General features: G+C 32.7%; 20 protein-coding genes and 1 non-coding gene across 28 annotated transcripts; 11 read left to right on the top strand and 10 right to left on the bottom strand.

The window, feature by feature from the left end:
• Nucleotides 1-1798: 1798 nt before the first annotated feature.
• On the top strand, nt 1799-7155 carry LOC108338423 (sorting nexin 2B). The gene is made up of 5 exons (XM_017575299.2): nt 1799-3002; nt 3943-4152; nt 4313-4573; nt 6696-6782; nt 6886-7155. The coding sequence occupies exons 1-5, from the start codon at nt 1869-1871 to the stop codon at nt 6964-6966; spliced, it is 1773 nt and encodes a 590-aa protein (XP_017430788.1). The 5' UTR covers nt 1799-1868; the 3' UTR covers nt 6967-7155.
• Nucleotides 7156-7689: 534 nt separating this feature from the next.
• Nucleotides 7690-10810, bottom strand: LOC108336328 (probably inactive leucine-rich repeat receptor-like protein kinase IMK2). Its single transcript, XM_017572744.2, has 2 exons — nt 8592-10810; nt 7690-8488 (listed from the first exon to the last, which is right to left on the bottom strand). Exons 1-2 carry the CDS (start codon nt 10480-10482, stop codon nt 7878-7880), a joined length of 2502 nt encoding a protein of 833 aa, XP_017428233.2. The 5' UTR covers nt 10483-10810; the 3' UTR covers nt 7690-7877.
• Nucleotides 10811-28636: 17826 nt separating this feature from the next.
• On the bottom strand, nt 28637-29848 carry LOC128197968 (uncharacterized). The gene is made up of 3 exons (XM_052881011.1): nt 29305-29848; nt 28959-29218; nt 28637-28876 (listed from the first exon to the last, which is right to left on the bottom strand). Exons 1-3 carry the CDS (start codon nt 29599-29601, stop codon nt 28672-28674), a joined length of 762 nt encoding a protein of 253 aa, XP_052736971.1. The 5' UTR covers nt 29602-29848; the 3' UTR covers nt 28637-28671.
• Nucleotides 29849-35380: 5532 nt separating this feature from the next.
• LOC108337806 (two-pore potassium channel 3-like) lies at nt 35381-40765 on the bottom strand. Its single transcript, XM_017574405.2, has 2 exons — nt 40411-40765; nt 35381-36073 (listed from the first exon to the last, which is right to left on the bottom strand). The coding sequence occupies exons 1-2, from the start codon at nt 40462-40464 to the stop codon at nt 35381-35383; spliced, it is 747 nt and encodes a 248-aa protein (XP_017429894.2). The 5' UTR covers nt 40465-40765.
• Nucleotides 40766-40917: 152 nt separating this feature from the next.
• LOC108337276 (PRA1 family protein B3) lies at nt 40918-42047 on the bottom strand. Its single transcript, XM_017573766.2, has one exon. It carries the CDS (start codon nt 41879-41881, stop codon nt 41234-41236), a length of 648 nt encoding a protein of 215 aa, XP_017429255.1. The 5' UTR covers nt 41882-42047; the 3' UTR covers nt 40918-41233.
• A 9298-nt stretch (nt 42048-51345) lies between these two features.
• LOC108337645 (uncharacterized) lies at nt 51346-53093 on the top strand. The gene is made up of 2 exons (XM_017574214.1): nt 51346-52236; nt 52339-53093. Exons 1-2 carry the CDS (start codon nt 51371-51373, stop codon nt 52973-52975), a joined length of 1503 nt encoding a protein of 500 aa, XP_017429703.1. The 5' UTR covers nt 51346-51370; the 3' UTR covers nt 52976-53093.
• Nucleotides 53094-60472: 7379 nt separating this feature from the next.
• Nucleotides 60473-62154, top strand: LOC128197867 (uncharacterized). Its single transcript, XM_052880701.1, has 5 exons — nt 60473-60639; nt 60730-61075; nt 61139-61428; nt 61534-61597; nt 62099-62154. The coding sequence occupies exons 1-5, from the start codon at nt 60481-60483 to the stop codon at nt 62152-62154; spliced, it is 915 nt and encodes a 304-aa protein (XP_052736661.1). The 5' UTR covers nt 60473-60480.
• Nucleotides 62155-64177: 2023 nt separating this feature from the next.
• Nucleotides 64178-64934, top strand: LOC108337517 (protein EARLY RESPONSIVE TO DEHYDRATION 15). 2 transcript variants are annotated; one of them, XM_017574065.2, is made up of 2 exons: nt 64178-64466; nt 64559-64934. In XM_017574065.2, exons 1-2 carry the CDS (start codon nt 64250-64252, stop codon nt 64723-64725), a joined length of 384 nt encoding a protein of 127 aa, XP_017429554.1. In that variant the 5' UTR covers nt 64178-64249; the 3' UTR covers nt 64726-64934. The 2 variants fall into 2 exon arrangements, with proteins under 2 accessions (XP_017429554.1, XP_052736970.1); XM_052881010.1 differs by having other exon boundaries at nt 64181-64466; nt 64562-64934.
• Nucleotides 64935-65165: 231 nt separating this feature from the next.
• On the top strand, nt 65166-65229 carry LOC128193426 (small nucleolar RNA snoR101). The gene has a single exon (XR_008244647.1). It is a non-coding gene; the product is annotated as a small nucleolar RNA snoR101 (small nucleolar RNA).
• A 3493-nt stretch (nt 65230-68722) lies between these two features.
• On the bottom strand, nt 68723-69444 carry LOC108337861 (protein SODIUM POTASSIUM ROOT DEFECTIVE 1). The gene is made up of 3 exons (XM_017574463.2): nt 69357-69444; nt 69183-69258; nt 68723-69082 (listed from the first exon to the last, which is right to left on the bottom strand). Exons 1-3 carry the CDS (start codon nt 69363-69365, stop codon nt 68937-68939), a joined length of 231 nt encoding a protein of 76 aa, XP_017429952.1. The 5' UTR covers nt 69366-69444; the 3' UTR covers nt 68723-68936.
• A 4488-nt stretch (nt 69445-73932) lies between these two features.
• LOC108337341 (staphylococcal-like nuclease CAN2) lies at nt 73933-76057 on the top strand. Its single transcript, XM_017573843.2, has 9 exons — nt 73933-74219; nt 74386-74441; nt 74586-74700; nt 74820-74930; nt 75016-75203; nt 75283-75339; nt 75417-75576; nt 75662-75730; nt 75810-76057. Exons 1-9 carry the CDS (start codon nt 74067-74069, stop codon nt 75906-75908), a joined length of 1008 nt encoding a protein of 335 aa, XP_017429332.1. The 5' UTR covers nt 73933-74066; the 3' UTR covers nt 75909-76057.
• A 1667-nt stretch (nt 76058-77724) lies between these two features.
• On the bottom strand, nt 77725-80334 carry LOC108338668 (uncharacterized). The gene is made up of 2 exons (XM_017575695.2): nt 80017-80334; nt 77725-79659 (listed from the first exon to the last, which is right to left on the bottom strand). The coding sequence occupies exon 2, from the start codon at nt 79638-79640 to the stop codon at nt 77958-77960; it is 1683 nt and encodes a 560-aa protein (XP_017431184.1). The 5' UTR covers nt 79641-79659; nt 80017-80334; the 3' UTR covers nt 77725-77957.
• A 1299-nt stretch (nt 80335-81633) lies between these two features.
• On the bottom strand, nt 81634-84366 carry LOC108337394 (alpha-soluble NSF attachment protein 2). The gene is made up of 9 exons (XM_017573913.2): nt 84006-84366; nt 83863-83912; nt 83692-83764; nt 83415-83494; nt 83141-83292; nt 82636-82795; nt 82502-82549; nt 82297-82377; nt 81634-81886 (listed from the first exon to the last, which is right to left on the bottom strand). The coding sequence occupies exons 1-9, from the start codon at nt 84148-84150 to the stop codon at nt 81806-81808; spliced, it is 870 nt and encodes a 289-aa protein (XP_017429402.1). The 5' UTR covers nt 84151-84366; the 3' UTR covers nt 81634-81805.
• Nucleotides 84367-89052: 4686 nt separating this feature from the next.
• On the top strand, nt 89053-92115 carry LOC108337168 (amino acid transporter AVT6C). The gene is made up of 5 exons (XM_017573636.2): nt 89053-89562; nt 90581-90733; nt 90842-91042; nt 91151-91622; nt 91758-92115. The coding sequence occupies exons 1-5, from the start codon at nt 89169-89171 to the stop codon at nt 91873-91875; spliced, it is 1338 nt and encodes a 445-aa protein (XP_017429125.1). The 5' UTR covers nt 89053-89168; the 3' UTR covers nt 91876-92115.
• A 1297-nt stretch (nt 92116-93412) lies between these two features.
• Nucleotides 93413-95887, top strand: LOC108337195 (amino acid transporter AVT6C). 2 transcript variants are annotated; one of them, XM_017573666.2, is made up of 5 exons: nt 93413-93856; nt 94236-94388; nt 94638-94841; nt 94927-95392; nt 95510-95887. In XM_017573666.2, exons 1-5 carry the CDS (start codon nt 93496-93498, stop codon nt 95625-95627), a joined length of 1302 nt encoding a protein of 433 aa, XP_017429155.1. In that variant the 5' UTR covers nt 93413-93495; the 3' UTR covers nt 95628-95887. The 2 variants fall into 2 exon arrangements, with proteins under 2 accessions (XP_017429155.1, XP_052736968.1); XM_052881008.1 differs by lacking the exon at nt 94236-94388 and having other exon boundaries at nt 93419-93856.
• A 140-nt stretch (nt 95888-96027) lies between these two features.
• Nucleotides 96028-98908, bottom strand: LOC108336565 (protein LURP-one-related 10). Its single transcript, XM_017573039.2, has 3 exons — nt 98487-98908; nt 98193-98420; nt 96028-96526 (listed from the first exon to the last, which is right to left on the bottom strand). Exons 1-3 carry the CDS (start codon nt 98751-98753, stop codon nt 96395-96397), a joined length of 627 nt encoding a protein of 208 aa, XP_017428528.1. The 5' UTR covers nt 98754-98908; the 3' UTR covers nt 96028-96394.
• A 16734-nt stretch (nt 98909-115642) lies between these two features.
• LOC108337557 (uncharacterized) lies at nt 115643-117335 on the top strand. The gene is made up of 4 exons (XM_017574112.2): nt 115643-115872; nt 116353-116478; nt 116605-116772; nt 117079-117335. Exons 1-4 carry the CDS (start codon nt 115795-115797, stop codon nt 117172-117174), a joined length of 468 nt encoding a protein of 155 aa, XP_017429601.1. The 5' UTR covers nt 115643-115794; the 3' UTR covers nt 117175-117335.
• Nucleotides 117336-121217: 3882 nt separating this feature from the next.
• Nucleotides 121218-127519, bottom strand: LOC108336563 (uncharacterized). Of its 5 annotated transcripts, XR_008250731.1 has the most exons (9): nt 127360-127481; nt 126730-126768; nt 126205-126360; nt 126050-126115; nt 125937-125970; nt 124080-125847; nt 122460-122544; nt 121921-122217; nt 121218-121756 (listed from the first exon to the last, which is right to left on the bottom strand). XR_008250731.1 is itself a non-coding variant. In XM_052881004.1 (8 exons), the coding sequence occupies exons 3-8, from the start codon at nt 126282-126284 to the stop codon at nt 122178-122180; spliced, it is 2073 nt and encodes a 690-aa protein (XP_052736964.1). In that variant the 5' UTR covers nt 126285-126360; nt 126730-126768; nt 127360-127519; the 3' UTR covers nt 121218-122177. The 5 variants fall into 5 exon arrangements, 4 of the variants coding, with proteins under 4 accessions (XP_052736964.1, XP_052736967.1, XP_052736965.1 ...); XM_052881004.1 differs by having other exon boundaries at nt 121218-122217; nt 127360-127519; XM_052881007.1 differs by having other exon boundaries at nt 121218-122217; nt 124557-125847.
• Nucleotides 127520-129878: 2359 nt separating this feature from the next.
• On the top strand, nt 129879-132417 carry LOC108337233 (peroxidase P7). Its single transcript, XM_017573715.2, has 4 exons — nt 129879-130266; nt 130448-130639; nt 130719-130884; nt 131911-132417. Exons 1-4 carry the CDS (start codon nt 130027-130029, stop codon nt 132294-132296), a joined length of 984 nt encoding a protein of 327 aa, XP_017429204.2. The 5' UTR covers nt 129879-130026; the 3' UTR covers nt 132297-132417.
• Nucleotides 132418-132687: 270 nt separating this feature from the next.
• On the bottom strand, nt 132688-135562 carry LOC108337438 (uncharacterized). The gene is made up of 4 exons (XM_017573967.2): nt 135090-135562; nt 134702-134870; nt 133897-133966; nt 132688-133085 (listed from the first exon to the last, which is right to left on the bottom strand). Exons 1-4 carry the CDS (start codon nt 135373-135375, stop codon nt 132948-132950), a joined length of 663 nt encoding a protein of 220 aa, XP_017429456.1. The 5' UTR covers nt 135376-135562; the 3' UTR covers nt 132688-132947.
• Nucleotides 135563-136355: 793 nt separating this feature from the next.
• LOC108337872 (uncharacterized) lies at nt 136356-137287 on the top strand. Of its 2 annotated transcripts, XM_017574472.2 has the most exons (3): nt 136357-136483; nt 136676-136769; nt 136884-137287. In XM_017574472.2, the coding sequence occupies exons 1-3, from the start codon at nt 136435-136437 to the stop codon at nt 137035-137037; spliced, it is 297 nt and encodes a 98-aa protein (XP_017429961.1). In that variant the 5' UTR covers nt 136357-136434; the 3' UTR covers nt 137038-137287. The 2 variants fall into 2 exon arrangements, with proteins under 2 accessions (XP_052736963.1, XP_017429961.1); XM_052881003.1 differs by having other exon boundaries at nt 136356-136483; nt 136676-137287.
• Nucleotides 137288-142114: the final 4827 nt, after the last annotated feature.

Below are 142114 nucleotides of genomic sequence, written 5' to 3'. Positions count from 1 at the left end.
TCGTTAAAATTAATTTTTGAAACTTATTTCTTCCATCATGATTTTATTTTCAAAATATTAAAAAAATTAATTTAAATAGTAAGTAAAAAATAAAATAAAAGTGAAAACTGATAAATGTTATATAAGTTTCGTTATTATTAAAACTATTTTTACGTAATTTACTGTCTTGCATTCACTATAATTTGTTTTCATTTCTGTTTCTCTTAATTATTTTTATAAATTTGAATAAAATACATACATGCATTGTTTTTAATGTGCACTGTTGTTGAAAATTTAAATGTAAATTTAGGTATCATTAATTGAAAATAAAAAAAATTGAATACCATAACGTAAAAAAGTTTAAGTCTTATATATACTATTAACATTATTCGAGGGAATTTAATGTTTGCGAGACATTTTTTACACTACTAATGTGAAGATTATGATTTTCAAATTACATCAATTTATAACAGTGGCAAAAATATTATTCACCTTTTTAACCCATTATTGATATTGTTGTAAGGATTTCTTATTAAACTTCATAAACTTGTCCAAGCTAATTACATTTTTGGGGGTTGACTTTTAACAATTAGGCAACAGAGATTCAAAATCACACACTTCAAAAATAAGAGGATAAAAAATGACATTTTAATAGTAGAAGTTGGGAAAATAAACAGTTATATATATTTTACATCCAACTAAAATATTGTGTTTCAGATCAATGTTAATATAACAATACATGTTTTAAAATGTTATTTATGATATATGATTTAATTTTTATTAAAATTAATAATATATTATTATGCTGTAAATAAGAAGGATCAACCATCACACCGATAATATATTATGAATTCAACCAAATAATCATTTAACTGAATAAGATAAAAGTAGATTAAATTCAAAACCCATACCACAAGTCATGAAATTCAGATGATCATTCATCAAACTGAATATTCTGAACAAAATCAAAATCAATCAATCCTAAAAATGATATATTTAGATTAATTTTAATAAAAAAAATCTATAAACAAAAATTGGAATTAAGAAATAAATTACGTATTAATTATTTATTTAAGTATAATTCTAACAAAGTTTCTATTACCTTTACCATCCCAACAATTTAAAAATAAACATGTAAAACACTTTTCGACAATCAAAACTTTAAACCTTTATATATCAAATAAGAATAATGATAATTTCAAACATTTTTTTTGACAATATCTTTACGTGTGTGATTGGTTCATATTAATATTTATAATTATTATAATTAATTATGTTAAAATATTATAAAAAAAATGTTGTAAAAGTATCGACCAAACAATTCACACTTCAGACAACTTTTATCGGTCTACTCCTTCGATTAATCCTTCAATTAATGTACCCCCACACTCCCAAACAACTTTTATTAGTCTACTCCTTCAATTAATGTCCAGTACGTTACTCCCAAATAAGTTGTTTAAATTAAAGCTCTGAAACAAATAACTGGTAAACAAAGAATTGGCATTTTGGACAGGAGAAATCCAATGTAACTTTTAAATAGATAAATAACTTTTTTATGAATTTGGAGATACTCCCTTGTTTAACTTTATCTACACAAAAAGTTTGGTTAATCGAAAAAGTGAACGTGGAGAGAACTTTGCGATGTTTTAGAGAAGAATGAAAGTCATCGAACACAGAAAACAGAAAATTTTGCTTGAGAAAAATAAATATCGAAACCAACGTTCATCAGAAAAAAAAAAAAACTTGTCATTTACATGAATAACATTGTGTGAGCCTGGAAAGAAACACTGCCCTGAGTTTTGGGCTTTGAAGAAAGCACTTATTTGTAATTCTAAGGGTTTCGTTTGGCTTCTTCTGCATGCGTCACAAACAAGATAAACGCGTTTCGCATGCTTCTTAGGTTTGCTGGCACTGGAACCCATTCTTGGCCCCATCATCCCTATCTTATTTTTTTTTTTAAGCGAGTTGACTCACCTACAACACCGAGTCATATCTCGTTCACTTCTCCCTCACACTCTCACTCTCCTCCTTCTTCACCCTTCCCACACTATGATTTCGAATCGCTACGAAACCTCATAACAGGATCCTCCAAAATGATGAGTCACGATTTCAATGACGAACAACATCAGATTATGCACGCCTCTCAAGACGACGAAGTAATGGAGTCGCTGATCCTCGACGACGACGGCGACGACTACGTCCACCGTCAGAGCCACCGCCCTACGCCTCCGCATAGCCCTAATTCCCCTTTCAACTCGTTCCTCGACCCTCCCTCCTACGCCGATGCGATCTTCACCTCCTTCGATTCCAACGGCCACGACCAAGCCATTGACAAAACCCCCGCCCGATCTGGTTGCGAAGATTACCTCCACATCGTTGTCACCGATCCTCAGAAGGAGCAGGACCTTGCGACCTCCCTTGTCCCCGGTTCTGCCACCTTCTACACCTATCTCATCACCACACGCACCAACTTCCCCGAATTCGGCGGCGAAGGCACCGAATTCGCCGTCCGGAGGAGGTTCCGCGACGTGGTGACGCTCGCCGACCGGCTGTCTGAGACTTACCGTGGGTTCTTCATCCCGGTGAGGCCGGACAAGAGCACTGTGGAGAGCCAGGTGATGCAGAAGCAGGAGTTCGTGGAGCAGCGGCGCGTGGCGCTGGAGAAGTACCTCAGGAAGCTGGCGGCGCACCCGGTGATCGGGCGAAGCGAGGAGCTGAGAGCGTTTCTCGAGGCAAAGGGGCGGCTTCCACTGGCGAGGACCACCGATGTCGCATCGCGGATGCTCGACGGCGCCGTGAGGCTACCGAGGCAGCTGTTTGGGGGAGAGCCGGAGGTAACTGAGGTGGCTCAACCGGCTAAGGGCGGGAGGGACTTACTCAGGATTTTCAAGGAGTTGAAGCAGTCTGTTACCATTGATTGGGTTGGGAGCAAGCCCTTGGTTGTGGAGGAGGATAAGGAGTTTATCGAGAGGAAGGATAAGTTGGTGGACTTTGAGCACCATCTTAGCAATGTTTCTCAGCAGGTTTTGTGTTTCTTTGGTTTTTGGTTTTAATGGTTGTTTGTTCACATTGTGGTGCATTTGGATAATGAGTTTAACTGAGTGCTTTATTAGTAGGTATTGGTTCATTATGAGCTTTCTTGGTTGTTTATATGGAGTATTTCGGCCAATCAGCATAACTAAGTGCTTATTCCATAAGTTCATTATCATAGGATTAACTACCTGCATTTGGGTGATGAGCTTAACTAGCTTATTAAGTTCATTTTATGCTTTGGGCTTTTATGTTTATTAGTTGACTATGGTGCATTATGGGTAATCAGCTTAACTAATTGCTTCTTCAATAAGTACATTATATATAAGGTTAGCCAACTGGATTTGGGTAGTCAGCATAACTAAGTACTTCTTAAGTTATTTATAAGCTTTTGGCTACCATGTTTGTTAGTTAGTTTTTCATGTTGTATCTGGGCATTGAACTTGACTAAGTGGTTGTTCAATAAGTTCATTCAATAAGCTTACATTGATAAGCTTTAGTGAGTATTGAAATCATTGAAGGAAGTTAAAGGGTTTATAAGAAGGTTTAAGTTGCTTTTAAGGTTATTAGCATGACCATATAGGAAAATATCTTCTTAAGCACTTAACGTAGGATATGTTTAAACATGTTCCATAAAAGCACTTCCAAATACACTTGCAATGCATGTTTTGGATTAGCTTACTCTGGGGAAATAAGAGCTCTCTTAATTAACTTCTTGAAATAGCTTAAAAATATTTATTGTCCTTTGGTCGAATTGAAAACATTCCTCTTAAGTGTCTCTGTTATTATTGGATTTAGATTTGTTTAAAATATGCTCCTTTATCAAATTGAATTACCATGTCCATTTTTGTTTTGTGGAACTGAATAAAAATTGTTGTTTTTTCTTCTTTGATCTCTGAGCTGGATTTTGTTTACCTGCATTGACACCTACAGGCTGAATCCCTAGTCAAGTTTCAGCAAGACATGGGTGAAACAGTGGGTGAACTAGGGCTGGCTTTTGTAAAGCTAACTAAATTTGAGACAGAAGACGCCATATTTGAGTCTCAGAGGGTACGAGCTGCTGACATGAAAAATGTGGCAACTGCGGCTGTTAAAGCAAGTAGGTTATATAGAGAGCTGAATACACAGACAATCAAACATTTGGTAAGTACAAATATTCTTGTGACTCATGATAGAAGCTCTTAGTTTTTTAAAAATCTATGGTGGAAAACTGGAAACTATCTTGATTATAGATGCTTTAACCTCCTGACATACTTATCCCTAACTCATTTCTGTTGTGACTATTATCTTCTTCATGTTGCAGGATAAATTACATGAATACCTTGGCACAATGCTAGCTGTGAACAATGCATTTTCTGACAGATCAAGTGCGTTGTTGACTGTTCAAACACTCTCATCAGAACTAGCTTCTTTACATTCGCGGGTGGAAAAGCTTGAGGTTGCTTCATCCAAAATATTTGGTGGAGACAAGTCTAGGTTGCGGAAAATTGACGAGTTAAAAGAAGCCATCAGAGTTACTGAGAATGCTAAAATTTGTGCTGATAGAGAGTATGAACGAATCAAGGTAACGTTTTACAACCTTTTGCTGGGTTATCCTCTCCCTTCTTTGGCACGTGTAACTCTGACTTAGCTGTACTCTGGAAACTATGAGCTATTATCTTATCTCCCTGCATATTAATTCATTTTCACTCTCAGAACTGACTTTTCTCATATTTTCTTTGGCATACGGCTACATTGCATGCCTCCTCCATATTTGTCATGTATTGAAGAATATTGTCTTTATTTGTCTTCTTCTCATGTTCGCAGTTATATTAAATGGTAATACATTGTGGGAAAATTGATGGGATACATTAAATTATCATTAATGATCTTAATGAAATCAGTATCACTCACTTTTTGATAATAAATTTGACCTGCTAGAAATAGATTTTCACTTGATTTTCTTGATACTTCAAATGCAAGTGAATTTGTAGCCAAGTGTCAGAATGAAATAAAATAGACTATACTAGTTACACGAACCATATTTTGATGCACCTATAAATTGTTTCATTGAGGACTGCCTCAATTTAAAATTTCAGTCAATAGCAGATTTGGTTACAAATTCAAATTTGATTTCTAGATCTATTGCCATTTTAGTATGGAAATCTAATGGTTTATTTTTAGATCTTACTTTGATCATTGAAGTAGTGAAGCAAAGAAAGGATAACCATTGTTATATTGTTTAGTGCATCGAGATCCAACATTGGAAGTAGACTATTCAAACTTATATTCTATACTATGGCTTCAAAGTTATCAATATGTTGCTCATTGCTTCAAAGTTAATCAATATTTTGCCTAGTGCTTCAAAGCCTCAACTAGAAATAGAGTGAAAAATCCAGTCATATAGCATATAAATAATGAGTTTAAATCATTGAAGCGTATTATGCATACAAAAGGTAAGAGGAGGGAAATCCATCTCATATGTTGATTATACATGAAGGGTCTTTAATAAATAACAAGTATTAAACCATTATTTGTTTGAGATAAACAACTCTAATGTTTGGATTCCAACAAATTGGTGTGGTGAACGTGGAGGGAACATGAGTGGTTGAAGAGTTTTGTATTTGAAGATTCCTTGTATTGAAAGTCTTTCTGACAAGAAGTTTTAGGTAAGTATGTCCTTTGTGATAAAAATGGCAGTACAAGAAGTTAATGGTTGTTGCTTGAGGGGAAGGAACTCACACTGAAGGGGAGATTATTTGGATTCCAAGACTAAGTTTGGTCCTACATTGATTAGGAATGAGTAAGATGAACTGTATATAAAAAAGAAGATCCATAAATTCATTGCTTTAAATTCATTGGTCTCTCTTATTAATGCTCATGGCACATTAGTGTCAAATCTCTTTGGTGGTTCTCCTTGCAAGAACCCAACAAATGTTTCAATAACGTGGAACGAACACCTGAGTGGTTGAAGAATCATGTATTTGAAGATTTCCTTGTATTGAAAGTCTTTCTGATGAGGGTTTTGGAAACACATATCTCGTTGTAAACAAAGGGTCACCATTGATTAGGAATGAGCAATATAAGTAGTATATGAAAATTTGCTTTAATAGTACAATTTGTTATAATGTTAGCATCATCTAATATTTTGTTTTGGAGAAACTATTAGCAGAAGCATCCCATGAAAAAAGAAGATTCAGCTGATTAATTTTGGCTCTATAAAACGGTAGATTCCAAATAGCGTGATTCACCTGAACTAAAATACTATAGTTCATCTGTTATTCTCTCTTATGGTACTTTTTGTAATATGCTTCTTTGTTTTCTGCAATCTCAAAAAATATTTGGGTTGCTTCAATGGAACAAAGGGAAAATTTGAATCACATAGAATGAGAGAGGACTACGGAATCCAAGTGGAGAAAAATTTCACCTTCCAATTTTCATTTTTGTTGAGTTCCATATATCTGGGGTGATCTTTTCATCTTTTGTAAAAATATGTTCTAGTGTTTCATCTCTTAGCAATTTGTTCCATTATATCCAAGTTTCCTTTGGTCTCCAGATTAAGATGTGATTTCCTTACGTGTTCTTCATATTTAGTTCAAAATTGTATTTTTATTAAGAAAAACAAAACATCAATTAAAATGTTTATGAAATATCGTTGGGAAGTCTCTATCATGGAATATTATCTTATGAGTGTGGAATGTTTGCAGGAGAACAACAGGAGCGAACTTGAAAGAATTGACCAAGAGAGAAATAACGACTTTCAAAGCATGCTGCGAGGGTTTGTTGTCAATCAAGTAAGGTTCATTTATGTTCTAAGTTCTGTTAGCTGTTACGTTTATGCGGCGCTCATCGTTTGTGGTTCAAAAAAGTTGCTAATCCACGTCATCCATTTTACAGGCAGGCTATGCGGAGAAGATGGCAGCTGTGTGGGAGAAGCTTGCGGAAGAAACAGCTGCTTACTCAAGAGACAGCAGCTAAAATGCGCTTGGTGTAAATTCTGATTTCACCTTTTCTATGCAGTAATTATAGATTTTGGTTTCATTAATTTAATTTTATGTAGTTTCATTACTTTAGACGAACTTTTAGTTTTAACCCTAAAGTTGTATATGCATATATCTTTTTTTTTACCGTCGACATTCGTGATATCAATGTTTTTAACTACTCAGAGCTGTACATTTCTTGTTTTAATTTTTAATTTTTGTGAACGCAGTTGAAGGTGTAACCCCCAATGGTTTCCTTTTTTACGTGGTACTTATATATTTTGGTTTCATTAGTTTAATACTATATTCGTTTGTGGTTTCACTTTACGAACTTAGTATACTGGAGAAGGGAATGACAGAGAGATGGCGATTGTTTTTTGTATTTGATTGGAGAGAGACGGGAAGAAAAGTTGACTTCCTCAAAATATACTTTTCCTTCTATTTTAATTTTACTTTTTTTTTTTCTCATCCACTGGGCATTAAGTTTTTCCGAGAATTTATATATGCACGCAGTGCTTTATTTTAATGTTTAATTTTTGTTGTTGTGAATGTATTAACTGACTATCTAACCTTAAATGCGTTGGGTTGTTAGAATCCGCTGATTGGTGGTGTTATTAACTGTTAAATTAAAACTCAAATTTTCACAGGAAATTTGTGCTTTTGATTTTCACCGCTGCAATTATCTACATATGTGACGAAATAGAAGAATTTAACGCGAAAGTGAGACGCAGGGTAAAACCAGATCTAGTTTATATTAAAATGAACCAATAAGTGTTAAAGAGAACACTTACTGATTTAAGCACACTACTATATATACAGACACTAGAATTCCTAGCAGGCAAAAAGAAATTGATGTTAAGAATGAAAGAATAATAAACTAGCGCTACTCTACTACGTTAGTCCTAATACTCATTCACTGGTGGAAGGGATGGCTCCATCGTCACCCGAACTGGCTGATATCTCCGGTCTAATCTCTTCAAGCTGCTGAAGGACTTGCTGGACTTCTGGTCGTGCTGATGGAGAAGGATCAACACAGTGCAAAGCAAGCTTCAACGTGTTCAGCATTTCGTCGCCATATGTTGAAGCATCTCTCATCAACTCTACATCGAAAACTTCATTTGTCCACTCCTCTTTGACAATGGAGGCAACCCATTGAGGTAAATCCACGCCATTCAAAGCCTCACCAGGTGGCTTCCCCGTTAGGAGTTCTAACAAGATGACACCAAGACTGTATACGTCAGTTTTTGTGTTGGCTTTCTTAAGCTTCGAGAGCTCAGGTGCTCGGTATCCCAATGCCCCAGCAGTGGCAATCACGTTAGAATTAGCAGCAGTTGTCATCAACCGAGAAAGGCCAAAATCAGCTATTTTAGCATTTGTATACTCATCCAGCAGCACATTGCTGGACGTAAGGTTTCCGTGAATAATATTTTCATTGGAATGAAGGTATAACAAGCCACGAGCCATTCCCTGCGCTATTTTCATCCTTGTTGGCCAATCAATGGCTGTTTCGGGCCCACGAGCTGCACAAAGATGGAAAACTGTCAATACAATAGTGTGTTGACAAGAAATTAGACCGACTTTTAACTGTACCATGACAAGAAAAAATTATCACTGCAATCTTACCGTGTAGGAAAGAAGCAAGACTTCCCTTAGGCATGTAATCAAATACTAGAAGCTTTTCTCCTTTGGGTCCCAAGTAATAGGCTCTCAATGCCAGAAGATTTGGGTGTCGAATTCTTCCTATAATACTAACTTCAGATTCGAATTCTTTTTGACCTTTCGTAATCTTTTCCCTCAATCGTTTAACTGCAGCTTGACTTCCATCCTCTAATGTAGCCTTGTAAACAGTTCCATACGTACTCTTTCCCATTATCTCTGCTGTTGCACACAAGAGATCATCAGCTGTAAAAGCCAATGGTCCATCAAAGTGGACTAGTTTACCTCCGGCCTCACCACCACCAGCTTCAGCTTCACCTGCGACAGGAGGGACTCTTTTTTCTGTCGTGGCAGCAGATGCAGATGCTCTCCCTGTGGCCTGGCCACCCTCTGCATTCGATGCTGTTCTTTTTCTGATCAGGCAGAATAGCAGAATGCAGCAAAGTGTTACCAGGACAACAAGGAGCACTCCTGCTACTATGAGAATTATGTCTTTGGTGCCTAGTTTCTTGTGTCGATGGTTTTCTGATTTTTCTTTAGGTGAACCAAAAGGAGCTGGCGAGGGACATGGGGTTGAAGGGCTATATCCACATAGCTGAATATTTCCCACAAATGAGCTTGAATTAAATTTATGCCCAAGTAGGGCTGGAACCGGACCAGAGAGGTTGTTATGAGAAACGTTGAAGAAATTAAGACCACTCAGATCTTCAAAGGATGCTGGAATTTCTCCACTGAGATTATTCATTGACAAATCAAGCTGTGTAAGCTTTGACATGTTTCCAATACTCTGAGGAATATGGCCACTGAATTGGTTTCTGCTCAGAACCAGAACAGATAGATTGTGCAATCTGCCCAAGGCTTCTGGGATCTGATTACCTAGGTGGTTGTTCTCTACATTCAAGAGAGTGAGAGAGGACACATTAGAGAGAGTGGCGGGCAAGCTTCCGTTCAATGCATTACTAGAAAAATCTACCGTCTTAAGTCTATAAAGGCTTCCAATTTCATTTGGGATAGGTCCTCTAAGCTGGTTATGACTGAGAGAAATCTCTGTGAGTTCACTCAAGTTGCCCAAAGAAGCAGGAATGGTGCCACTAAAGAAGTTATAATCTAGGATCAGATTTTGGAGGCGAAAGACGTGGTTCCTGAAGCTACCACCCCACGAGTTAGGAATAGAACCCGAGAGATTGTTGTGTTGAAGAGATATGTAAGTGAGAGAAGTTAAGCGAGTTAAGGTAGTTGGTATTGGGCCAGAGAAGGAATTAAAGCTCAAGTTAAGCCAATAAAGCTTAGTGGCATTCCCAAGACTGATCGGGATTGTCCCACTGAGCAGATTGTTACTGAGGTCTAAAGACTGAAGCAAAGGACATGAACCTAAAGAAGGAGGGAGGGAGCCTGTGAACCTATTGTTGAAGAGTTGAACCCCTCTCAGATTGAGAAGAACTCCCAGTGATGAAGGGATCAACCCACCAATTTGGTTATCGTGGAGACTAAGCTTTCTTAGCCCCTGAAGTTGGCCAATCCTCTCGGTGATACGCCCCTTCAACCCCTTCCATGGAAGCTGGATCACAATAACCTGTCCCTGGGCACACTTGATACCAACCCAACCTCCAGAACAAGCTCCATAGCCACTGTCATTCCAGCTTCTCAGGAAGCCTTCGGGATCAACCAACTCTTGCTTGAATGCCTCGAGTGCCAGGAAGTTCGATTGTGTGACAACAACCCCATCCCAACGCTCTTCACCAAACACTGCCACCACAATAAACCACAAAAGAAAAAACAAGCGCAAAAAATGAGCATCTCCCACATTCCTCACCCCATTTTGAAAATGCTTATTTGAGGTGAGGTTCTTGGTCCCCATTAGAACAAAACGAAAAATAGTAGGAGAAGGAAGGAAGCAAGAAAGAAGTGAACTAAAGAAGAAAAAGATGGTGAGAGAGAGTGTCCATAAGAGACAGAGAAGAGAGTGATTGAGGAAGAAGAGGAAGAAGAGGTGGTTTCGGATTTTGTAGGAATGGGAAGAAAGAGAGGCACGTGAGGATGATGGTAGTGTGAGTGGGGCGCGCGGGGTGAGGAATCTTGTGTTGGGAAGAGAGAGGAAAAACGGAAGACAATTGTCAGGTGGGTGTATATGTATTGTACCCTTTTCTTCCTTCTTAGTAGTTTTCTTGCAAAGACAAACGGCTAGTTTTCCCTTACAAACTATACATATTTATTTGTTCTTTTCTTCTCTGTCCGCACCCCTAAGTCCCAACGGCTATTTCTTCTTCTCCACTTATACTGTAGGCCCATCCCATTCCTCCATTATTCACTTCCCCACCACAAACTTACAAATTCATGCCAAATCACCAACTTACCCCTCCTCCTATCTAAATTAAATATACCATTTTTTGACTCGTCTAATATTTTTCAAACTCAATACCTGAAACCCATTTAGGATCTACAAAACTACTTTAAAACAATCAAATAAAAGAATTTTCTTACGAATTCAATCACGTTTTGAGCTACAATTACCCTCAAATATAGATAAACACAAAAGAGGTCTGTATAAAATAACAATAAGAAGATAACTAAGGAAGTTAACTACTTTTGTTTCTTTAGAAATAAAAAACTAATTCAGACCTATGTAAGTTAGTTCATTTCTATTCATAAGGGCTAAAGATTAAGTTTACTTTAAATGTATCTATAGAACTAAATGATTCAACTCGTGATAGTATTCAAATTTAATGGCATTACGTATAATTTATAGGAATATTTTTTTTGGGGAATGCTAAATAGTGTCATAAGAACACTAGTTAAAGTATAATTAATGATCTTTGATTTTACTATGTTGAAATTTGGAATAATTAACTTTACTATTTAAAATAAGATATTGTTTAAAGTATAATTAATGGTAATTGATTTTACTATATTTATGTTAAAATCTGGAATAATTAACTCTACTAATTAAATAATATAAATTCATATAAATAATTTTTTAAAGACAAAAATATCTCTTTTTGTCTTTTATTCCTACAATAGTTTTCTAAACACAAATAAATACTTTAGAATTTCTAACGTCTCTGTCAAGAAGCAAGCAAAAATTTCTGACACTTGAAGACCCTCTCAGTGAAGGCTTGAAAGGTAAAGACTTAAACATTTGAAAGGTACTGTTTTTAATTTTTGCAATTCCAAATTCTTTGTGATAGAAAGATTGCATTTTTTTATGAAAAACATGTAAGTTTTCATTGATCTTAATTATATGACATTAGGATCTTAAGAATTTATGATTCTCACTTACATCAACATATATTTCATAATTATGATAAGAAATTTTACTAACCTTGATCCATGCTAATTGGTTCTTGATTTCCTTGCTCTAGATCTTCAACTCCTTACCCAATCTATCCCTTGATGCAAACTTAATTCTTCCAATACTTTCTTGATGGTTTTCTAATGGAAGAGAGAGTTTCTTGCTTTCATGAAGATTGTGTGCATCAGGGACAGAACCCTTCAACCATTCTTATACAACTTCCATCAAGTTGTAATTGCCATCAAGTCCCTCAAATATATTAAATCACATTTTAACCCTTATTTATTTTCACATGAGTCACTTAATTGTTAGGTAATTCTAACATTCTCCCACTTGACTCTTGTGATATCATAACATTTTGTGATTTAATAAATAATCATAATGCGCATTTGAGGACTTTACATAATTGGCTTCATCATTATTCATAATTAAAGATATAGAAATAATAAGAGTCATGACGGTCGCACATCATTCAATCGATATGTCTCCTTCCATGTACTACTGTATCATCTCCTTCTCTTTAATATGACGTTAGAAAACTTAAATACATAATGGGTTCAAACATAATGTCATTTTAATAACAATAATATAATTTGTTTGTTTTTCTTCATCATAATTTGTATACATAACCATATAGAAGAAATACAAATACAAATTTCAGAAACTTATACATTAAAGAACTCAAGTGTCACATAAGCATTAATAACATTAACATTCAACTTTCAGTGGTAGACATAATGCCCATATTCTTTACATGATCAACAAATAATTTGGGCGGTAACCCTTTTGTTAAAGGGTCATAAATCATAAAATCAGTGCTAATATGTTCTATTGACACTTTATGTTTCTGAATTTCTTCTTTAACGACAAAGTATTTCAATTCCATATGTTTAGCACCTTTGGAATACTTGTCGTTCTTAGAAAAGAAGACTGCTGCGGAATTGTCACAATAAATTTTCAGCGGCTTGGCAATACTGTCAACTATTCCAAGTCCTGAAATAAAGTTTCGCAACCAATTAGCCTGAATAGTGGCCTCAAAGCATGCCACAAATTCAGCTTCCATAGTGGATGTAGCAATGACGGACTGCTTCGCACTTTTCCATGAGATTGCTCCTCCGGCTAAAAGATACAGATAACCATATGTAGATTTTCTTGTATCTATACAACCAGTAAAGTCTGAATTTGTATATCCAATCACTTCAAGATGATTAGATCTTTTATAAGTAAGCATGTGATTCTTTGTTCCTTGTAGGTATCTTAAAACTTTCTTTGCAGCTTTCCAATGATCCATTCCTGGATTACTCTGATATCTACCAAGCATACCAACTGCAAAACTAATATTTGGTCTTGTACATGTTTGAGCATACATCAAACTCCCAACAACAGATGCATAAGGGATATTTTCCATCTGTTTCCGTTCCAAATCATTCTTTGGACATTGCATGAGACTAAACTTGTCTCCTTTATGTATTGGAACGGGAGATGCTGAACATTTATCCATCTTAAATCTCTCTAAAACTTTATTAATATATGCTTTCTGAGACAAACCTAACAATCCTTGTGATCTATCACGGAATATTTCTATTCCTATCACATAATATGCCTCACTCATATCTTTCATTTCAAAGTTGTTAGAGAGAAATTTCTTAGTCTCACTTAATAGACCAAGGTCATTAGTTGCAAGCAAGATATCATCAACATATAGAATCAAAAATATAAACTTGCTCCCACTAACCTTTAGATATATACACCGATCAACAATGTTTTCCTTAAATCCAAAGGATATAATAGTATCATTGAACTTGAGATACCATTGTCGGGAAGCTTGTTTAAGTCCATATATTGATTTCTTTAGTTTATACACCATGTGTTCCTTTCCTTTTTCAGTGAACCCCACCGGTTTCTAAATCTCCATTCAGAAAAGCAGTTTTAACATCCATTTGATGCAACTCAAGATCATAATGAGCTACTAATGCCATGATAATTCGGAAAGAATCTTTCTTAGAAACAGGTGAAAATGTTTCCTTATAGTCAATGCCATCTTTCTGAGTAAAACCTTTGGCAACAAGTCGGGCCTTGTAGCGTTCGATATTACCATGAGAGTCATGCTTAGTCTTAAAGACCCATTTACACCCAACTCTCTTGCATCCTTCTGGTAATTCCACAAGATCCCATACATCATTTTGTACCATCGATTTAAGCTCATCTTATATAGCATTTAACCACTTATCAGAATTATCACCATTAATGGCTTCTGAAAATGAAACTGGATCATTATCAATACTTAAGTCATTTTCTGACTCTTGTAAGTAAACCACATAATCATTCGAAATAGCAGACTTTCTTTCTCTTTGAGATCTTCTTAATACTATTTCTTGTGATTGTTCTACTACTGGTTCATTGTTAATCATGGGAGTATTAATGTGTTGTTCTTCTTGATTGTTGTGTGTTTCTACAACATGAGGAACAACAACTCTTGAAGAAGAGGTACCAATTACAGGAACTTGTACTTTAATTTCTGTAATTTCAACCTTTCGTGAATCTACACTCCCACTAGTTTCACCATTTTCAATGAACCGAGCATTTCCAGTTTCAACAATTCTTGTACTATGGTTAGGACAGTAAAATATATACCCTTTTGATTTTTCTGGATAACCAATGAAATATCCACTGATTGTTCTTGCATCCAGTTTCTTTTCTTGCGGATTATAAATTCTTATCTCTGCCTGACAACCCCAAACATGCAGGTGTCTCAAACTGGGTTTCCTATTTGTCCAAAACTCAAAAGGAGTCTTTTGAACAGCTTTACTGGGAACCCTGTTTAACAAATACATGGCAGTCTTTAATGAATACATCCACAATGATACAGGTAAACATGAATTACTTAACATACTCCTAACCATATCCATTAAGGTTCGATTACGCCTTTTTGATACACCATTTTGTTGTGGTGTGCCTGGCATTGTGTATTGAGCACAAATACCACGTTTCTCAAGAAATTTAGCAAATGGACCAGGGTGTTGTCCACTTTCATCATATCTTCCATAATACTCACCACCTCTATCAGACCTGACAATTTTCACCTTTCTGTCTAATTGTCTTTCTACTTCATTTATGTAAACTTCCAAGACATTCACTGCTTGAGATTTCTCATGCAGTAGATAGACATATCCATAACGCGAAAAATCATCAATGAAGGTGATGAAGTATTTCTCTTTATTGAAGGTATTCACATCAAACGGACCACATATATCAGTGTGTATAATTTCAAGAAGCTGTGTACTTCTTGTGGCTCCTTTCTTTGTGTGTTTTGTTTGTTTGCCTTTAATACAATCCACACATACATTCAGATCAGTAAAATCTAAATCCGGAAGGATTTCATTCTTTACTAATCTTTGGATTCTTTCTTTGGAAATGTGTCCCAAACGTTTATGCCACAAATAAGCAGATCGTTCATCCACTAAACTGCGTTTAGTGCTAACATTGTGATGCAAGGTCATAAGAGTTTCAGCATATAAATTATCCAAATTCAATTTATATAAACCATCATAAAGTGTACCAGATCCAATCATACAGGCACGCTTAAACAAACTGAAACAACCATTCCCAAATTTAAAAGAGTATCCAGCAACATCAAGCTTAGACAAAGAAATCAAATTTCTAGTGATACTAGGTACATAAAAAGTATCCATCAGGTCTAAGTGATATCCAGTGTCAAGAATTAATCGATAAGTCCCAACAGCTTCCACTGGAACTTTCACTCTATTTCCCATGAAGACGAACTTCTCAGTTGGGTTTATGGTTCAGATTGTAAGGAATCCCTGCATCACATTAGAAACATGAGTCGTACATCCAGAATCAATCCACCAAGTATTATGGGGAACTTCAGTTAAGTTTGATTCAAAACATACGTAAGCATTATGCTTACCTTTCTTTTCGAACCAAGCCTTACGCTTTAAGCAGTCTTTCTGAAAATGTCCAGGCTTTTTGCAGAAATGACATTTATCATTTTTCTTCTGGATTTTGGTTGAGGACTCGTCAATCTTTAATGGTCCTTTACCCTTTACATGTTTCTTGAATTTCTTTCCAGCTCCTTGATTCTTTAGATAATGAACAGAGTGGCTTCTTAAGTTCTTAAGTCTGGTCTCTTCTTGAACTAACATACTGTGCAATTCATGCACATTCCATTTGTCTTTTAAGGTGTTATAGTTCATCTGAAATGGACCATACTCAGACGGTAGCGAGTTCAAAATGAACTGCACGAGAAAAGTTTCATCCACTTTCATTCCCAAAGACTTAAGTCTTGCTGCAATATTTGTCATCTCGATCACATGTTCATGCATAGTACGTGAACCGTCAAACTTCATGGTGGTCAACGTACTCATCAATGTCCCAGCAAGGGACTTATCAGCAGTTTGGGAGCGCTCTTCCACTAATTTCATAAATTCTTTTGCATTTTCGGTTTTCGGAATAGCAGATTTGATGTTACTTGCAATGCTCATTCTCATAAACATTAGACTAAGTCTGTTTGATCTTTCCCAAGCTTTGTAATGAGCTTTCTCTTCAGTGCTACTAATATCAGTGGTAGCAGTCGGTTTCTCAACTTGAAGAGCCAAGTCAAGATCCAATACACCTAAGTGAAATTGGACTTGTTCACTCCAATCAGGGAAATTTAAACCATTAAAGACCGGAACAAACGTAGCGAGCGAGTGTAAAGATACCGGAACGGGGACTGTAATTAATACATGCTAATCATTAGTGCTTTGAGTCATAAATACAGATTCATACTTTAATCATCATTCTATGTATATTAGTGTTCTCCTTTGGGAGATCCATTAATACACAAACATAAGCATAATGATGCTAATAATTGTAAATCTTTATTGATAATTAAAATATGCATCAACTAGAATCATCTACTACCTTTGGGTATATAAATAAATCTAGCGAGCATACAAAATTATCTATAATCATACTCATTAATTATAAGATCAAATAATCATCTTTGGATGATACAAAATATCTTATAATAATGAATTTTCAATTAACCCATAAATTAATTATTCATAATTTAGCATCCATACAATGAGTAATTGAAATAAAATCATTAATAATTTGAAATTAAAATAACTTTAAAATTTTGGTCACTTTGGTGACTAACAAAATTTACCATAATTAATTTCAAATAATAATGATAATAATAACCTTAATTTGTTATTCACCATACATAACATCCTTGTTAAATTTAATTTAACAATATACATTTATTCACATAAAATTTATTATGTGTCATAATTAAAATTGAAAAAAAAACTTAATTTCAATTTAAGTGGGTAAAATTTTTCGTAATGGAGAACATACATAAACTTTAATTCTCCAGTATGCTACACGTTGGAAACTTTCATCTTGCAAAGTTTGCATTATTTTTCATATAAAACAAGGAAAGTAGCCTTTCATGTGACAGACCATGTTTGGTAGACAATACATATTCCATTCTAATATTTTATTATAATGCACATCATCATAGAATGGCACACGTTGGTTTTCATTTATGTGATGCTTAGACCATTATCATTCATATAAAATAAGCAAGGAAGGTTGCTTTTCTTTATTCAAAGTTTGTCCAATTCTTGATATACTATTCATTAAAAAAAAAACACAACTTTGGAAAAGTTTTCAATGCACCTTCACCATTCACCATTCACGGCAATTTGTCAACATTCATAAAGTTAATCTTTAATAATAACATTTTGGCATTGCATTCCATTCCCGTAAGCATTATCATCCAACAACTATTCATCATCTTCTTCCTAAAACTACTATTCATCATCTTCTTCCTAAAAATTACTATTCATCATTTTTTTTTAGAAAAAATCATGAATCAAATTTCTTTATTCTAGGAGAATCATAAATCTAACAACCTAAGCTCTGATACCACATGTAAGTTTTCATTGATCTTAATTACATGACATTAGGATCTTAAGAATTTATGATTCTCACTTACATCAACATATATTTCATAATTATGATAAGAAATTTTACTAACCTTGATCCATGCTAATTGGTTCTTGATTTCCTTGCTCTAGATCTTCAACTCCTTACCCAATCTATCCCTTGATGCAAACTTAATTCTTCCAATACTTTCTTGATGGTTTTCTAATGGAAGAGAGAGTTTCTTGCTTTCATGAAGATTGTGTGCATCAGGGACAGAACCCTTCAACCATTCTTATACAACTTCCATCAAGTTGTAATTGCCATCAAGTCCTTCAAATATATTAAATCACATTTTAACCCTTATTTATTTTCACATGAGTCACTTAATTGTTAGGTAATTCTAACAAAACAAATCCCTTTTTCATCATATTGCCTTTTGCCACTCCTTCATTTCTTTTTTGTTTTGAACATGGGTGAATGATAATGGGATGATAAATTTTGATGTGCGTCAAATAAATTATCAACTACAGGTGTATACCAGTTATGAACATTTTTATCCTCTAAATAAAATAAAACTTTATTAATGACTATTTACATCAAAATTAATCTAATATCACAATTAACTATGAATTTTTATAAAAATAAAACTACATTATTAATTATCCTTAACCAGAGTTTTTATAGCAGTACTTTTTTTTTCTGAGTTCTGATATTAGTAGACCATAAATACATTCATTCATCTCATCCATATTACTTATGAGAGAATCAACGAGGAATACACATGACAGTGGATCTTTAAATACGACAAAGTGTTTAAACCTTTTAAGAATCCCAAAGATTAGTGTACGAGAGTTGCATAAAAAAGAAACCTACGGATAGTTTGTTTGAGTTTTTTAATAAAGAAAACTTTTTAAACAGAAAAAAATACTTATTATATTTTTTTTATGTTTGTTTGTCGGTGTCGTGTTAACCCATTATCTTAAAATATCGGGTTGAAACTAGTGTTAAGTATTTTATATAAGTTTAAATCCAGTTTTAATTATTGGTGTTATGCTTTACTAATTAATTTTTCTAAAATAATCCTCAAAATTTATTTTTGTAATTAGCTTAGATGAATATAATTATGAATATATAAAACTATTTAAAATCAAGATCAAATATGTAACATCCCAAAATATAGTAATTACCATAATTAGAATTAATTACATTAAGCCAATAAAACAGTGCAGTCTTTACAAATCTGAACGAGCGTCAAAAGCCGAACGGCTTAACATACAGAAATAAACGAACGCTAGAAAGACAGGAGTGCGGAGACGAACGGTCTTACAAAACTATGACCGAACGTTCAAAAATAAAACAAATAAACTAACGATATAAAATACGCGAGCGCTCTAAGGCTCGGCTTTAACTTCCACTTCCACCAGATTTGCGTCCTCCAAATTTTCTTCTTCTAACACTTCTTCAAGTGACGCACCTCCATCTGCTCACATCCACACGGATGATCATTGCAAAGACAGGACGAACGTACATAGACAAGACGACAACACAAGGAAAACGAAAGGGTAAGCTTAAGTAATTTAATTCATACGTCAACACATATACTAACAATTCAAATCATTCAAACACATAACTCAACATAAATCATCATCCAACATATATTTATATTTATATATATATATAGACCGACCGTCCGGACTGTATGAATCTGTGTAGTTACAAGCGTCCTTGCACCCGAGTGATGTAGTAACTGGGATACACCAAACAGCTACCACTCGAGGTCAGTCCGTTCTTACGTCGCCCATGTTAACTTATGGACTAAGGACCTCCTGCCGTTCCCACACATGACATACTTCCTCTACATGAAGATAGTATTCACGGAACATCAGGATGGACAGCGAGTCTTAACTTATCCACAGTCATACTTTACCAAATTTCATATTCAATATATATGAGATTCGTTCCTCCATGGAACGCTCGTTCAAATACCACAATCATAATTTCCATTCTTATAGTGTTCGCACATCTTAATACTTCCTTTTATTTACATTTTCATTCTATGTTCCACTTCCATAAAAAGACGAGCGTTCAATCCTCTACACAACGAGGACGAACGTCAAGAGTGAGACCGAAAGGTCTTCTTTTCAAAAGAATAAAGCTGACGCATTTTACATGACGAACGTGACCACTACTAGAATCAGTTGAATGAACCGACTCTTAGAGATATAACATAATGTTTAAAAAAATAATTGAGGTTCAAAGACTTTAGACCAATTTAAATGGATAGAGATATCAAAAGAAGATTATCTAGTTATAACGAGGACAATTTGTTCAACAGGATCGACTGTCAGTCAATGACCGAAAGTGAATGTTCATTTACTGATAATTTGAGACGAACGCTATTTACGTACGTTCTGCAATTCAAAGGTATGGACGAGCATTCGGTATAAGATCGTACACTTCTTAGGACGAATGCTAGATATAAGATCGAGCGCTATTTAGGACGAACGCTCAGTGTAAGACCGAGCGCTACTTAAGACGAACGCTTGGTATAAGACCGAGCTCTATTTAGAACGAACGCTTGGTGTAAAACCGAGCGCTATTTAGGACGAACGCTCAGTGTAAGACCGAGCGCTACCGTTTTATAAATATAAGGGATAATAACTTAATTTAATTTACAAGATTACCACTAGGCTGAGCCGAACGCTCAACATAGTGTTTCATGGGACGCTCGTTAAATTTCAGAACTCTTTTCAAATAAAAGAATTCCTTTTTAAGCAATTGACTAGAAACCGAACGGTATAAGACCGTACGATGAGGAACGTATTTTATCATAGAAAGGCTTATCAGATTCAGATTTTTCATCTATTTTAACTCAACATTTCTCATACGATTCATGATCTTATAATTTCCGATTCATCATTTAATTCACATACTTTATAGAATTCATATTAACAACTCATACTATACAATAATCATCCATTATCCAATTCATACGTATCAATCAACACATACCATATTCACTCAGGCATAACAGCGATCGTTCAGGCATACTCAACCACAGCATACATCTCATACATTCTATTTCTATCATGCTCGCACACAATCATATACGTATAAACTAAATTATTAAGCTTCCCTTACCTGGATAGCAGTGTACTCCCAAAAAGCAAGATTTAGTGCGACCTCTAACAGCGTCCTACCCTCAGGTTTCGCTCAACAACTTTCACTTAATCTAAAACACAAAAATCAGAAAGACTCAGACCTAGAACTCATGCATGCAACCAGAACTAGGGTTCGCATGAAACCAAAAGGACGAACGGTTAGCGACGAGGACTTACCAGTTCCGATCCAAATTCTGTTCGGTCCAGAATGACGCTCACGTCTCCAGGAGTGTTTCTACGGTTCTGAAACGTGATCGGAGAAGAAGATGATGAGTTACAGTAGAGAGAAGGTGAACTGGTTCTAGAGAGAAGTTAGAGAAAATGAAGGGTTTTGGTTCTGATGAAGAAGAAGAGTGCGTGCAGGTGAGAGAGAGTTTTTCGAAACTCAGTTTTTGTCAATTTCCACGCCCAAACGAACGAGGGTCTCCTCTGCTGACACCTGCACTCCCACTTCTGACTTCCGAAGCTTCTAACGTGACACATGGCGCTCGTACATGCAGTGCAAAGTGCGTTTTTAATGCACTGGACGTGTGGCGCGGTGCATTTATGGAAGCAGCCAGGTGACTCAGCAGTGCATTAATGACAGATTAAACAGTATAATCATGGGTTAATTTTCCGAGATCTCACAAAATACATCCTTTAGATCTTTGCAATGTACCAATAGCGTCTTTATCAACAGATAAACAACGCCATGTGATAGGCAATATAGAAAGTGTTCCTTCTACCAGCCAAGTTTTATGGCGATGCTTAGGCAAATTGTTAAAAAAATGTTTGTGCTTTTTTATGCACTTTTTTTTAAGGAGTTGAAGGTAGAATATGATATATTTATTTATGGGTCCAAAAGTTATTGAATTGAATTTTTACCTCCCATTTATTTATTTATAGGATCAAACATAATAGTCAAGTGTATTAAGTTTATGTATAAGATTATTATTCAGTATAGTTGGATGATGGTTTACCTCTCTATTAAGGATGTTTATAAGAGGAAGTTGAATTTTTTTAAAAATATCAAATGAGATTATATTAGATGTTTCCAATGTAAATCATTATCAAATATGTCTTCGTGATATGTGTAATTTATAAAATCGTGTATGAGTTGTATTAGATGTTTTAAATCCTAGTATAGATTTTTAAGAAAATACTAGTATATATCTTGCCATAAAAATATGTGTTGAATATAGTAAAAAAATGGATAAGATTAATCTTTCTTGTTGTGTTAAATATATACATAGGCTATTATATTTGTAATAGAATAAATATAGACTAAGTCCAAAATATAAATAAAAAATAATAACAAATTAACTAAAGATAAAAGATAAATATAAGATAGATAATATATCTAACACTTTCCTTCAAGCTGGTGCATACAAATAGTAGTACTAAGCTTGTTACTAATATAATTAAAGACTTGGTGAAAATATGTGCTTTCGCAAATTGAGTGATACCAAATTGTTAATTATTTGCGAAGACGACTTAGAAGATGAATATCAACCCAAAAAACTCTCCTAAGCAATAAATCTCAAAGGTTGCTTCATATAAATCTCTTATTACAAATCACCATTAAAGAATGCATTGTTGATATTTAGTGGATAAAGAGGTATATATTGAAGAGTCACTACGATTATAAATAAACTAACAAAAGTCATTTTTGGCATGGGAGAAAAAACATATATGGACGGGTGAAACGCAATGATGACAAAAGGTAGGTCATAAAAGAAAACAACAAAAGAAGCCATAGATGAACAAGAGAGAAATCTTAAAAATTCAAGATTCACCAATCAAGGCACCTAAAAAAGGAAAAAGAACAACTTCGATGCTTTGAGCTGTCTGAGAGAAGACAGGACGTGCGACCACACACGATGAACCTAAAAGAGAAAAAAGAGCAACCTCAACACTCTAAATCGTTGCCTAAGAGGAGGCGAGACGTGTCACATGACCAACAGAAAAGGAAGTAGATTCAGAACTTCAAAAGATGCTAAAAGCACGTTGGAGCTCTAATGGAGGTGTCATTGACGACACAAGGGTCATGTGGTCGAGATGATTAAAATTGTGTGATCGTTAGTCGAAACTAAAACTCCAATAATAACAACGGTAGACAATGATAGTAGATGACGGTGTTGCCGACAACCACATGTGTAGTGATAGAGGCAACATAAACTTTTTTCTTAAAAAAATAGGTTATAAATACCATATTGAATATAGTAAAAAACTATGTATGAGATTAATTTTCTTTATATTGAATATACATATAAGGTATTGTATTTATAAGAAAAAATATTGATTAAACCAAAAATACAAATAAATAATAATAACAAACTAACTAAAGATAAAAGATAAAAATAATATATCTACCAATAAGTTTATCTACATTAAACATGATATTAAAGTTTAGAACCTATATTATACTTTATAAATATTTAAAGCTTAAATTTTGATATATTTGTTCTTTTTCTTTGAGTTTTTTTTTAATTATGTACTCATATTCTTACAAATGCGATATGACTTAATTTGATTCGTAGCATATGTTGAATGAGAAAGTGAAGAAAAGTGAAAATAATACTAAGAGAAAGTATATAAGAAATGGAATAAGGAATGAAATTGATGTTTGTTTGTGAGAAAAGGAAACATGTTTCCATCGAATATAAAATTTTTAGAGATACTAATCTTGTCACCTGAATGAAGCCAAACACATACATAGCCGAAAAATGTATAAAGAATGGGAGAGAAACTTGAGAAAGAATAGTAGGACCCCTTTCAAATATGACAATATTTGTTTATTAAGGAAAAAAAATAAAGAATCATTTTGATGTGTAAATGAGGAAAAATAAGATAATGATTAATATCAAAATAAGCAAGTAATATATTGAGTCAGAGTTCAATTTGGATTTTCATCTGGTTTTTTTTTGTGTTGTTTATGCCTTCAAAATATATTGATTGATATTGATTTTGAATTGTTTAAATGTATGTAATGGATATGGGAACACCCCTCAATCAATAAACATATTATGATAAAGTTGTGGATTAAGTTAAACAAAACTTGAATGTGTCACAAAATGTTGTGATCGTGATGTGATAGGCATTGATAAATTATAGAAATGTTGTATAAGAGGATGTGTGTTTGAGAAGGATGGCCATGTGCAAGATTTTGTTGAGATAGATAACTTTGTAAAGTCTTATTTTTGTTGAGACATGGAATATAATGATAAGTTTTATTCTGATTTTGATACAAATTGTAATTCTAGGAATGAATAATTTTGTACAACATAACTAGGATCAAATATATGATAACATAAGGATGTTGTGAATTCATACTTATTATGAACTTTATTTGGAATAACCACCATGTTGAGAATCACATTGTTTGTAGTTTTCAGACTAATTGGATTGCATCTAATAAGTAAGTTTGAAGGTGACATGTAAATCAAATTTGTTCCCAATCTCAGATGCACACAAAAGTTAAATTCAAATTTGTCCAGTAGCCAAGAAATCAAAAGAAATTTAAGCAGAATTCCAAATTAATTCCAATAGAAATTGTCCAAATTAGAATAAGAAAAATGTTTGAGAAGTAAAATAGAGTATGCTAAATGATTGTGCAGTGGAATAGAGATAAATATTGTTAACCATTCATTGAGAAAATAGCAGAAGTCATTCCATACGAGAAAATTATAAACATTATTTCTAGAAGTATTTACAATAAGCAAGTCTAAAGTCCAATTCACTGGTAGATTGAATTGCTTGGTGTGTTCATCCGTTCCTAGCACCAAGCACATGCACTTGAAGAGTTCTTACTATTTGGTCTTTCCCTGATACAATTTCACATATGCATACATCATTTTCTTTGATCTTGTTCTTTGTACAAAAACTTGTCCACCCTTTAATACATACTCGACCATCTTGCCACTCAGACACTTTTGTTACTTTGGAATACATCTGTGTCTGTCGTGAGAAGCCACAATGATTCTTTCGTGATTCCTTTCTTTGAGTGTCCTGAACCAAAAAAAAGTATACACAACTATAAATTCAGATTCTCAAGACAAACAACTAACATATACATAATTATCAAAATGGTAAGTTACTACTAAAAAGTATACCTCACTTTGGAAGCATAGGCAACGTGAAAGAATGATCTCTTCTGGAAAAGTAAGGGACGTGTCTCTGAGAATATTTGCTGGAACATGCTGCAAAGCAAGAACATGCAATGTGAGTTATGGAAAGTGAAACAACAAAAACAAGGGTTAAAGTGAGAAAAATAAAAATAAAGAATCATTGAATGTACATTTTTGTTTCAATATTTGTCAAAATGTCAATATTTACAAACAAGTAAAGAGGAACAAGACTACAAGAGAGTATATAAGAATTCTAACCAATTCATTGGGTCTATTTTTATACAGTTTTGCTTCAAAGTATGGATTTTCATGCTGAATATACATTTGTGGATCAAATTCATAGTCTTCAAGATGAGGATCTTCAGTATCCCCTGAACCAGATAAATGAATCATTGATATGCTCTCATAAGAAATGCAGAAAAAAAGAATGTTTTCCACATAAAGTTATTAGACATTATTTTTTCTGAAAGTACAAAGTTAAACTTACTATTACTGGCTCTACTACGATGATTTTTACTCCTCATGTGTTCTTCTTCACTCTCTTCTATTTCTGTATAATTGTCATCGTCGTAGTACTCATCCTCATCATCAATGTCTTCATCGTCCTCCATCATAGAGTCTTCAGAGTTTTCATTCTCTTCCTCTTCGGTGATGTGTATGACCTCGTCTTCTTCAACTTCTCTCCTTTCACACCGTGATGATTGTTCAAGAATTACCACCTTAAATACATTGGTTCCATCATACTTGAAAAGCATAAAATCTGCTTTTCTTATACAGTTCTCTTCTTGGAAACTCTTCCAACCCGATCCAAAGTAGATTTTGTGTCCAATAATACGAGTTTTGACACACCAAACCCTACCACTAACATTTCTGAGGATTATATCTTTAGGGATTGTCCTTCTTCCTAAACCTCTAGACTTCACAAAAGAACTTGGAATAACCTTTAAATTTTAGGAAAAACACAATAAGATGATCAAAGTTAATTAAGATATAATACTTCATTGGTACACAAAGTACAACAATATTCTGAATATATAAGAACATCAATGTTATATCTTCATGTAATAAGTGTAGGTTGCAAAAAATATAACTAAGAAAGTATACCATTGTTTCAGAGTGTTTTTCTGGGGAGAAGATTTTGAAGAAGTACTCCTTGGCTGCAGTAGACATTGAGTTCTCCAAAACTATTGCTACTCCTGACAATTTGACACCGATATTCAAACCAAATAATTTTGACAAGAAAACATTTAATAAACCAATAACTGTAGCATGAGGGCTACCCAATACTGCATTTTTCCTTTTAATATATCCATGTAAAAGAATATTAACCAAATGAGAAAATTAGAGTGTTGAGTACTGTTTCTTAATATAGTAAATTCGTCTGATAACAAAAAGTTGCAATTTCGTGATAATACACATGAAAATTATAGCTTGCAGGCTTTAAATTATACGATTTGATTCTATATCCGTACCAAGCATTATGGAAGTCCCATGCCACGTGTCAACTGCAAGAATAACCATTTTTTCCCCTCACCTCTTGCATGTTTTCTAAAGGATTATTGCATTTGTTATTGTTTGAAAGTCATTTTATATAAACCTACTCAGATGAATAAATAGGACTTTTTTTTCATTTTTATTTTGAGATTCTGACAAGAAGGTGGAAACACATGTCTGGAAACATTAACCTTATACAGATTTGGATGTAATAAATGATAATTCTCTATGTATAAGATCAGTGGTCCTCTAATTAATAATTTAATTGGTTTTATACTATAATTTCACACTACAAAGAAAATTCATTTGATATGCTCTGACATCAAGCTTTTGAAGAAATAAGGCATATAAAAACAAGAAAAAAAAATATTGTAACATCAATCAAATAAAAACACTCCATTTAACAAAAAAAAATTATTTTAATGATAATACATATTATTTAATTTTAAAATAAAAATTTGTATAATTAAAATATTAATCTAATTAGTTTTCAAATTTATTGTTTTTTTATTACAGATTTTCAAGGCTTCAATACTCTAAAACCAATTACCAACGTATATCAAGATGAATACATCATTTCTTCTCTGTTCTTTGTTTTCAGCGTATCAATATGTACTAGCTAGGTTTTATGGGAATGTTGAACAGTGGTTTAGTAGGATAAAAATATTCAGATTTCTTTACTTATTACTATTAACACAAAATATTTTTTTAGAATTTTTTATTTTATTTTAGAGAGACCCATAAGTATAAATAGAGAACTGATAATGTAGTTTGTGATTGCTACACTAGTGCAGAAAAGGCTTTTTACGTCCGATATTTTGGCCTTTTGACGTCCGGCGTACGCCGGACGTCTATGCGGTAGACGTCCCTCAGACGTCCGTCCTGCCACGACGGACGTTTATACGAACGTCCGCTCTTCCTGAGGACGGACGTCTATATGAACGTCTGCTCTGCCTGAGGATGGACGTTTATATAAACGTCCGCTGCATCAGGACGGACGTTTATAGAAACGTCCGTGGCCTGAGGACGGACGTTTATATAAACGTCCGCTGCATCAGGACGGACGTCCACATAAACGTCCGCTGCTGTCTGAAGACGGACGTCATCCTCGCTGAGTTATTTTGGTGTAGCGCTGGGGTGGGACGTCCGTATGTGCACAGACGGACGTCTATAGACGTCCGACTGTACACTAACAGACGTCTAGTGGGCGTTTTTTTTTTAAAAATTTGTTTGTTTTCTCAATAGAACCACACCTGAAAAACAGAAAAATGTCCCAGAACAATTCTCCAATAACATAAATATGCGTTTTATATAAACAAAATTCTACTTAATGTTCAATCCACTACCAAACTATTAACATAAAAATAAAACTAAAACCAAACAATGTTCAATCAAGAAGAAATATAACTATTCCTAACTCCATCTTTGTAAAAGATAAGCGGTCCACTCCTGCCTTATCTGGTTAATTGTGTCCTCTGCAATAGGCGATGTAGTCTTGAAGCGCTGCAAAATTCAACAAAGATTCATTATTGTTTCATATATAGTTGAAGATGATTTTAATTTGTAATGTATTGAAGGTATACATCATTACCTCATTCCAATCATCTGTAATGACAGCTCGAATGATGGTCTTAATCCAACACATCACATAGAAGCCACATTCCCATGAATCTACCTGCTGGTTACACTAAAATAACAAACTAAATAGTTAAAAATTTAGATCATTCAATAACATAAATGAATTAGAAACTATAAATGACTTACAACCTTTGGATACAAAATTTGAACCAATTGACCACGAGATTTACCAATAACTCTGTACAGATTGAAAACACAAAGTATAATTAATATGACTATTTTATCATAAAAGTTGAAGGTTAACATCAAATTGAAGTCATTTTTTGGAGAAACACTTACCCTTGAAGCATGGTTCTCAAGTCATTTTTCATCTTCCTGTGCAACGAACAAAACCATATAATTTTACATTGTTTGGGAATGATAACCATCAGCTGCCAGTGAGACCTATCACGAAGGACAAATAGTTATTCAACTAATTAAGGAAACTATAATAATAAACTGACCACATATAAAAACACGTACCCGTCAATGTATGGCACAAGGTATATGTCTCTTTTGGACTCATCCATCCATGTTTGCAAATAATGTTGTCTGTTTTGAAGTGTGTTACCAGACGGTTGAATGGTCTGAGGTTCAACAAATCCGTACATGGAAGACCGACCTTGGTCTACAACGATTGTGTCCATGTACCTAAAACAACAAAGTTAAGTCGTTAGAAACTATATAAGAATGTAAATAAAAGTAATATCAAAGACCAAATTGACTAACTTACATGCACCACAACTGAATGATGGAAATATTCAACATCCTGTCTCCCTCAATCACCTCCAATGCATCAGAAAATGTGATATAAACTGGCACATGTGGGGGAAGACCAAATACCCTCAAATCCCAGTATAGTTGTAATGATGCTTTCTTCAATCTGGGTAATTTTGTCACTAACTTTGATATAGGATCATCCTCTGCTTCAGCCATGTCATCATCTTCATGTATGACTGTATCATGAATTGGCTGCTTCTGAGGACGTGTGAACTGAAGATAAGAATTTACGTCAAAGCTTTATAAACAATTATATGAAGACAATTAACATAGAAATACTAAGGAAAAAGACATTATACCTGTGGAGTCGCGATGTGGGACATGATCAATGCTCTAGGCCAGGCAATAAATGTTCCTATGGCCTCCCCCACAAAGTTAATTTCTGGAGTGGGTACAGGCACCTGAGCCTGGGGATCCCGAACCTCGTCAATGGTCACACGCACGTGCTGGGGTAATATGGCAACACCATGAATGGTCTCCCCTCCCTCAAGCACTCGTCCGACAGCCACAATGAATCGTTGCTCCATTGATCTCATGCTTTGGTTGAGTCTTTCCTCCCACTGAAGATCCATCTGCCTCAGTGTCTCCTGACTCATTGATTGGGGGGTTTTCTGTGTAGGGCCAAAATAGTCACGAAGACCAATCGCCCCTGGAACTCCACGTACACGTCCTGGGTGCTCGGGCCTTCCAATGGCCGTTGTCAGAATGTCGTCCCTACCTTGGCCAACAAATGTCCCCTGAGTCTGCTGCTCAACCAACTCATCCTGCACATAAAAAAACCAAGTTACTTAGAAGACATGCTGTGATAGATACACAATCAAATAACTGCTTATAATTTGAACTTACAATTCTCTGTGAGATCAAGGCAGCTGAGGAAGATGTGTCAGAATACCCCTAACAGAAGGAGGTAATATGCCTCGAATAAGAACCGGTAACAATTGTTGCATCAATACATGACAATCGTGAGACTTTAAACCAACTAGCTTTAAGTCTTGCATAGACACAAGGTTACTAATATTTGAAGAATAACCTTGCGGAACCTTCACACTTCTTAAACAGTTACAAAAACATTGTTTTTCTTTTTTGGAAAGTGTGTGACAGGCTGGGGGCAGATAGGTGCGTCTTCCTATTATCTGTGGATGTAACTCAGATCGGATTCCCATGTCAGCCAAATCTTGTCTTGCCTTTATTCCGTCTTTGCTCTTCCCTTTGACGTTTAATAAAGTTCCGATGACACTGTCACAAACATTTTTTTCAACGTGCATCACATCAATACAATGTCTAACATCAAGTTCACACCAATATGGAAGCTTAAAAAATATCGATCGTTTCTTCCAAATGGTCTTTGCAGAGGTACTTTTATGATGTTTTCCAAACACAATGTCAATGTTTTTGACTTCGTTGTACACCTCTTGACCATTCCGGGGTCTGCACACAACCTCATCCTCAGCACTTCCATTAAATGCTTTTTTCAATCTACGATAAGGATGATTACGAGGAAGAAATTTTCGATGTCTTGTATATACTGTCTTCTGACCATGCTTCAACTGAAGGTAACTAGTGTTTTCTTCACATATGGGACATGCAAAATGACCTTTAACACTATAACCGCTCAAGTTTCCATATGCTGGGAAATCATTTATAGTGCAAAACAACATTGCACGCAAACGGAACTGTTCCTGAACATGTGAATCAAACACGTCGATGCCTTCTTCCCACAACAATTTCAAATCATCAATTAAAGGTGCTAAGTAAACATCAATGTCATTTCCAGGTTGTCTAGGACCCGATATCATCATGGTCAACATCACATATTTTCTCTTCATGCACAACGAAGGAGAAAGATTGTAAATCATCAACATAACTGGCCACGAACTGTGTTTGCTACTTAAGTTTCCATAAGGATTCATACCATCAGTTGCAAGTGCAAGCCTTAAGTTTCTTGGATCTGCACCAAATTCAGGGAATTTGTCATCAATCTTTTTCCATTGTGGAGAATCAGCAGGGTGTCGAAGAAGATTATCGCACTTTCTTTCGTCAGAGTGCCATTTAAGGTTCTTTGCATCTTCTTTAACAGAGAACATACGTTTGAACCTAGGTATTATAGGCAAATACCACATCACCTTACCAGGTGCACCATCATTACCTTCATTACCAGTGACTCTGTCAGATTTCTTTTTAAAACGGGATAAACCACATGTTGGACAATAGTTTAACGAAGCAAACTCCTTTGTGTACAAAACACAATCATTAGGACAAGCATGTATCTTTTGATATTCAAGACCCATTGGACATAAAAATTTTTTGGCCTCGTAATTACGAATAGGTAGAGTATTATTTTCTGGAAGCATCTCCTTCAACAACTCCAACAACTCGGTGAAACTTTTATCGGTCCATCCATTCCTTGCTTTTAAACTAAACAACTTTAAAGTTGAAGACAAGCGTGTAAAGTTTGAGCATCCTGGGAACAACGGTTGCTCTGAATCATTAATAAGAGTATCATACAAATTAGCCCTTCCAAAATTATCTTCACCGACATCACGTATCATGTCCTCTAAATGGTCACTCATCCATTCTTCCACATAATTTGTTCCTCGTGACGTGGTAGGCTGCTCAAGTACTTCTCCATGCCAAGTCCAAACGGTATAAGTCCTCATTATGCCGTACATGAATAGATGGTCACGCACATTGCCTAAGTCTTGGCGTATTTGATTAAGACAACGCACACAAGGACAAAAATATGTCCCGTTGACAGACTTAGCATTTTGTTCAACGTATTGTAAGAACTGCGAAACACCCTTGTCATATTCTTCACTCATGCGACGTTCGTTCATCCATCTTCGATCCATACTATGTTCGTAAAATCATCAGTTCAAGTGTTTTAACTCTCACAAGGTTAGGCCCTACCCATTCAAAAAATTAATTTTCATAATTTGCTCAGCCACGTGCATTGAAGTCTACGTCATAAAATTGATACAATTTCGGCAGCATTTCGCATTGGTCTCCAAAATACACGAAATGAGAGTAGTCAACGATGACCACAATCAAATATGCATCCGGAGAACAACACAAGTACTGAACCGAAATTTCATCAATCTTATCCTTAAACTCCAGTTGTCATGGTATTGCAAATTATGAAAATTAATTTTCTCAAACTGTCCAATCGGACAATTCAAAATTTAACACAAACGATTAAAAGATTAATCGTTTGTCTTAAATTTCAAACGGGAACTAAGTGTCACTCAATGTATGGCAATAACTAATACACAATAACACATACATGCATACACAAAATTTAACAGTCAAAAACATCCATACACTAATACACATTTCGCATTAATCGTTTAACACAATAACATAACTAATACACATTATAGTAAAAAACGTCCATACACAAAATCCACATACATGCATACACAAAATTTTCAACCAACAAGCTAACCTGAAAAGTAGATTCCAAATGAGAAGGAGGGAAGTGGAGGAGTAAACGGCCTAACACGCAGTCCAAAAAGAGTCAAGGAAGTCGCCCAAGAACACGCAAGAATCTGCAAAAAAACGGACCCAAAACAATTTTTAATCGGTTCAAATCAAAGACATTTCATCACAGAGCAATGTAATCGGATTAAATGTAATTTTAAACGGTCCAAAAGTGAGAAAACCAACCTCGAATATCAATGGCGCAGCAGCAGAGTCGCGAACGGCGGGGAAGAAGACGAACAGTGAATGGTCTCGGTTCGCGCTTCCCATTTTAATGATCATAGACGTCCGTCCCACGTGGGCCGGACGTCTATAATATTATAGACGTCCGGCCCACCACTAATATGACGTTGTAATGAATTTAAAATTGAATTTCGCGGGGCTTTACACGTCCGTTAAGATGGCGCTGACGTCTATAATTTTATCAACGTCCGTCCCAAGACGGACGTCTATAATTCTGATGAAAACCTAAACGATTCAACTACCCATGTCAGTCCTCTGAACGTCCGTTCTGAGGGGCGCGGACGTCTAAAATATTATAGACGTCCGCGCCCCTCAGAACGGACGTTCAGAGGACTGACAGAGTGGCTGGGGTAATAATTACTTAAAGTCCGCTAAACGTCCGTTCTGGGGGGCGCGGACGTCTATAATATTATAGCCGTCCGCGCCCCTCAAAACGGACGTCTATAATGTGATAAACGTCCAGCTCGACCCAGGACGGACGTTCAGAGATTGACAACGGCAGCCTCTAAAACGTCCGTCCCCCCTATGACGGACGTCTCTAATGTGATAAACGTCCAGCTCGACCCAGGACGGACGTTCAGAGATTGACAACGGCAGCCTTTAAAACGTCAGTCCCTGTGACGGACGTCTATAATGTTATAAACGTCCAGCTCGACCCAGGACGGACGTTCAGAGATTGACAACGCCAGCCTTTAAAACGTCCGTCCCTGTGACGGACGTCTATAATGTTATAAACGTCCAGCTCGACCCAGGACGGACGTTCAGAGATTGACAACGCCAGCCTTTAAAACGTCCGTCCCTGTGACGGACGTCTATAATGTTATAAACGTCCAGCTCGACCCAGGACGGACGTTCAGAGATTGACAACGCCAGCCTTTAAAACGTCCGTCCCTGTGACGGACGTCTATAATGTTATAAACGTCCGTCTCGACCCAGGACGGACGTCTATAGTTCCACTTATTTACTATTATGCCACCGGTCAATTATATACGTTGGGGATTCGTTGGACGGACGTCTATTCGGGGACGTGAAAAACCGTTTCTGCACTAGTGCTACCAGTAAAGCTAACTCTTGTTTATTGCGTAGTTTAAGTTTAACCATTAGATTTATATATATATATATATATATATATATATATATATATATATATATCTTCTATTATTTAGTGTATTTTTATTTTCTTAAAATATTGATACAGAATCTAACCAAATTGAGAGTTGCATTTTAAGCTCAACTGCATTTCATTCTCATTTTGAGTAGACTAAAAAGCCCTGAAACATTCCTTTTATAGATTAAAAGATAAGCATTGTAGTAAAAGTAGATGGAAAGTGTCAAAATAGTGTGAAAGTCTCATTGCATATTGTATTTTCTTGTATTTCAGATTATAAACTTTAAAATATATTTTTTAAATTATATAATTTGAAATATTTTTATGTTTTAAATTTACAATCTAAAATATAATTTTGTATTTCGAATTGTGAATTTTAGTATATAAAAAGTTATATTTTGAATTGCATATTCTGAAAGATAAAATAAAAAATTTATATTTTAAACTATATAATTTAGAATGTAAAATTTACATTTTAAAGTTTATAAATCAAACTATAGAAATTTACATGGATACAGGAAAAGGTTATGGGAGTGTGTAAGAAGTTATCTTTAAAGAAAGATTGGCTATTTCACTCTGAGAACACCTCCAAATATTCATTATGCACTTCCAATTTACAAAAATAGTCTTCAAATTTATATTTTCTTTATCAGATTTCAAAATCCGATAAAAGATTTTCTTTTATTAAATTTTAATCTGATGGAAGATTTTTTCTTTATAAAATTTCGAAATTTGATAAAGAATTCTTCAAAAACTTAATAAAATTTCGATATCCGATGAAGAAAATGAAAAATCCTTCCTTCAAAAATGATATCAATAAAAAATCTTTCAACAAATTTTAAAATTTGATGAATCACAAAAAAAGTGGGATGTAAGATTTTTATAAGGCTTAATAGCTTATTTTGTCCCCAGTTACGGTGAGTTGTGTCAATTAAGTTCCTTCTTTTAAAAAAGTGTCAATTGAATCCCCATTTGGTTAAATTTTTTTTCTCTCTCTTCTACTTTTCTGTGCAAAGCTGTTTTTTAGTACTTTTTTTTCTACACATCTAAATAAAGTGATACAAAATATTATATAATATAGGTTGGTGAATTATTTCGTTACTTTGGAAATTATCAATTCATTTACGTAAAAAAGTTACTTTTTCTTCACCACTTAGCATCTGAATAAACAAGTAAAGCATTTTATAATAAACATACGCCCTGCACCCCTCTCCTATTCTCCTTCTTTCTTCTTAAATTTCTTTTTCATTAACCCGCAGGTCCTACTAAAAGCTACTAACCATTCTAAAATTCTTCTTCATATATATATATATATATATATATATATATATATATATATATATATATGAACAAATCAGTGAGAAAATAGAAGCAAAGTAAGTGAAAATATTGAAAATTAGTCGAGTGATATCAGTAGGCATTCAATTCTAAATTCCTACTTCAAAAAGTGGTTCATGATGCATGGGGTGGGGGCCTTGTACAACTAGGTGGTAAATACATTTATGTGCTCTACTTTCATGAACAAGAACATCGATTAATGTCAAAAATCACTGACTTTTTATGAGATCGAAATGAAACAGTCCATACCTCACAAAGCCATTGTTGTCTATGTCTGCTGCAAGAAACTCAGAAACAGTCATATCCTGACCAAGAATCCACTTCGCCATCATCCTGTGCCGCTTATCCGCTCTTGCCTCAGCCAAATAGAGGAACGCTCGAGCCATGGCAAGAGTAGACACGAGCAACCAAATTGCAGCAAAGATCCTGCCATGCATGGTCTTGAAAGCATGGTCTCCATACCCAACCATAGTAACCGACATAACTGAAAGATAAAAAGAGTCCAACCAACCAAGCTTCTCCACAAAATGCATAACCGCCACACCTACCCCAATACAAATCACCACAACTCCCAACGCCAGCGCCACCTTCAATCGAATCCTCATCCTCCCTTTCTCCACATCAATTATATAAGACTTTCCATCCTTCTCACCCCTCCTCCCCTTCACTGCCGTCAACATATGATTCTCCTGCAAATCAAGCACATAGCTAACCATCCTACTCAGCAATATGTCTATAAATCCAAACCCCACCAACACAAACAATATAGAGAAAAGTTTAGCGGTTGTGCTATTTGGAGTGATGTCACCATATCTTATTGTGCACATTGTGACTATACAAAAATACAATGCATCAACTACAAGATGAGTCTCGGAAGCTGAAAAATTATGACGATTGATATATTATGTTGAAAGGAAGAAGGACAGTGTTGAAGAGAAGAGTAGATTAAGATAAGTACGAAAAAATGATATTGATAAGTGAGATAGAAGATGAGGTTAAATCCCAATTTAGGGGTTAAATACAAAGTTAGTGGGTACAACCACAAGGGGACTTCGAACAACGTGTCTTCCTGTTTCTTTGACCCATTCTAATGAACCAAAAGCTATTTCATAGGGTTTAAAAAAATTTCACCCTAGGTTTTAAAATGTGAAAGTGAAAGAATAAAATGTGGTTATGCATGAGAAGGAAAGAAATAGGGAGTCGAAAGAAAAAAAAAACAAGATTAGATTTTTAAATTTAAAATGTGTTTAAAAAGTAGAAAAAGCTGTTGTGTTCAGAGGAATTCAGAGGAGAGAGAAAGAAAAAACTAACGTCGTTTGTGCGATTTAACGGGAGGGACAATATTAACGCAAAATTTATTGAGTGAGGATTAATTTCAACCACTTTTAAAAATGGGGACTGAATTGACATTATTCAACGAAAGTGAGGACCAAAGAGAGTATTAAGCCTTTTTTTAACTACAGAAAAAAAAATTAAATTTTAAAAATTTTGAGGGTGTTGTTCCCTCCACCACCCCCTTGCTTTCCACCTCCCTAACCCTTTACAAAAAAAAAATTTAATTAGAAAAGTAGCATTTTTTTACTTTTAACCCTATTTATTTACTTTATTCTGAAATCCTAAATTCCTACCTATTTTTACTCACTCATTTTCACTGCACAGCCCCACCCTCCACTATCCCAAGTCTCACTTTCTCTCTTTTCATATTCCCACCCCTCCAACTCTCATCGGATCCGTTTCTTATCATCTCCCAATTCTTACTTCTCTTCTCCATATCTGTTTGGTTCTTCTTCATATTCCTGTCTCCATATCCGTTTGGTTTCGTGGTGCGGTGGTGTGGCTTTTCGTGGTGTGGCGATGCGGGGTGTTTCGGTGGTCATTCGGCGATGTAGCGGTTCCAAACGATAATGAATATTTTATGACTAAAAATAATGAATATTTTATGACTAACATCATAAACAAATAATTTTATTGACATTGATAAAAAATTCTAAATGACATCAATGGAAACATATATCATTAATGTTGGTAAAAAAAATGATTACAAAATAAATATGGAAATTAACCACAATCGATTGTTAACATGAGAGAAATATTCATTATTGTTAGTAAAATGTGTTAAAGTATTTGTATCTCAATTTCAAAACGATAACGGAATAAAAAAATGAAAAATATATACATGAATTAATTAAAAAAATTTCAAAAGTTCAAAATTCTTACTATTTAATTATAATTTAAAATTTTCTAAATTTAAATGATCAAATTCCTCTCTTAAAGTTTTAAAATTTCAATATTTTAATTTTTTATTTAAATGATTATATAAAATGTTTCAACCTTTTTATAAAATTAACTATCCTCCACAATATTTTTTCTGGCACATTGCGACATATATTTCTTCCTCATGTGTCAACATTTTTTTTATGTGAGATTGCATAACTCTTTGTACGTTAGTGTGGGTAAGATAAACAATCAGAAAGTTCAAAAGATATAATAATGGAAAGAAGCATAAAAAACAAAGAGAGACAGAAGAAGATGAAACATAGAAACATGGGTCCACCATGTAAGGGATTGAAGTGGGTAGAAGTTAAAAAATATTAATCCTAAATATTGTACTGAAGGATAAAACAGAAATAAGAAGATGGAGGGAGGGATAAAACAGAAATGGAGAGGTGAAGGAAGTAAGAGACGGTGGTGGTGAAGGGAGCAACACCCAAATTTTAAAAATACAAAATAAAATGATTGTAAGGTTGCAGCCCGTTCTTCATAGCCCAAAGTTTGATGACTAAGCTACTAGTCGTTTGACTAGAACAACTTTATTTTATTATGTTTTTACTAAATTTTTTTAAAAAAATTCAACCTCAAAAATAGAGTTAAGACTATATATACTTACGGATGAGAATTAAGAAATATTCCTTTACTCTCATTTTGTGTCACTTTTCGAATACTTCTGTTTTATGTTATTAACATAAATTGTCCACGGATTATTCACCTTTTCGTCAATACATTATGGAATACAGATGTCTTGTTGTTTTACTATATAAATTGATGTAACTATTATTTTAAATGCTAAATAAAATAAATTGGAGGAGTAAATTACGACCCTGTAAAGATACAATCTTTTATCTCTTGGAGAGCAGTAGAGTGATATGTTGACACTACAAAATATTAAAAAAAACCTATATTAAAATTTAAAATAATAATATTTTAATTATATTTTTTAATTTACAAATTTAATATGAAATATTATATTATTAAAAGAATATCAATTGGATGTATATTTTCTTTATAACACAATCAAAATATTATTTTTGTTTTAATAATACAATAATATATATTAAAATTTTAAATTTAAAAATAAAATAAACATAATTAATATATTATTATTTTAGATTGTAATATAAATGTTTTTTTATATATAATGTTCTCAACGTTTCACTACTCATCATTCATTTTAAAATGAATTGTATCAGAAGCCCCCATCGTAAACCCGTGCTGCAAGCCTGCAATCATTACTCGTAATATTATGTTTAGTTTTTACTAGTACCGTAATAAAAAATAAATAAATATTGTTTTCTAAAACAGAAAATTTGCATCAATTTCTTGTTTTAACCATTAGCTACAACTTGCAAAGTTGCCAAATTTGCCGTATTCGTGCTTTCTGACTTTTTTTAACTCAAATCACTATTTGGGCTAAAATTCACTTGCGAGTAATAAAACTGAATCTATTGTTTCTGAGAACAAAATACTAGAGAATTATATCAAAGTTTTAAAATGGCATGCATAAAGTAAAATATTAAGAATATATAAATTCTTGATTTGAATTGTAGTATACGATAAGCTCAATCTATTTGTAAATCAGAGATTAACACACCCTAGATATCTCATTTCAAAGACGTCACTGCAATGGACCTACAGTATCTTTATCAGTATGGATATGGCCCCGCAACACCATATCACACGAAAGACTGGTAAAAACTGCTTCACAAGTATTCTTGTTCTTATATCTAGAAAGGCTTCATAATAATTAGGGTGGCTCATTAATACTAAGTAATGAAGAGATATAAATTAGGAACAAAAATATAATCTAAAAATATTCTAACTTCCAATAACAAGCAAACACTCTTACTTCGTAATCTAAGATTATAGAATCTGAAAATGCCTAGCAACCTGGTCTCCCATTATACCATAAACATGAAATAGGTGAGAACTTGGAAGAACCAGGGTACAATCGCACTCAACAAAATCACTATCCCATGATTTAATTACACTATTGGGCACGGGTATAAGCACAGAAACATTACAATTGTGTTGATATAGTTGTAGAAAGACGTGGATAGAGTTCATCGGTACTCTTATCAATATGATAACTAAAGTTTAACTTCGATAATAATATCAATTTTCATTATATAGATTATCAAAATAAAATTCATTATATAAACTTTTGTTACCATACACTACCCAAAAAAAAATCTTATAGACTAAAATAGAAATTTAAAAAAAAATCATAATCATTTATTCACTCCCTATCGTTTCTCATTTATTCTACTTATTTCTTCCACATTACTCTCCTTTATTTACCGGAGGGCATCCGATAATAAAGAAGGGAGTATACGAAGACTAGAAAAGATTATCGTGATCCTATGAGTACCTGCATCTTGAAAAGCATCCACCCTTGTTAACCATGTTATCATCTACGTCTTATCTTCTGCATCATATGTTTGAACCATCTTGTCTTATCTTATGTGACCACAAAGGCATCCCCAATGCACATGAAAGGATGCTAAATTTAGAACTAAGGTCTTATAAAAATAACTTTTATGGGATCAAGCTGATATAACAATGTTCTTCAAAGTAAACATTGGGTATTACCAATAAAATGCAATATTTCAATATTAAAACTATATTCAGAAACACAATTAAATTCATTTTATAGTACAACTAAAAAATAATAAAATTATGAGCTTTTACAATTCCTATCATTGAAAGAAAAGTCATAGAAATATAAATAATGGTTTAAAAGTGACTTGACATAATGAGATATAATCTAAGACCTCTGTTACACTGAAGGTGCTCTAAACTCCCAATACATCTGCAGATATTCACCAGTGACCAAGTCAACTTATCTTGCTTATAGCGTGTTACAAAATTTAGTGAAAAAAGTATATATTAGAGACGGGTCCCTACACTGATTTCAACTTTAAAATAACACTAAAAACTGTTAAGTTTGTCCCGTTGAACATCTAAAGAAAATTAACCCGAGCTGAACAAACACAAAATACACTGAATTAGTCAACATAAAAAAAGCTTCTTTTGTTTCTTGTCATTTAAAGTTGTCACATTCAGATTAAAAAAACAAAAAAACTTCTGATGTATCATTTCTCTCATTTATAATTTGGGTATTGCAAATGTTGTTGTTTTTTCTATAAGAATATAATTTAGAAGTCTTCAAATTTTAAGATGACACATGAATGAAAACAATTGTTTTTAAAGGGATAGATAAAATAATAGACAACGTAACCATCTAAAAAAACCAACAAAATTCTTCGTACAATCCAACAAAAATATCAGAATTTCTTCCTACAACTGACAACCCCATCTTTCTGACCACAATTCACCAAAGTACTAAACTAAGCGTCATACAAGTTTACCAGAAACTTCTGAGTACTATGAACTTTCAGTAAGTACAAGAACTCCATATATCACTACAGTTCACAACAGAACAAAAGCACATTTCACAGTAATCTCATTCTCTAAATCTCTAGTCCAATTGAAACGTATCATTTCGACAACAGAAGAATAAGTGACATACAAATCTATTATATATGACAAACAGTTTCAGAAGAAAAATCAGTAACTAAACTGCATTAGTTGAGATTTGATAGCTCAACAATCTCTCGGCGAAAAACAAAAAAAGGACAGAAGAACTAACCCCTAAGCAATTCGCTTTGGATCTTAAAAGCCAAAGAATATCTCGTAACAATTTCAATTCAACATAATACAACAAAAAGGGCCTAACCAACCTGACAAAGATCCACCGGACACACCGACCTTCCAGATCCCGCCGTTTACACGCGCGCGACGGCCGGAGCGGCAGCAGAAGCGGCGGCGCCACCGAGGAACGAGAGGAATCCCGTACTGTTAGACTCCTGATCGTCGAGAAACAGATCCTCGGGAACGCGAAACGCGCCGTGGGCGCACACTAATGCCAATCCAACCATCAGAGCGGAGATCAACAAGGATCCAACGCTAGTGAGGAAAATTACGAACACGGTGAGCACCACCAACATCCCTAGCGTTTCCCGATCGGCGAAGGTGCGTCCGAACAGAACGAGAGGCTGATCGGAGGGGCGGAAGAGGTAGAGGAATGACCATGATGCAAGTAGGCCAAAGAGGACGAGGAGCGAGAACGGATGCGTGATGAGCGACACCGCTAGTGCGAAGGCGATTAGGGTTACGTAATTGACGCGGAAGTATGAGAAGTTCTTGCGGATCCGAGAGTAGGCTTCGGCAAGGGTGTCAGGTCGGGACATGGAGTTACGGTCGACCATCTCCGACCACGGACGCCGCTGCGAGAAGGCCTGACGGAGAGAAGAGGACATTCGCGAAATGAAGGCGCGGAAGGCCGGCGTGGCTATCGGAGGCTGAGACTGCGATGCGGCGCCGACGGAGGCGTTGGATTGGGAGGAAATTGGAAGTGTCGGTGGAGTGGCCATGGTGGCGCGTGAATCTCCAATTGCCGCGCGTGACTATGGAAGAACCGATAGAGCGAGCGAGGCGCAATGGAGACTCTGGTTGGTTGGGGCTCTGGGTTTGGGAACAAATACTCGCACCAAATACGTGTTTCTATGTGAATGTGATTTACTTTGTCCAAACATAACCTCCTTAACGTGGGATGGCCATGGGCCCAATCTATTTGCAGAAAACGTTACCAAGATAAAATAAGCCAAAATATATGAAAATGGTTTCAATAATAACAAAAATAACTCCGATATGTATAATTATAAACAAACAATAATATTTATTTTATTCAATTAATTATTGTATAGTATAAAATATTAACCGAGTGGTTACAAACAACCAACCGGATATGCAGGTAATCTGTTTATATCTTATTCTGTTTATATTTTATTGGGCTTATATCAGCTTAGGATCCATGAGGTAAATTATAAATACAAAGCCAGGGCCGAAAGCCAGGTACGTTCCACTTACGCATTATTTACTCTGTATGACTCTCAAATACTCAATAGTGATAACCATTCACTAAATATTCAACCAAGAGCCGAGGCTCTTCAAATCACACGCCTAACTTGGGCGTCGGAGTACATTTTGCAGGTACATCCACCCCCGTCCAAAAGGAGACCGATCGGCTTGCGCCAACACCGATCGGCCAACAGCTGGAGTTTGGAGGCGAGCGAGCGGCCCAGACGCGTCAACAGGTTAGTCTCTCGGTTCCCAAAAATATCCACCGAGACATTTTGGCGCCCACCGTGGGGCCGAGCGTCAAACCCAATGATGACCACGAGGAGCATGGAGGAACAACAGAGCATCAGAAAGATGATTAGAAACCACAAGAAACCAAGACGAGCGTTCGGTCTCGACATCACTATTTCGGATCAACACCAGAAACTTTCGACAAAGTAAAAACTACAGTAGATGAATCATCATCTCTACGTGAGACGTCGTCAACAAGATAAGTATTTTTTGAAATATGAATATTTCATAAAATATCTAATTGATAATAGATATTATAACAACTATTTTTATGTTAAATATATAGTATAATCCATAATATATTATATGATATATGATATATAATATAGTACATAACTATAAATATAGTTATCTAATTATTATAACCGAAACATTTTTTGGCATGATTAAAATAGTCAAAGAAATTGTTGTGTTAGAGATAATTATCAACAACAATATTATAAAATCTCAAGACGGTTTTGATACCTTGTTTATTATATATGTTATTTATTCGGTGCAATTCATAATATCTGGTAACCGAATCATTTATTATACGGTTATATACCATAATATATATCATCATGAGAATTTTAACAAGACAACATCTTGAAAAAATAAATATCAAAATCCACGCCATCAACTATGCGAGTGCAGACTAAGATCTAGTCATAAACGGACTTCATGCTTAAAGTATCATGGAATTCAATTAACGAAGGAGAGGTCTCCTATTGCAAACACTGATTGTCAATTTCGTCAGCAAAGTTCATAATTAACGATCAAGTCCAAGACCGAGCGGTAAATCCCTCTCGGGAGAGATGTAAAGCCCTCTCAAAGACGAACGGTAAATCCCGTTCACTAGGAAACACTCCTAGCTCAAAGTAGAGGTAAAACTCTCTCAAAGCCGAACGGTAAAGCCCGTTCCCTAGGAAGCACTCCTAGGTCGAAGACCGAGCGGTAAATCCCCCTCGGGAGAGAGGTAAAGCCCTCTCAACGATGAACGGTAAATCCCGTTCACTAGGAAACACTCCTAGCTCAAAGTAGAGGTAAAACTCTCTCAAAGCCGAACGGTAAAGCCCGTTCCCTAGGAAGCACTCCTAGGTCGAAGACCGAGCGGTAAATCCCCCTCGGGAGAGAGGTAAAGCCCTCTCAACGATGAACGGTAAATTCCGTTCACTAGGAAACACTCCTAGCTCAAAGCAGACGTAAAACCCTCTCAATGTCGAACGGTAAAGCCCGTTCCCTAGGAAGCACTCCTAAGTCGAAGACCGAGCGGTAAATCCCCCTCGGGAGAGAGGTAAAGCCCTCTCAACGACGAACGGTAAATCCCGTTCACTAGGAAACACTCCTAGCTCAAAGCAGAGGTAAAACCCTCTCAAAGCCGAACGGTAAAGCCCGTTCCCTAGGAAGCACTCCTAGGTCGAAGACCGAGCGGTAAATCCCCCTCGGGAGAGAGGTAAAGCCCTCTCAACGACGAACGGTAAATCCCGTTCACTAGGAAACACTCCTAGCTCAAAGCAGAGGTAAAACGCTCTCAAAGCCAAACGGTAAAGCTCGTTCCCTAGGAAGCACTCCTAGGTCGAAGACCGAGCGGTAAATCCCCCTCGGGAGAGAGGTAAAGCCCTCTCAAAGACGACCGGTAAGCCCTAGGTTAAAGTTGAAGACCGAGAGGTAAATCCCTCTCGGTTCCTGTTGAAGGCCGAGCGGTCAATCCCGCTCGGTTAATGTCGAAGGTCGAGAGGTAAAACCCTCTCGATAAATGTCGAAGACCGAGAGGTAAATTCCTCCCGGTTCCTGTTGAAGGACGAGCGGTAAATCCCGCTCGGTTAATGTCGAAGGTCGAGAGGTAAAACCCTCTCGATAAATGTCGAAGACCGAGAGGTAAATTCCTCTCGGTTCCTGTTGAAGGAGGAGCGGTAAATCCCGCTTGGTTAATGTCGAAGGTCGAGAGGTAAAACCTTCTCGATAAATGTCAAAGACCGAGAGGTAAATTCCTCTCGGTTCCTGTTGAAGGACGAGCGATAAATCCCGCTCGGTTAATGTCGAAGGTCGAGAGGTAAAACCCTCTCGATAAATGTCGAAGACCGAGAGGTAAATTCCTCTCGGTTCCTGTTGAAGGACGAGCGATAAATCCCTCTCGGTTAATGTCGAAGGTCGAGAGGTAAAACCCTCTCGATAAATGTCGAAGACCGAGAGGTAAATTCCTCTCGATTCCTGTTGAAGGACGAGCGGTAAATCCCGCTCGGTTAATGTCGAAGGTCGAGAGGTGAAACCCTCTCGATAAATGTCGAAGACCGAGAGGTAAATTCCTCTCGGTTCCTGTTGAAGGACGAGCGGTAAATCCCGCTCGGTTAATGTCGAAGGTCGAGAGGTAAAGCCCTCTCGGTTAATGTCGAAGATCGCGAGGTAAATTCCTCTCGGTTCCTATTAAAGGACGAGCGGTAAATTCCGCTCGGTTAATGTTGAAGGTCGAGCGGTAAAACGCTTTCAATTCCGCAAACGCAGCCTCCCTCAAACTCATCAGTCCTACAGTTAACCACGGCTAAAGCCAAACGCTTAACTCGGACTTGGGGGGCATAGTGTATAGTATAAAATATTAACCGAGTGGTTACAAACAACCAACCGGATATGCAGGTAATCTGTTTATATCTTATTCTGTTTATATTTTATTGGGCTTATATCAGCTTAGGATCCATGAGGTAAATTATAAATACAAAGTCAGGGCCGAAAGCTAGGTACGTTCCACTTACGCATTATTTACTCTGTATGACTCTCAAATACTCAATAGTGATAACCATTCACTAAATATTCAACCAAGAGCCGAGGCTCTTCAAATCACACGCCTAACTTGGGCGTCGGAGTACCTTTTGCAGGTACATCCACCCCCGTCCAAAAGGAGACCGATCGGCTTGCGCCAACACCGATCGGCCAACAGCTGGAGTTTGGAGGCGAGCGAGCGGCCCAGACGCGTCAACAGGCTAGTCTCTCGGTTCCCAAAAATATCCACCGAGACAATTATACTAGTAATACTATCTTTTATTTAATGGTAAGATCCATTTTCTTTTATGACAGGACACTTCTAATGGAAGTCGTTATTTTTCTTGAACTGTGATAATCGTTTTTTAATTTTAAAATAAACATCTGTCGCCTTTTTTCAGAAAGTAATAAGCATATATTTTATAATTTTTAAATTTCTATTAAATAATACTTAATTTTTTTATACTTTTATAGAATAGTACTTACATTTATTTATAAAAAAATCATTTTCATAAAAATATTTTTAATCTTTACAATTTTTTATTTGGATTTAATCAATATAATATTTTGAAATAAATAAGAAAAGAGAGGCCTACCTTATTAATGATAAATATATAATTATCATTTATTAAAAGTGCAAGTAAGACAAATATTATTTAAAATTTAGAAAAATGTGAATGTGTTTTTATTAAAAAATATAAGAAAAATATACATGTATGAAAGGCCAAATGGGATGTCAGTATTATTTAAAAGAACTTCCAAAAGGTATTTGTTCAAATATTTCTCCAATAGATCACTTTGAAACTGGAAATGCATTCCATTATTGTATTCAGAAAAGCTTAAAACCATTAGGAAATGTCATTGAGTGTTTAATTTATATACATAATGTATTGTTTAAATAGAAAATGTAATGTAAAATAAGATTTCATAATTACATGAATTGAGACAAATATTTTCTTAAACTAATGTTAATGAATAATTATAATAATCATTTAGTTAAAGGGTCATAATTCATAGGATATTTGATTTTGTATAACTCCTCTCTTCAATTGTGGCGACTAACATGGTCATGTTTAAGTTTGTCTCTAAAAAAAATTAAATATTATATGAGTAAGAGGTTTAGTCGAATAATCTACAATTTGATTAATAACATAAGCCACAATTACTTCATTTTAAATTATTTAATCACGTACGTTTATCTCGATGTATTTAGACTCTGGGTGCATGACTAGATTAGATGTAATTGACTTGGTACTTAAGTTATCATATCACATGATTGGTTTTCTAAGCATTGGTAATTTTAGTTTTGCCAATAGTGATCTATCCAAACTACTTTTTCTGCAAGATCAGTCAAGGCTCTGTATTATGATTTTATGATTGATCATGAACTATCTTTTGTTTTATTAAGGACCAAGAAACTGGAACTTCTCCAAGAAACTCATACTATCTTGTCATAGATTTTTTGTCATCGGTACTAGTTGTCCAATCTACATCAGAATACATATTATGTCAAGATCATTTAAGGATTTTATATGTAGACATAGGTTTATTGTGCATTGGAGATATCTTAGTATTCTTTTTATTCCAGTGATTCATGGTAGGTGGGCTCATGTATTGACTCAGTTTGTTGATAGGCAATGTCTGGCCTTATGTTGGTCAACTATTGCAATGCACATATGGCTTGTGGGGAATGTGGCAGCAACAAGGAGATGAACTGATTTGCATGATTTGAGTTCGTGCGTCTGAGGTTTTTTCTAGTTTTGATTTTCTGGGTGGCCGTGGCGAAAAGGGAGAGGATGCATGAAGAAAGCCTCGTGATTTGGGTTTGGGTGTTGTGAGTTTTTTGGGTTTCCCTCTCTGCAGGTTTTCGATAATCTTTGTGGTGGTTGGTTGTGGCGCAATGATGAGAATGACGCGATTTGCTCCATTTGGTTTTCATTCAGGTTTTCGGTACAATGATTGCCATGGTTGACGGTGACGTGTGGGCTAGGTGGAGTGTGGTTGAAGGTCGTGGTGTGATGGTTTCTGCGACGACTAGCAGTGGCCATAAGGGTGACGGCACAAGGAAGGAGAAAGGTTTCTGTTTAGAAAATATGATGCTGATATGACAGTTGTTGTAGCAGGAGTGATGAGTTGATATGTTCTGAATTTAATACACAATGACATGTCTTCTAAAGAAAATTACAATCTCAGCATTTGCTAACACTGTATGTCAACATTTAACAAAACAACTTAATTATTACGATTTTTCAAAATTTAAAATTTAGTTAAGACTATTTTTAATAAGAGGACCTACTTGATATTCTTTTACAATTATAAGAATAATAGGATTTAAACCAAATATATATTTATATATGAACTAATTTTAAGAAATGATTTATCAATATCTGATTTATTAACAGGGTCTAATTCCAAGATCTTAAGTCTGGTATAGGTTTCTGTTTAAGAAAGGTGTTTTGCAATAGTTTCACATGAAAAAGTCAGGTAAACAAACTATGACTATTTACGTTCTGTTCTCGTTAAAGTGAACATTTGATGTAAAATCCTCCCGTGATAATTTTTTTCTTATTTATGAGACTATGGTCAGTAGCATTTAATGTCCTCTTTAGTTAGAAAAAAACAGACACGTTCATTAGGCTAGTTTATTTACAGATTGGTACGTTTTAACCAAATTGGTCAAACTTATTTGAGAATATACAATTCTTGAATGTCAAGTTGACGAGACGAAGAAACTAATCATAGCAAAGATTGATGAATTTTAATGTTGAAATTGGTCAAAGCCAGCATCTGAACAACTAGATGTAGCCGGTAACGTAACAAGGGTAGTTCTTTGTGTATACAACAATTACACCTTTCTTAGATACACTAAAAAAATCAATAATTAATGAATAATTAAATCTTTTCAAATCATAAACAATAATATTAAGAGAAATTTTTGAAAGTGTATTTGGATTAATCATTAACATAGATGAAATATTAGTATTTGATTTTCACCTTCTAACTACAAAACATTTTAGATTTTTTTCTTCATTTTTTTCTGAAATAAAAAAAACAGGAATATCTAGATAAAACCCATATGGCTAACATCCTTTCCTATCAAAAGTTTTGAAATATTTGTAATCATAAAGTTGGAATATATTCACATGTTAGGTTTACTACTATAGTGGATTAATTAGGCAACAAAGCTGTATTAGAAGCTTTTACAATATATATTTCCCTTTTGCTTTCAAAACACAAGTCAACAATATATGCTTAGCATCTCCACTTTCCCACCAACCTAGGTTGCCCGTTTTCTTAAGTGACACTTCCAGAGAGTGCATGTCTAGAAGAATAAGAGTTTAACATTAATGTGATTTATTTTCTGCATTACCATTCTGGATATAACTAATTAAAGTTAAAATATGGAAAATATATAAAAATAAAGTTTGTTAAAAATAGAGTCAACGTAAGCATGCATTTAAGGTATATACCCTTCGTGATCATGATAAATTCATAATTGATCAAGGTTCAACCTTATCTACGTTATTTTTCTTTGAACTGAATTTCCTGTATGAGATGATAACATTTCAAGTTAAATATTCCAAACTGTGTCAGACCTATGATTCGTATATTCCATTATCAAACAGAAGAGTGCAACTTTCAGCTTTCAACGATTGAAAAACCGTTCTTTACTTACAATTTTTTTTCTTTGAACTGAATAACCTTTGTTATTAGATACCCAATGTTGAAGTCACACCAGAAAAAGAGTGCAACCAACACCATCCCTTTAAAAACACGAAAACCAGACCCAAAATATTTTAACATAGCCAGGTGACAATGATTTAGAGGTTGTCACACTATCAAGCTTGGTAGGTATAGTGCAGTAGTTGAAGCATGGTAGCAGGGCAAGTACATGATTCTCTCCACGATTTAATCCAAAATATTCATAGCAGCAAGTTTGAACCAAGTAAAAAAGTGGCAAGCTTGACACCTTTTATGGCACTTTATTACATACCCAATATATTAAAATTTAACATGCAAATAATACAGTTTCTTTATGTATTTCTTTTTCTTATTTTCCGCTTAAGATTCATTGTTATCGATTTTGAGATGTGATTCACTACCCCTACCCTATTTATTAATTATGAGAAGAAAAGAAAAATTGTTGAAAAAGAAAACCCTTAGAAGGTAGAAAAACTACTTGAAGGCTATGGATAAGTATTATTTTAGTATTACCTTATGACAGGGTGTTAATTTCTTTTGGCTATGGGTTGAAATGAATGCACTAAAACAATTTAATTTACTTTGCGTCGGCTAGACCGACGATTATACTCCATCTCCAGACTTTTCGAGTCGGTTTCTTTCGACTTTAGGCCGACCATAATCTTCCATTGGCATCCGCTTCCTCCTTTTTGCGTATATGCTTCTAATGGATGTTATTCTTCAACATTATTGTAGTCACACAATTTTTGTTTTAATTTGGATTTATTAAAGCTCTTAGTTGTACAACATTTCAATCGAAACGTTAGTTTGTGTGTTTAAGAATTGCCATAAAACATAGGTAGTAAGTAGTAGAGCTTGAAAGGCTCCACTTACATTCACAAAATTATATGTAGTATTGAATTTCCAAGATCAAGAAATCAAACATCAAATAATTGTAAGAAACTTATATATGTGATTGAACTCTTTCAAGACGATGATTGTCTATTCAAGTGAATACAGTCAATGAAAAAGTAGGAAAAATCCTGAAAAAAAGAGTTTCATGAATACAAGATATGTATGACAAAATTGAAAATAGGGGTTGAATATTAGAAAAGGAAAATGAAGAACAATAAAAGAAAGTGCGTAATTATTTTTTGAAATGTGGGCATTATCTTATAAGCCACATTGAAGTTTTGATAATTAGGATCATCAATTATATATTAGTGATGAGATAAATCAGCTTTACATTTATGTTTTATTTTAAGTTTATATTTTTTTTCTTCCTTTGTTTATACTTTTAATTTAATAACTTTCTTATATCATATTGATTTTTAGTAAAATTTAATTCACTGACTTCAATATGTGAACTTTTATAAAAGTAATTATATATATATATATATATATATATATATATATATATATATATATATATATATATATATATATATATATTAACAATATAAAGATTTATGAACAATTTTAGCCATCTTTTTCATTGTTAGGTCATCTTCCATTACATGAACATTATTAAGAATTTAACATGCACAAATGGAAAATGCTAAGAAAGTGAGCAACTTGCTATTATGAACTATTATTGACAAAATTCCATTAGACACGAATCCGAGTTCCAACCAAAAAAATTTCCGATCTAAAATACTATGTATATGGGTTAAATAAGCACTATTATCAAGCTAAGATTTCCACGCATGTGGGTGGAGAATCAGAATCCAATGCCCATTTCACAAACAAAAGATGCCCTTTCCCTTCAAGTGCCACACGTCAAGTAATAAATGTAAATCTATGATTGCTCTTCCTTCAGTTATTTTTCTGTCTTAATTTGCTAAAGAGAAATTTCCTCACTTTTAATTAAGAAAGAATATTTCCATTACAGAGACATAGTTAACAACGAGTTTATCTGCCAACCAGATTCAAAGGCTACACCTTGTGAAGCCACCTAAGAATAACCACAAACTAACTGTACAAAAGTTAGCAATGATTTCACTCTTCTGGTTTTATCATTGCGTCTTGTAGTTATGCTACAATCATGCATGCATTTTTAGGCAACTAGCATATGAGGGAAACGATGGAACGCAAGAAAAAGTCTTTATCTTCTACGTACAAATATTCTATCTTTGCTTTTTCCCAAATGCTAATATCATCATAAAAATCACATGCACTATTACTTTTGACTATTCTTGCCAAACAAGATTCTCTGCTAATTTACTTTTCGTCTGTTAAATAGAGAACTTGACGAACACATGAAGCCCCACAAACCAACATCTGGCTAGGTTTCTGCCATGGCTTACTACAGATTTCTTGATGTGTTTTCATGGATTCAAAACAGTCCACCAATCACAGAATGGAAAACAGGTTCCATGTCTATGAGCGTATGTTACACAAACTCATCTCAACCATCACTAAATCTTATCATAGCAAAAAATCACCACCAATCCTCAAGTCTCTCTTTAGCCATTGTGGCAGATTTCAGCATTCCTATATCTCTTTGGACCTCTAAACCTTTCAAACCTAACACCAAAACCATGAGGTTAACAGATGGTGAAACCATTTCCAATCTCCTTGCTAATTTCATACAAGATATCCTTCACTATGGCTCCAACAAGAAGAATGTTTCCTACATCAAGTTTCCCAAACTTGATTCCATTTCCAACTTCCAAGACATTTTCAACCTTGCTTTCCTCACTCTCTTGTTCCTAGTTTGCATATACGAAGCCCCTTCTGATCTTCGTTGTAATTGTCTCAGCACTCTGAAAGAACAACTTGCAGGGTGTCGTTCAAGGCAAGCATCGAAGTTACTGATGAAACTCTTGGGTTCCAACTTGGAAGAACAGTGGATGCGTTCCGTGAACCTTGCCATCACAAATTGGATTGTGGAGCTCCAAGAAGCCAATCACAATGGTCAAATCACCCTCAGAACTCCATCACCTCTATTTTCTTATGCATTCTCAGCAGCCGGGTTATGGAAAGTTCAACTATACTGCCCAGTCATAAACATGGATGTTGTGAATGCAAACAACCATCCACCTGATGAGAGGCTTCAATTCTCTCTCAAATATCAACAACTTGAAGGTGTTCTTCAGTTCAATTACAAAGTCATAATCAAAGACAAATGGGTCGAAATCGTGGTGAACATTGACAACATAAGGTAATTATAATTAATCCACAATAGTTGTCCAATTGAAAGAGAATATGCATTCCTGTTTATCATGTTGAATAATCACTGAAATATTTACGTTTCTGTGGAAAGATGCGATATTTTGAAATTGGTAGATGACAGTCTGATGAGAGAACGAGGAGCAGGTGCAGCTGAAAAACATTTTCCTTCAAGAATCTCGTTGCAACTTACTCCAACACTTCAACACCAGGTGTTGAGCGTATCGGTTGGGAAATCCTCGGAGAATCCGGTGATAGAGTTTGGAGTGGAGAAAGGAATAGAAGCGTCGTTCGATCCACCGAACCCTTACATGGGAATCAGCGTGTCAGCGGGAGAGTCGACAACTGTGAGCTTAAAGCCATGGAAATTCGAAGAATCTGTTTATGGGTACAGTGCAAATTTGAATTGGTTTCTTCATGATAGCGGCGATGGGAAGGAAGTGTTCTCGTCAAAGCCTTCAAAGGTTGCGATGTTTAACCCGAAGGCATGGTTCAAAGACAGGTACTCCAGTGCTTATCGCCCTTTCACGAGGCAAGGAGGAGTTATTTTTGCACGTGATGAATATGGAGAAAGTGTGTGTTGGAAAGTGGATAAAGGTGTTGTGGGGAAGACGATGGAGTGGGAGGTCAGAGGTTGGATATGGTTAACATATTGGCCTAACAAGCACAAGACATTCTACCATGAAACCAAAAGATTCGACTTTCGAGAAACAGTTTATCTCAATATTTGAATTTTAATATATTCACTACTTAATTTCATAAAAATATATCATACAATTATTCATCGGTATTGCATCTCAAGTGTTATTTCTTTACTTAAACTATTACTCATGGATTAATTTTTTTATAGTCGACCCACTTTGTAATTATGCTTTATTAGAAATATGGAAATGAAACATGTGAAAAATTCAATTAGATCTTACTTTTTCTTTCATACTTCCTCGTTATAATACATCAACAAGTTGATCGTGAATATGAATCATTATAAATGTTATTATTTTACATTTTCTTACATTGCTTGCTGATGTTCCAAGACCTTTGGCCTTTGAACTCTTGATCTTGGATGAAATACATCTAATGATATTCTTATATTAAGTCAACACTTTTGAGAGAAATTCAACATCACCCAAACATAGAATTTTTACAGAAAATAAATTAACATTTCACCTTGAGAAATGAACGTTATCTCACTAAGTTGTTTTTTATTAGTCATTATAAAATTCCTTCCATATCTATTATTATTATAACTAGCATTACTCAAATCTAAACACAACTTACATACAAGGCTAATTTACTTTTAATGTAAAAAAAAACAAGGTTTAATACGTATTTTGGTCCCTCTTTTCGTAGGGTCTGTTCAAATTGGTCCTACTTTTTTTCAAAAGTTCACTAAGATCCCACTTTTCACAAAAACGATGCACGTTAGTCCTTTTTTAGGTTTAATACGTGTTTTGGTCTCTCTTTTCGTAGGGTCTGTTCAAATTGGTCCTACTTTTTTTCAAAAGTTCCCTATTTTGATCCCTCTTAGTGAACTTTTCGTATTTTGGTGAGCTGTACATTTTTCGTTGAGGTGAACTTTTGAGGGATCAAAATGTACAGCTCACCAAAATACGAAAAGTTCACTAAGAGGGATCAAAATAGGGATCAAAATAGGAAACTTTTGAAAAAAAGTAGGACCAATTTGAACAGACCCTACGAAAAGAGGGACCAAAACACGTATTAAACCTAAAAAAGGCCTAACGTGCATCGATTTTGCGAAAAGTGGGATCTTAGTGAACTTTTGAAAAAAAGTAGGACCAATTTGAACAGACCCTACGAAAAGAGGGACCAAAATACGTATTAAACCAAAAAACAACATTAATATAATGCTTTTATTCGTTTTTTAATTAGCCTTTAAAAGTTACATAAATAATATATTATTTTGCATAACATATTTTTAATTTTAATTTTTCAATCCTTGCAATCTTACACAGGTTTATTTCGGTGAAACACTACAAGAATGATTGAAATTACCGACGGTCATAATTCGTCGGTAATATATAAAATCCGTCGGTAATTAGCATTTACCGACGGCTTACCGACGGCCAAAATATCGTCGGTAAAAACGTTGTCGGTAAACTTTACCAACGGATTTTTGGCCGTCGGTAATTACCGAAGGCTTTTGACCGTCGGTAAATCCTTCGGTAATTACCGAATCTTTTTACCGACGGCCAAAAGCCTTCGGTCCACGAAATAATAGGCGGGAAAAATCCCGCTCTTTTTATCGACGGCCAAAAGCTTTCGGTAAATCCGTCGGTAATGCGCATGTCACTTACCGACGGTCGAAAGCCTTCGGTAAATCCGTCGGTAATGCACATAACACTAGTACAAAACAGACCTTCTAACGCGCTATATATGCCTCAGTTAACACGGAACCGAAGCGCAAGGGGTCTACTACCTCGGGTCACAAAAAAACCGAGGCCTAAAGCATTACCATGTTGACCATCAGCTGACAAACTTTTTAAATTCATCTTACTGCCTCGGTTACATTCAGAACCGAGGCCGAAACCTTTGCCACGTAGCCTGCTTCTCTGCTACTCTCTCTGACAAACTTTTTAAATTCATCTTACTGCCTCGGTTACACAAAGAACCGAGGCCGAAACCTTTGCCACGTAGCCTGCTTCTCTACTACTCCTCTGCACAACGTCTGATTGACAGGAATACTGCTTCGGTTATTGGCAGAACCGAGGCAGAAAGCTTAAGCTATGGCATCGTTTGGGTGCAACCGAGGCATATAGTGATTAGATTTTTTATTTTTTTTTATTTTCTGCTAGTATAGGCACCGGTTGTTGTTAAAAACCGAAGCAGTATAGCTTTAGTACCTCGGTTTTCTTGCTAACCGAGGCAATATATCCTGTTTATCAGCCCCTCTCCCGCGACCGTTCCATTCTTCTCGCGCGAACTCTCGCCTCTCGTTCTCCGTCATCGTCGCCCCACCACGCCGTTCAGTCCCCACCACACTCCGGTGTTCTCACGCAAGAAGGAGCATCGCAGTGCTTCCTGGCCAGCTTCTCGGCAACGTCGTGGCCAGCTTCTCGTCTCCGGTCTTCTCCTACAACAGCGTTGGTGCCTCGTCGCTGCCTCGCCACCGCGCTCCGTCTGCCTCGCCGCCGCGCTCCGTCTGCAACGTCGCCGGCGTGCTGTCTCCCCACCACTGCAGCAGCGCTCCGTCCCCATAGCCAGCACGCTCCCTACTGTGTCCACTACACCGCCGTGGTCTCTCCCCATTGTCGCCATTCTCTACGAAAATTGGTAATTTTTATTGGATTCATATTGATTTTGTGTTGTTATATTATTATCTAAATAATTTATGTGTTTGTATGAGTAAGAATTAGTTAGATGGATTGATTATGCATTTGTTTGAAAAATGGTGTTTGGAAAATAGAAATTTTTTATAGTAATGTTTGTATATGTATGTTGATAGGAATAACTTATGAACAGAACTTAGAAGAAAGGAATTCAAAAAATGGAAGTGAAGTTAGTTAAAAAAGTAAAGATTGAGTATTTTAAAAAGAATTGATTCAAAGAGTGTAACTCAAGGTAGTTAACAAAATATAAGACATAAAAAAATAACAAGATAGATAGATTTTGAGAATTGACGTTATTTACTCTTGGTTGAATATATTGTTTGCTTGAATATATTGCATGTTGCATATGTTATTATTTGTTTGGTTGAATATATATTGTTGTTGTAATTTAGCCTTAGTTTCCCGTTTGAGATTCAATACAAAAATTATTTACTATCTCCAGACTTTTTGAACAAATGTACTTTTTACAAATGAAAATAGAGGAGATGGTAATAATAATTTACAAGTATTGAATCTTGAATTGTCCGGTTGGACAGTTTAAGAAGAGTAATAACTTTTTCATAGTTTATTATAACATATCAATTTTAATATACATGTCTTAAATTTCATGAAAATTTGTCGTTGTGTTTTGTATTGATCTTCGGGTGCATATTTGATTGTGACTTATAATCACTTTCATTTCGTGTAACCTGAAGACCAATGCGAAATGCTGGCAAAATTTCGTGAAATTTAAGATATGTTGTTTAAAATTGATATGTTTAATAAACTAAAAAAAGTGAATCTTCTTGAATGGGATAGGGTCAAACCTTGAATACAAACACGATCAAAGTGATCATTCAAGATTATTGAAATTGTGTAAACAATTTCAGTAAACATGCGTACGGATAGAGGGTGGATTAATTTACCCCGCATCAGCACTGAGTACGAGAGAGGGGTAGAAGACTTTATAGAGTTTGCGCAACGTAATGCGAGTACAAGTGGTGATGATGAAGTCAAGTTCAGATGTCCGTGTGTGAACTGTTTAAATGGGAGGAAGTTGAACGCAACTGATATTAGGGAACATCTTATCTGTGATGGTTTCATACGAAGTTATACAACATGGATATGGCACGGCGAATTAACAGACTTTCCAACTGTCTCTCCAACTGAAAATGTTTATGATTCCACAATGGATATGGTAGATGAAGCAGAAGAAGACAACTTAGAGGACATGATCCGCGATGTTGGCGCAGAAGCTTTTGCCCAAGCGCATGTGTATGAAACGATGTCCACTGATGCGGAGACTCCTTTGTATACGGGTTCAACTAAGTTCACACGGTTGTCAGCGGTGTTAAGGCTCATGAATTTAAAGGCGAGCAATGGATGAAGTGATAAGAGTTTTACAGAATTGTTGTCGTTGTTGAATGAAATGCTGCCAGATGGAAATACGTTACCTAATCGTAATTATGATGCCAAAAAAATTCTTTGTCCGATGGGTATGGAATATAAACGGATACATGCATGTCCGAATGATTGCATATTATATAGGAATGAGAATGAAGTTTTGATAAAGTGTCCAAAATGTGGGTTATCACGATACAAGTCGAAAAACGGTGAAGAAGGTGGCATCACAGAAAAGAATGGTTCTGCTTTGAAAGTAGTTTGGTACCTTCCACTAGTTGCCAGACTTAAGCGTTTGTTTGCGAATCCCAAAGACGCTAAAAACCTAAGATGGCATGCAGATGAGAGAACAATTGATGGGATGCTTCGTCATCCGGCTGATTCCAAGCAATGGAAAATTATTGATCAAGAATTCCCCCAATTTGGTGAAGAATGTAGAAATCTTAGGTTTGGCTTAGCTACTGATGGAATGAATCCATTTGATAATTTACAACTTATCTCCTGGATTGTGCATGAAAAGAAAGTACATGATGTTGTCAATGTTGATATCTGGTCCAAAGCAGCCTGGAAATGACATCGATGTTTATCTAAGGCCACTAGTTGAAGACTTGAAGTTGTTGTGGGTTGATGGGGTTGAAATATTTGATGCCTTTGCTTCAGAAACTTTCATGATGCATGTCATGTTATTTTGCACCATTAATGACTTCCCAGCTTATGGTAATTTGTCGGGGTACAGTGTGAAGGGTCATAAAGCATGTCCTATTTGTGAAGAAAACACTGCAGCTCAACAATTAAAACACGGAAGGAAGACAGTGTATATGCGTCATCGGCGATTTTTACAATCTAATCATCCATATCGAAGGTTAAAGAAAGCATTCAATGGAGAACAAGAGAAAGACAATGCACCCATTCCACTTACTGGACTTGAAGTTGTTGAGAAAGTTAATAAAGTACATCATCAATTTGGGAAAACGTCGAAGAAGTCTTCTGTAGCGACCCCTTGGAAGAAGAAATCAATATTCTTTGATCTTCCATATTGGTCAAAGTTAGATGTTAGACATTGCATAGATGTCATGCATGTTGAGAAAAATGTTTGTGATAGCTTGATTGGTACACTACTAAACATCCAGGGAAAAACAAAAGATGGAGTGAATGCGCGTTTGGATTTGGTTGACATGAACATCCGAGAAGAATTGGCACCAAGAGAGATTGGTAAACGTACTTATTTGCCCCCTGCATGTTACACAATGTCCAAACAAGAGAAGATAAGTTTTTGTCTTTGTTTAAAGAGTATCAAGGTACCACAAGGATACTCTTCAAATATCAAGAGCTTAGTGTCAATGCAGGACTTAAAGCTTGTTGGACTAAAGTCTCACGATTGTCACGTCTTAATGCAACAGTTGTTACCAGTGGCAATTCGTGGAATTTTGCCCAAAAAAGTTAGGCTGACGATAACTCGATTGTGCTCATTTTTCTCGTCAATTTGTAGTAAAGTCATTGATCCTACAAAGTTAGATGAACTTCAAAACGAAATTATCATCATCTTGTGTCAACTAGAAATGTTTTTCCCTCCATCCTTTTTTGACATCATGGTGCATTTACTTGTTCATTTGGTCAGAGAAATAAAGTTGTGTGGACCAGTATACTTAAGATGGATGTACCCTATTGAGCGTTATATGAAGATTTTGAAAGGGTACGTCAAAAATCAATATCGTCCAGAAGGTTCGATGATTGAAAGATATATTGCTGAAGAAAGTATTGAGTTTTGCTCTGAGTATATGGCTAAAGCAAATCCGATAGGAGTCCCTCGGACATCATGGCTGAGTAGATATTCTACAAGTAAAAGCATCCGAGGTGTGAATGTGGTGACGAAAAGTCGTGAAGAATTGATGCAAGCACATCTATACATATTAAACAACACAGATGAAGTGATCCCATTTTTGGAATCTCACAAAGCCGTTGTAAGGGACAAGTATCCACGACAATCAGAGAAATGGCAGTTGATGGAGCATAACAGAACATTCTTGTCCTGGTTCAAATCTGAAGTTTCGAAAGAATCACAGTCCTCTGAGACTTTGTTCTGGTTAGCAAATGGCTTGAAGTTTGATGTTGTATGTTGTACAGGATATGAAATTAATAATTGCACATTCTATACGAAAACTTTGGATGATAAAAGCACAGTTCAAAATAGTGGCGTCAGTCTAGAAGCTGAGTCGCTACAGTTTTCCACATCCAAAGATCAAAATCCTGTAGTTGGTTCCATGAGATACTATGGTAGAATTGAAGAGATATTTGAAGTTGATTACACTAAGTTTTCCGTTGCACTCTTCAAATGTAAGTGGGTAGACAATAAGAGTGGTGTCAAAATAGATGAATCTGGTATGACACTTGTTGATTTTCGAAAGGTTGGTTATAGAGATGAACCGTTCATCATGGCATATCAAGCAAGTCAGGTTTTTTATGTCAAAGATCCTGCATCTGACCATTGGTATGTTGCTCTCCAAGAAAAAAGGCAAATTGAAGATAAAGAAGAGAATTTAAGTAATATTCATATCGCTGACAACCATCCATTTAAAACGACAATAAATTTGGATGACGACCCTCTAATTGATGATATACAAGCAAAACGAGAAGATCACAATGAGGGAATATATATATGACCAATCCATATGATTATGTATGAATTTCATGTTTGTTTAAATTTTTATGGCTTTTGTTAAGTAATATATGTAAGTGTTTTATTTATATTTCATCTTATTTATTGTGACAGATATATGGCTGAGTCACCTCATTTGTCGGGCGATGAAGTCCCCACCACTTCTAGACGGACGAGAGGAGCAACGAGGTTACGACAGCTTATACTTAGAAGAAATGCAGGTGAGAGGACACCTGTCATTATTGACGTGGTCACTGGAGTTGCATCTGGCCCAAATGCAGATGTATTTAGGTCTTACCTTGGAGTATTGGCACGTGATCGTATCTCTATACTTACTTCATCGTTTGACCATGTTTCTGAGGCTGATCGGAATCTCATATGGCAAGATCTATTGGTAAGTTAAGCAATATTGCTCAATCTTCTATATTCAGTATATTGATAAATCTGTATTTATATGAGGTTATTACTTTCTTTGTTGCAGATAACATTTGATATGCCAAACGTCGAGAGCTTAAGGAATAGGTGTTTATCTGCAATTGCAGAATGCTTTCGAGGGTTTAAGACAAAATTGACGTCTAGATATATATTTGGACCAAAAAGTGATGAAAATCCATGTTCCAAATATTCAGCAATTGACGAAGAAACATGGCGTCAGTTTGTAGAGCTTCGTTCTTCTGAGGCGTGGCAGGTAACTGTAGTAAAATCATTCAATTTATCCTTCATAATTATTTACCATGACAATTGTTTAATTTTGTCACAGGAAAAAAGGTCAAAAGCACAAGGAATAAGCGCTCAGAATAAAAATCCACACCTCTTGTCTCGTGGTGGATATAGGAAGCTTGAAGAGAAAATAATGAAGCAGAAGTCAGATAGTAGACTTCCACTTTCTGAGGGTGATGACCCTCTTCCTCCTCCTTCACCACCATCTCGGCACGACAAGTGGAAGTTAGCCCGTATGAGACCATCGGGCTCCTACACTTCCGAGTCTGCCAGAGAAATATCTGAAAGAATTGTAAGATGTCATTTCTTATTATATTACATTAATTTTGTTATATATCTAACATGTATATTAAAAATCCATTGAACTTTTGTTATGTGACAGGACTCCTTGGTTGAGCAGAGCTCCCAAGGTCAATTCACACAAGAAGGTCGTCAAGATATTCTTGCCACAGCTATTGGACGACCTGAGCACCCAGGACGGGTGCGTGCTGCTGGGACTGGCATAGGCATACGACATTTTTTTGGGTCTTCCTCGCGTCCATATTTATATGAAAAGATGAAGGACGAAATAAGAAAAGAGATGACGCAGGAGATCACAAAGAAGGTTCGAGCAGAGTTATATGATGAAGTTGCTGAAATGGTTGCGCGCCAGTTCCAGCAGCATTATGAGGATTATGGCAATCGTCCTCCACCATCTCCTGTAGCGGAACATGTTGTGCCCCCTACAGGTAAGGTTATTTATTTTTGCTTACTAATTTACTTTTTGCATAAACTAACATTTAATTTGACAGGTAGAAGCGGTAAAGGAAGTTGCTCAGCTGCCGGTGCCCCAGGGGACGACTTGGATGACACTCGTCCATGTGAGTTATATATTCTATCTGATACTGGGACCATGCTAGTGGCTCGTGGTACAGTGTATGAGACAGTCACTGTAGTGCATGGGGTACAGCTTGCAGAAGATGAGGTCAAGGTCACGGTCGATGAAGTTGTCATAGCGGATGCCGTTCTTCCTGTGCCTACAGATGAGTTCTTCACTGTGGAAGAAGCATTAAGGTCCTTTGTCGCCTGGCCTAGACATTTGGTTGGTCATGTATCTAATCCCCCGGTAAACACTCGTACTATATACTTCTCAATTTTAATATTTACTTCTAATTGACGTTATAACAACCATTTTTACATTTAACAGCAGATAGGTCAAGATGGAAGTCCTAGACCGAAGAAGACTCATTTATCTGAGGATGACCCTCTTCGTGCGTTAGACGACCTTGCTAAACTCATTTCAGAGGTGCCGATGAATGTACATTGGGATCCTACTACATTTGGAAGAGAATCTCATATCCCATTGTACTTGCATCAGCAAGATGTTAGGGAGCTTGCGTCGGGGAGAGATGAAATTAATATTACACTCATTCAGCTGTGGATGATGTAAGTTTATGAAAACTTTTATATATATTGGTATTTTATGAACTTACTTACATCATATTATTTCTTCATTTTAGGTATCTGTTTGATGTTAGTAACAAGAAGGGGTTCAACGATGTATATGGGTTCATTGACCCTTCTATGACTCATGAGAGAAATAAATTTGATGATATCCAGACATACATCACCACCTGCTTTGGAACGGGGAAGGAGATATATTTTCTCCCTTATATACATGGGTAAGTGAAGTTTGTTAACTTCAACACATTCATTTATTAATTTTGGTATATCATTCATAAGTTATTACCAATTTCAGGTGTCATTGGCAGCTACTTGTGATCTCCGTACCGGAGAACACGGCTGTTTGGTTTTGTTCATTGCATAAGTCTCCTCCCAGCCCTCTTAGACATGCAGTAGATTGGTAAGAATCTCAATGTCTGGTCCTTTTTTTTATATAAATGTATGCTAAAAGAATTTCTTTTGATAGTTCCCTTGCAGCACATATGATGTTATCTGGGAGATCTACTGCTACAGCTAAAAAGCTTGCATGGGTTTCTCTTAAGGTTTGGTATTTTAGTCCATACTTTGTTACATTTGCTTCCATTCAAATGATGTTACTTAACATTTTATAATTATGATGATATATTGTAGTGTAATAGACAAATGGGGTCATACGAATGTGGTTACTACGTTATGTTTTGGATGATGACCATCATTCGTGCACATTACACCACTGGATGGGAAACGGTAATATTTAGGTTTGAATTTTATGTTCTCTATATTTGGATTTCATATACACTAATTGAAATCATTGTACTTTATGCAGAGATTTAATAGGACTGCTCCAATTCCAGAGAAGTCAATCCAACTTGTGAGGAAAACACTTGCAAGATATGTAATTCATTTATATAATAGTATGTAGTAGTAGATATTAGGATATACTAAGTTTTAAGTTTATGTTTCTAAGTTGTTTTATGCTTTTCTACGTTACTATAAATTGAACATGTACATTGCATTGATTTATGCTTGGTCCCTTGATTTATGATTGCATTGGATTTATTTATGCTTCTAAGAACTTGATTTATGATTTGATTCAATAAATTTATGTTTTAATATAGATTTCATTTAAAATATATGTTTCTGCAACATTCTGGACTGTTCTGGTTATTGAAAAATATGCAGGTCTGTTTTTGTGAATGGGAATGTTGCAGAAACAGACACCATTTTAAAAAAAAAAAACGTACTTATATGCCTCGGTTCTGGTCAAAACCGATGTCGAAAGACCACTTACGGCCTCGGTTGTGGTCAAACCCGAAGCATAATGTGTAGCAAAGGAGGAAAAAAAATTGAATCTACTGCCTCGGTTCAGGACACACCCGAGGCAGTAAAGTGGAACTTACGGCCTCGGTTGAGAAGAACCGAGGCCTAATGTGCTACGAACAAATAAATTAAAAAAACGTAAATCTTTTATGCTTCGGGTGGGGCTCAACCGAGGCCGTAGAGTGGGATTTTATGCCTCGGTTGACAACCGAGACCAAAAGTGTCTAACTTTTTACCTCGCCTGAATATGCCTCGGTTCGTAAACCGCTGCCTATAGCCAAAAATAACCGCTGTCATTTCCCCTTTTTGTACTAGTGTAAAAATACCCTCGGTAATTCCGTCAAAAATTAAGATATATCCACGGATATTGATCCGTCGGTAAAAATCCGTCGGTAAAAAGTATAGCCACTATAAACTTGTTCTAACTAAAATATTAATTTGGATTTGTTGAAAATAATAATAATTTAAATAACAACACATTTTATCATGAAAATGTACCAATATAGCAAGCAAATAAGTGTAGCCAAATTTATTTTTAAATTAAATAATGCCCTAAAATAATATCTTATACAACCTTTCCTTTTCACAGAGATTTCTTGCACAATTTATAGGGAACGTATAAACGTTTAATTATTTTCACATAACCAAATAACATACTTAAATAATCAGGGATTGACCTGCTGAAGATAATTAGTTTGAAAATATAATATAAAATTATACTTATAGTTATAACTTAATAATTACCAAAAGTTAAGGTTAATGACTATATAATTAATTAAAATGCATAAAGTAAATAAAGTAGATCCAAGGCTATGTATAGTTATCACCCCAAGAAGATGAGAACAGACAAAAAAAATGACGTGTAAGTGTTTAACCTTGTCTACAATGTATCTATGTATGTACATATGCAATGCGGATGCCCCCATCATGACCCATGAAGTGAACCATACATAAAAATATCTCAAAAACAGTGGCTGATCCTAAAACCGTGTCCGAAGCTGGGCTCACGCATGTCACGTGTGTAATGCTCCCAACGCCGAAGTCCATGTCGTTTTGGCTCCCATATCCGCTATAAATACCCACCCACCTCAGAGTGGATAAGCACAAACATTTGACAACTATTTTCTTCAGTGGTCACTTTGATCCTTATCCTGTTTGCAATGGAAGTCATTTCTCGTTCCTCAACCTCATCGACGTTGAATCCCAACGCTCCAATGTTCGTGCCGTTCGCCTATCGGACGGTGGAGGATTTCTCCGATGAATGGTGGGATCTGGTTCATTCTTCCCCGTGGTTCCGTGACTACTGGCTCCGCGAGTGCTTCCAAGATCCCCAGTACCAAAACGAAGTTTTTGATTTCGAGTTCGACCTAGATCTGGGTACCTCATCTACTTTCATTTCTTTATTATTTTCTATATATTTATTTATCTATGTTTTCGATTAATTAATTGATTGTTTTGAATGGAGACAGAAGAAGATGAGATCGAAGGGAAGGAGGGAAAAGAGGTGGTGTCTCTGGAGGTGCTGAAATGGCGAAACAGTGGAGGAGGGTGGGCCGAAGTTCCTAGGTATGCTGAAAAGGCCCCAAAGTTTGTTAAGCCCAAAGTGAGTCCACGGGCTATTCACCAGCCCAGGTAGATCAGCCCGGTCCAGCACGACGGCTTATGTACATACATAAAAGTTTCCGTCTTTATTGTAATTTTAGGATTTTCTTTACATTCTGCACAGGTTGTCTGTAATGTTTTCAATTTGATAGATTTGGTTTCTTTGACAATGATGTTCTTGTATCAATCGAGATATCTTAACCTTTATAATCTAACTAGATTATAGAGATATCTTAACCTTCATTACTTGATTTAACCTTTAGCTCTTTATTTTGACATAGATAATTTCGATACCCACAAATGTGATTTTTTTCTTGTTTAAGAGAATAAGTGGAAGAATTATTTTAATTTTGTTTCAAACTAAAATTAATCATCTCTATCTGTTTTTGCTGTTTGGACTTAATGTGTGCTATGATATTTTTGAGTTGCCCTGTTTCGTAAACTTAAATAAGTGCAAAGTTAATGCATATGATGGTTTTACACTTGATCTCTGAACTTCAGGTAAGTTCATGTGTTGACAAGTTCATTTGCTGATGCATTTTCATTGCACTTGAAGTTGAACGTGTTAGAAGGGCAGAAAAATGTTTATAATGAGAATTTAGGACATTCAAATATTGAAAGATTTTATCTTATGATCAAGTTTTGCATTTCTTGAATAAATATTTATAACTCTGTTTTTCTATTTTAAATGTTTACTCTAGAAAAGTAAAATTAGGTACCTCAAGCTTCACATATCACACTATAAATAACCTGATTGTCTTTCGACGGACTATTTATTTCCATCTTCATTCAATTATGCTTTATTTGGAATGGAATAACATTTTGATATTTATGGAAATTTAATTATTTTAGTTAAATTCCTCTTCTTTCAAGATATTTTGTACCAAAAAAGTAATCCTTTTTTCTTTATTTTCAACTTTTTTTAATTAGATGAGCTAATTTAGTTTTCACCGAAGTGCAAGTTCTCACTTTTTAAGAACTTATTTCAATAATGTGCTTTTAATATAAATTTTATCAAAATTTGGCTAATTTCTCCATTATAATTGAATTTTTTATTTTTTTGAAATTATCTATATACATTGTATTTCCTTTCACACCAATACTTCTGCCATAGCTTTTAGAGTTTCCAACATTTGTTGTATTATTGGATATCGATAAGGAAAACACTGCATAGTATTGAGAAAGACGATGACAACATAATACTGTGATTTATTAAGGTGTGATAATGAATAGAGTGAGTGACCATGCGGTTTATAGGTGCAGTGTCAGGCATCAAAACACATAATATGACTGATGAATTTTGTCATTGCGCATTGTAGAAGGAATTTAAAGAATACTTGTGTTATGTGACAATAAATTAGCTCGAGTTAAAAAAACTAATATGTTAAGAGAGGCCAAATTTAAAATATTAGTTTCTTAAAAAATATAATCAACAAAGATTACATGAAGAGATATTGGTCCGTGTGTAAAGACATACACATATTTCTGTTTCTTTCTCTTCATCATATCAGAAAAAAATAACTTAAAATATTCTTCAATTAAAAAATCAAATACTAACTACATTTGGCTTCGACTTATTGTTCAATGAAATATTAAGTATTTTTCAATTAATTAAAGAATTTATTGTTTATTTGTTATTAATGTGGTTGATAAACTAAAATCCATGTGCAAGATAAAAAGACAACAAAACGATGTGGAAGGGAGTTGTGCTTGCCTCTACCATAACGTCTTTTAACTTTTCTGAGTTGATACTTATGCAATAAAAAACATCTAGATAAAAATGATTGATTATTATAATGAAAGGTGCTTTTATTATCATAATATAGAATAAAAATATGAATTTTGTAATAAAGACATGGAATTATATTACATATTTATTTTAGAAAAGTTATATAAAATGTTGGAAGATATTTTTCAACTTCATCTCATCGTAATATTTTTAGGCTAAATTTCTTTAGTTATACAGTGGGTGTTTTTCCAATTTAGTTTTAAAAAATTTTAATTTAAGTTAATTGAACTTCTGGTTAAATTGGTTTAACGGGTTAAGTTTTTTATGAGGTGGGATGCTGACGTAGCCAGTTTTTCAAACCATTGTCACATTGCTCTTGCCACGTCAACGTCATTTTCTCCAACAACATAAACCCTGACAGGGATTTCGAAATGGATTTAGAGTGGCTGCGTGATTTGGTGATAGTAGCACTCTGTGTGTGGAGGAATCTTGTGATGGAAGAGGAACTTATGTCTTAGGGTGGCTACGCGATTTGGTGATAGCGATATTAGAGCGCTTCTGCATCGCGGTGGAAGGGTGATTGTTCGTTGCGAGGTGCATTTCTGGATGAGGGGAGAACTTGCGGTGGAGGTAAAACGTCGTATAGGAGATTGTGATTAAGGTTCTTGGCATTTGCTTCGCGAGAGGATTGATTGTTTGTAGGTTTTTGGAACGTGGTGGTGTGAGAACATTCACGATAGTTGCTTGAACGTTTGTTGGCTTTGTGGTGTTTGAACAATGGTGAGGGAGGTTGTGCGATTTTGGATTTCCTAGCTGATTGATTTTCTGACTCGTGGTTCACAATGGTGAAATTGTTTCAAAAAAGAAACAATGGTAGAAGGAGATGGAGGTGACGTGGCGGTCCGGGGATGACGCGATGGTGGATGCGTGAAGAAGATGACGTTGATGGTGGCGGTGCAGCGAAGGCGTTACTAGCGTTCTCACGATTGCGGCACAACAAGGTGGTGACGGCGAGATTGAAGGCTTTGTAGCGACTTTACGACAGGACGCTAGAGTTTGCTTGCTAAGGTTTCACTCTTGAGGAAAATTAGGATTTCTGCTATTGGAAAGATGATGCTGACGTGACAGGAGTCATGTGACAATGGTTTCAAAAACCTACGTAAATGTTTCACCTCATAAAAAACTTAACTCCGTTAAACCAATTTAACGACAAGAACCTAATTGATTCAAATTATCATTTTTTTTACTAAATTAGAGATTCTAATAAAATATGGAAATCGAATTGGAAAAACCTACAAAAAAAAATTGGGACAATTAAAGGGTTTAACCTTATTTTTATTCTTTATGTGATTTATTTTAAGATTTAAAAAGTAAATGTGGAAAAAGTGAATTAGAAGTATTCTTTGTATGATTATAGCGATTTGAATAAATAAAAAATGAATGATTAGGAAGAAAGAGAAGTGAAAGAAAAACATATATGTAGTTTATTTATGTAATATTTTAGAACATTATGACTTACATAGTGATTCATGGGTCAACAACTAATTGTATATTTGTAGGTAAAGGAGGCAACTCAGAGTGGGACACAGCACCTTCTTTTGTTTTTTTCATCATATGCAGTGCAACAGAGGAAGCTTCTTTGCAAGTCGTATAAAGGACAAAGACTTTCTCAACATTTATTCATGTTAGACCTCAAGACAAAATTATAAGTCCAAATTTCTAGAGCACAAACTCCTACAATTATAATATATTTCAACTATAAAATAATTTTTAACAATTACAAGGAATTCATCAAATGGTACTTGAGTTTATGTGGAAATTATAAAAAACAATTAATGCACCAAAATAATTCTTAAAATTATGAGTAATAATTAAATTAATCTTTGGAATCAGAAAAAAAAAAAACAAAGCAATTTCAGGTTAAAAGTTGTTAAATATACGCTATTTCTGTTTTCCTTGCTGCAACTTGATAATATTTTGGTTAAAATTAATTGATATTCATGATTTTAAGAATTAAATTGACGTAATAGTTGTATTTGGGAACTCTCAATGTATTTTTGGGTTTTAATTAACTTTTGGAATGTCTACATAGGATATGATAAAGATGAATGAATTCCTATTTGTAGGTATTGTATAGAAACTTCATTTTAGTTAAGTATATTTTTTCATAAATTAAATAAAGAGATAAATGAGTATATACATTCGTTTTATTTTTGTCTCTATCTGTCTTAATAAGGTATATATTTAATTTTTCTTATTATTGTGACAATTTACAATGTTAAACAATAAGATTGTATACAAATAAATAGAATAGTTATTTTTATTGATCAATTGTTTCATTTGATGTCTCTCTATAAGATGCTTTCGTTCTGAGATAAAGGTCATGAATTACAAAATTGAAATGGAAAATAATTATACCTCTTCAAACTTCAGACATATGATAGAATTTGACATAATGCTCTATAATTTATGTCCATAATTTATATATTTTTGTTTGAGGAAAAGAAAAGTTGAATTCAGCAATTGGGTTGGGGTTGAGCTTCTTCCCATGGGGTTGCATTCTTGCCAATCTTATGAAGAACCCTAATAACTTCTTCCGTTGTAACATTTCCTGTAACAATCACCTTGTTCAACTGCTTCTCCACGTTATACGTCTCAATATCTGCACAGCCACGTCAAAAATTAGACTAATGACATGTATAATTTTTCTTTTTAAACCTAGTTACATAGTTTTGTGAGCTTTGGAAATTAGTATTAGTAACCTTCAATCTTCTTGATGGCCTTAAGAATTTTCTTGATACAGTCGTCACAGTGTAAACCAACCTTGACTTCCACCACCTGATGGCACAAAACAAGAAAGTTAATGAGTTTGATTTCTGTCCGATATGTAGCTGAAAGAAAAATGATCGAAAGAGGGAAGTAGTAAAGTTTCTTACATTTGTCATTGAGAGTCTCTGATGTGAGAAGCGAAGAGAAGGTAGAAGAAAGAAAAAGGAGAAGGTGTTAGTGAAAGAATGTGATGAGATGCATCCATATATTTATATGGAAAAGCAAAGAGTGAAGAATCTGGTTCTGCATATGAAAGATGGAATCCTTCACTTTATTCGAAATTGTTGATCTGGGAATTACTGGCTTCCACTCATTCGGTAAGGTTGGCTACCACAATCTCCCAATTGGGTTTCGCCAAAAACTAGAAGGAAGAGGAATGCATCAAGCAACAAATAAGTCCTGCACCTTTCATTTCTCAAACTCAGATAACTAAAATGCTAATATGCATTCTTTGGACCAAGGAGACTGCAAAATGAAACAAAGAAAAAGGAATCACATTGAAACTTTAAATTAATTATCTTTATTTTGTTTACTTATTTGTTACAATATATATTATTTAATTGGATTTTATTTTATTTATTATTTTAGTGATTTTTAATTATTCAGATTTTATGATATAATTTATAAATAAATGATAAACTATTAATTAATAGTGTGTTCCTATTGCATATTGAACTTCATGACTCATTGTTATTCCCTTATATTTGATTGTTGACATGTAATTGAAGATTCTTATATTGTAAATGTGATTGCTACAAGGTCTAAAAATTATGATTACATAAACTTGTTTATTTTCAACCAGATAAAAGTAACATTTTTTAATAAATCTTGATATAGTTGTTTTATTTGTTTTGACATTCTTATTTGTATTTCATAGTAGCGTATTGAATAACTAGACAATATCACGAGAAGAGACGTTTAGTCGTTGTGATCAACACTATCAGGCACTATCTAATTAAGTGTTAATAAACATTGTTTATCAACTAATTGCACAGTCACGGAGAAGGGAGACCGAGAGGAAAAGACGATACCAATAGTGAAAAATTCTAAACATTGTTTCTAATCAAGATTAATGGTAAAAGTGATTTAGTAGATAATTGGGTGGTGATTTAGGATGTCACTAATCACAAACTGATCTCAAAACTTATAAATAAAAGTTAAAGATAAGAAGGTAAAAGGTCACATTTATTAGAAATTTAAGATTTTAATGTGATTCAGATCCCATTAAGTGTTAACTTGACTGTTGGAATGACTTTAACATATACACCCAAACTGTTTGAACGTGAAAAAGGAAAGACTCCCAACAAGAAGTATTCAGGATAACTCAAGTTAACTTGGTAAAATTTGTGAAGAAATCATAGTGTACATCATTCACCTTACACCCAAAACACTATTAGAAGTAGATGTATCAAAATGGGTTACAACCCGCGAGCCAACTCGGCCCACCACGGGTTTAAGCCGGGTTAGGTTTAAAAAAATTGTATTTTTTTATGCGGGTCAGATTTCTACCCGGCTCATTTAAACCCGGCTCATGCGAGTTGAACCCGTGCTGGGCCGGGTTGGCCCACCAACCCACCTACCTAATTTTATTTTATTAAAATTTAATTTTAATTTTATAAAAAAAATATTTATTATTATTTTTTGCTTGAAAAAATTATTTAAATTTCTTATTTTCAAAATTAATTAAACACTCATGTTGGTAGTGAAATTTGTTTATATTTGAATTATAGAAAGTTTGTAAATTTTTTTATTTTAAAAAAATTATATTTAAGTAAGCTAGTGAGTCAATCCGTTTATTCACCAACCCGTGGTGGGTCAGACCGGGTTCGAATTTTTCTGACTTGCTAATAAATAAGACGGGTTGGGTTGACTCACTAAGTGACTAACCTGTAGTGAGTCGGACCGGGTCAGACCGGATGACCCGTTTTAACAGCTCTAATTAAAAGAAATTGTGACTATTGAAATACCTAGAATTGTGAAAGTTTATCCCTTTTATTCAACCTCTTTCTCCTTCTCATCCTCATAACAATTATGTCATCTTCATTTCATAAATCACCTTTAAAGTTTGTTCCTCTTTTGTCACGGTCATTCTTTGCTGAAGTATTTTACAATTCATATATGAACATGCTATACTAGAGTCTTGTAATTAAACAAACCACATAGTTAAAATTTGTGAATAAATTTATCGATAAATTTAAATTTATTAATAATACTTTTTGATTAATTTTATAATTTAATTTATTGATAACATTTTCGTTAACATAAAATCCATCAATATATTACAATTTATATAAAGGATATTTTGTGCTAACTTATAATTACAATTAATTTTTTAAAACCTTTTCTTACCAACTATCTCCACTTTTCCTTAAATAAATAATTTTTACAAAAGATTCTAAATAATAGTACGGCCAATACAAAATCATTTAGATCACTTTAAAACATCAACCTTCTCTTTTGTGTAGCCAATGAATCCAAAGTAATAATTTAGTTAGATGAGTATTCTAAATATCAAAGGAGATGATTCTGTGACACTCTACAATATAAAAAATACAACCACATGATATTTTAATATATCAATATTTTTGTTATATCTCTATTATATTTTAATATAAATTATTACATTATTAAAATATATCGTAAAATAAATATATTTTATTTTACATGACGTCAAAATATAATTTTTATAATCAGTTATATATGTTATACAATCTCAGTTTTAATATGTATTTTTCACATACATATTTATAATTGATTATAAATAATCTTATAATTAATTATGTATCATTCATAACTAACTATGAATACATTTTTTATGATAATAATAAATAAATTCATTATAATAAATAAAACAATATTTCTTCTTACTCATTTCTTTTTTCAAATTAAACACTTTATTTTTCATATTTCTTACGTTTCTCTCATTAATAATTAATGAAAAATAAATACCAAAAATTGAAAATCAACATATTAATAGTTTAGACTACTGAAAACGTGAATATCAATACGTAGTATCTATTTAACGTTAATTAGATCTATTCCACCTGCACATGGTATCTGTAGTTAAATTTTAATAAATAATATACACAATAATAAGATAACCTAAATAAATTAAGATTTAAATACTTACTTCGTCTCCATATTAAGAATTAAATTTTTGTTTAGGTTTAGTACCCATTTTAAAAAATGTAGACATTTTGTTTCTATGTTTTCAAATTTGTATCAATTCAGTCATATATACTAAGTTGGTATAAACGGCCTTAACTTCACGCTTATGTGGTTGTACTTTTTTTTTCTCTCCTTTCTGTTCTTTCTGTCACTTTTTTTTTCTCTTTTTTATTTTTTTCACCACTAACTACCTGTCATCTTTTTATCTCTCTTCCACCATTAACTTCTGCTTTTCCTGTCACCATTAAATACCATAAAATTATATACACTGAGATTAAATATGAGAATGTCACTATTTCATATCTATTCTTATTGTCACCAAAGTATAGAACCAGTTTCATTATTTCATATCTATTCTTACTAAAAAAGAATCATCTTCATATCTAAACTCAACTACATAAGTATTAAATTTTTATTTTATCTCCATCTTTATTGAATAATATATATATATATATATATATATATATATATATATATATATATATATATATATTCATACATTTCAATATTAATTAATTAAATTTTATAAAATAATAAAAAATTATGACAAATAAAACATAATAATGTTAAATATTCAATATCAAAATAAAGATACTTTTGTTTTTTCAATATTAAATATTTAGAAAACAATTATAAATATACACATTTCAAATTAAACTATCAATTAACATTTTATCAAAATAAAAATATTTATTAAATTTGTAAATATTAACGAAGCGTGATTGATAAAACTTAAAATATTTTTGAAAAATATAAAAGGAAAATATATATTCAAATTAGTTAATTTATAATATTTATTTTATTTAAGAATGTGAGAAAAAAAGGTTATTTAAAATATTTATGGAAAGAATCCACCTTTTAATTATGTTAAGAGGTGAAGTGACATTCTTAACAGGAAGAGCAGAAGTTAGGGGTAGAAGAAAGAGAAAAAGGTGGCAAGTAGTTAATGGTGAAAGAAATAGAAAAGAGAAAGAAAAAATGTGACAGGAAGAGTAGAGAAAAAGAAAAAGTGTAACGAGTGAAGTTAAAGAAGTTTAAGTCGTTTCTATCAATTGATAAAACTGAATTGATACAAATTTGAAAAACATAAAAACGAAATGTCTATACTTTTAAAATTGGTACTAAACAATACGAAATAAACTTTTAAACCATAAATTAATTATTTTTGAAGTAATGGAAACAATAAATTCTAATTCTCAAAAGTAACATGTAAATGAAAATCTTAAATTAATATCACATTAGTTTTAGCATGATATTTTAACAATCTTTTTAATAATTTTTTAACTATAAATTATGTATCACTATTTTATTGGTTCATATATTTAAAATTCTTTTTAAAAATTGTAAAAAAATTGTTAAAAAAAAATTTCCTTAGTTTTAACCATGCCATCGTAATAAAAAAAGCGTTACCCATTTTTACGTTAGACCGTTGACGATGACCTGCTATAGTTCCTTCCCAACAACATTATACAACTAAAAGAAAGAAACTAAGAATTCAAGGCAATGGCCAATTATAGCACGCCACCTGTTTGTGTGTTCACTTTCTCTGTACCCAATCCCACATCCTGATTTGCTCTGGCCCCTAGATATTTTCCCTTTTCTTCTCTTCCATTCTCTCAAAAAGTTTCAAGCTTTGATCAGACTGAATCATGGGGAACGCCCTGAGGTTTCTCTACGGGCATTGCTGCAAGCCCACAGCAGCTGGTGATTCTGATTCACTTGGGCCTCACGGTGTGTCCTCTGCCACCGTTGGTGTATCAGCACTTGCCCATGATCTCTTTCACTTTGACATCACCTCGCAGGTGCATGCATTTTGCTCTCTCGATCCTTTAATATGGAACTCACTCTTTGTCTAAATCTGTTTTTCAGCTAATTTGGCATGTTCAGTTTGTGAGGTTTTTATGCTTTTCAGCTAATTAGTACACTGATTTTGTGGGTCTCTGTGTTTTCCCTTTTCAAATCTTTTAGGTCCCGGAAGGACTCAGCAAGCATGTTGTGTCTTCTAAGAAGGCTCAGGCTAATTGGTATGTCACCACAGTCTTTTTAACTTATGTGAGAAACTTTTGTTTATGTTTTCTTGCGAGTGATTGTTGAGAAAGAAGATTATCCTAGATAGATTTGCCTTTCAACTATGTGTGCCCTTTCTGTTCCTTGCAATTTTTTTGAAGGTATAGAAAGTTAGTAGATGCTTGGAAAGAGGCAAAACCCCCTCCTAAGACACCTGAAGAAGCAGCTAAACTTGTCATTCAGACATTGAAAAGACACCAAAAAGCAGATGTTGAGGTTTGCATGAACTTCCTAACCTTTACTTAAGTATGACTGCACTGGAATGTTGCTTTACCTAAGCCACCTGCAAAAGACAAAGCTCATTGTGAATGAAATTTATGTTGCTTAATTTATAGGGATTGTTGGCTTTCTATGGTCTTCCTCCACCACACACCCTCGTTCAAGGAACTGCTCAAGCCCCGTCATCCTTGCCTGATGGAGTTCAATTTGAAATGAACACCTTGCCTGTAAGAAAATAACATTTCCATGCAGTCCATAAAATGTGGTTTTTGACAAAATGACATGGTTTATTATTGTTTTCAATGGTACCAGGTTGATGCAAAAGCAGTAGCAGATGGGGATACCGTAACAGTGTATGTCAGCACAGCAGACCCCAGAGAATCAGCATTTGTCCCTGGCAACGTTCATGCAGCAGCAGTGAGAAGATCAGAAGCACGTGCCCGAAGGAACTTTCAAGATGCTGATGCATTTCACAAACAGATAATTGATGCAGGATATCGGTGTGTTTGTAGTTTCCCAACTTCTTATGCCTATGCTTCCAACACATGCTATTTTTCTTCTAATTGTTTGGTTATTTAGGGTGATTCGTGTGGAAAACGAGGAAATCCTAGCTAAGAAATATAGGATTCGATTAAGGTAATGACCGACCAAACAGTAGTGATAGAATGTTAAGTTGTTTTGGAAGCCAGTAATGAACTCTAGAAACAAAACAGGGGAATTGATGCACCAGAAAGTGCAATGCCTTATGGAAAGGAAGCTAAAGCTGAACTGGTCAAGCTTGTTCAAGGGAAGCCTTTGAGGGTCCTTGTTTATGGAGATGATCGCTATGGTCGTTGTGTAGGTGATATCTATTGTAATGGCATTTTTGTACAGGTAATCTTATCATTATTTTACTCTGAATCTATACATGTTGTTATTACTTTCTGAGTTTCTCATTTTGATTTTCATTTGTGACTAGGAAATAATGTTAAAGAAGGGTTTAGCATGGCACTACACAGCCTATGACAAACGGCAGGAACTAGAAACAGTAATAATTGACAAATGCTATGTTTCATTCATTATTTTTCAATTATAAATATCCTAACTTGCTTGAGTTCTTATGATAGTGGGAAAAACAAGCCAGAGCAAAGCGTGTTGGGTTATGGGCTTCAAAAAATCCTGAAAAGCCATGGGATTGGAGAAGAGAAAGAAGAGAAGGTGCATGACAATTGTCTGCAATTTTTTCTGAAAAACTCAAACAAAGGTTCTTCATTCAATATTAATGTATGATTTGTTTGACAAACTGTGTGTATATACAAAACAACTGTGAACTAAATAGTTATGCTTTTCAATGGAATGTTGGATCATTGACAAATCTGATTTCAGAAATTCCAAACAATTTCTTTTGGACAGAAAAATCATTATAATGTTGATAAAGTGATTTTCATTTGCATATCACTTTCATTGGTAGATAATGTAGACTTTGAAATTAAACGTGAGGTTGTTTTCAATATGTAAAAACACGATTTGCAGCAGGGGTGTTTATTTTAGTGTCTTGAACCAATTTCTTCACCAAAACCATACTGAAAGAGAATTCAAATCATATCAGAAACCATTGTTTTTTTGAAAATATAAAAACGCTAACTTCACAGAGGCATCAATTGGAAAATCTTCCAATTCAAATGAAATAAAGTCATACCATATAACTTACACTTTTGCATTTGAGGTATAAATGTTTCAGCTTAATCAGTTGCAAGAGACCTATTGGTGCATAATCTTTGCAAAGTCTAATGAGACGTTTAATCATAAATCAAAGCTTAAAATGTTGAATTCCAAAAGCTAAATAATTTGTCATGTTCTATGAGAACAAATTATTTTCCATCCCAATTATTTCATTAAAATGTGTATAAAAATTAATAAATAAAAATTAAATAAAGATAAGGAATTTACTATCAGTCGTCCAACTGAATTAGATTTGCTTAACAAAATATATGGATATTAAATATTACATGATATTATTATTTGTAATGAACCAATATTTATTAAACACGTTTGTTAAGAAAATAATGTACTATAAATTATAAAATAAAAAAATGAAATAATTGAATAGATTCTATTGAATTTGGTATAAGAATTAAAAAAATCATTCCATTCAATTTATAACATACTTATATTCATACAGATAAATTTACTTATTATCATACTTTTATATCAAAACAGTCATAATCAATATAGTTACAACGCTAATAAAATATAAGCCAAAAATCAATCTATTGAAGACTCTTTAAATGAAAGCATATTCAATTTTAATACTAAAATAAATTGATTATATAATTAAAAAGTTTAAATACTAACTTAATTCATAATTTTGTTGAATTTTTTCAATTCAGTTTTAATACTTTTTTTTTCAAAGATTTCAATTTTTGTTAATTTTATTCAGTTTAATATTTTTTGTAATGCTGTCTGAATAGTTTAACTAAACATACAGGTGATTATTTCGTCTCACGTAACCCGTTTTATTTAATATCTTACATGAATTTTTGTTTCTAAATGAAAATGACTGCCCTATTCATTGATATTAACTATTTAAACGGAATGACTACAAAAAATTAAACAAAATTAAAAAAATAAATAAACCTAATTAAATAAAAATAAAACATTAGGAGTGAATTAAAAAGATTTAACGAAAATAGAAATTAAATTAGTATTTAAGTTTAATTAAAATAATAAATTTGAATTAGATTGTTCTGTCTCCTACCTACGTCCCCCTCCAATACAATATATACAATCACTTAACAAAAGATGCTCCTTGTGATTGATAAAATCACAGTAATGCATTCATGGATATATCTTGGATTGAACAAGCTGTAGCCAATGCCTTGAAATGAACAGGAAACCTGGTTGTGTATGCACAATCATTTATTTTAACTCTCACAAGAAGGAACACGGTAAGATTTAAGAATGTACAATGTTCTCTACAACCATTTCATCTGTCGTTGAAAATCATCTCATCTTCGGGGAAAATTGTAAAGAAAACCTCGATAAAGAAAGAAAAGGACCTTGGTTTCAAGCATACATCTACTCAATTAGTTACACAGTGTGACTGATGTTCAACATCAAGAATGTACTTCCTAACATAAAATTCAAGGTTGATATACACTGAGAACTGAGAGGATAAAACCATCAATTAGGATATACTTAGCACAAAATTTAATGGACCATCCCATATAATGCCATGTTTAGCAGGAAGCAGAAAGCATCCCAGCCTTTCACCTTCAAGGACTAAGAGATTCCCTTTTTATTAATGGTGGAGTAGGTGGGTTCATTGTATCATCTTTACCTCTTTCAGAAAGCTCTTCTTTTACAGTAGATAGTGGTCTCTCAGGGCTACGATATTCCTTCAAGAAACTACTTGAACTTAGAGGACTGGATGGCTTGATCATAGAAGGGGAAGAGTTGTTACCCAAAGGAGAACTTGTGCCAGATTTACTTGATGCCACATCTTCACGAGGCAAAGGTGACATTGGCTGTTGGTCACTGTAAGAACCTTCTTTCCTGCATAATTTGTCTTCTACAATGTCATAGCTATTTGCCGTCCTTACTTCTTGTGCAAGAGAGCACCAGCAACAACATAACCAAAGTGTGCAATCAGAAGCTGAAGGTTTGCCAAAACAAAAGTTATAAGAAGGCAAATTGAACCTTTTTCTCATTTGGATCCTCCAAAAGCCACCATAGAGTGCACCAAAAAAACAAAGAATGATTCCAGTAGCCACTAGAGCCTGTCTAACAGTGTCATTATCAATATTAACAGCAGCCAAGGTAAAGATCCAGAAGGGAGCCATACAGAACAGCATAAAAGTAGCAATGTGAACATACATGTTTCCAAAGCCAAGTCTCTCCATGTTCCAACCAAAGACACAAAATGTACAGAAAAGTGACAGATATGCTTGCGAAATGTCATTCCAAATGTCAAGTATTCCTCCACTCCACTGTGGCCTACTTTCAATAACCCTCTGTTGCTGTCTGGATGCAAATGAATATTTCTTCTGAAATGATTTCACTCTCAGCTGATCTTGCCCCTGAGCAACAGAATCTTGAACCTGTGCTTCTTCATCCATCTGAGAATTATAATCTTTACCTAAAGGGCTAAGAATGGAATACAGACCAGCCACTGCAGGCGCACCAATAGCAAAAGATATGCATATTCCAACTCCTATGGCCGGGCGGTCAGATCTTTTATACCCCCAGTTTAGACCACAAAGTGCATATTGAGCAAAACAGTTCAAATTAAGGAGAATGATCACTACCATCATGTGTGCCCACTCATGGGGCTTATAAGTCCCATTCTTGCAATACACCTTTCGAAGTTTTGAAATATCTTGTGGACTCCACCTGCACAGAAGCACAAGGTGGTAGCATCTCTGTGGATGCTGGTACAAACACATCAGTGTAAACAGTGCATTGAGTATTTGATTGTTCACTTCAAACCATGCATTTCTCTGAGACTTCCTTGGCAGCACACCATTCAACATGCCAGTCATGACAAGGAACAGAATTGCACCAGAAACAGCAACACACAAGATCCACACAAAAAGGGCCATGTTCATTGGGTCCCTAATCCATTCAACACACATCTTCTTGAGTGAACCCCAGTCAAGTTTCTTAGCAAACATGCCATTGAAGCGCTCCCTCAAGCGAAGAGAACTCGGTGAAGGCACACCCTGCGAAATCTGGTCCTTTTCTGTTGCAAGCCGCTTGAATTTGGCAGATGCAGACCCAAATTTCAACAAGTTGATCCTATTGGGAATAAAACCCAAGGTGCCCTGGAACTTCTTCTGAGAGTTTTCATCGCCCACCAGCGTTCTTCCAGATGTTGAAATATCTATGGAAGCAACGTCATTTACTTTATTTCCATTAGGTTCCTCAATTTCATCTTTACCATTATCAACCGAAACCATTCTGATATGAAGCCTGAGCCTTCTCAATCAAAATCAGAACCCAACAATCAATTGTAGGAACAAAATCAGCGAGGATAAGAACATAACATTTGTGCTAAATTTTCAAACCCATATCAAATTCACGGGTATTCATTAGCACAAAGACAAAAATTCAGACCTTTTTTAATATATGCGACGATAACCTAGTAAACAGATAATTTATTCACAACAAAAAAGTATCACAACAAAAATATCAACTGATAATTACACAAAACTAATGTAAATAATACCAATTGATTCGTCTCAAGAAAAAGAGCAAAGGAAGAAAAAAAAAATAGAACAATAACATCAAAGGTTGAAGGTACGAGGCGTTAAGAGCAAGCAATTAAAAACGTACCTGTAAGGTGACAAAAAAGGAAGAAAGCGTTTGAATCCAAGCAAGAGTTATATTCTCTGTAAAATCTCACAAGCAAATCACGAATCTAAACTCTGGAAAGTACAAACTGTACAAAGTAAAACAAAGAAATCGCATGTGAAACGAACGGGTAAGTTGTTTGTTTCCCAGCATCTGGTCAAACGGATTGCAGAATGCCAATTCCCCGAAAACTAAAAGAACAACACATTGAAAATATTGACAATTTATTGAAAATATTGACAATTTATTTGATGGGTCGAAATTGGAAATTATATTTATTTTTTCTTCCGACAACCATGTCGACAGTCATACTGTGTGGTTGAGTCAAAAAGAGGATAATAAAAAACGATATATCATGTGTTTTTTTGTATTGTTTGGACTATTATTACATTAGTGGATGGAAATAATCAAAGAAAAAGAAATTTGGAGGTTGCTTTCAAAAATACAAAGAAAAATTTGGAGGTGGGATCCCTTTTTTGTATTTATATTATTTATTTAAATAAGTAAAAATTACTTCTTCTTTTTTTCATTTTCCTACTCTTTATTTAAACAACAGAGGTTTACTTTTTAATTATTATTATTTATGTGGACATTTTTTCTTTCTTAATTTACTTGACTTTTAAAAATTCAAACTGACAGGTTTGAATTTATCTAGAAGCTTATCATTGTGGAAGGGAAAGACAGGTCCCAACCAGCCACTGCGACCATGACAAATACGCTAATTAATATCATTTCTCTTTCTTTTCGTAAACTTATTATCTTGATTACGTGATGGCTGCTTTATTCCTGCCCCTTTTCCTTTTCCTTACCGTGTATGATTTATTAATTCTGCGAAAAATCAATATTATACTTTTTGAATGTATAATTAAGTAGTATAAACACGAGTAATAATAGTTTCGGCAGATGTTTAAAATATAATTTTTTTTTGCTTTTTTTAGAAGATCAATACCTTCTTTTATGTCGGCTGATAAATTAAATAGATATTAATTAAGATGATATCACTTTGAACAACTATGAGATGCTGTTTATTTCAGCGTTTACATCTGATTACCTGTTTCACAACATCAAAGAATATTAAATAATAATAACAATAACTATTATTATTATTGTTACTGTTATTATATATCTACTTATAGTTTTAGAGTATATGATGATGTATGTGCGATTATATTTATGAAGAAGATGTAAGCACATAAGAGTTAAAATACAACTAACATGTTGATAATAACAACAACTAAAACATCATTAGTTAGCTGTCTTCCACCTATCTGGCTTTAGGTTGTAGTGCAACTGCTAGCAAAAATGACAATCAAGGTGCTTCTTTTTTAATGGGTTGAAAAATTAGCAGGTAAAAATTTTAGACTTTTTGAAATTTAGTTTTTCCCATACTCATTAAATCATACCGTTCATTTATAAAAACAATAATTATGAAAAGATGAGAATATGAAGATGGCACGGCTTGATTAAAAATAGTACTGAGACATTCTATGGTAGATCCATACTGAAGGTTTTTCATTCCTCCAAATAAATTGCTACTATAAAATCTCTTTATGATGAAAACTGTCCAGTATATATATGCAAATCCAATAAAAGTCGATCAACAGATTAACTCTAGCTACCTCAACATATTCATTTCAAGAATTCATGAAGACCATTCCAATTGAAACTCAAAGCAAAGTACAATTTATATTAGTAGTGAGATGAGCAACTAGACAAAGAACCATAAAAATATCAAACAAGATATCCAACCGAAAGAAGACTATTATCCAATTCAAGTAAGATCATCCTCCTCAAGTTCTTTGGCTTTCAGTTTATCCTTCACCCTCAAAAGAAGTGTTGTCTTCCAAGAGTCCTACAAAACATTGACGTAAACACTCAATGTTGATCAAATGAGAGTTTAAGCTAACAATCACAACAGTTCATAACTGGGTTCAACATAGTACACAAAAATAATGAGAATTATTTTTCCTTAACGTTCATCTCATAAAATTGTAGAATTCAATTCAATTTTATAGTGTCTGACTCAAATTTCTCAATATAACTAGCGCAGAAAAGTACTATCGTCCAACCTATGTTTTTAAATGAATAAATCAATATTTCACAGGAACATTCAACGCAGATGCAAATTAGAGAGAACAAGATCACTAAATTGTTGACAATTGGGTTAATTCAATTTTGATATGTACATTCTTCAACAAGAATATAGATCTTAACTACATAAAAAAAAAATTCTTATTGATTTGACAACTATTTGAAGCTTACCAGAGGGGTCATGCTATCAAATTCTTTTACAACTTCAGTAAACTTTCCAACATCTTCTTCATCAATTGCAGCAACAATATCCTGTCCATATTTTTAAAATTGTCAGTACATTATCGGGAATGAATAATGAAATAGCCCGTGAAATAATAAGACCAAACATTAATAAGAGCATTTTAACAGAGGAGACACACAACTAGCAACGTACTGCAAGAAATCTATATTCACGTGTTCCTGAAAATGTTGGATCTATATCCTGCATAAACAAATACATTCCGAAGAATTTAGTAACTGGTTATGTTATCAGAGTCTCAAGATGTAAATTCATAGAAAATTTCGGACCTGATATCGCTCCAGTGCATTGGTAATAGCAACAACATCGCCTCTACAAAGTTGGCAAATGCCAGCATTAAGAAGATGTCCTTTAACTCCATACTTCAGCAAATTATTGTTTAGAGACTGGCGAGCAATCTCTTCGTAAATCTCAATTGACCTCTGATATCTGGAGATATATAAAAAATTAGAACAGTTCATATTCTATTTAACATACAGAGAAGGCTATGATAAAGTTCCTTGACATTATTCGGAGTTACTGCCAATATATGAATAACGTCAATATATGAATAAGATTAAATGAATCAATCGGCTAATATTTGTCAAAACACGTAACCCAGCGGTAGAGGCTAGGGGTGATACAGAGGAATGCCAGTTTACTAAACCAAAAAACATTGTAACGAACAAACACAGAACAACAGAAGAAAACTATCTTCAAGCATTATTATCAATGCTCTCACAGTTCACTGGAACAAAGAAGATCAAAATAAGCAGAAAATTAGAAAAATCTTACTGTTCTAGCTGTGCAGAGTATTGAGCAACTTTTTGCTTGCACTGGTTTGCAGAAGTGTTCACTTCTTCATTTTCATAAAAATCAGCGGCTCTTTCAAAGTAAATTACTGCCTGCTCGATATTTTGTTCAGCCTCATATAACTCAGCAATTTCCTGCGCATACAGAAATATTCAAGCCAATCATGATACATGCACCACAATTCCTGCTGGAAAGCCCGAAAAAGCATTGTCAAATGGAAAAAGGATACCTCCAAATAAAAATAATAGTAAGATACCTTCAAATATCTAGCAGCCATAGAGAGTCTTCCAATCTCACAAAAAATATTTACAGCATTGTCTAAGCAAGATACAGCCTCTGCATTAAAAAGATACAAAAAGAACCTCAACATCGAAAATTCCATTAAGCACCGGCATGCATTACACAATTTGATCACGAACAAGCACATGTGAACTTGACCCCAAACACACGCACACAAGCAAACAAAAAGAAACATGTTCAATTGTTCTCAAAAACATAATCCTAATGTATGTAAATTGTAACCGCAAAAATACCATTTATGTTAGTTTTTTTATAGCAATGCGCAGCGTCAACATAAGCTTGGGCAGCTTCATGCTTGCTTTCCAACTACAACAATTCAATTCGTCACAGCACGTAAAGAAAATCAAATCAGAACAAATACACAAAAAAAAAAAAAACGAAACGAAACGAAATCGACTAGTTACCTTCAAATGACAATTCGCCAATTTGATGTACGTGGCTCCTGCTTTATCCCCTGAAACATTAATATAATCCCAAACCTTAACCAACATGACATGATCGCCATTAATGATCATTAATCTAAAGATTTGGAGAAAATCAAGGTTACATGATTTGGCCAACTTGTAGGAATTGGAGGATTTGTCGAAGAGATCAGCGGCGTCCTCGAATTTGGAGCCAAACAAACCCCAACCGGTGAGCCTCTTCTCTGCCTTGCTCTCGAAATCCTGGGCCCTAGCCAAATGATCGCCCATGTTTTTAATTATTGGAATCAATCGATCGATTCCCTCTCCTTCATGCAGTCTTCGTTAATTGTTCCTTGATAGAAACTCTTTATCATCAAATTAAACTCTAACGCTAATGGAAGTTTTACACGCAATTACAACAATGGTTAGTTTTTCCAATTAGGAAGATGCTTTCCCGGGTCCGCTCGTTCCGCCATTTCATCCATTACAAACAATTTTTTTTACTAAAAATGCACTTTCATCGATGTAGTATTATCATACATTTTGCTCCAAAATTTTTTAACATATGCTACAAGATTAATAATAAACAATAAAAGGCTTTATATCAAACTATCATATAATAATTATTATATCAAAAAATTATGTTGACAATTTTTTAAATATGTGGAATAATACAAATATTCAGATTAAATATTTCCATAATTACGGTATATTTAGTTAATCAATTTTTAGATTTATTGTATGAATTTAAATAATGTAATTTCACAAAAATTTAGAATAATTTATTATAATAATTATTGTATGACTTAGAGAGTTTTATAAAATATATAATGCTTTGTGTGTTGGATCATTAAATATGTTCTTTTTTATATTATATTAGACCATCAAAGTTGATGAGGGTGAGGATTTCAAATTAAAAATTACAATAAAAGATTATCGTCGTGGCAATGATGGGAGGTTAGACTTTTTTTCTTTTTTCCCTTTTAAGTTTTCATTTGGTATCACAATAAAATTAAATACATTTGTGTTTTCACAATTATTTTTTTTTTCATTAATTGTGTTTGATGTTAGACCTGACATTATCGATATTGAATGTGTCGTCATTGGTGAGGTGATGCTAATTTAATGTCATGTTTTGTTCTTATGGTATAAAAGATTTTAGGACATCAACATTGAAGCCCTTAGAGGCTTTGTCGAATTTGCTCTAAAGAGTTTGAGATCTATTGTGTACTCATGTAGTATGAAGTTTTCTCGCTTGCTTGTGGCATGACACTAGTTTTAGACAATGAATGTGTTTACTATTTTAAGGTTTGAAATGAATCAAATTGGACATTTTATTTTTGTTAAAAATAAGGAGAGTATATAATTTTGTTTTATATATGATAAGTGAGATAATTACTTATTCACACATAGTAAAACCCCTCGTTTATATCAGGTATTGCAAGACTTGTATATAGGTATTATAGATTTAGATACTCATGTTTTTGGATTATTTTGTAGGAAATTAGAAGATTGGAGCATTGCAAAGTGTTGCTGCTAGAAGTGGCTCGCCCAACGAGCCAACTCCACTCGCCTAGCGAGAGCCTGACAATGCTAACCCAGCCAGGAGGCCTAGTGAGCTAAAAAAAAGTTATGAATATGAAAAGATACCTCTAGCCTAACAAGAGGATTTGGTGGCTCAGCGAGTGATCACTTTTTGGTGACCCTTTAAAGTGTCAAGAGTTGAAAAAAATATAGTTTTGAACGTGGGAACACAACTAAAGCTCAAAACACGAGTTGAGGCACTTATAGGGCTCAAAAACTTCATCTTCCTTCATCCAATCCATCATTGTGTTCTACAATGTATAGCTAAACTTCATTTCATTGGGGTTGGATGTAATGTACCTAAATTCTTTGTAGTTCTTTCTATGCAATAGAATATCTTTCACATTTCTTGTTTTCTATCCATTTTATTCACTTGCATGATAGAATATCTATGCTATTTTGTTGATAGCTAAGCATTGGAAAATGCTTTGGAACCTAGACATGGATAGAATAACCAAGAGACTTGGCTCTAGACATAGACCAAGACTCTTGGTCATTCTATACATTTTTTCTTAATGCAAATCTTGTTTTTGAATATTTAAGGGATTAATATTTTTTTCATAAAGGTTTATAACTTGTTTATAAGAAATTAGGGCTTGTTTACCTATGATGTGAATGCTTGAATATGTTAGTGATATATTGTATGGATGAGTCCTTGGAGTTTGGGTCATGAAATCCAACCCCGATGAGTCTTACCCATATTACTTTATAACTTTTATATTGAGTAATTTTACATGTTTTCAACTTATTTGAACCACTCATTGTTTATATTAATTGCTTAAACTAGTAAATAATCATAATTATCTAAACAAACACAAATATCTTATGGACTTACAATCTATATTACTTCAACAGTTTGGTACACTTACCAAAGAGTTAATAATATCCGTGCAATATAAATATTTCAAAGTGAAATACTTATGGTGTGGTGGTTAAATAATATAGTTGTTTGAATTACAATATGAGTTCATGTATGCTTATTCTATTTTGAATTTATTTGATAAAACAACTCCATCTATACAATTGAAGAAAATATTAATATATGATTTTGTACAAAACTAATAATAGATTACAAAAACATATGTTATGACACAATTATTTTGTGAGGTTTCAATCTCATTCCTTGATTGCACTAGATGGGTTAATATAAATTATAGGTTGTATATTTAATTTATATAGGAATATTATTATTTATGTTGATTGCATTATAAATAGAAATAATGTTGATGTAAATTTTTTATTCTTTTAATGTTTGAATTGTGAATATAACTTTAATGAATTAAAGAATAGCCACAACATTCATAATTGATTGATATTTATAATCACATAATAAACATTAATTGTAATTAATTATACCTGATGTGATTAACTTTTATCCAAAAAATTTTATGTTTATATGATTAATTATAATGAAATATTAGATTATATTTTTTATATTTTTCACTTGAGAAAGAAACACAGCCTAATAGTTTTATCATTAAGTTATATGAATCTAAGTGAATAAGATTTAACTTAAAAGTAAATTTTATGTCACTCGATTCATTTATTAAAACATGTTTACATGATTAAAAATGATGTTTCCTATAATCTCAAATCATGATGATGAAAATATATTCTAAAATTTGCACTTTCTTTATTTGTGAATATTTCTAATATTAATTATGGTATTAGAAAACCAACTACGGGTTATTATTGAAATCACTACTCTAATTGCTATTGATCTTTATGAAAAGTGAGAGATGCTAAATTGTCTTTATATTAACATTTTTTTTGTTAGAGTTCAAAGTTTTGTTGATTAACATGACAATGTGAGAGATTTATTAAAAGTTATTGATGAACATTCTATCACAATTGATAAATCTCCTCTCAATATTATTATCATACATTTTCATCTTTAAAGCTCATGGATTAAGAGTGTGTGATCACATCATGCGCACAAGCGACATTGTGACTCAACTCAAAACCTTGGAGGTTACCATGTTTGATTCGTTTCCAGTACATTATATTTTGTGCACTCAACTTCATAAATATGCTCATTTTAAAATTTCTTATAACAAATATAAGAATAAGTGATATATTAATGCATTGTTGATCATGTGCATTTAAGAAGGAGAAATAGCTAATGGAGAAAGGTGAAATGGTGAGCTTGATTACTTCTCTTGAGAATAAGAAAAATTAAGTTAATCAGAATGGAAAAATGTCTCTTAAACCAGTTATAAAGGAGGAGATCAAGTGTTTCTTCGGTAAATTTTGTATGTTTGAAGAATATTGATAAAAAAATTATCATAATTTTGTAAAAAAAGTCGCACAAATCTTTTTTAACTTGGACATGCTTTAGCATAAAACAAACAAGACAACTTATCATGAATAGTTATTCTATAATGTTTATTAATATTTCTTTGACATGTACATTTTTGTATATTCTCTATCAGTTGAACTGTTTGAAAAACATGGAAGAATACCACTACAATTTGCTAAGCCATGTCAGAATTGTGTATCCTAAATGTCAAAATAATACAGCATTACTAGTTGAAATCACAGAAAACATTTCAAGTCAAATATCGTCTATGGTGCACCTGCACATGGAAGAACAATGTAGTGTTCCATCAAAAAATGATTGAACGACAACTCCAAAGCCCATGCCTCATTACTATGCTAAAGTTCTTCACTGATGAATGTAACTGCATAGCATTGTGTTCTGCATTACAGTTATTCAAGAATTCTTATTTTGCTAAATTCTCTTTTATTTTAGAATTAGTGTTAATAGAATAGTTTTAGCATATTTTTAGGAGTGTCTAGCTTGCCTTTAGTTTTTAGTAGTTTAGTTTTGCATTTTTAAGATTAGGACTCTAGATTTAGTTCGTAAGAATAGGTAATCTAGTAGTGTTAGGTGCATAAGATCTACCTTAGTTACTTTTCTTCACTGGCTTAGGAGTGTAGCATTAGTTTAGTACATGACAATTATGTTTATTAGTTTTCTTCAATTATAATATTTTTAGAAAATATAGATAGCTTAGACTAGTTAGAATACTAGTGGAAAAAGTTTTTAGATTTTTAGTTAAAAGTAGACTAGGTTACTAACTTAGTTTAGGTGTTTTTCATTGGTTTTGTATAGCTAATTTGTGTAACTTGAATTGGTACAACAAAATTTATATTGATTCGTTTTTTTTCGTTTTTGTATCTACATGCCTTTGGGATCCAATTCTTCATTAAATTAAATATAAATCTGTTGTCACTAATTTTGGTGGAAAATTAAAAATATGAGTTCAGTGGATTAAGATAAGATATGAATCATCAAGTGGATCCCATTTCTACGATAAGGACAAAACATAACAGAGGTTCCCACGCAGAAGATCAGAATTACACGTCATATAAAAACATATAATATCACAACTTCATTTTAATTATAAAAAAAATATCTAAAATTATGCTTCTAAACACTATTTTTTGTATTTTAATTAAAACCATAAAATATGAAACAAAACAAAAAATAGACATTACTTTGTTGAATTGACGGATATTTTTCAAGAATAATCAAAGTCACATATACGTTAGAAACAGATAAGAAAAAAAAATTAAATAAAAGAATGTTGGTTGAGTTGTTTTTTAAATAAGGAGTTTTGTTTTTTTGTCACTGATAAAAGGAGGTAATAGGAAAAGGATAAAAATGGCGAGCTTGTGTCTCCACTCTTCTTCCAATACACAACATTCATGATTTCCGAATGAAGATTGCATCTCACTCCGACATCACTGAAGCAGTCCAGCCTCTCCTGTCGCCGGAATGCGAGCACTCGGCGGAGGATCGGGGTGCGCCGAATGGGTCAATCAGCGGAGCGGTGTTCAACATATCGACGACCATGATCGGTGCCGGAATCATGTCGGTTCCGGCGACGATGAAGGTGCTGGGCATAGTTCCGGGGTTCCTGGTGATCCTGTTGGTGGCACTTGTAACAGATGTGACCGTGGAATTTATGCTGAGGTACACGAGTTCCGGAAAATCCACTACTTACGCGGGCATGATGGGGGAATCGTTTGGGTCCGTTGGATCCCTCGCCGTTAAGATTTGCGTTCTCATAACCAATTTCGGAATCCTCATTATATATCTCATTATTCTAGGTAATTTCCTCTTCCTTATTTTTGGAGTTCTTGTCTATATGCATATATTATTTTTATTTTATTTTTAACTAGAATAAAAGAATTAAAATGAATACTTTTTAGAATTAAAGTATTAGAATCAAATTATTGCTAAACCAGTAGAAATGAACTTGTGATTATTTTTAGTCTTTTCTTTTTACCTGCACTTTTTGTATTTTGGGTGATTGTGTTCCTGAGAAATGAAAATTTCAATGGATCTGTGACTAATAATTGATTTGCAATTGTGGGAGTAGGATATAGAGTAAATAATTATTAAAATCTCCATTATTATGGTTACCATTTTCTTTCTAACAATAATAGATATTCTGTTTTGAAACGTTTTTATTAAAATTATTTCATTTTTAATAAATATTTTACTTTAATTGAAACAGAAAATAATTTATTATGTATCAATTAAAAATAAAAATCAATGTATTACTGAAAATATCACTTAGTTTGACTTTTTTTCTTAATAAGCTAAAACTATTGTTAGGGTGGACGAATGAAATCATTTTTAGTTAGATTAATGTGACTTTATATCTTTTTTTTTGAATCTGAGTGTTAACAACATTAACAATACACTATTTAATACATTTTTTTTTTCTCACATACATTTACTTTTGATTAAACTTTATTTAAATCTATACAATTATTAGAGAATTATTAAACGCGATGTTAGATTTATTTAAAAAATATTTCTAATATATCTTATAGCTAAAATAGAACGTGTTTGAAAGAGGGCGGATATAATTAAGCTGTTCACACCACCATATCTTCATAGTTTCAACCAATCTCTACGTTATATGTATTTAAGGTTTTTAATATATGAAAAAAAATAATACTTGGATTACATATTATGTGAAATCAAGCTAAACTATGTTATCCATAATTTATTAATAATTTTTCACTAAAAAGTATGACATGTGGAGATTGAGCTATTTTTTCTCTAATAATTTGATACGTATAAATTTGAGTGTGTTGATTGCCTTGGTTTATGAAGGAGACGTGCTGTGTGGAAATGAGTCCAACGGAACTACACACTTGGGTGTTCTACAAGAATGGTTTGGCATCCATTGGTGGACCTCTCGTGCTTTTACTCTTCTTATTATTGCTCTCTTCATAATGCTTCCACTCGTTATGTTACGTCGTGTTGGTAAGTACTCTTACTTTCCAAATGCATAAGCAATTAATTGCTACACTTTGTCTTAACAATTGACTAATCAAGCATAGCCTGTGTCTTGTTTTCGATGTTTTCTAACAGATTCACTGAGGTATACTTCTGCAATATCAATCCTACTAGCATTGGTCTTTCTTGCAATATGCTCATCAATGGCGTTTAGTGCATTGTTGTCCGGCAAAACTCAATCACTAAGGATGGTGCCTGATTTCTCTCTAGTCACTGTCCTTGATCTTTTCACCACTATCCCCGTCTTTGTCACTGGTTTCGGATTCCATGTCAATGGTTAGTTTCATGATTTTATAACTTCCTACTGATTATTTATAATTTTTTCTTTTCATTTTGAAGAAAAAAATTGCTTATTTGTGTGAATGAACACATGATTTTGTGCAGTTCATCCAATTAGAGCAGAGATTGGAAAAGTTACACACATGGGTAAGGCTGTGAAGATTTCATTAGTAATATGCGTGGTTGTTTACTTTGCCATTGGCTTCTTTGCGTACCTATTATTTGGGGACTCCATCATGCCCGATGTGTTAGTAAACTTTGATCAAAACTCCAATACCCATGTTGGTCGATTGCTGAATGATATTGTTAGAATAAGCTATGCACTCCATCTTGCCCTTGTCTTCCCCATCATGAACTATTCCTTGAGGATCAACATAGATGAACTTATTTTCTCAAACAAAAATAAACCTCCCTTGGCTTCAGACACCCCAAGATTTGTGTCACTCACTTTGTCTTTGCTAGTCCTCACATACTTGGTGGCTGTTGCCATCCCAAACATTTGGTATTTCTTCCAGTTCTTGGGATCCACAACCGTTGTTTGCACCTCATTCATCTTTCCTGCTGCAATAGTTCTAAGGTATATGCTACTATCAATTTTTCCTACTCTTTATATCTATAACTTTGCTTAATTTATATATTCATTGATGTTTTCTGTCTGTACAAAGAGATGGCAAAACAGAGTTTGTTTCTCATTCTTCTCTTTTGAATGCAGGGACATGCATGGCATATCAAAGACAAAAGATCGAGTCATTGCAATTTCGGTCATTGTTTTTGCTGTTGGGACAAGCGGAATTGCTATATGGACCAACTTGAATCCAGGGGATGGTTAATGATTAAAATTAGCCATGTTATTAAGAGGTTGATTGGTTTGATGAATCCAATATACTGAATCAATTAAAATTCAAAATCTTTGTTTAGTTAGGTTATCTAAATTAAACTAGTAAAGTTGATGGATGATGGATTTTCTAAAAAATCCATTAAATCCAGGTTGAACAAATGATATTACATATTGTTAATGATTTTATTATTTGTTTAAGCTATTTTTTATTGAATACCCTTTATACATGTAACATTGAGTTCTTTATTATTTGTTTAAAATACAATATCCTTTTGATGGTGTTTTTGATTTGCCATAACATTGAGTTATGTGTGAGTGTTTTATATTGTGGGTGTCAGGTGCTAGAAGATTTAAAAAGACAGAAAACTGGTTCTAAATTTAATAATATATCAAATTTCTTTTTATTTTTTGTCTGATTTTTTTCTCTCAACTAAAATTGTTAGCTTCACTCAGTTCAAATTGAACCAAATGTTAACTTTGTAAAAATGTAACTTTTGAGTTAATTAACCAGTAACAGTTTTGACTTTGGAGAAACTCGTGTTGATTTCATTTATCAAAATTACAACAAACTTATATTATAATTTTTAATTAAAAAATTCACGTGATAAATTTTATAAATATAAGAGTTAAAAATATGAATATGATTATGATATATATAGATATAGATATAATTTATTATTAAAATATATTTTTATAGATATAGATATATAAAAATATAGATATAATTCACGTTATTTATATATTTTTTTATTAATATTTTTATTAAAATATATTATTTGTGGTTAACACAATTCCAAGAACCCACTGGAATCATAATTCTATTTGACGTGTCATAATTCTATTTGACATGAATTATTGAGATATTTGAATATTTGTAATTTATGCTCTGCTATCTTTCAAACAAATTTACTTAGACAACCTTATTCTAAGATATTTTTAATATTTTATTGCTTATTTATTTGTTTTGCAGCATGTTTTTCTTTTATCTGAAGGTATTCTTTCGTCTTCGATTTACTTCCTAATCAGTAAAACAAATTATTGTTTATAAACTACATTTTTTCTTCCTTATCTTGATTTTAACTACACATCTAGTCTAAGTTGTCTTCTACTGTTAAATTTAATTTAATTTTGAATAAAAAACAAAATTTATATAAAATACACTGAATGAAACGTTCATTTTAAATATAATAATTATATAAAAGTTAAGAAAAATTATTATTTTGTCAGGACAGCTTTTAAGACAAATTCTTTAAACGTTATAAGTAATTGACCAATAAGAGAAAGGGTCCACACAGTCATTCTTCATGTTCCAAGTTACTTGACCAAGAAGAAAAAGGGTCCACACCGCCATTCTTCACATTCCCGTCCAAGTTCATCACGCTTCTCATCCATCCTGCAATAAACGACGTAATAAACGACGTCGAATCCTCACGCTTTCACATTTACCATATTACCCTTTTATCTTCTACCTTTATTTGTCCATGCCAATTCATAAATGGCATTATCGTAACCTCGCAACCTTAATAATTGGAATGTAAAGTAATTATAAATCCAACCATCTTGTCATTAGACACTACACTTATCATCGCTATTCCTACACACCACTGCTGGAATGTCGCCTGTGACCGGAGCTCGTGTTCCTCTCCTCCCTGACTCTAAAGGTGGTGTTCCTCCGGCAACTGTTTCTGGCGCTGTGTTCAATGTTGCCAACAGCATAATCGGCGCTGGCATAATGTCTCTTCCGGCAACCTTGAAGGTTCTTGGTGTGATTCCGGCTTTGGTGTTGATTCTTGTGATTGCGTTTCTGGCTGAACTTTCTGTAGAGTTCCTGATGAGGTTCACGCGTGCTGGCCAAACGACAACGTATGCTGGTGTGATGAGAGAGGCATTTGGACCAGTGGGAGCTGTAGCAGCTCAGATAGCTGTTGGATTTACTAACATGGGGTGTTTAATTATGTACCTTATTATTGCTGGTAAGCAAATATTTAACTTTCTTTTAAATTTATTAATTAGGATATGGACAGAGTTTTTTTATAACAGCTCTATGTAAAGACATAAGAAGTAAAATTCAGATAATTTTCTCCTAATCTATGTATGAAAAAGATTTATTTTACAATTCAACTTATTTATTTATTTTTTAACTTTTCTAAAAAGGTGCTTCTAAAAAGTTACTTTAATAAAAGTTTTATAAATTTTAATTTTTTAATGTTGCATGAACAAACTTTAATGTATAATGAAAGTCACTTCACTTCTTTTGTTTTTATGTTTTGAGAAGTCCTTAAGAAAATCCCTCAGAAAAACTTTGTTCAAAGATCAATTATGATAACTTGGGTTACTTGATGCAATGAACAGCGGATGTGTTTTCTGGTAATAATCGCCAAGGAGAAGTACACTTGGGTGTTTTGCAACAATGGTTTGGAGTTCAGTGGTGGAATTCAAGGGAATTTACTTTGTTAGTGATCTTGCTCTTAATTTTGCTTCCATTGGTCTTGTACCGTCGCGTAGGTAAGTTCTCATTACATTTCTCTTTGTTTCACTGTGGTTATGATGCTCAAATTTGTATCATGAATTTACTAGCCCATTTAACAAAACTTAAATACTGTTGTATTAGATTGAAGTTTCATCACTCAAATTTTGATTAGAAAATAAAGTAGAAGTTTTGTTCTTTTTTGTTATTGATATAAGATGTGCATGAGTGTGCATAGCCAGGAATAACATTTTATTTTGTATCATGCCATTGTGTGTTGGTTGCAGAGTCGTTGAAGTTCAGCTCTGCAATATCAACTTTTCTTGCTGTGGCCTTTGTTACAACTTGTACTGTATTGGCCATAATTGCTATTGTAGAAGGAAGAACACAGTCTCCTAAATTGATTCCTCATTTGGACGAACAGACCACTTTCTTCGACCTGTTTACTGCAGTTCCTGTGATTGTCACAGCTTACACATTTCATTTTAATGGTACTTGTCAAGTTATAATCAATGGTGGTTTTGTTACCCTTATAGTAGATTTGGTAACTGATGATTGATTTTACTTGAACTGCAGTACATCCAATTGGATTTGAGCTTGCTAATGCATCAGATATGACAACAGCAGTTCGATTAGCATTACTGCTTTGTGCAGCTATTTACTTTTCTATAGGACTATTTGGGTATCTCTTGTTTGGGGATTCCACACAATCTGATATTCTAGTAAATTTTGACCAGAATACTGGATCTGCAGTTGGTTCTTTGCTCAATGTTTTAGTTCGATTAAGCTATGGATTGCATGTTATACTCACTTTTCCAGTTTTGAACTTCTCCTTAAGAACCAACATAGATGAATTCCTCTTTTCCAAGAAGCCTCTATTAGCCACTGACTCTAAGAGATTTGTGAGTCTCACTGTAGTTTTACTAGTCTTGAGCTACCTTGCTGCTGTAGCAGTCCCAGATATTTGGTACATCTTTCAGTTTGTGGGATCAACATCTACTGTGTGTCTTTCCTTTGTCTTCCCTGGTGCTATTGTTCTAAGGTAATCTACCATTTTCTCTAGTAATTATATTCATTTGTCTTCTATTTAAGACTTGCAATTTCCAAATAAATAAACAAAACCCCATTCTAAATTGTTTTTGTTTCAAAAAAATGGCAGGGATTTATACGGTATAGCAACTAGAAGGGACAAAATCATTGCACTGTTTATGGTCATACTAGCTGCAATAACAAGTGTGATTGCAATCTCCACCAACATATACAAAGCTTTTCAGTAGAAGCTCATCATCTGTGTTTTCTTCTTTTTCCTATCTCTTTCCATTTATAAAAGTTTTGGTCAGTCCAGAGATTCAAGATTCAGAGGGGAAAACAATAGCAGAAACATTTGACAGTCGAGGAGGCACGTGTGTTTATAATCTTTAGGATGGTGTTGTATCTCATTATTACTTGTTGTAAAATTGGTATATCTAGCAGTGTAAAATAACAAGCATGCCAAAGAAATAACATCATTTAAGCAGTGGAACTGAGTTTTCTTTAATTATGTCTGCAGAAGTTTTACTTTTTATTTTCTAAAACTGAACAATTTAGTCATTTCCGAGATCTCTATCCTCCAAATCCAAAAAAATCCAAAACCAGCCTCATTGCTTTAAATGAATATAATTTAATGTTGAAAGTTGACAAATTTTGGCCACAATCCCAGTTGCATATACACTTTCTGTTAAAATGTTTTTAGTTGATGTCTATTATTGTGAACAGATCTCAGTCAACGTCACCTTCATGGATTTAAAAAATAATTCACTGAGTCCGTTCATCAATTCTTTAATAATTAGTTTTCTGTCATATTGATGGAGAAGGAACAGCTGGTGGAATAGTCAGAAGACAAATTTATTAAAATAAACAAGTTCATTGTATATGTGATTGGATCGATCTCCTAATGATCTATATGTTATGTTACTTATTTTTTAATATAAGCATATTTTAAAGATGTTGTTCAAAACATGTTTTAAAAAATGGATACAATTGAATTTATAATTGTATTCTACAACTATATGTAATCATTTACAGTGAGTATTACAAGTAAGGCAACAATGAAAGCATAGTCCACCCCTGCATTTATTTTGACTCTAAAGCTTTCTGTCCAATTGCTGAAATTGTTCCTTGGATATACATCAATTACCTGCAAACATGTTGAAGTTCATCTTTTTGGTTTGTAGTTACTTTTCCATTTTTAGAGAAAAAAAATCAGGAACTTTGCGCTTAATAATCTAAGTTAAGTAATTTATTTAACTTTATTTCATAATTTACTCACTGGGACGAAACATTTTATTCATCTCAACTTATTGAAAAGTTAAATGAGAGAGTTTTACCACAATAAATGTGAAAGATGCACAAATTAATTTAATTTATAGAAGTTCTAGTTACTTCATTTCTTTAATTTAATTCTATAAATAGTACTATTGGAAACTTTACTTAATTAGAACATTTTTTTTTAAATTAAAAGAGTTAAAACAAAAGGATACCCCTGATGATAACCATAAACTATTGACATGTTCATGATATACAATTTATTGAATTCAACCAACTACAGAGATGTCTTATTTTTTTAATTCAATATAGACTAGACTTTTAACTAGCTAAAACAAATTCAAATATCTTTAGTAATATTAAATAAATTTAGTTGAACGATTTTGGATAAAGAATTTTAGAAGATAATTATTCTATAAAGAATTTGAAATATTTGTTGGAAGTCCCACATCGACTAGAGATAAGGCCAAATGATAATATATAATTGAGGTGCAAACCTCACCTTACAAGCCGGTTTTGTGGGGATGAGTTAGGCATAAACTCACTTTCTAATATGGTATCAGAGCCATGGTTAGAGCCTATCCTAGCGAGTTCTAAGTGGGCATTCTATTCTTCTCTTCCACCCGCAATCGGGCCCCTATCGGACCACCCAATTTCTACTATCACGCACGAGATGTCTATACCTCGGCGTGAAGGGGGTGTGTTGGAAGTCCCACATCGACTAGAGATAAGGCCAAATGATAATATATAATTGAGGTGCAAACCTCACCTTACAAGCCGGTTTTGTGGGGATGAGTTAGGCATAAACTCACTTTCTAATAATATTCTATAGTATAATATATTATTTGGATAGATAACTATAAAAGAAAGAAAAATTATGAAAGTATATAGAATTTGGAACTTTTTCATAGCCTCTTTACACTATGATATGTCATTGGCTCGACATCGATTTTTCGACTTAATGAATGTTTTCTTTTAGTTGAAACCGCTTGTTGTTAGTTTTAATCGTTGTAACGAAAGTTAACTGTTTACAAACATAAGCCAATATTATTTTTTAGCTAATGTTGGTAGCAATTTTTTGTCCATATCAACAATGTTTTTGGTTGATATCAAAATACAATTTTTTTTTCCGTTAACATGATGTATTATTTTCAGTTGATGTGATGCCAAAAAAGACTATTTTCAACCAACATTAATTAGAATTTTGTGTTAATGTTTATTAAGATTGTTTACAGCACATGTTGATCACAATGTAGGTTAGAATTATTTATCGACTAGCATCCATAAGGTTTTTTTTACTACCGTTAACAGTTATTTTTTCATTGATGTTAATTAGAATTTTTTTATTAATTTTTAATGAAACTATATTTTGATTGATATAAATAAAAAAATCTAGTCGAGTTGAATATAAATTATTTTTTTAGTTATTAATGAAACTATTAGGCTAAATTAATTATGCAATGTTAAAAATTAAATAAAAATAATTAAAATCCAGTATTCTTAGAAAGGGCATAAAATTGTGAAAGCATACAACGCACCTCTGCAATGACGGTGTCTCCTTTGTAAATTTTGCAGGAGTTGTCGATGTGGCTCCCGACAAGTTGAAAGCTGCTGATAGCTTCGTTCATATCGGCGGCCATGAACACATCAAGCCGTGGCTTCATGTCAAGAGGGTGCGATCGTTGAACCCCAAATATCAGATCCTTCTCCTCCGAGCTTCTTCCTTTGTGAACCATCCACCGATGCCTCAGTGATTTCAGATTAATCTTCAAGAACATCAATATCAGACACTACTTCTATCATATTCATGCATGAAAAACATAAAGGTTTACCTTCTCACGCATTGTAAGTATGGGGGAACCACCACCATCACGCATCATTCTCTTCTTCCGAACGTCTAGGCTTGAGCCATCAACTTCAAACAAGACATTACCGTTAACATCTAATACTTTGTATCTTTGCTTTAACAACACTCCGCAGTATTTCTTTCTCACTGTTATTTCTGTTGGGGAAGTTACACAGAAGCTATCGTCCACAACACTGATCTTCGAGAACCCTTCTGCAACTTCCAATGGCAATTCAGAACCACTGGCCTCCATAAGATCTTATAGAAAGAAGATTTTTGCTTGGATTTTGTTGGTGTATAGGGCAGGAAGCAAACGCTATATATATGTATATTTGAGAGCTGAAGTGGTTCTCTTTTCTCATGTTTGGTGTTCTTGAATTATCAGAACAAAACACGGTAGAAAAGTGAGATAAGGAATCACTATTTTATTAATTACTTAATTAATTTTGTTAGCACGAGCTTGATGTCTATTATTACCAATCAGAAATTCAAAATGACTTTTCGTATATTTCATAGTCAGCTCTGAGACCTGAAGATAGATCACGACTCTGATAGCCTTCGTTTTTTGACGGTTCTCTCTTCTGTAATCTGCTACTTACTCATTCTAATTTGACAGATGATTTTTCCGTAAACTTAGATAATTCAGAGATGAATTAATATATATATATATATATATATATATATATATATATATATATCAGTTCTTACATTTAACTTTTTCAAACAGTTAAGTTTTGAATTTGTGAGTATAGTTTTAGCTTATGTAGAAAAACTTATTTCATTATTATTATTTTCTAATATTCTAAATGAATATTTTGAAATCTTTATTCAAAAAGGTTGGCTGAAAATTTTTGTAGAATTTCTGTCTCAAAGTTCAGACTTCAGAATATTTGAAATGTAGGAAAAAGAAATACTAAAGCAGTTGACCCCTAAACCTTTTAGAGACAATGTACCGAGTTGAAATTGGTATTTAATGTGTATGAAAACATTTAGAGGAACCAAGTCAATATAGCCAAAAACATGTACTTCAGATTTTACAAGTAATCGAATGAATGTCATAAACAAGGATTTAACTATCACCTTTAATATAAGTTATTTGCAATGATAAAAAAAATACTTTAAACCTAAATAATTATAAAAAATGATGATTTTTTAATCTTTTCAACATATCTCAATGAGTGATTTGTTACGGAAAGATAGTGTCAAAGATGGATGCTCTCAGGGTAGACTAAATCAAATTTAAAGCAACACAAAATAAATAACAATAAAAATAAAACAACATAAAAGAATCCTCTGTAGCCTTCTTAAATAGTCTTTCACCTTGTTTCATGTGAATCAGCAGAAGTACTCATGTCGCATTATTTGTTACTCATGAAACTTTTATTGATTTCATTGTCATTCATTTCTTCGGTGTATGCATTTCTCCACCTTATATGTTCTGTGTCTCACCTAGCTTGTTGAGAAAATCAATTTACATACACTATCACTATTTTGTGTGAATCAAATGGCATGACAGATTTTGTATTTGATAATGAATGTTCCAATAAAACTTTTCTCAGTGGTTATTTGACATTGGAGGTTACATTGTCTTGTCTTTATACATCTTGTCATTTCTTTAGTGTATTTATTTTTCATACTATGTGTTTTTTGTCTTACCTAAATTGTCAAGAAACACGAGTACATATAACATGTTATTATTTTATGCAAATAAAAATGACACGATAAATGTATAGTATGATCGTTCGATCAGCTATGAATCGAGTGGTCAACCAGTATACGATCACATATGAGTTGTTCGGTTGGATTAAAAACAAAGTTAACGCTAAAAATAATTACATTAACCTTAAGCTAGATCATAACAGTTTGGGTCGTAATTAGTCCAACACTAATCAGAAGTCCATCTCCAAAATCTATAAATACAGGTTTGGTATTCAAGTAGTTGGTTACATTGATTGCACATTTATTGCTAGCGCTATCAAACAAACACTGACTTTAGCACTAGGTACTACCCGAATACCAAACTTATATTTATAGATTTTGGAGATGTGTTTTTTATTAGTGTTGGGGTAATTACGACTCAAACGGTGGTGATCTAACTTAGGGTTAATGTAATTATTCTTAGAGTTAACTCTGATTTTAACCCGACCAATTGGTTTATCGACCGACTCATATGGGATCATAGACTAGTTAACCATCTGATGCATAGCTGACTGGACGGTCATCTATACAATAAATTTTGTATTTGATCTATAATGTTAATGAAAAATTTTCAGGATAGTTGTTTGATAATGGACTCATTCTTATGCGTTACTATTACTAAAGTGTCAAACTCCCCTTCTATATAGAGACGAGAAATGAATACAACTTTTGATTAACATAACCATTCCTGCAATAATAACCGAAACTAACCTACTAATTAACTAGCTATCTGCCATTAGTTAAATTGTTACATGGTGATGGTGATGATAGCATGTATAATGGAGGAGAATGTATAATGGAGGAGAGTGTAAATATTTTACACTACAAATAAATTCTTTATGGATCTTTCAATGAATTATTCATAAAAAAACATAATATCAATGAGGTACGAGTGCAATCTAAAGGAATTGTCATCGTTTCTAATCCAAAACATTATGACTCGCATTTGGATGATCCAATAATTTTCCCTGTATGAGTTCCTTCGTATTGATACTTCTCTCTCACGGAAACATTTCAAACCATGATTACCTCCTTAGTTGTATAGCCAATCATCATACATGACATGCTTACCTAATTCTATGACCAGAAAATTTTTTATATAGCTATTCATGTGAGTTGGTCACCAAGACTAACAATCTGGTGAGTCTTTTGAAGAAGATTTAGATAAGACACAATATTAATAAGACATGAGTTCAAGCCACGTAAAAGACTAACATCACTCCTAAACTAATACCTTGTGAGAGTAAGACTCATATTTGGTTTCCCAAGAGACCCTAACTATGTTATATCAATGGAATTAAGGTCATAACATCTTGTTTTGAAACAAAATTGTACTTAACAGTTTAAACAAAACCAAGTAAGATATATTCTATCGATCATTTACAACAACATGTGAAAATCGTAGGAAGGAACAAAGTCGTCCTCTTGGTCTTTCATCCAGCACTACACACATCACCTGCCGAATTTATTGAGTGACCCCGAGCCAACAATGAATACTCTAATTCATGTACAATACATGCACATAATATGAATAAAACATTGCATTCATAATGTCCCACAAAACATATAATGTTATGGAAGGAAAATTGTAAGTTGATTCTGTTTAAAACATACATCATCACGATGAAGTCCAAATGCAAGAAAGTACAAACCATGAAGTGTGAAAATATGGTAGTAAATGTGTTTCTGAAAAAGACAGTAATTATTGCAGTATATATTAGAATATCAGAAACCAGAAGGAGAAAAGAGATAAGGAAGAAAACTGATCTTATTACTATTATCAACCAAAAGGCTAATATATACAACATAAAAAGAAACAGAACTGAACTGTGAACAGAGATAAAACTACAGAGAAGTTTGAAACAACTTCTCTTGGTTGTAGGAACAATCAGTCTACTTTTTCCTATACTTTTACATTAATCCTTTTATGAGCGTGAACAAAAATAATATAGTAAATACTACTCCAATAATCTGTGTTCGAAACCTCCTGTAAGACCCTGTCCTTCCTCATGTTAGAAAATTATTGTTTGAAAAGAAAAAAAAATGGCTCATAAATAAGTAGGAAATTTGGTTTATGTTTATTCCAACCTTCTATTCTTTTCCAGAAAAAAATATAGTAAAGCAAAGGCAAAGTTATAGGATACTAGATTCTGGTGCAGGATTTCTTGAATACGAACCGTGAGTGAAAGCCATGCCTTTTCTTTATAATGGGAGTTAGGAGGACAAAACTGATACAGTCAGGCAGTAATTAGCAAGCATTTGTATAGGGCTAACACTTTATGAATGGTAGTTAACGTTGATAGAAGAAAGAATGTGTTATAGTTGGTAAGAAATTACTATACTTCTTTGCTTTGATCACGAGATTTTTTTTTTTCAAGTTGTGATCATTATCATCGACAAATGTCGTTGATGGCTATGCATTAATGAAAAACAATAGTTTCTTTCCAAATTTATTCTTTTGTTGGTTTCATTTCAACTCTGGTATTAAGTTCTGAGCTTCATGTTACTATTTCGCTGAGTCAGTTCCCTAGTCTTGTTGCCAATATTCTTTAACATGTAAGAGAATAGTAAGAGTGCAACCTGCACACTTTATGGAAGTTTGTTGGTTGCTAGTTAGCCTTTTGCTAATGTTCAAGTTCCAATTCTAATCTTGCTGCATAGGGATGCTAAATTCCTCTGGTTTGGCTATTTTAACGAACACATTTTTATATTTTTTGTTAGAGTATTTAATCCATATCTTAGTATGTTTAGAACATCTATAGTATCTTACCCACTTATCACACCTTAAGTATTTATTTGGGCTAACAGCTGATTTCAGCAGCCATCATAGTGTCAAATAACACTAAAACTGCGACAGAGATATGTTGGAAATCCAAAGACGTTGAATAGAAATGAAAAGTAAAACACTATACTGTATAAAAATGAATGACTCATATACTAATTCCTTTAAGGTTTCTGAGCAGAGAATGGTGTCAATCTATTATATGGTTAGTTGGTTAGTTTAGATTTCATTAGTGTTTTTGTCTCCCTCCTTTAGACCCAATAAGATAATATCAAGAATATCCTGGAAACCAAACAAATTATTCGTCTAAACATTCCATTTGTCTCATTTCTTGCTATCAAGAACTGGCAAATTTCTAGGAATGTGCCCGTTGAGAGCCGTCATGGTGATGACAAATTACACTATGATAAAAAAGAACTCTCTTCTTTTGTCAAGTCCCAAGATCTCCTTGTTCTGGATACTAATTTGTTAGGAAGAGAGAAGTTGCGGGTTGATTCATGACCATTCTTGACAATAGTTATACAGAAAGCTTACTATTAGACGAAATATTACCTTTTTTTTACTTTAGCTAAAGCAACCCAAGTTCACGAGTTTCATTCCCGCTGACAATTGTTCAGAAGGTTGCACAATTATCCTGTGACGTAGGTTAAATGAGTCAAATCACAGTAAAAAATTTCGATTCCTAGTAGAACAATTGGTGAGAGAGATAGTCACAAGGAATTGTAACACTAGAACTGGACACTCTTTAAGTAGAAAGGTCATCAGCTACACCTTTTGGTCTAATATAGTAATGGATCCAGCATAGGATGAAAAGAGAAAAAGAGAAAAGTAACTAACCCCTGTGGTCCAAATATGATTGCAGCTTAGGATCCTATTCAAACATGTGCAACTCTTACTCCTGCTGCTTCATCCTTTCTGCAACAATGTACAACTCACTGACCTTATGACCATCCTGATTTGCCTCTTTCGTATTAGAGACCAGGCTAGAGTTTGTAGAGCCCTTGTTCACATTGGAACGCTTTTTCGCTGTGCTTTTCAATGTTTATCTTCACCTAGCCATGTCAAATTAAATAGGTTCAATCACAGCACCGTTGTAGGCAAGGATCAATAAGAAGAAAGAAGGTAAAGTTGTTAAGAAATTTAAGAGAACGTTATAGAGCATTTTTCTAAACCAGAAAACGAAGCAGGAACACTAGAAATGACGTTCCTTTTGCTTTCTTCACCATTCTCCCACCTGCAATGACCATGGTTCAGTGTGCAACTGTCTCTCGAATTCAAAGACAACGGTTTTCAGCAACAGCGGTAGTACTGTACGAGGTTACGTTGTGCAGCAGGAAAACCATGTTGCCGTTGTCGTGCTCTACTTACATGGGCCTCGGAACAAAGCCCATATAAAATACTTATTGGGCCTTCCACAGAACATGTCGAGTTAAAGAGAGTTGCTCCCTCCACCACCACCAACCACTCCCTGCACCTCCCCATACCTTATTTGCCCTTTTATAAAACGGATGTCAACATCCATTTCACCTTCAACGGATGTTGACATCCGTAATATTTATTTACATATTTTATATTTTAGTTTATTATTTTTATTTAAAAAAAAAAAACTTCAACGGATGTGCCACATCCGTTTAATAGATTTTTAAAAAGTTTTTTATTTATTATTTAAATAATAATATATAAATTAAAATAATAATAATTATTTTATTAAATAAAATAAAATTAATTTATAAATAATTAAATAATAATTTTTAAAAAATTAAATAATATTTATATATTAATTTCAAATATAAAAAATTAAAAAACTAAAAATTAAAAAACATAAAAGGCAAAAGATGTCGCTAACGGATGTGGCACATCCGTTTTCATATATTTATAAAAAAAATTTAATTATTATTTAAATAATAATACATAAATTAAAATTAATAATAATTATTTTATTAAATAAAATAAAATTAATTTATAGATAATTAAGTAATAATTTTAAAATAATTAAATTATATTTATATATTAATTTAAAATAAAAAAGATAAAAAAACTAAACTAAAAAACAAAAATGCAACGGATGTCACGGATGTGGCACATCCGTTTTAATATATTTATAATAAATTTTTTAATTATTATTTAAATAATAATACATAAATTAAAATTAATAATTATTATTTTATTAAATAAAATAAAATTAATTTATAAATAATTAAGTAATAATTTTAAAATAATTAAATAATATTTATATATTAATTTAAACAAAAAAAATAAAAAAACTAAAAGCTAAAAAACAAAAAAGACAACGGATGTCGCCACATCCGTTAACGGATGTCGCCACACGTCCGTGGAAGTATTTTTTCTTCAACGGATGTTGACATCCGTTGAAGAAAAGAGGTGGGGTGTAAGACATTTTAAAATATAAAGGATAGTTTTGGAATTTTAAAAAAATGTGGTGGTGGATGGAGCAAAGTGGGGTGGTGTAAGGAGTAATCCTCCGAGTTAAATGCACACGCAATTATTCATTCAATTAATTAAAACTAAAATGATCTAACTTTAATTTTACATTCATATTATATATCCTCAAAATACAATTCACTTCCTGCACATAAAAAATATATTAAATTTAAATTCAAAAGAGCAAATTAAATGATATAGATTAAAAGTGTATTTTTGAAATATCCTTGCGTGAGCCACCAGATATTATTGTATAAATAATGGTGGTGTGTACTATTAGCATAGTATAGCATACAGTATATAGTATATAGTATACAGTAGATAGTATATAGTATAGGACATAGTATAGGTAGTGAAAGTGGTGAGAGGGTCACAGTGTGAGCTGACAGTCTCCCTAGAGTGGTGGTTTTCAAATTTGGAGTGACGTCGTTTTCAAGATATTTTTACCATGAAATGAAGCTTGTTCCTCCTGACTGCATCAATAGCTGCCAAATCACAGATAGATAATTTCCAAATTAACAAATAGACAGAAAGTGTTTGAAATAAAATAAATAAAATAAAAAAATAAAAAATAAAGGTGGTGCTGAGATATGTCTCTCTTAGAAAAGACCTGATGATAACATAAGGATGCAGAACTGTTTCTGGATGTCTGCCATTTTGAGCCTTTTCATTGTTTCCTCTCATGGCTTTTGCAGCCTTCTCAACAACAACCTGTGAACACTCTATGCCTCGCTTCATCATTTATGTCTTTTCCTCTAACTTTCTTTTCATCGCACCATTTCTTTCTACCTCCTCACATCTCACACCTAATATATCTCTCATGTTAAAACAAAATAACTCTAAAATATTTCTTATTCCCAGTAATTCAAGACAAAATTCAATTTTTTTATTTTAAACTTGATACATTTTAATTTTCAAAATTAAAAAATAATAAATATAATTTTTTAACCATTTTTTTATATGTTAAATGATCTGTAAGTTGTGTTTGTGTAAACAGTTTAAATATTAATTTGAAGCGTTATTTAATGCATTTTTTTTTACTAAAATTCGATTAAAAATAATATATGTAATAATTTTTCAAATTTATAGACCAAATTATATCAAAATTTAAAATAGTAATAAATTCTAATTTTATATCTAAAAAATTTAGGAATTAAAAAAATATTTAACGCAAGTTAATTGTTATATTTTAGCACTGTTTCGTAATGTATAATGATGCAGATCAATCAATTGCTGATAAAAAGAACCAGATCAGATTGATTTTCTTAAAATTATTATTTAGAACCACGTGTTAGTGTGAATTGGATTTTTAAAAGTTATACTTATACCAAATCCACATTAAAAAAATCAACATGAAGCCAATTTGATCGTATAGATCTTAATTTTAATGTTAAATTTGATTATATTCATGTTCCTTTAATTTGAATAAAGTGAATGTTAAAATTGAGATTATTTCATATGTTAGTGTGAATTAACACAATAAACCTGTTTCACTTAACAGTTTCACATTTATTAGGATTTAAAAATAATGATAATGCATACATGTTGTCATGTTTTGGTCTTAACTATTTGAAACTTCTTTTAAAAACAACAAACATAATCTTATTTTTAATATAATGATTTATTATTTGTTGGAATTTTTATTTTTCTGATAATATTTGTTAGCAAATAAATACTAATTTATGTGATGAATATAATTTACTTTTAATGTATTGAAGATGCTTCTGTAAAAAATCTAACCGAAAAATATCTTATCTCGGAGAACATCTTGACCAAAGAGATATTTTACAAGTCAAGTAAAAGATATCTCTGTTTAAACTAATAAAAAATTATTTTATAAACTATTCTTTTAAAAGTTAAAATTAGTTTATAAATAATATTTTTAATTTTTAAATTCTTAAATCATGCATAATTTGCAAAGAAATTATTATTTTTATCTGACAATAACAAATATATTAAATTATTAAATGATAATTAAATTATCTTAATCCATGTCCAAAGTCATGTGTAATAATAAAAAAATATAAAAGTAAAACAAAAGATAATAATAAAACTCCTCCTCTCAATATATGGAGTCGTAAAAGACAATTATACAGCCTCATCTAAAACTAAGTTTTACATTAATTATTACAGTCCAGTCCCAATAGCAAATCGACATGTGGACCCTGCATATGTTTTTTAATAGATTTTTGTTCCATGCAATATTATAATTTATTAAGTAATAAAAATGCATACAATTATTACTATATTTCTTTAACTTTTTTTTAAAACAATTGTCATTTTTATCATTGTTAACTTGTAAACATACCTACATGTTTTTTTTTTATCAAACTAGGGCAGTGTACACCCTACTTGTGAATTAAATCATGAAAATTTTTAAAAATCACTTTTTTCAGTAATTTTCATTTGTAATATTATTTTAATTGCAAAAACAAAATTTATTGTAAAATCAATTATGAATATGCATGCATATTTTTATAAGCAAAAAGGCTATAAAAAGTTCCAAAGTATATGTTATAATCCATATGAGTGAGTGGTGAGTGGGGTTGAGTAGACAGACTAGATTTCCTATATAATTGAAATGAATAATGTTTTCTAACTCATTCCAATTCAAGTCCGTGAACTTATTCCATCCTATTTTCATGCCTTTATTGTTTTTATGTCAAACTTATAATACTTAACTTCAACTCATTTATCTAATTTCATCTCAATCTATGATTAAACAAAGGAATCCTTAAAAAAGCTGTTTTTTCCCCTATGTTATTGGAGAACCGACCAATTTAATTACACATCCAAAAGTCAATCAAAAACAAGGAAAAAGGTTTTGCCACAAATGATTCACAAACAAATTCTCATAAAAGATTATTTCTATCTCAAATTTTAAAATAATATATTTTTACATATTGAGTCTAATAAAAGATAATGAATGAGAAAAGATAAAATTGTATGATGTGGATAATGAAAATAGATTTGATCTAATTGCAGAAATTGGTATGTACTGAATGGAACACAGTCACAACAGCAACATATAGGATATGTAGGGTTTGTCTAGCTACCTATATAAACCATATGCTTACAAACCCTATTAATCATCCTTTTTATTCTTCTTCCAAATCAAAACCCTATTTTCACTTATTGCATTTGGAATGGGAAGAAAATTAAAATACAACCACAATAATAGAGATGTGAAAACAGATCTTCTTCTATTCAATACTTTTGGAACACATAATAAGACTTGTCAACTAAATTAAATTATATAATGTTTTGTTCTGTCCTTTGTTTCTCAGTTAAGTTTTTTATTCAATGAAATAAATGCATTATAATTTTGTTGCTTTAAATATTTTACTCTATTTTAGTCTCTCTGAAAATTTGAAATTATAACTTCTTAAGATATAAATAACACTTGTTTTAAAAACCTATGTTTAATATATTATATAACTCTAATGTACTGCTTGAAATAATTTGACATTTTATTATACATAAATATTTAATGTGTGCCACATAATAAAAAAAACAAAATCCAACTTTATATATAAAGCCAAAAGAAAACTTTTTTTGGAAAAAAAAATAATTTTATAGAAATGAAAAACATATTTAATCAAGCTTCGTATGGATTAGTTAGATAGAGAATGTTTTATTTTTAATTTTATCAAGGCAATAAATTTCTCTCATTAAAGACATCTTTTTTTTATCATTTAACTTAAACGACTAAAAAAAAAATCATACACATGAATATTTATATGTAAAATATGCGACAAATACTAAATAAATTAATGAATATGGATATTTAAATATCTATTTATTGATGATGTGAGTACGTGAGTGGTTATTTTTATTAATCTGAGAATACTTTAATAATTGTTAAATAAATTTTATTTGAATGGTTATTTTTAAATTAAAGTAATCAAGATAAGATAAAAGTATTAATAAAAAATATTAATTATTTAAAAATTGTTTAAAACTTGACATTATATATTTTATTTTTTATTCATATTTATGAAATGAAAATTATTTTGTAAAAGATTAAGTTTTGAAAATTTATATTTCGGAACAACTTATTCAAATTTTCTTTTTAAAATGACCAAATTTATTTGTATTATTATTTTGTTGTATAATTTTATTTGAATTGTGATTAAAAATTAATATTGTATATCTAGGTTTATATTTTTAAATAATTTTATTTAAAATTTAAAAAATGTTTACACATATTCATGAATGTATGTAAATATAAGAAAAAACTGTAAATATTTTTCAGAATATAAGTAACAAAGCAAATAACAGAATTCTTTTTTAATAAAAGTAGACACTACCTATATTCTGAATTGTTTTCATCTTTAGTTTTTAATACTATTATTTATAACTAATCATTGATAGTTTTTGAAATTTAAATAATGAATTTCTACAGATTACAAAGACAAACGTAAAATATTTAATTTTTTTTTAAAGAAGGTGTGTTTATCTTTTTGGTACATATTATTTACAAAGAGTAAAAGTATATATGGAAAGTACTTCAGACTGAACTCAAGGTCTAATCCATGTAATGGATAACCTAGGCTAAATAAAAACAAACATAAATTGAGAACAATATACTATTTAGTAGATAGATTCTTAAAATATACACTTTTGTCTGCAATAAAATTAATTATTATATACTAGAACATAATAATCAGGGTCATATTTTGATTAAAAAAATTCGATCCTTTAGTTTGTTCTAATGTTTAAAAATAAAAACATAATTTAAAAACACAATTAATTATAACTAATATTCTTTTGTGTTGAAAAAGACTAAAAATATACAAAAAATTATATGATACATGTAGGATATATAACGATAAATGGAAAGAATACTTAAATCATAGATGAGTGAATTTGAAAAAGTTGAGCCGAAAAGTTAAACCAGTTTGATTACCCAAACTGTAAACACTGCATGTACCTTTACCCGAAGACACTTTACCTGATGTTTGTAGATATATATGCGTATATATAATGAAATGTTTGGCCTTTTTGTTTATATTATCTTCATAGATTCTTGCATTGTTGGCCAATGCTACATGATTCTCTTGCCTGTTCATGAACAACAAAAGCACTTGTCACTCAACTTTATACTTTTAATAAATTTTGTTTCCATTGTCACACATTGGCATGTGAATGTACTTTTCCATTTCCAAAGTGCAACTCACGTGAGTTTTGCTATCTCGCAAGTAACAAGATTCAGACCACTAATGTACGATATTACAAAACCAACACAATGTATAGATATATAACAAAAGTAAAAAACTCCTTCTCTTAAATATTTACAAGTTAATCAATCTATTAGTAATGTGCTTTTTAGATATAAAATCAGAGGCAAATATAATATCAGTCATAAAGATAAATAACAGTTTTATCCTTGTGCATATGCAGATCTACTGAATTAGCAGTTGGATCAAATGGAGGCTCTGTGAAATGTGTGAATCTGCTAAGGGTTTCCCTTTCATATATAGAGACAAACATTAGAGATTGATTTAAAAATAATTTGGAATGTCACGAGAAACTTTTCTGAAACGAGCAAAAGAATTCTCTGCATAATTGGACCCTAAAAAATGTTTCTGTTTCTGGTTTCATTCTGCTCTCATTTGCTCACGTGATATTATTATACTAATGGACACAAAAACGCGTACAGGTCAGCAATACATATATAATATCATTATATATTATTCATATATCTATCTATCTATCACTCATCATCATATCATTTACTAAATTAAAATCATTTCTGAAAATAATAGCCTCTGAGATTATGCAGCATGATATAGTAATAAATAATCATCCACCATATTATATATACCTACACATGCATGACTCCAATCATACAAAAAATGTGTACCGTACATATCATATTCATGGATCATGGATCATGGATCATGGAACATGCGTAAGTAAAAACATTCAAATCCAAAACAGAATCTTCTCACTCTCCAACTTTATTGCAACTAACAACTCTTCAACCCTTCAAGGACACTCCAGCTATGAAGGTCTTAGGTTACACTGTTAACAACACTTATTTATGAACTAAGACCTATGATCAGCTATAACACAGACAACCCTTTCTTCTTCTTTTTTCCTTTCATTCTTGAAAAGACTGCAAATTCAGTAAGATTCCGTGACTGATATTCGATCTCATTAAATTAGGTTTAAAATTTGAAACTTACTGCATCATTTTAATGACACCATTTTTGGTTTCTGATCAATTAATATGATTTTGTTTGAAATGATCCAATGCAGAATGTGAACATTGCTCTATTTTAATTTATATATTATGCTTATTTAAACTATATGGTAAAGATTCACCTTTTTTCGTGTCTGAATTGATATATACTCTCTTCAGTCTCCAACATAAAGAAAGAAAAAGTTTTGATTAAAAATGTTTTTATTCCAAACCATCTTTTATTAGACCTTAAATCAAGAATCTGAAAACCTGCATAAAACAAAAGATATTTTAGAAACGATAATATTAAAATCAGCTGGATGAGATTTTTTTTGTATATAAGATAAAAGATTGGTGGAATAAAGTTAATTATATATACCAGACCACTGTTTATGAAGACAAAAAGAGTTGGCTGTATGATTTTGTATTTTGTGGCACATATTTACAATACATTTAAATCAAATAGATGATAATGACCTAGCTAGTGTTGATCCCAGGCCCAACCAAGTCTTGTTCTTTTATTGTCAAATTTTCAATGATGTGCCAGTCAGTACATATTTACCTTTGTTTTTAACTTCAACTTTAATGCTTGGAATTGACTAGCATAACCTTTTGTTGCCATATGTTTTTATGAGGCTCATATTTTGCTATATGAACTCCTTTGGTTAATAATGCATTTTATTCTTTGATTATGCATACTAAATATTATTCATCATAAAGACTTTCATTGACTATAACTTTGTTCTAAACAATTAGAATTCATTTCATAAAAGAATTTTTAAAATAGTTATTATTAAAGTACAGTTTTTTATTATACACAACTATTTCTGTTATTATACATTTTTTATCATAAAAAAAAATTATCATACACAATTTATATATAATGTAAAAAAATACAATATCATTTAATAATTATTAATGATGGAATGTATTAGAAATTATAAGAGATTTACTTTTCGCTTTCACCAATTAGTTATTTTAATCAAACCATTAAATATAAACTATTTACTAAAATGATTAGATTAAAAATAAATGTGATGAAAAATATATGATCTTAATTAAAATCATTACCTCTACTCATTATAAATTCCTTAAAATCATAAATTTTCCATTTTTAGATGAAATAATTGAATATTTGGGTCTCTTCCCTTCTGGGAAATTTAGACACTCGATGGGTAGGGAAAGTAATTAGACATCACAAATTTATATAGAGATTTTTTCTTTATTTGACTCTGAAAAAACTTTATGCTAATGACAATTACAGTACAAATGGAACTAATTAGATGTTCATGACATTACAAAAAATTAACTTAGATAAGAATTTCCATGATATAAAACTACCCTCGTGATGATCTTTATTTTAAATCTTAAAGTTAGCAGATGAAAATGTTATTAATGACATGCTATATATATAGCAGTAACATGTTTGATTTGTGAATAGGATATCAAGAGTCTAGATTGTATAGAGTATAAAAGTTGTATTAATTTAAGGTGATGATCTCTACATTAACAGATGAATTTGCATTAAAGAAAGAGATTAAAATGGATAAGTAAAATAGAAGGAGATAGAAATATGAATAATAGGAAGAGGAAGGAGTATGGTCCATAGAAGGGTGGAAGATGTGGTGGAGGAAGAGTATAGCTGAGCACTAATGGAATCTAAAAGAGTGTAGGAGAGTTCAGAGGAAGAAATGGTTTTATGGAAGGCAAGAGACAAGGTAGGAGCAGGATATGTGTATGGAGGATATTGTTTTGTTGTGATGATTAATGGGCACGCATGTGAATACAGGTGGGTACGTGATTTGTCCTTCTGGAATCGTGACAATACTGCAATGCGGAACCAGTAACACCTCCATATACACACACATATTCTCTATATATCTCTATATCCTGTCACTACTGCATGCCTTTTCTTTCGGCTGCTATATATATATATTAATTATATATCAGATTCTAATTAGAATTATGCAGTTAAAGGTGTTTACATGATCATACCATTCTAATGTTTGATATATATGTACATGTCTACTAATACTGTAGAGTTACTGTTGCAGATATGTTTTGTTTTTATCAGGACAAAATCTTTGATCTTGGAATTAAGCATGGGGGAAACTGTAAACAGTTATGAACTTCTGGTGTAAAGAAAAATTACGAGACTCTTCTTCTTTTTGCTTGGATGTCTCTTACCTTTCTTATGTGAGACTAATTCCATAAGAATCGATTCTGAATTTTCTTCTTCTAGCAATGTCTTTCTGTCTACTTGAATTATTGTCAAATAACAGCTTGACTTAGCACAATCAGAGCAAAGTAGCATGTGACTGACAAAAAAAATTATTATATAAAGTTCAGAAATACGTTTGACACTTGTTAGATTACTAGATCTGAGGGTCATGAACTTATGCAAAAGTTAACTCACATTTTTGCAAACTAGTGTGTTAATTATTTTTTATATAATCATTAATCTGCAAATTAAGGCACCATCCAAATTTTCTTCAGTTTCTTTGTTGTAATCAAACTCCCATACTGAATAAAGTGAGAATTAGATCACCACTGATAAATTAAACCATGTACGAAAACTATTCCATTCCAATCACATTGTTATTCAAAATAGCCTTCATACTCTTTAATTTTATGAAATAAAACTTGACTAGTACGTGTTAAAATTACAAGGCTTAAACTGGTATTAACTGGACTAGTTAAACGGTTGACGTGATATGTTAGAATAAAGAACATAGGATGAGATGCATTTTTTTCAAAGTAAAGAAATGAATAATATAATATTATAATGTGGTGAGAGTTTCTTTGCTGGACAAGCTAATAATTGCAACTAGGAAAAAGTGGATGCAGTAATTTCAGTATCCGTGATATGAATACCAGAGTTTGAGTTACATACAGAAATCCATATATCATCATGTGAACATCCATGTCAAGTTTTATGTACAGGTTTGGATACATATGGAAACGAGACAAGAGATAATTATGCATGAAAAGTGATGCCATAATTAATAATGGACGCTAATTATCTGTATATTGGAACTGCATGGTACCTGAAGAACAGCTAGGAAGTATATGTGTATACATGTTAGTGGTAACACGTACGAAAGAAAAGCATAGAAATACAAAATGATGACATTTTAATTTGAGTTTGAAGCGGGAATGGAAAATGAAAATGAAAATGAGGTGTTTGTGTGATATATGATAAGAAGGGTATGATGGCACGTGTGGAGAGAGAGGGAGAAAGAAGACAAAAGTTTGATTGGAGGTGTGAGAAAGGATGGAGAGTGGAGGAGAGGCTAAAAAGCCCCCGTGAGGAGTGTTTGGAGCCATTCCAAAATCACAACTAAACATCCTTTTGTTGCTTCTCCTTCACTTCTTTCGATGGTCTATTTTCACTATCACGAGTTCATGATTCCCCTTCTCCCATTTTCTTCCAAATACATTTTCCATTTTCCCTCTATACCCTTCTTCTCTTCATACCCTTTTTCTACTTTTAAATACACTAATCATCATTACTTTCTCCTTTTTTTCTGCTTCAATTAATGCAACTTAATTACAAACTGCATATACTCTAAACCAAACTATATAATTTAGATGTTCTGAGTTCAGATATCACTTCGGTTTGATAATTCATTAATGATTTCACTATAGTTAATCTTTGATAAGGAAATACACAAACTTAAACACACATTGTGGGAAGTGTATTTCTTCAGAAACAGTCATCTTTTTGAAATTTCTTTCAGAAGATGACAGAAAAGTATGATTTTTTGAAAACTAAATATTAGCTATTCTTTTAACGTTTTATTACAACAGATGACAAATTAAATGATCTAGAACAACTATTAGATGTGTATTATATTAATGAAACTTGTAATCTTCTGGCTGCCACATCCTTAATACTTGGCAAGGAGAAAGAAGAGGTTTCAAAATTGAAGGATGGAAAGAGTCCAAAATATAACAGAAGGGTACTTTCGTAAGTTCAAGAAAAGATAAAATGTATAGTATTTCTTTATGAATAAACTGAGTCAGTCATGTGGGGAGAAAACACATGAGATCATATGGATTTGAGAGCTCATCCCTTCTTTTAAATTACCACAGAACTCTGCAGAGGTTATAGCAAAAGAAAAGAACCAGAGTGAAAAAACCAGAAGGATCATAAGCTGTGAGAGAGAAAGAGACCGCGAAAAAATGGTTTCCAAAGAGCAAAAGAGAGCAGCACTGCATGAGCAGCTGCAACATCTTCGATCTCTTACTAACTCTCATGCTGTAATTCCCTGCATTATCTTCTCTGATTTCTTCCTTTTCGTTGAATTTCTCTGTGAATATTCTCAAGGAAATCAGCTAATTCCCTAAAAGAATGTTCAGTTAGAACAGTAGTATTGTTATACACTAATAAACTTCCCTCTTCTCTTCCTCTTCTCAATTTTATTTCATTTTTGTTAAAGGATTCTTTCTCTTATTAATCAAATCTTACAAAGCTACAATTTCCTTTGACGAAATCCATACTCATTCTTTTTGTATCTTCCATTATCTTTCTGAGTTGTTCTTATTTTCATATTTGGGTGGAAAAAATAATTAAGATTATTACTAATTACTATCTATAATATTGAAAATAGTGATTGATAACTTTCTTAACTAGTACACTGAGTCATATTTACAGTTGTTTCTATCAATTATATGCAGCATATAGAGGTAAGTAAATTATCTGATAATGGTGATATATATATATATATATATGCATTACAGCTAAACGAAAGTTCGATCGTTATCGATGCATCGAAGTATATTGAAAAGTTAAAGCAAAAGGTAGAAAGACTGAATCAAGAGATAGCTTCTGCAGAAACTTCAACTGCACACGACCCATTGCCTATGGTATTTCCCTAACTTAGAAAAGTTAACAGCATCCTTTATATTCGACAATTTTAATATTATGTTTTATAAACTTCTTGCCTTAAAAAACATTGATTGGAATGACATTTAGTGAATTGATTTCTGCAGGTTACAGTAGAAACCTTGGAAAAGGGATTTCTTATAAATGTTTACTCAGCAAAAGGGTGTTCAGGTCTGCTTGTTTCCATATTGGAGGTCTTTGAAGAGATGAGACTAACTGTGCTCGAAGCTAGGGTTTCGTGTACAGACACTTTTCGATTTCAAGCTGTTGGAGAAGTAAGAGATACACATACATAGCAAAGAACTACTGTTAAAATTCCTCATTTGCTTTTAACATGCATATCATTTATCTCTCTATTCCTTCTGTTATCAATACTTTTGGATGTCACATGCTTTGTCCTTTTATAAGAAGTTCCTCATTGGGGTAATTGAGTAAAAGGACGTAGTGTTAAATCTTAACCTAAGTTAATTCTCTATCACCTTCATTAACTACTATGCATTAATTTTTCTTGTATCTTTTTCATGTATATATGTACATTCCTGTATAAGAATGATAGTAAAATATTAAAGTAACTTTTGTAGAATGAAGAAGAAAGAGACACCATTGATGCACATACTGTCAAAGAAGCTGTAGGACAAGCAATAAAGAACTGGAGCAAAGGTGGCGATGAAGAGTAAATCAGTAATTTGCATTTTTCATCTTTTTTTCATTTTCTTTCATGGTGGCTAGATGGTAATTTGTTCCTTATGGAATTGATTTAGCTTCCAATTTTTAAGAAAATATGTCAGCGTGTCTAAGATACATATGAAGATAATGAAGAAGAGTAGTTGATGATTGATCAAGTTTGTTGATATGGAATCAGCACGTCTAAGATATATATATATATATATATATATATATATATATATATATATATATATATATATATATATATATATATATATATAGACACACACCGAAGGAGTAAGTTTAATTTTCATAAAATTATATGAAATTTTCATAAACATATTATATTCTTCAGAGGTAGAATGGAATGAGTATAAATTGCCTTGAGATACGTAAAACTTGATGGCACATCCTAAAGGACTAAAGGTGCTTAGTACATAGAGTTAACAAAGATGTGACCTACTGAGACAGCAAATCCTGAAACTTGACACGTGTTAACATGGAATAGACGTATGATATGAATGAATGTTTTCAAACTAAGATTTTAGGATGTTATTAATCATGAATTGAAGTCAGATAACTTTACAGTTTCTTAGGTGTTGGATCTTTTTTCAACTAAGAACATTCTTTGCATGGAACATTTTAATTTGGAACTAAATTGTATATTGGGTCTTTATTCCTTTCAAAATAGACACATATTCTATTACACTGTGTTTGTGGGACATCTGAGTGATATATATATATATATATTTATGTATATATATATTTATGTATATATATATTTATGTATATATATATTTATGTATATATATATTTATGTATATATATATTTATGTATATATATATATATATAATGTATGTATATGAGTATTTTTATAAAAGTATATTGCATGAGATTTCATGTATCAAAATAACTATAAAAAAAATCCTTGATCCTGACAAAAAATATTATGAGAAAGAAAACAGTAACACTCTAAAACTAGTTATTTGTTCTATATTAGTATGTATTTTCAACTAAATGAAATAGATTTTTCTAATAATTTAAGAGATGCAAAATCTTTTTCATCTAAATACCAACAAACTATTTCTTAAAAAAGGATATTTTTAATTTATTTAAGTAATGAAAGTTAATATAAAATAAGATTTTGCAATGATTAAATAAAAATACATTAATTATGGCTTCTTTGTATAGCTAAAAGGGAAAACCAAATATAAAAACCTATCAATGTGGGACTAATTTTTGTAGGGAAGTGATTTTTTATTCTATTATAATACTAAATGTGTAATTAATAGGCAGCACATAAATAAAATTAATTTTCGCTGTTGCATTGTTATAAGAATATTTGGGAGGGAGCCTATTATTGTTAAGGACAGGTGAGTTCGAAAGAAACTCAAAAGAAAAATATGCTAAATTTTTTTAGTAATATTATATATATATATATATATATATATATATATATATTAATGTACATAACATATAATAATTTATAAATAATTAGATTCTTTAAAAAAATAAAAATTAATAACTAAGTTATATTTTCAATAAATAACTTTTAAAACTTTTGCATTTTCTCCCTACATTATAATTAAGCATTTTTTTGTTTTGATGCATATAATAATATATATTTCTTTATATATGCATACAAAGATCAAACATTGTAATAAAAATCAGTGATCTTTTTGATATGATATATCCTTTTTGTTAAGTAAAATGTGATTATTTTAAAAATTTTATAACTTTTCACCTCTTAAAATTCTACCATGTCATGAACTTCTATTTTGTTTGATTCCACTCATAAGTTCTTATTTTGTATCAGCAATATGTTAATAAATGGGCATGAGATTGTAGTAACATAACCAATATTATCAAGTTTGAATTTTGAATATGTAAAGATTCTAATAACCTCACTTAATTGGATTAAATTTTTCTTTATTGATTATATTCAGTTATAATTATAATAATATATGTAGGGAGTACTATATATTTAGGTATATAAATTATATTTATAAATATGTTTTTTAATTTCTTATAATTAACTTTAATAAAATAATTTGAAATGATTGTAATTATATTTTAAATTTTTTATACTATTAATTTATTGTTTTGTCTCGGATATGATGAATAGGTATTTATTTAAAAATATTTATATCGTGTGAAATAATTATAAAGATATCATTCCTAATTGAGAATCATTTTAAAAAATATAGTTTAAATACATCACAAGTGTAACATATATCCTGTTAATTTTCCCTCTATATTATAATATATAAAATTTCTAGGAGAAGAAAAATTGGAAATTTTAAGAGTTGATTAAAAAATTTACTAAAAAAGGAGTATGTTAATTAAAACAATTACATAAATAATTAACATGAATGTTTGAAACTTTACTAACTATATGCAAAAAATTTGATTGTATTGCATTATCAAAGAAAAGGGTATTTAGTGATGTCTGAAGTTTATCGTTATTTACATTACTTTAATCGTTATTTAGACCAATAACTTAAAAAAGCTAAATTAAATTTGTTATTAAATTGTTATTTAATTACTGTATTTTCGACTAACTGTGTTAAATTATTAGTTACTATAATGAGGGATGACAAATCATTTTTTATTTCGATGATAAATATTTGTATTAATGAGAATGACAAATACATATTTGTGTCATTCATGTTTTTATTTTAAATTATTATAAATGTTTATAGTTTATTAAGTAATTTAAAAAACTATTATTTTATAGTGTTTAGTTTCATTTCATTTGATTAATCATTATTTTTCTATAAAATTTTGTCTTTCTTCTTAATTCAATTGACTTATTCAACACTTTATTAGTTTAGATTTCAAGATACTTTTCTCTTCGTCATAATTTTGATGACACATTTCTTACATGATGCAATTTCGTTCCAATAATATATTATATTTTAAGATACTCACAAGTAATTATCATAAAATTTTAATTGTACGTAATTATTTATTATTTTTTTAATTGTTTGAAATTTGTACCATTATTATTTGATATTATGTTTTAATATTTATGTCATTATAATATATTTTATAATTTTTAACATTTAAAATAGAGTATTTATCCTTTTTTACATTCAAATCTTAATAATATCAAATTTATAAAAGATGAATTTATGCAGGTAAGTAAAAATTATTGAAGATTAAAAAATATTTTAATAAAAATTAATTATCAATACTTTAATTAAAAAAATTGAATAAATAATTACTTTAATTATAAAAATCGAATAAATAGAAATCACTGGAAATTAAAAAATATCTCAACTAAATAAGTTATAGAGGAATTTCAACTATAAAAATTAAGTCCAAATTTCAAACAGAGTCCAATTCAAAGAAATTCAAGCAAATCCTATAAATAAGAGACTTGAGAAAAATGGACTCATTTTGAAAGTTAGATATAATTATTTTCATTACTAGTCAATATATTTCTACTGATCAATAACCATGTCATTAAAAATAAAAATATAATCAATAAGAATATTGTTATATTTTTATTTTTAATGAAATACTTATTGATTACCTATTTAGTAATACATTCTAATTGAAAAATTGTTTAAAAAATTTGATTAAAATAAAACAACTAATAGATTTCATATATTAAACAATTAATCATTTATAACATTATAATTTTGAACTAAAAAAATTGCTAAAATATTAAAAATTTTATTACTAAAATTTAAACTTACTGTTAAGACATTATGACTTGTCAAATCAAATTTGATGTGAATCCTAAAATAGAACTTAAAAGTATATTATTTAGTATTTTTATATTGAATTAGATTATGAAACCCAACTCCGATGAAATCATTATCATATATTTTTTTAAATTATGAAATCATTATCATATATTTCTTTATATTAATTGAATTGTTTTCTACAATTTTAAAATTATTTTATAATCAATATGTTTTTATTACTTCAAAATAAACACTATTTAATAGCCTAGTACAATCCTGCAAATCATAACAAGGCTCACAATTTACAAATATGCAATACTTCATCAAATTAATGTATTTCAAATTTTTGACACTTGAATTGGTTGCAAGTTATTCACAGTTGACATATATGTTGAAGCTGCAAAGCCATATGATGCTACAGTTCCTACAAGAACAATGAACAATGCGGAAAGCCAAATGAGGAAGACATGGTAATAGCCTTCAAGGCCTTTTGTGTGTTGTACAGTGAAAGTAGAATAAAAGATACTCTCCACGAGCAAAAGGAACTGCAAATAACATCCTCATCTCATCTACCACTAATTTTCAAACTGAACAATACATATATAAGGCACATAAATTTATAGCCAAACCAGTCCCGTGAGTAGAAGTACTGTCATCATTACAAGGCTTCTGATTCCTAAGTCACCATGATGCAGATTCCAGGCAGAAGAATCTGAATTTGTCGAATTCATTTTTAGGTTGCTTATGGTTTCCAAAAGAATGGTTGTTTCAGCAAATCATGGAAGTGACCATATAAGGGTCCATGTTAGATGCAGACCTCCTATCCTCAAAGTATCTCTTCCCTTTCTTCTTTGTTTCCCTCCCTACCCTAATAGAAGCACCACGGTTTGGAACACCCTGCATTCCCACATCAACACCACCATCAATAAGGGCTGTTTCACAATGACATATTGCAATTAATGTTATCTTTAATAAATGCCGCACACTAAAACATTCCAGCACGTCCCAGCTCGTTGAATTTTCCCACCAAAATGTACTCAAATAAAGCATACAACACTTACACCAAGGTGCTTCTATTCTTCTCAACAACTACAGCGATGCAATAAACTCGATGACGAGGCTATCCATCCGTTGTAGCAAGAATTGATGGAGGCTTAAAATTATAAGATTCCTCTGTGGCGAGCTCTTTTTTGTTATGGCAGAGAATCCATTTGTGACAAGAAAATTCCTTGGAGGGAAGGGCAAAGCTCACACCAAGCAAGCTCACAACTGGGTCAAACCTATTTGAAAATGTTTGAACCTGAAACCCTGAGTTCCGTTATTGTAAGCCCATCAAAATCTTCAGTCTTTCCATGCTACTGCAGTGTCCAAAGCACGAGTTGCTCGTAGTTAAAGAGACATAATTTTGGATTTTTAATATGCATTTATATGCCTATGTAAGCATCTAATATATCTGCCTTGAATCTGAGTGGTAATCCACACGATGCAATGAATGAAGCAAGAAGTTTTCAACTAAACGGATTATCTAGGAAAAGAAGCATGCATGTTAAATACAACACTATTAAGTTATGTAATCATATTTGAAGAATGTACCAAATACCTATTTGGAAAGGAAGGAATCAACTCTTCAATTACTTGAACAAAATCTCTTGCATGTTTCCCAGATGATGACTGCTCTTCTATATCTGCATTTAATAGAACAGGCTAATCAATTTAGACTGCACAATGATACTAGCAGAGTATTGGATTCAACCTATCAAATGTCTATATCCATAATTTATAGATGTATGCCAAAGCACTAGATGTTTATCACAAAAACCTATGCACGAGGCATGGTAGTAGTAGGGTTTTTTTTGTTACTTGCCATCATATCCTGACCCCATTTCATATTCAGCTTAAAATATAAAGAGGAAAAGACACAAGGCAAACATTAAGAATACAAAGCAAGATGATCCCCAATTTTCATTGTTCCATCTCTATTGCATTGGCTTACAGAAATAGCATCTAACAGTTTTCATCATCTCAAATTCAATAGTATCCAGCCAAGCAGTCAGTGGGATTTGAAATCAGACATATTTTGGTAAGGAATCAGCACCATGAAGATATGCAACATATTATTTGCAAACATTACGTGGTAAAATGTTGGTCACATAAATGGGGACTTTGATAGAGCTGTAACTTCGGAGATAAGAATTTTGCAGTGCGGAAATGCATATGAGAATTTGGTCTAAGTTTAAAAATAAGTTCAAAATGTAGCACTCCTACAGCAAACATATGACAAAATTATGGCTAAACTATGCATTCACAAAATGAAACAATCTTAGGTTTTACAATTAATTACAGTTACCATTAGTACGTACCATGAACTGAGCACATGCAAGACTAAGAAAGAAATGGTTTCCAGAAAAAGGATACAGTTTCTGTAGGTGAGAAAAAGGACATTTCGTGGTAAAATGCTGGTATGATAAAATGGGGACTTTGATGGAATTGTACATAAGTAAGATTTTAGCAATGTGGAAATGCATATATGAGAACTTGGCCTCTAACTTTAAAAATAAGTTGCAAATTCAGTACATCTAAAGCAGACATGACAGAGTTATATCAGTACGTACCATGAACTGCCACGTGCAAGACTAAAAAGAAATGGATTCCAGAAAAAAGATACAGTTTCCCTGGGTGAGAAAAAGGACATTTCGTGGTAAAATGCTTGTATGATAAAATGGGGACTTTGATGGAGTTGTACATAAGTAAGAATTTAGCAATGTGGAAATGCATATATGAGAATTTGGCCTCTATCTTTAAAAATAAGTTCCAAATTCAGCACACCTAAAGCAGACATGACAGAGTTATGGCTAAACTACTACGCATTCAATGAATGAAACAATCTTAGGCTTTACAAAAAATTACAGTTACCATTAGTATGTACCATGAACTGAGAACATGCAAGAAAATCGAAAAAGAAAAAAAGACATGGTTTCTAGGAAAAAGATACAGTTTCTGTGGGTGAGACAAATGACATTTCATTCAATAATAAATAAAGGTATACTGACATGATTTACTTTGTTCAAGTTTCACAAAGGACAAAATCTTGTCAGAGAATGAAATTTACTTTTAATACAATGTATAATAGCAATATGATCAAACAACATCTTTAAAATGGTAGGCACAATATGATATATATTTTGGTTATAATAGGTAAGATAGCATAAACTTTCAATACCTTCAACATCTTCAGTGAGATTATTACGGTTGAGGTATAAACTCTTGCTCATGTTTACATCTAGGCCTTCAGTTTTGACAAACTCATGCAACATACGACCTACAAGACTATATGCAAGCATACTTGTCTTATCACAAGCATCTTGGATAGCAAGGTATTGGTTTTTGCATGCACTGTGCTTAGTGGGCACAGGTTCTTTCTCCTCAGAAAACAAATTAGTTGTGTCCGTTGCAGCTATTTTAGTAACAGATTCAAACAAATGATTTCTCTTTACAACCTTTTCATCCAACTCTCTGTCAGGTGAAACAAATGAAGAATTATTGTTTTTGCCAGCCATAAATGTACTAAAATGCTCTGTGCTTTCTCCTTGGCATTGGTCAGTTAACATGTTATGTGTAGTATTGTGAAATTCAGATTCCAAATTTACACTACAACATTTATTAGGTTGAAGTCGTTCAGAACCACTATTCAACCTACCACTAACTGTAAGTGGGGAAGATGAAACATTTTCCTCAATTTTGATGGTACAAGAAAGGAACTCAAATGGCACAAAATCTCCAATACTTTCAGCTTCATTGCATGTATCGATTGAATCAAATGATGATCCATTTCCGAATCGTATGTCCTCCTGAAGTTGACTACAAACATCCTCATTGCTGTCACTGTCATCACTTTCTTCTAATTGCTCCATGTAAGCATCAGTAAAGTCTTTATCAAATTTATCATCAGGCAACAAATCCAAAACAATTTGTTTTGTCAAAGCACTAATGTTTAGTATGCAGTCAACTTCTTCCTCAATATACTTCTTTTCGAATAGTACACTGTGAAAGCCACCATTATTAGGACCTCTGTTCATAACATCTAGGGTCTGTGATAGAGACTTCGGAATACTATCCATGTCACTGCACTCAAAAAGAAATTCAGTTAAAAAATTTACAAAAGTTGTCCGAATGCACCGGTTTGATATTGTAGCCTTTGGTTCTATGAGAAGCTGTAAATTTCTTAGCTCTGGCACTGTCGTTACTTTCTTAACAGACCATATAGCCTTAATAATATCCCTTTGCAAGGACTTCACCTCAGGGGAGAATTGATAAAATTCTTTTGAAAACATGTTATGAGAACCAGTTGTGAGTTTTAGTGATAAGTCTGCTACTGCCATAGCTTTTGCTAATGGGTCTGGCAACTCACTTTCTCTATCAAGTTTTGAAAGCATTTCCATACTGATCTTCTTCACTAGCTTGATTAGATGGTCTCTTGCCCATCCATGCTTGTGGGGTTGTAACTGCGGTACTGGTGCTTTCACTCCTTTAAGTTTTCTACGCATTGCAATCAAGGTCTGAGATGGCAAGTTTTGAAGCCTGTGCAATACCTTTTCTGCCGCAGCATGATAAGAGAGGGATCTCAATGCACCCAAAGGCTCACATCTGTCTCGAAAATTTTGTGGATTGTTGAGAAGTGAAAAAATTTGTTTACAAGTATCCAGATGGTTATGGCGGCTTTTGCTGCCCAGAACACTTGAAAGAGAATCCTTGATAACCCTTTTCATTTTGCAACGAGTTATTTCAGACTTAAATGAACTGCCAGTAACTATCATAGCGAGAAGATAGAGACCCTTGGTAGTCAAATTATCAAGCAACGGTGATATCAACCTTTTCATGTTCACTGTTTGAATCAAATCCATATCCCCCATAGGAATATCGTTCTCTTGTTCAAAGCAGTGTTCTCCATCGGCATCTTCGAGATGAGTTTTTACTGACTCATAAAACATCTGACAATTACTAGATTGTCAATTTATCATTCAAATAGTAATGCAACTAACCATAGTTACAATAAATATAAAGAAATGGTAATGCTTACATCCTCTTCTCTGATCAAAGACTCAGATAAATACCTATTGATCAAAAGGAAAAATAAAATGTCATTAGAGTGAAAACCTAGGACCAAAATCATTGAACAAATGACGCACTAACCTATTTTTGAAATATTTTTTCAACTTCTTCCTCTCATATCTTGTGGGAGGAATGCCGAGTAACCATCTGCACCAATTTCAGATTCATATAATTAAAATCTAACACAGAAAAAAAAAAAAAAAACCAAGGTTGCGATACTAGAATGAGTATCTTACCTACTCTTAAGTTTAATCTGTTTATCCTGACGCTTAATTTGTGACAAAATTGACAGAGCATCTGTCCTATCAAACTTCATTGCTTAACTGTACCGATCAAACCAAAAGAAAAATAGAATGAAATTAAGTGTGATGTCTCTCCTCTGTCAAGAGCTTCTGCAGAAAAAAAATAAAAACTAAGTTAGATTAGAATGCAACACAATTACCTGACCCTTTATCTAGAAAGTCAATTTGAATAATAATTTGGCATGCGGTATTTCAGGTTTTTCAGAATAACTTCAACACTAATTATGATAGAGAGCATGTAGCTCTTTTTTGGTTTCACGAGCAACCTTACTTATAAGCCATAAATAATTTCGAATTTATTATTTTACATGGAATGAAGCAATGCCATTAAACTACACGACTATCCCTCAAATCCTCACAATTTTATGCATATATCATGGGACCCACCACACCATGAATGTTTCAATTTATATAATTGGATCTTGAGCTTAAAAAGTATTTTGATAATTTTTTCCTTACCTCTGTTTTTTTCTTTTACTTCCTTACAAATATCTTCACCTGTAAATGGAATTCAAATTGAAAATAATAGTTAAGCCCCAAACATCATGCTTTTAAATGCTAAACATTAAATTTAAGAAATTAAAATGCTTTTTTTTAAATTGTTTTATCTTTTAAATTTGAGGGATTACCTTTTTTAATTTGGAAGATTAACTATTTTAGTCCTAGTCAAGTTAGATATCAAATATTTAAATCAAGTAAATAGAAACATGTAACGCAAACGCGAGAGCTTATTTCAACTACTTCTGAATTTACTAATTGAAAATTCAGAATCTTTCACAAACCCTCTTTAATTGCACAAAAAGATTATCTCATGTTACCACTTAAGGAAAACCTAATTGCCACTTAGGTGTAACAACAGAGTGTAACTTTTGCCCCAAACACAACATACGTGCAGACAACCAACTTATGTCAATGCCCTAACCCAAAAGTAATAGAAATCCCAAATCGCATCAAACCCTAACAATAACCATTTCCGAAAAAAAAAATCCTCCCAAGACAAAACCTATGAAATTTGAGTTTTTTTTTCAAAACCAACGCTGACCACAAAACCTATGAAATGCAAATAAAATAGGGTTCGAAGTATCTTACAGACAGGGACTGAAGAACAACAACAACAAGGTGTGCGAAATCAACCCAACAACGACGAGTGCGAGAACGGGAGCGCGGGAACGAAGGAGGGAATGGAAGAGAGAGTTCTAACAAAGACGTAATAATGGCAGAGGAAAACCCTATTTTATTTATTATAAAACTAATGATTAAAATTTAGAAAATTTAGAAAGATATTTTAAATAACTTCTGACAGTTTAAACCTTTAAAGAATGTTGAATGATAAAAAAAAATTTTACTTTAGGGCGTATTTAATAGTTAGAATTTAATAGAGAATTATTAAATAAGAATAAATCTTGTAATTGCTATAAACTTCTTTTTAGAAAAATATCAGCGATTAAAATATTTCTGTCAAAAATATCAGCGGTTAAAATATTTCTGTCAAATAGTTATTTTAATCACTAAAATTTTTATTTGTGATCATTTTTAATTGCCAAAATTTATAATTTTTAAAATATTTCTTTCACAAATATTTTTTGACATATATAATTCAAATAGTTATTTTAATCACTAAAAATTTTATTTGTGATAATTTTTAATTGCTAAAATTTATAATTTTTAAAATATTTCTGTCACAAATATTTTTTGACATATATAATTCAAATAGTTATTTTAATCACTTAAAATTGTACTTATGATAATTTTTAATTGTTAAAATGTATAATTTTAACCGTTATTAAAATTATTTTTTGCAATAAATCGTACCTATTATGTTTATATTTCATCTATATATTTTACTGGATATATTTTCATATTCATTTGATATTATAACTAAGTATCTAAATATTAATCATTAATGATTATATCTCATGACAAAATATTATTGATATCAATTACATAAACACATAGTTATACTTTTCAAAAACACATATATTGAATTCGATATAGAGATTTTTACCTATCACACTATCTTCATTACGTTGTCACTAAAACAAAACTCTATAGTGAAAACATCTTTTGACTCATATGACATTGTAAATCCCTATGTAATATACGTTGTTCTTTTTAATACAACACATTAGGTTATATAGAAACCTCCACCTAATATTTTTTTCTCTATGTAATTCCAATATTAGTACACTTTCATTCATATTCCTTTTATCATAATTCAATTATTAATATTATCTTCATTCATCATTCATCATATTTAATAACATTTAACCCATTTGATAAAAAAAATAGTATAATATGATGAAAGATAAACAAGACTTAATATTTTTAGAAATATTTAAAATATATTATTTTTCAAACTTTATCCAACACTTAACTCGTCTAGTAAATTAAACGTGTATTACAATCCTTCCAACAACCATTTGTGGAAGAGTTAGAATCATCAGCGAGTTTTTATTTCTTCTTAATCTTGTATTATAGACTTAGTAGAGTAGATTTATTTTGGACCTTATACAATGAACCAAGTAATATAAGTTTCTATTTGGACCTTGAGTTTATAGTGTAGAGTTTTATTCATTTTCAAATGTGTTGTTTAGTTATATTTAATAGAAAAGAAAAACACTATAAAAAAGATTCTAAAATATGACCCATTTTAATGATAAAAAATATGTTTAGAGACCAATTTCCTGATTAAATACCAAATTTTTTGATAACCAAAACCTTAAAATTTAATGTTAGTGATCAATATACCAATTCATAATATAAACCATTTTACTTATCAATTTAAAAATTAATTATAATTTTTTATTTATAATAGAAATTATTCTAGTTATTAATATTTTTTAGTTTATAAATTAATATGGTTATTATGATTACTTATTTTTAATCAATAAAATTAATAATTATTTATGAATTTGTTAAAAATTTAATTCTTAGTTTGAAAAGTTGCTCTTTAAAAATGTATATTTAATACTGCGTTACGAAACACAATTTCTTTAGACACGCAAACAATTTTCTTATTGTCTATTAATGTTTAATTCTTTTCATAGTTTTATTAAATAAATTTACGTGAATCGGTATACTATATAAAAGGAAAAGGTGTATTTTTTTTATTTTGTAAAAATAATAAGATTGATTGAACCCTTCACGAGCAATCTAATCCATGCACAGAAAAGGTGAAATAATTATGGTACAGCCTTTTGGACTATCGAAACTGTTAAATTTGTCACTGCAACACCATGCAATAGTTGAACTGTCATCATCAGAGAAATTAAACAAATAAAAAATGCAAAAGCAAATAGAAAAGAAAACCAGAAAATAATTAAAAAAAATAGCAAAGTAAAAATGCTTAAAGTGAATTTATGTTTAATTTATTTTTAATTTTTATATTTACTATCTATTAAGACGTAAACAGGTTTGGAGCGTAAGCTAATTAAAAATCACTTTAAATATATTTTCTAAAAGAATTACTACAAAAGCCAATATTCTTATTTTATATGTCAAATTTGTGATTGAATAACGGTATTTTAATGTATTGTTAGTATACTCTAATTGTCTTATATATCTTAATGGTTTAATTTTGTAATTATAATAGCAGCTTATTTTATTCTTTTGCTTTTGAATTAAATGGGACTATTTTGTATAACATGCCCTTCATTTGAACTCCTCCACTATCTGACAAGAGAGATAGAGCTTTTCACTTGAATTCATTGATTGAACAAGATAATTTGGTCCAACCCTGTATAAGAGAAAGCACCAATGATTTGGTGTATCTCCTGTATGAAAGCTCCAATGGCCTCTTTCTACTTCCTCTTGCTTCTTCTTGTCGGTGCAACAACTATTACAGCTTCTGGTACAGACCTATGTACAGACTTTTACTCCTGCACTTGCCCAAACTTGTTAACCATAGTCAAGAAAGGAGTGGCTCAAGCCATTAAAAAAGAACCACGCATGGGGGCTTCCTTACTCCGATTGCATTTCCATGACTGCTTTGTAAACGTAAGTATACAACAAAATATAGTTGTATGCATACAATGTTGGTAATTTTTTCTGCTAGGAGGTATTAACAATCTTTGAATGAACTGTGTTGTAAAAATTGACTAGACTATAAATGTTTCATGATCTAGAACTATATCTGATAATTTTTTTCAAATGGGGTTTACATTGTGATGTTGTTCAGGGTTGTGATGCATCAATACTGTTGGATGATAGTAGCAACTTGGAAGGAGAGAAAACCGCAGCAGCTAACAACCAATCAGCCAGAGGGTTCAATGTGATAAATGATATTAAGTGCAGTGTGGAGAAAGAGTGTCCCAAAGTGGTGTCCTGTGCGGATATTCTTGCTCTTGCAGCTCGAGATTCTGTTGTCTATGTAATAGATTTATTTGTATTTCTAAGATTCTATTTTTATTGGAGTAAGAGTTATCCATAAACATATAAAAGTTTTGCAGTTAGGAGGACCTTCTTGGGAAGTGGGGTTGGGGAGAAGAGATTCTACAGCAGCAAGCAGAAAGGATGCTAATAATAACCTTCCTGGGCCTTTCCTCAATCTAGCTAATCTCACAAACAATTTTGCTAATCAAGGCCTCTCTGTTACAGACTTGGTTGCTCTTTCAGGTGATGTAATAATTTATCAGATGTCTTCAATCAGTGATGAAAAGTTGAATGATCATGTTTTCAATGATTGAATTAATAAAAGTAAAGTGGTTGAGATTTAACAAAAAATTTGATAAGTAGCCAATTTCTTTGAGCTTAAAGAAAGTAATGTTGTGATTCTGTCTTTTCATATTTTTTTCAGAACCAGATACATTTAACTTTAAAGAGAAATACTGCAATGTTTATCATATTTTCATTTTTCAAAAAGCTTACAATACCATTATAATATTCTTTAACATGTCCATAACTAAAAGATCACTTTTTCCTGATGAAATTAAACAAAATCATTAAAAGTTTATTGTGTTCATGCAATATTGTACAAACTCATTGTTTACTCGTCTGATTTCCATCGAGGTATGGTTGGAACCAAATTATTATTTCATACTATTCTTAGTATTCAGTTAACTTCTTAGATAATGTAATAAAAAAAATTCTTCTACTTCAACATGAAATTTTTTATTTCATCTCATTCTAGTCGAACTCATCTCATTTATTATGATTCCATTCATCATTCATTATTAAATGCTCCATCCTTAATTTGTCACTACAAGTCAAAACGAATTTTTGTACTCTTAACATTGAATGAATCACACTGAAACCTTTCCTGGTTATTGCCAGAATTGGAATGCAATTTCCAGTGTTGATTTAGAGTGTGGCCCTTCCTATTTAATACCTTAAATTATCATTAGTCAGTTTGACTTTTGGTCCCCCGATTTATTACCAAAATGACTACTCTGATGTTCCTAAATTATGCTTGAAAACGATTTTGGTTAATTTGGTCAACTCAATTTTTTTTTCTCAATATAGTATACTTTTTATTTTGAAAAAAATAAAATCTACTGTGAAATACTTTCTATTTCCTGCACTGAATTGTGTTCTCTGCCAGAACACTGTCGTACTAGGAGAATGTGAGGATCCTGGATGAAGTTTTTAACTTGCCATGTTCACCAAGTGTTACGACTAAATAACAGAAGCTTTCAATAACAGGGGCACATACCATTGGCCTGGCTCAGTGCAAAAATTTCCGAGCACACATCTACAATGACTCCAACGTTGATCCCTCCTACCGGAAGTTCCTGCAGAGCAAATGCCCAAGAAGTGGAAGGGACAATACACTGGAACCCCTTGACCACCAAACTCCAATCCGTTTCGACAATCTATACTTCCAGAATTTGATCAGTAAAAAAGCCCTTCTTCATTCCGATCAGGAGCTGTTCAATGGCAGTTCTACTGACAATCTGGTTAAAAAATACGCTGTCAATACTGCTGCATTCTTCGAAGACTTTGCCAAAGGCATGGTCAAAATGAGCAACATCAAGCCTCTCACAGGAAGCCAGGGAGAGATCAGAATCAATTGCGGGAAACTCAATTAAACGTTAGCAAGTGATGCTGATGTAAAATATAAATTCAATTTCCCTGTTCTAAAATTGTACTTGATCCTTTCACCGTCAAGCAACCTGGCTTTATCATCAATAAACTACCTAGTTTTATACATTTGTTTTTGTGTGTAAATAAATATATGTATGTAAGTATATGTATTTATGTGTATCATACATTAGCATTTCACTCAGAATTATCTCATCGTCACTGCTAACATAAGCAATCAACATAACCAGCAGACTTATGACCTCTGCATGAACGACAATACGCAGCATTAGGAATATCAGCATCTAGTCGTCTTTGAAATCTATCCAGAAAATTTGCCTCTCTTTGCATTTGCCCGGTAAGGTTGTAAAATAATCAATGGCGTGAAACAAAGCAAGGTAGTAAAATCACAATATTATAATACATTTACATGAGAAATCAGAAAAATGTTCTAAGACATAGTGTGTTAAGCACAGAATTAACTTTGATGGCTCCCACAGGACTATTACAAAATATTATTAGGAGCTTACATCTATATATTGGCCATGGACAAGCCAGCGAGTTAGTTACTTCATGAGAAAACCACGATATCTCAACTATACACCATACCAAAACAAAGAAACTCCAAGCTGCTATTTTTAGTTTACATCTCCTACCACCTAATCTAACTCCTCACCAGATTCAACCTCCAGTTCAAATTCATCAATCTCTTTAAAGTAAGCATTCTGTTTTTCTATATATTCTTGAAGCTGGTGATCCTTGACTGCATCTTTTTCAGATGACAAAGTACGCTGTTTCTGAAAATTCAGCAAATATGTATCAGACACTAGCAAAATATTTATTTTGACATGATTTTGAACACGTAACTTAAAACTAAGTATGCAGAATCTAGGGCCACTAAGCAAGATTTCACCTCCATTCCCCAGCAAAAGAAAATGTCAAGTGAAAGGGAAACAAATAGAACTTACTGAGGTGCATGATATGAAGCTATAAATTACCAGAAATTTTGTATATACGACTTCCACCCAACAACTATTTCAAAGATTTTACCAGGACAGTGATTAATGTGTAATGACAAAGGAAATATCAATAATTGGGGATCACAAGAACTATCTGAGATCGAACAAAGCTCCCAATATTATTCTAATACTATACAAATATGGTGGTCAGTAAACAAGGCTCCCCTTATATCCCAACGGATGGATAGGTTGAATCTGTGGCTATATAACCCATGCGTGATCACCAGGTGGTAATCTTACCAATGCATCAAGATTCACCCTTCCCACAAGTTCATGACCAACAAATAGTGAAAGTACCCATTATATTTTAGATGTGAGGACGTTTCATAGAGCTCCTTCTTTTAAAGTTGTCTATCTAGTTTCACAGACTTAAGATCAATCATGCCAAAGAAATTGATACATCCACTAAAAAGGCAGGGATACTGATCTTAAACAGTAAATAAACAGTCATCGGAAATGCTCAGTGCAATATTTTCAACAAGGACAGTTTCATAAAAGATCAAGTTCTTGCTGAATAACAAATTCAATGTCCTTTGAGTTTCCTAATAAAATAACAGAAACTTAGGACCACAATAGTAAATTAATATACCTTTGCACGAGGAAAAGTCAATGCTTTGGCCTTGGATAGGTTCAAACCTTCAAACTCATCATTTTTCTCGCTGTTTTTTCATCACAAAACCATACAAAAGAACAATTATATGGGAGAACTTCCAGGAAAAAAAACAAAAATCAAACTCATTTTTCACGACAAGAGATATAATGAATGTATCCAACTATAAAATTGAATCCAACAAAGAAACGAAGGAAACATACAATGTCATGGGCATAAAGCATAATAATGCCAAAACAGGACAGACTGAACAGGTCAAACAAAAAAAGATAAGTACGAATAAATAATCTGTTCAGGAAAGTTTCACAAATCCAAGAGTTTTCATGCATTCTCAAACAAAACTTATAAGATTAATATACCCAATCCAAACATCACACTCAAAAAATACTTCAGAGAATTCCTCTCAAGAACTTAAATTTTAATATATAAAAGAGTGCTGGCAAATAGCAACATACTGCTCTAACAAACTCTCAACTATTGGCTAAAATTCACTGTAAACTAATCAAATACAATAATCATAAGTGAGACCTAATAAATAAAAAGTGAAACCCCCTATTTTATAATTTCCAATAGATTTCAGCCTTAGTACTAATCAAGAATTAGCTTAAAAGAGTAGGTTACTAGCATTTCAAATCAATACAATCATCTTAGCATTTTATTCCCCATGTCCCAAACTTCGAACACCCATCTCTTATTCTCCTTCGATCATTGTTTCTTAAAAATCGGTACAACTTCCACAAAAACACAATCTACCACTACGAAAAAGAGAGGGGTAATCACTTACCGACTATCAGAGATCTTCAAATTGGGCGTGGTACTAACAGGAACAGCCACTGCCTTCCCTTTATCCTTCTTTCTTTTATTCGAAGAACGTCTTAGGCTGTACACTACTGAAATAGACTGAACAGGCTCAGAAGCCTCTACATCATCAGAAGCTTCAGTATCAACAGTCTCTGAAGGGAAAAAAGAAGAAAAGAAAAGAAATCACACAGCGATTAAACACAGCATGCACGAGAGCTTAAAATCAGACAGCAAGACTTAATCACAGAGATTAAACACGCTATATTGAAATTAAATTTGTCAAGTAACAGCAGTATTGGAAAGTAGAATGTCTCTTCGGTTGCAAGAGAAACTAAAATCCAAAAATCAAGAAAATAGGGAAGCGTGCGTACGAAGTGAAGGGGGAGTGATTGAATCGGCCGGTAGAGAGGGGGCTCCGATAGATGGTGTGGAGGGAACGGGCGGTGAAGGAGAGGTAGGGTTTGGGGCATCATCGAGATTGGTGGCGGCGGCAACAGCGCTGCTTTCAGTGGCACGATTATCGAGCGCAGAAGAAGAAGTAGAGGAAGAAGAAGGGTTAGTTTTGTGAGGTTCGGGCGAAACGGGGGGAGAAGTGTTGGTGATATCGGAGAGAGGCTTTCTGCGAGGGACCACTCTTCGTCTTCTGTTAGCTTCCATTCTTACTTGCGGAGTTGGCTCTCCATTGCCGGCGAAAAACAAGTTAAACGTGTGCAGAAGAAAGTACAGAAATTTTACTGCAAGCGCGAGAAAGATGAGGATTCCACAAGAAGCTTCTTCCTCTTCTTTTTCTTCTTCTTCCCAGACACCTGGAATTCGATTTTTTTTTTTTTAATTTGAAGGCCAACGCCAAACCTGCTCCTATCCAATACGGGCCAGAGCTTGGATTGGGCTTACTAATATTCAGTCATACGTGGCAATAGCGAGATTAAGTTTAATCATATATATTTATCATTTTACAAAATAAATAAGTGTGTATGAAAATTCATAACCATAATATTTATTTTTAAAAATCGTGTATAACTTTCTAAAATAGGTTAACATGGGTTATAATTTTATGATATATAAAATTTAAAAATTAGTCCTAGTAACATAAAATATTTACTTAAGAAAAAATAATACTTTCACACATATAAAATTTTTATATATATTTAAAACTATTTTTTTCTTATTTTTTATATGTATATTTTTTAAAAATATAAAAATTTACTTTTTAATATTATTTTATTTTATATTGTATATAAATTTTGTTAGATTTATTTGATGTTTCAAGTCACATTTTTGTTTCAATGTTAACTGAGAAATGCATTTGAAACATTAAATAAAGTTAACAAAATTTGGTTAAAAAGAATAAATTCACACATTTTTAAAGTTTGGGAACTAAATTAGTTCAAAGTTTTGAAAAAGGACTAATTTCAATTTTCACGGACCAAAAACATATTTAACCCAAAAAAAAACTTTATTAAATTTTGGATGATCCCACTCCCTATTATTTCATTCCACCCATAGCAACACCGTCCTCCAAAACAAAACCAGGGTAAGACTGCTCCTGTTTAACCTTTCCAGTGTTCTAACACAACACACAGGAACACGCTGTAAACAAATCAAGGGGCACATAAAAAATCTTCCCAAATTACAATCTTACCCTCTCCTCCTCGTCTATAAATATCTACCTTCTAAATTCCAAAGCACAAAACAGAGCAACTTAAAGACTCAAAAATGGAGGCAATTCAATCATGGGTTTCAAACCACAAACTAGCCACACTTGGTAAGATATTTATTCTCATTTTCTTATACATTACATATTCTATTTTTCATTTAACAACAAAAATTCTCTCAAGTTTTTACTTTTAATAAAAAATATAATTAAACAACACTTATATTTCTAATTGTATGATAGGTAATGTTTTCCATAAATTCAATTACAAGGAAATTATGATTAATTGGTGTTTGGTTGTAGGGGGGCTGTGGGCTTCTGGGATTGGGGCATCACTTGTGGCTAATTCACGTACAAGGTCTCCAATGAAACCTAGTCTTAGACTCATCCATGCCAGGTACATGACATGTCCCATATACATACATACATGCACATTCATCACCTACATACATAATATAGTGTTCCTTTGTTTTTTCTTTTCTCATTTCTTTTATGCTGTTTGGATTTGTAGAATGCATGCGCAAGCTTTAACACTGGCAGTGTTGTCTGGTGCTGCGGTTTATCGTTACTACGAGATTCGTGAATGTGGCCCAAAACAACAGGCCCACTATCCTTCTCCCACTGTGGCCCAGCTAGTTGAATGGGAGCTCCAAAGTCCTTTCTAAAATCGAACTTTATATAATTACCAAGTTATTGTAGTTTCTTTAATTATTATATAATATAAAATTATCAGACTCCACAAAGAGGAAAACAGAAAGTTATCCTTTTTGGAGATCAAGAGTTTGGTGATTGAATTGTATATAGCCCATATAAAAGGGAAATGAGAGAGGGGTGTTTCATCTACCTCTGGTATCTCACACCTCTAAAAATTACAATTTTAACCTTTTAATATTTGCACTTCTATTTCTTCAAAAATTTCATTTGATTGTTTTACTATGTACTTTCAACATTTCATCCTATCCTTTTAATTTTTTAAGAATTTTTTTTAACTTAAATTTTAATTTTTTTACTCTGAGCCCACGTACATATCATGTATAAGTACCACGATTTACGATATCTAATAAGTAGTTAACTTAAATTATAATAAAAAAGTTAATGTCTCCTGCTTTTTAAAAAAAAAAAATTAATCGCAGTATAGAATATAAAAGTTAATAAGTTAGGTAAACAGAAACTTTTTGTAAAGGTATATATAATGTTAGATACTGAAATAATGAAATAGCATTTTAAAATTGATTTTTTTTTATTAAACTTATGAATGAGCTTGGCTAGAATTTTTTATTACGTAATAAGGGTACACTGTGTTGTGTTGTTAATTTGATCTGGATAGGTAGTCATTGGAAAAAAAATTTATTTTGTCAGTTTATATAATTTTTATTTTTTAATGGTTAACGAGGATGAGGTTGTACTTAATTTAATTATAGACTATATTAATACCTTTTCAAAAAGTTATAAAAAAGTTTTATTTTTTTGGTATGAAACACGTGAATTGAGTAAATTTAATTTGGTTGGATGAGATGTTACTAGCTAAACTTTGGTTCTTTATAAATTGTTATATAGTCGTTAACTTATTAATTTGGAAGTTCATGACAAAAAGTGATTTTGTGTTTTTTTGTGTGGTAATAATATTATTTTTTTTTCTCATTTTCTCTTTCATTGTTCTATTACTATAGGGTTGTGAGAATGGTTGAAAGAAGTTTTTCAAGATTTGTAGTTTTTTTTCTTTGGATTTGATTGTCCAATTTCTGAAGTCTCCTTGTATTTTGGGAATGAGAATGTTTTTTTAATACTTTTTCTCCAACGCATCTTTACAAGCAACACAATTGCCTTTGCAAGAAGCAACATAACTTCTGACCTCCTACCTAAAGACTACCCACTCTACCTAAAATTTAATGTTCTAAGTAACAGTTTCTTTTCGAAGAAGTCTATATAAAGAGGATTGCATGAGGAAAAAATTACAATAACAAGATTTGTTAATTTCTTTTATGCTTTCAACATTCTGTCTCACTTACATTGTTTGTACTTTCTCTTTGAAAAAGAAAAGTTTTATTACAAGTTTTCTTATATTCATTATATTGAAAATATATCCTTTATAAGAGAATAATCATCTATACTTGTTTTTCAAAAACATTTTGTTGTTTTGTATATTCAAAAGTAAATTAAAATACTTCTTGCTTTAACTCAATGGAGTTAAACGATTTAATCAATTAAACTAATGTCATGAGTGATAAAACTTATCTAACCAGTTTAGCATTGCGTTTAGATACTTTGTCTTAGTTGTTTTTCTTCTGTTTTCTACAATCCTAAATGTTTTCCTAAAACTTTTGTACGTTGAAGATCTTAAGCCCAAGTCTTACTTCATCCTATATTTTCAAATTCTTATTTCGTTTAATATTGTATGATTAAACTTAAAAAAAAAACATGAGAGTACACAATTTTATTGAAAATAATAATTCAGCTGAAAACATTATGCTATTATTCCTTTTTTACTTCCCTTATTACTTGCTCCAATTTAAGGTAAGTTTTTTTATTAACATAACTACTAACTTATTACTAATACTGATAATCATATAATTATAATTATTCTATCAAAGTAAGAGAGTTTGAGTGTAATGTGAGTTTTTGAATAAAATTTAAAAGAAATTAAAATAAGTGAATTAGAATGTAATAACAATTTCATAAAATTTTAATGAAACTCAAATATAAACATTAACTTTTTAATCCTTAAAAGTAAGTGAAAGTAAGAAAGGACAAAAGGATGTGCGTGTAATTTACCAATATTTTGATCTGGTTTTTATTAGGGTTAAATATGTTTTTAGTCCCTAAACTATTGGTCGTTTCTGGTTTTCATCCCTCTTTCAAAGTAAGGTACGATTTGGTCCTCAATTTTTAAAAAACGTTCGTTTTAGTCGAAAAAACGAACGTTTTGAGGACTAAAACGAGGACTAAAAACAAAAATTTGAGGACTAAAACGAACGTTTTTTAAAGATTGAGGACCAAATCGTACCTTACTTTGAAAGAGGGACAAAAACCAGAAACGGCCAATAGTTCAGGGACTAAAAACATATTTAACCCTTTTTATTATTATGGTGATTGATGGAAAAAAATAATAATAATTACATGGCGTATGTTACCGTTCTATATAGTAGAGTTTATATCATGTTCTTAATTTCGATTAAAAGGAATTATAGTATAGTATTCTTCCAAAGGAAATGTGGATGATAAATCGAATTAAATTGATATATCAGTTATTACATTTTCTATAACTTTAAATTAAATATAAAATTCATTTATCAAACCAATGATAACAACACATATTACCTTAATTATTTATGTAAAAAATTGATTTTAAAAAACTATTATTTTGTTCATTTGAAAATGATATACATCACATTATGTATACGAATAATGTATAAAATAATTCTAGATTAATTCAACAGTAGATTTATTTAATTAAAGGTTCCTAAACAATATACATATGAATAAAATAATTTTAATTACCAAAGTCAAAAGGTAGGGTTCATTAAGAAAATTAAAAAAAAAAGAAAAAAACACTAGTGCAGAATTGGCTTTTAACGTCTCCCCATAGACGTCCGTCCACAAAAACACCAACGTAAATAATTCACCGGTGGCATATCCGTAAATAAGTGAAACTGTAGACGTCCGTTGTGAGGGGGGACGGACGTCGATAATATTATAGACGTCCGTGGGAGGGGCTCGGACGTCTAAGAGGCTGGAACAATCACCTCTTCAACTCCCCTGTCAGCCCCTTAAACGTCCGTTGGGGAGGGGGCCAGACGTCTATAATATTATAGACGTCCGTCCCCCCCAACGGACGTTTAGGGTGCTGACAGGGCGGTTGAAGAATTAATTGTCTTCAGCCCCTTAAACGTCCGTGGTGGAGGGGGCCGGACGTCTATAATATGATAGACGTCCGGGCCCCTTCCACGGACGTCTAAAACCCCCCGCGAATATCAATTTTAAATCCCCAAAGACGTCATATTAGTGATGGCCCCGACGTCTATAGTATTATAAACGTCGGGGCCCCAGAGTACCGGACGTCTAATAGTATTAATACTAAAACGCGAACCCGCGATCACTGTTCATCGTCTTCCCTGCGAACTCTCTCTGCGGCATTGCTTTTCTAGGTGTGTTTTCTCTCTTTTGGACCGTTTAAATTTACTTTCAATCCGATTACATTGCTCTGTGATGAAATATCTTTGATTTGAACCGATTAAAAATCGTTTTCGGTGCGTTTTGGTGCAGTTTCTTGTGTGTTCTTGGGCGGCTTCTTTGACTGTTTTTGGGCTACGTTTTAGGTCGTGCCCTCCTCGATTTCCCTCCCTTTCATTTGGAATCTACTTTTCAGGTTAACTTGTTCGTTGATAAAGGTTTTTTGTATGCATGTTATTGGGTTTTGTGTATGCATGTTTTTTACTCTAAGGTATGCATGTGTTATTGGCTTTTGAATATGCATGTATTAGTTGTGTTATTATAATTGTGATATGTTAGTATATAAGTATCAAATCATTGAGTGACACTTAGTTCCCGTTTGAAATTTAACACAAATGATTAATCTTTTAATCGTTTGTGTTAAATTTTGATTTGTCCGATTGGACAGTTTGAGAAAATTAATTTTCATAATTTGCAATAACATGTCAATTGGAGTTTATGGATAAGATTGATAAAATTTCGGTTCAGTATTTGTGTTGTTCTCCGAATGCATATTTGATTGTGGTCATCGTTGACTACTCTCATTTCGTGTATTTCGGAGACTAATGCGAAATGCTGCCGAAATCTTATCAATTTTATGATGTAGACTTCTTTGCACGTGTCTTAGCAAATTATGAAAATTAATTTTTTTGAATGGGTAGGGCCTAACCTTGTGAGAGTTAAAAAACTTCAACTGATGATTTTACGAACATAGTATGGATCGAAGCTGGATGAATGAACATCGCATCAGTGAAGAATATGATAAGGGTGTTTTGGAGTTCTTGCAATACGTTGAACAAAAGGCTAAGTCTGTCAACGGGACATATTTTTGTCCTTGTGTTCGTTGTCTTAATCAAATACGGCAAGACTTAGGCAATGTGTGTGACCATTTATTCATGTACGACATAATGAGGACTTATACCGTTTGGACTTGGCATGGAGAAGTACTGGACCAGCCTACACGTCACGAGGAACGAATTATGTGGAAGAATGGATGAGTGACCATTTAGAGGACATGATACGTGATGTCGGTGAAGATAATTTTGGAAGAGCTAATTTTTATGATTCTCTTATTAATGATTCAGAGCAACCGTTGTTCCCAGGATGCTCGAACTTTACACGTCTGTCTGCAACTTTAAAGTTGTTTAGTTTAAAAGCAAGGAATGGATGGACCGATAAAAGTTTCACCGAGTTGTTGGAGTTGTTGAAGGAGATGCTTTCAGAAAATAATACTCTACCTATTCGTAATTACCAGGCAAATTTTTTTTTATGTCCAATGGGTCTTGAATATCAAAAGATACATGCTTGTCCTAATGATTGTGTTTTGTACACAAAGGAGTTTGCTTCGCTAAAGTATTGTCCAACATGTGGTTTGTCCCGTTTTAAAAAGAAATCTGACAGAATCACTGCTAATGAAGGTAATGATGGTGCACCTGCTAAGGTGATGTGGTATTTGCCTATAATACCTAGGTTCAAACGTATGTTCTCTGTTAAAGAAGATGCAAAGAACCTTAAATGGCACTCTAACGAAAG

Source organism: Vigna angularis, chromosome 7 (genome assembly GCF_016808095.1).
Source record: "Vigna angularis cultivar LongXiaoDou No.4 chromosome 7, ASM1680809v1, whole genome shotgun sequence".
Taxonomy (NCBI): domain Eukaryota; kingdom Viridiplantae; phylum Streptophyta; class Magnoliopsida; order Fabales; family Fabaceae; genus Vigna; species Vigna angularis.
Note: the sequence above shows the minus strand (reverse complement) of the source record. Positions and strands in the feature narration are given on the sequence as shown.

Coding starts and splice junctions, on each gene's coding strand:
- LOC108338423 (XM_017575299.2), top strand. CDS start 1,869: ATGCTTCTTAGGTTTGCTGGCACTGGAACCCATTCTTGGCCCCATCAT. Junction 4,153..4,312: donor CACAGACAATCAAACATTTG/GTAAGTACAAAT, acceptor TTCATGTTGCAG/GATAAATTACATGAATACCT. Junction 4,574..6,695: donor GAGAGTATGAACGAATCAAG/GTAACGTTTTAC, acceptor GAATGTTTGCAG/GAGAACAACAGGAGCGAACT.
- LOC108336328 (XM_017572744.2), bottom strand. CDS start 10,482: ATGGGGACCAAGAACCTCACCTCAAATAAGCATTTTCAAAATGGGGTG. Junction 8,489..8,591: donor TCTTGCTTCTTTCCTACACG/GTAAGATTGCAG, acceptor ATCTTTGTGCAG/CTCGTGGGCCCGAAACAGCC.
- LOC128197968 (XM_052881011.1), bottom strand. CDS start 29,601: ATGAGTCAGGAGACACTGAGGCAGATGGATCTTCAGTGGGAGGAAAGA. Junction 29,219..29,304: donor CCCACATCGCGACTCCACAG/GTATAATGTCTT, acceptor TCTTATCTTCAG/TTCACACGTCCTCAGAAGCA. Junction 28,877..28,958: donor ATCATTCAGTTGTGGTGCAT/GTAAGTTAGTCA, acceptor TTGTTGTTTTAG/GTACATGGACACAATCGTTG.
- LOC108337806 (XM_017574405.2), bottom strand. CDS start 40,464: ATGTTGACTAATTCAGTGTATTTTGTGTTTGTTCAGCTCGGGTTAATT. Junction 36,074..40,410: donor AGCTCGGGTTAATTTTCTTT/AGATGTTCAACG, acceptor CTTTCAACATAA/TATATCAATCGTCATAATTT.
- LOC108337276 (XM_017573766.2), bottom strand. CDS start 41,881: ATGGCCACTCCACCGACACTTCCAATTTCCTCCCAATCCAACGCCTCC.
- LOC108337645 (XM_017574214.1), top strand. CDS start 51,371: ATGGCTTACTACAGATTTCTTGATGTGTTTTCATGGATTCAAAACAGT. Junction 52,237..52,338: donor GTGAACATTGACAACATAAG/GTAATTATAATT, acceptor TTCTGTGGAAAG/ATGCGATATTTTGAAATTGG.
- LOC128197867 (XM_052880701.1), top strand. CDS start 60,481: ATGAAGCAGAAGTCAGATAGTAGACTTCCACTTTCTGAGGGTGATGAC. Junction 61,429..61,533: donor TCGCCTGGCCTAGACATTTG/GTTGGTCATGTA, acceptor TACATTTAACAG/CAGATAGGTCAAGATGGAAG. Junction 61,598..62,098: donor ATCTGAGGATGACCCTCTTC/GTGCGTTAGACG, acceptor TGTCATTGGCAG/CTACTTGTGATCTCCGTACC.
- LOC108337517 (XM_017574065.2), top strand. CDS start 64,250: ATGGAAGTCATTTCTCGTTCCTCAACCTCATCGACGTTGAATCCCAAC. Junction 64,467..64,558: donor CGAGTTCGACCTAGATCTGG/GTACCTCATCTA, acceptor GAATGGAGACAG/AAGAAGATGAGATCGAAGGG.
- LOC108337861 (XM_017574463.2), bottom strand. Junction 69,083..69,182: donor GGCCATCAAGAAGATTGAAG/GTTACTAATACT, acceptor GTGGCTGTGCAG/ATATTGAGACGTATAACGTG.
- LOC108337341 (XM_017573843.2), top strand. CDS start 74,067: ATGGGGAACGCCCTGAGGTTTCTCTACGGGCATTGCTGCAAGCCCACA. Junction 74,701..74,819: donor ACCAAAAAGCAGATGTTGAG/GTTTGCATGAAC, acceptor CTTAATTTATAG/GGATTGTTGGCTTTCTATGG. Junction 75,731..75,809: donor AACGGCAGGAACTAGAAACA/GTAATAATTGAC, acceptor TTCTTATGATAG/TGGGAAAAACAAGCCAGAGC.
- LOC108338668 (XM_017575695.2), bottom strand. CDS start 79,640: ATGGTTTCGGTTGATAATGGTAAAGATGAAATTGAGGAACCTAATGGA.
- LOC108337394 (XM_017573913.2), bottom strand. CDS start 84,150: ATGGGCGATCATTTGGCTAGGGCCCAGGATTTCGAGAGCAAGGCAGAG. Junction 83,293..83,414: donor TGGCTGCTAGATATTTGAAG/GTATCTTACTAT, acceptor CTGTATGCGCAG/GAAATTGCTGAGTTATATGA. Junction 82,550..82,635: donor ATGCACTGGAGCGATATCAG/GTCCGAAATTTT, acceptor TTGTTTATGCAG/GATATAGATCCAACATTTTC.
- LOC108337168 (XM_017573636.2), top strand. CDS start 89,169: ATGAAGATTGCATCTCACTCCGACATCACTGAAGCAGTCCAGCCTCTC. Junction 89,563..90,580: donor TATATATCTCATTATTCTAG/GTAATTTCCTCT, acceptor TGGTTTATGAAG/GAGACGTGCTGTGTGGAAAT. Junction 90,734..90,841: donor CGTTATGTTACGTCGTGTTG/GTAAGTACTCTT, acceptor GTTTTCTAACAG/ATTCACTGAGGTATACTTCT.
- LOC108337195 (XM_017573666.2), top strand. CDS start 93,496: ATGTCGCCTGTGACCGGAGCTCGTGTTCCTCTCCTCCCTGACTCTAAA. Junction 94,389..94,637: donor GGTCTTGTACCGTCGCGTAG/GTAAGTTCTCAT, acceptor TGTTGGTTGCAG/AGTCGTTGAAGTTCAGCTCT. Junction 95,393..95,509: donor CCTGGTGCTATTGTTCTAAG/GTAATCTACCAT, acceptor AAAAAATGGCAG/GGATTTATACGGTATAGCAA.
- LOC108336565 (XM_017573039.2), bottom strand. CDS start 98,753: ATGGAGGCCAGTGGTTCTGAATTGCCATTGGAAGTTGCAGAAGGGTTC. Junction 98,421..98,486: donor TACTTACAATGCGTGAGAAG/GTAAACCTTTAT, acceptor ATGTTCTTGAAG/ATTAATCTGAAATCACTGAG. Junction 96,527..98,192: donor GAGACACCGTCATTGCAGAG/GTGCGTTGTATG, acceptor ACATGTTTGCAG/GTAATTGATGTATATCCAAG.
- LOC108337557 (XM_017574112.2), top strand. CDS start 115,795: ATGGTTTCCAAAGAGCAAAAGAGAGCAGCACTGCATGAGCAGCTGCAA. Junction 115,873..116,352: donor CTCTTACTAACTCTCATGCT/GTAATTCCCTGC, acceptor TATGCATTACAG/CTAAACGAAAGTTCGATCGT. Junction 116,479..116,604: donor CACACGACCCATTGCCTATG/GTATTTCCCTAA, acceptor TGATTTCTGCAG/GTTACAGTAGAAACCTTGGA.
- LOC108336563 (XM_052881004.1), bottom strand. CDS start 126,284: ATGAAGTTTGATAGGACAGATGCTCTGTCAATTTTGTCACAAATTAAG. Junction 126,116..126,204: donor CAGATTAAACTTAAGAGTAG/GTAAGATACTCA, acceptor AAATTGGTGCAG/ATGGTTACTCGGCATTCCTC. Junction 125,971..126,049: donor AAAAAATATTTCAAAAATAG/GTTAGTGCGTCA, acceptor TTTGATCAATAG/GTATTTATCTGAGTCTTTGA.
- LOC108337233 (XM_017573715.2), top strand. CDS start 130,027: ATGATTTGGTGTATCTCCTGTATGAAAGCTCCAATGGCCTCTTTCTAC. Junction 130,267..130,447: donor TCCATGACTGCTTTGTAAAC/GTAAGTATACAA, acceptor GATGTTGTTCAG/GGTTGTGATGCATCAATACT. Junction 130,885..131,910: donor AGACTTGGTTGCTCTTTCAG/GTGATGTAATAA, acceptor TTTCAATAACAG/GGGCACATACCATTGGCCTG.
- LOC108337438 (XM_017573967.2), bottom strand. CDS start 135,375: ATGGAAGCTAACAGAAGACGAAGAGTGGTCCCTCGCAGAAAGCCTCTC. Junction 134,871..135,089: donor AATCACTCCCCCTTCACTTC/GTACGCACGCTT, acceptor TTTTCCCTTCAG/AGACTGTTGATACTGAAGCT. Junction 133,086..133,896: donor TGACTTTTCCTCGTGCAAAG/GTATATTAATTT, acceptor CTGAATTTTCAG/AAACAGCGTACTTTGTCATC.
- LOC108337872 (XM_052881003.1), top strand. CDS start 136,435: ATGGAGGCAATTCAATCATGGGTTTCAAACCACAAACTAGCCACACTT. Junction 136,484..136,675: donor CCACAAACTAGCCACACTTG/GTAAGATATTTA, acceptor GTTTGGTTGTAG/GGGGGCTGTGGGCTTCTGGG.